The following is a 144,179-nucleotide window of genomic DNA, read 5'->3' on the forward strand; positions in this document are numbered from 1 at the left end:
TACGTACACGTGTAATTTAACGCGTGCATGCGTAATTCTGGTAATGTTATATATACGCTTGCACATATATTTTTACCATTGTACGCGTATAATCACGGTGCCTATACCACGTGACTTTTATGGCTATGTGTGGGTATAAAAAACATAAACAGCCGTCGATTCAAGGAACATTTTTCATGATAACTTTCTTAATCCTGCACCAATTTTATTCAAATAAAGACGAGGGCCCGGCCATAAGAAAGATACAATCACGGCTCATCAGTTTGAGAAGAATAAATTCGTATTTTTGTCGAAAAGTGCATCTGCACATTTTTCAGTCAGATTGCCGACGTGCTATGTGTGGGTGCATTCTGTTAAAATCGTTTATAAAACTCTTAAAAATGCGTTCAGCGACAGGGCAAATGGAACCGAGAATGTAATTTTACCTTGTTTGACAGTTGCAAAATGATCGTTAAGAAATATAGCTTATTCCTCTCGTTTTTTAAATAAATAAAAACATGCTATGTGTGGGTGCCGCTAAATTTATGCTATGTGTGGGAGTAAACTCATAAAAATGATACCGTTGCTTGAGATACTTGCACTGAGTGAGTTTTAACTTACTCGTGTTACGTTCATAGAAATGAGTATCCATCTAGCATAACTGATCTTTTTTATTTTTTTTTAGAAAGTCGCTGTGTTATAGAGAATAGCGCGTCAGATTCATTGTTGTTATTGATTACGAGCGCGTGTTATCAAACATAATTATTTAAACGTTAAAACTCGGAAATATGTTTGAAGTAAAATTTATGAAAAAGTTATTTCCAATCTCCTTCAGTTGTATTAAAGTGTTGTTTTTTATCTTGATGCATAAACAACGTTTTTCATAAACACGCAATTGAATCAGTGTCCCTAAGGTAGTTTTAAAGGGCAGTATGTGTGACAATATAGTGTAGAGCACATATCGTAGCCTTTGATGCTGCTCCATTGTAAATTCCACTGCTCATCTAGTTCGTGGTTAGTTGCAGCTAAAATGGTATTTACTGTAGCTTTGCGCTATACGTTTGAAACAACACAAAATACTACTATTACAGGGTTGTAGTTCAAACCACTTTTCAAGCATAAAGAAAGGGCTTCAATCCCTCCAACGAAAGTAAAGTACCTGCGATAGTGCATGTAAAAAAACTGCTATTAAATTCATACCACACACATAACACATGGAGTCATTTCATCAGAGTCGTTATTCATACTTAGATCACTGTACGTCAGTATTGCGTCTTAACTGTTCACACGAAAATATAAACACATAGTTAAGAAATGATATTTTGACAAAAGTTTATATACAGAAACAGTAAAAAGGTAAGACAATATGGTGAACTCTTCCGTGCCAAACAACAAGGTGAATCATATTGCATGGAGAGTTTACTTTCCTGATTACCCATTTTACTATTGAAAATATTTTGTATATAAACAATGTTCAAAATATCGTCTGTGAATATAACTAATATTAGGACTGACATGTATGTTGTGATGCAGTAAGTTTGTTTGTTTATTCGTTTGATTTCAACGCCCTGTTTCAACAGTCGGAGTCATATGAAGTTTTTGAAGTTTGAAGTTTATTCAAATATATTCCACTGGGCTATAAGCCAACGGTGGCACACATATACATAATATAAACGAACAGTGGTGATATACAATATATATGGGGAAAGTAAGACAAACATAATTTTCACAAATATTTAATGAATTCCATATACATAATTATTTACAACTCAAATATAATTATAATTATGACATATGAGGCGGGCAGTTCACCTAACCATCGTTCCTGGGAAGTACTAGTATACTAGACTCCCATCCTCCGTAAGCAACTGCATACTTTCTCACAAATAGAGACATAGTGGGTAGCTGGGCTCGAACCTACGGTCCTCTATCAATGAGAGGTTACAGTGGTTTGAAGTCAGCGACCTTAACCACTCGACCACGGAGGCAGGTCACAGTTGATAAGTATAATGGAGTGTCCTTTATCACTAACAAAGTAGAAGACAATCAAAATACTGGTAAAATTATGTCTGTTAGATCATTTTAAGAGAAGTTCCTTGGACAGTTCACCCCCTTCGTAACATACAATTTTATTCTTAATTTGTTTGATAATTTCTTTGGAGCCTTATTTTCTGCAATGGTCTTGTTAGAATGAATGTAGGCGCTTACAAAACCAACACAAAAAAAGCAAAAGCTATGATAGATATTATCTCACAACAGACCTGTGACGAACTCTTCTAAAATCACAAACTGAAATTTTAATTATCAAGAAATGTAATTGATTGAGTGTTTCTTTAAAATTATTTGGCTGTACTTTTAGCGACAGACGCGCTACAGTTTGGTTTTGTAAGCGCCTACATTCATTCTAACAAGACTGCGCCCTCGTGATATAATTCCTTTGCATCTGAATTCCAAACAATGATTTATTCAGCGACAAATCACTGGATGAGATATATTATTTCTTAAATAGGCTAGCGGCTCTGATGAAATGACTCCATGTGTTATGTGTGTGGTATGAATTTAATAGCAGTTTTTTACATGCACTACCGCAGGTACTTTACTTTCGTTCGAGGGATTGAAGCCCTTTCTTTATGCTTGAAAAGTGGTTTGAACTACAACCCTGAAGTAGTAGTAATTTGTGTTGTTTCAAACGTATAGCGCAAAGCTACAATAAATGCCATTTTAGCTGCAACTAACCACGAACTAGGTGAGCAGTGGAATTTACAATGGAGCAGCATCCAAGGCTACGATCTATGCTCTACACTATATTGTCACACATACTGCCCTTTAAAACTACCTTAGGGACACTGATTCAATTGCGTGTTTATGAAAAACGTTGTTTATGCATCAAGATAAAAAAAACACTTCAACACAACTGAAGGAGATTGGAAATAACTTTTTCATAAATTTTACTTCAAACATATATCAGAGTTTTAACGTTTATTCTAGCATAAAACTGCTGTTATTGTCACTTTTCGGGGGTGTTTTAACAGGAGAGAAAACGTGTGTTAACAGAGAGATTCTCGCGCTCACGTGCTGTTAAAACACCTTTATATATATGCACGTTCCATGGCAGAGCGTAACGCATTACCTGATTACAGCCCCAAAACGGATAATTCAAAATGAAATGACGTCAACGTGACAAAACAACGTAGACTTTACCGCGCATTTCATGGAAATTCAATGACATTGAGGAACAATATATTCATTTTCCCGTTTTTAACGCGTTTTATGCTAGAATAGCGTTAGCGCATATTCTTTTCGTGTTATAACATCTTTAGAATCCCTTGGGAATCGTTGGTACCCTCGCCGTAACGGGCTCGGGTACCAACCAATCCCTCGAGATTCTGCAGATGTTATAACACGAAAAAACATGCGTTATCCCTACAAAGTTGTTTGATAACACGCGCTCGTAATCAATAACAACAATGAATCTGACGCGCTATTCCGTATAACACAGCGACTTTCTAAATAAATATAAAAAAGATCAGTTATGCTAGATGGATACTCATTTCTTCTATGAATGTAATACGAGTAAGTTAAAACTCACTTAGTGCAAGTATCTCAAGCAACGGTATCATTTTTATGAGTTTACTCCCACACATAGCATAAATTTAGCGGCACCCACACATAGCATTTTTTTATTTATTTAAAAAACGAGAGGAATACGCTATATTTCTTAACGATCATTTTGCAACTGTCAAACAAGGTAAAATTACATTCTCGGTTCCATTTGCCCTGTCGCTGAACGCATTTTTAAGAGTTTTATAAACGATTTTAACAGAATGCACCCACACATAGCACGTCGGCAATCTGACAAAAAAATGCGCGGCTGCACTTTTCGACAAAAATACGAATTTATTCTTCTCAAACTGATGAGCCGTGATTGTATCTTTCTTATGGCCGGGCCCTCGTCTTTATTTGAATAAAATTGGTGCAGGATTAAGAAAGTTATCATGAAAAATGTTACCTGAATCGACGACTGTTTATGTTTTTTATACCCACACATAGCCATAAAAGTCACGTGGTATAGGCACCGTGATAATATTATGCGTGCACGTTTGATTTAGCCCGGCTTATAAGTCATTCGATCTTGCACTTTTTAGTAGAGACAAGCCATGAACATAAAATGATTGAAGGTTATGACAAATAGAAATCTGGATATGGACCACTGACTTTTCGCACCTTCTCTTGTCAGGGGCAGACAACTCATATAAAGGATATTTTCAGCAAATTTCTTTTTAAATCGTCATATTTTGCTCAATTTTTAATAAAACTTTAAGATTTTTGGGATTTAAGAGTTTTGTGCTAATATATTTCTATTTATAGTATCAAAAGCAGGTTTACTGTAAAGTTTATTCATGCGCAACGACTTCCGTTATTTTGATAAAAATGCTCTTAGTAGTTATATTGTTTAATGAATCCTGACAGTTTGTTATATAATTTATCTTTATAGGAATGCAAAATTGAAATAATGTAAATAAATAATATATTTCAGAAAAAGACAAAAATATTCATTGTGGTTTATAAACAGCTACTGGTCCTTCCTTTTTATCAAATTTACCGTAAAATGTTTGTAATATAATACTCATTTTTCAATACAAAACCCTTAAAACAACACTTATTACACTTTTGTGACATTATCCGCGATCGAATATATCAATATCCTGGGGAAAAAACCAGTTAACGCAATTAAAAGGGAGGTAATCGGTAAATGGAAATAGATTGTGCATATTTGTCGCATTACCATGATTTATGTGTTATAATATTGGTTACTTACAAGTAATGTATTTAGATTAAAAGGTTCGTGGTCTCATAAAGAATAATTGAGTGGAATAATTCATGGCGATTTACCATTAAATAAATTGCACATTCTGACATATCTGGATTTGGTTGCAGTTAAACAAAGAAGAAAGTAGTCAATCTCTGTATATTTAAGAAATAAGAATTAATATCAGGTGGGCGCAGCTCGAGTGATATAAAAATACGCATCAGATGACAAACAATGAAGAGCAAATCACTAAATTTGATATGTTATTTCGATTCTAACACGTTACGAAGGAATTTAGAGTACATCCTTGACGACATCCATCAAATGCTAGTATTTGCCTATTTTCTATTTTGTGTTGATTTCTTTTCCTGTGCGACTGACGTAATAATTGTGACGTCAGGAAAATGTATTGATATATGAAAATACACAATAATCAGCTAGGAAAATGAATTCGGTTGTGTTAGAATCTGCGATAAACAACGGTTGACGCGCGGACCGGTAAGACAGCATTATGAAGTCCATTTTGACATCAAATGGTGACATGACGTCCGGTTTATTACTACTTGGATAAATGAAGCCCAGCAAAATTTTATCATGAAATTTCAATGACCATGTAAGAATAAAAATAAAGAAGGCTGTCGAGTCGTTTTTCACCTGATTTATCACAGTTCAGAGCTCAGATGCGCAGGAATTGAACCAAAATGTTTTTGATATATCTAATTAAAATGCGATATTTTTAACAGCGTGATTTATATAAAGACATGGGTGTGATATTTTAAGTGAAATGTTTCTATAAATCTAACAAAGCTGTTTTACTCTTTGTAACGGCATGATGTGTGTATCATTCTGTATATTTTTGCAAACTAACGTAATTAAAGATATACTCAAATGAACAGTACTAAATCGCGATTTATTTCTTACGCTAGCCAAACTGTATTTATATCTGACAAATGAATGTTTTAGATTGAAAGAAAATTGACATTAAAACATAATTTATTCACACAAAGCATGAAAAAGTCTTACAGAGTTGTTATTGACCTATCATCCTAAAGATCTATGGCCATAGTGTAAAATAAAAATCAGCTAAATATATTCGTGTTTTAAATGTTAAGGGGTGTGTATTTCGAACGCATCAATGTAGTACATACCAAAATGGAAACTGCTAATTTGCTATTTATATCATATAAGCACATTTTTTATTTGTCTTTTTTTAACATTGTTTACACTGATTCAGTTATGCATTACTTTCACTGTTTTTATAGATAAACTTTTCAACTTACAACATATATTTATACTAGCATGCATCATCATGAAAGTGTCTTATGACTAATGTCTAGCGTAATCACAAAAGAATGACGACGCGACGTCTGTAAGCAATCGTACATCCAAACGTTCTGATATTTGTAGCCCCGTTTTGGAAAGCCAATTAACTTCTGTAGAACTATTTATTTCATTTCATTTCATCAAATGTAATCGTTAAAGAGTATTAAGTTGTGTAAAAATGCTTATGTTCATCTTACACTCCCTTTCATTAAGAAATAGACTGTGGTTTAGTGGTTCACAATTGGGTATGAAACATATGGACGTGTTTAGCTTACAGGAGGCGGTAGTCTTCACACAAATAAAAATCATGTATTTCATACCAAAATATAAATTTGTAAACCACGTTGGTGATGTGTATCTCATAGCTACTACTTGAAATATTCAGTCTAATTTTACATATTTTGGGAGTTATACTTCTCTGGAACCCTACAGTAAATGTATTAATGCGGTGTCACAATGCAGTTTTCCCATTGGTCACATCCGGTAACGTACACATTTACCATACCGCAGTTGTTCCACCTTTACGTAAAGTCATAGTAATGGTACATAGGTTTATCGTTTATAATGCAGAAGCAATTTTAACATATACTAATGAGGTAGTCTGTCCAAATTGTAATGTACTTTGTTGACTTAGAAACATATGTTAAAGTACATTTATAAATATTTTGTCTACAGTCATACGACAGACTAGCACAGTATATCATCTCACTGGTGAAATGCAGTTTGATATAAATATGTTAGATCAAAGTCGCCACACTATAAGGCAATCATACATTTTTTTCTCATTAATTTATATAATAGACTAATGTATCTCTGACAGGTAAAAACAACCCAAAAATGAAATTTAGTAAGGAAATTGTTTCAAACATGCGCAAATGTTCAGTTTTATTCATCAGTTAAAAAGTATATTCGGATGAGAACCCCCCTCTCTTACCCCCCCCCCCCCCCCCCCCCACACACACAACATACCTTCTTTCCGGATATTTTACCTTATCGGGATCAACTTGCATTAGTTCGTGTCAAAACATTATCTCGCGTGCCACTTTTAAAAATGGAATTCTAAACAAATGTTTAAAATGACTACAATAAACAATAAAATATGAGCTAGATACTTAAATATATTAAATTCTTTATTGAGCCGCTTCTAAATGGGTTGCAAAATTGAGGCATTGATGTGAATAAAAGTATTTGATATTGCATGTTTCAGTTACCTGTAATTTTGAAATTTTACTAACAATATACTTTTCTAAATGAGTTGAAATATGTGCATGTAGTAATTTAAAAGGTATTTGAAAAAGTCTAAGTATGAGGCTATGAGATTTGGTACGTGCATGTTGTCATACAGTTTGCAGCTGTATGCAACATCGCGGTACAAATAAAATCTCTCTGACCTATCCCTACAAATATTCTTTAAGGGAATATTTCTTCTTTCAGTTTTATATACGTTTCTTGCTTTTTAACAATTAGAAAGGGTCTGCTTTTCTTAGTATTTTATATGCCATCCCTTAGCCTATCTCTATTGCGAAATAGTTATGAAATTAACCACTCTACATTGTTCTTCATTATGTTATATCAAGTAATATATCGCTGCAAAAGTATAGAAAAGTATTTAATTCAAATTAAGATCTACGTATGAATTGATTATTACATAAATACGAGGTTTAGTTCGTATCCACAAGAAAGAAATATACAACATTTAGAATGAGCAAAATATGAGGCATCTCTGCCGTATGTGTGGACAAGTTTAAAATGACCCGAAAAGGCATTTATAGTCGGAAGAATTCTAAAGCGATATAATCTAATTATGAACACATGTTTCCTCTTTTCTATAACACTATTTTATAAAAATTTTGTCATTGTTTGAAAACAGGATGTAAAGTTTAAGAAATGTGATACGTCGTTTTAGATAATTTATCCCTGTTCATGCAAATTATTCCAAAAGTAACCTTTCTTTGATATTTCTTAAAATAATGTAACTTTGAGAAGCTCTACATAGCCCAATTGTTTTATCACCAGATTATTAGAAATTTCGAAAAGGGCGATACAATTTTAAACGTTGCTGAACATGATCAAATTATTTTTACGAATTCAATAGTTCTAAAGATGACGTCATAAAACAGTTTGCCCCGGCTGTCATGGTTGACTGATTCGAGTGTTCCATATCCAGAATTTATCTTCTGGTATTGTTCTTTAAGAAATGTATTATCTTAAGTCTCTACTAAAATGTGCAAGGTTCGGCCATATTTTAGAATTTATAAGCCCGGCTAATTCTTGATGCTTGTATATTTAGAAATTTACATGCAAGCGTATATTTATATGTACATTTGCTATTATAGGTATACGTATATATACATGTGCACGCATATATGGACATGCACGGGTAAATTTATACACACGTGCACGTCCATATAAGCATGTACCTACATATTTACATTTGCACATGTATTTTTATCACATGTTTGATGTCACGAAAGGGAAATAAAACCACCACATGAATTTGATAATACACTAATGTAATAAAGCTTTTACGTTGACGTCGTTTTAAGTATATAGCCGGGGAGCCAAGGCCTGAAAAAATGGATTTACCTGTCATGCTATAGTCTGTATCTATCATATTATGAAAGTACAATGTCTTGCGGATTACAAAAATTGGGCCTGCAAAAAAAAAGCTCTTGCAAAATGTGAGAATATTAAGGGGAGATAACTCTGTGTATTTGCAGCTTTTTAAGATTCAATACGCTTCTTTACTAACAAAACATCGACAACACATTTATAAAATCAGTTCAAATATGTTTATTTCACCATGGATTATACATATTAGGCATATGGTGTAAAAATATGCAAAATGTACTCATTTTATGTACATTTTAATACAAGATTTTACATGTAATATACGAGAGAATAAAATAAAGATATTATTGTTAAAATTTCAGTATGAAGAAGTAACCTTTAAAATGGTCTTATTTCTCAAAGTCATTTATGATTACCGCTGAGAAATAGCCCGTAAGAATAGAAAATCATCTGGATACTCTAATTCAGGTTTGGCTAAGAAATACGAAAATCCGGGGTATTTTATGTACCCCACCCACTTTATATAAAGCAAAAAATGTAAAATGAAAATATTCGACCACCAGTCGAGGAGAAATATTTTTTGATCGTTAATACAATATAAGATATAATCTTTTACCTTTTAAAGATGGATGAGGTTATTTAAAATATTTTAGATAGAAAAAGGGGGGTAGGAAAAACTATGTATTTTACAACCGATAATTAGAATTATACAACCCGTTATTTAGAATTTGATAATAACGAGCAAAACTAATGGCAGGCAATGAAACCTTTACTTGCATTTTTTTTCATTTGGCAAGTAATTTATTTCAATTCTCTTACGTGCAATTTTGTCAAAATCAACCAACTTTAGGGGTAATAATATTACCCCACCCACCTAAAAATGTGCACAAAATGTGATCGATCGTTTGCGACAATTAACAAAGTGTAAATGTTCGCTATTGTTTTGTATTCATTTGGTTTTGCATTTCTGATGTGTAATTGTAATGTTTACGATATTCAAAAGATTCTAGACAGAAAAATGTGTGTGGGGTAGGAAAAATATGTATTTTACAACCGTTAATTAGAATTAACAACCCGTTATTTACCATTTTGATATATACAAGCAACACTTATGACATGCGATGAAACCTTTCGTTTACATTTCTAATGTGTAGTTTTAATGTTTATAAAATGAGACATTGATTGAATAATCTTTTCTATATAGAAGGGAAAAAATGCTTCTATACTTAAAACTATATGATGTAGTGATAATTCATTATAACACTCTTCAAGAAATTTTGCAACTTCTACATTAAATTTACTCCTCCAAATTTTTAAAATGCAAATAGATTCTATCAGTTTTGAAATCATCTAAATCATACACTTATTGAATGGCATGTATGACTGACGATAAATAACAAGCTGTTAACGCTCACTAAGTGTATTATTACATGTCGTCATAATTAAACATTCGTTTTGTGTTGAATTATAGACCGGCTAATAGCATAAACCATGAACCGTGTATTTATATAAGAAATTATGTAATTTTAAATTACATTTACTGGTTTGCCACTAAAGGCTAAAACTGTGATTTGAATTTCAATAAATTATTTATTTATAAGTGGTCCATCTGGAGCACAAACAATCATTTTTAGTTACACATTCCTGCAGTACTAACGACAAATATCCTGCAGTACTAACGACAAATAGTTACATTGTATATGCATTTAAGTATCCATGAATACAAAACTGTATAATATCATGCGTAACTATTTCTTTCCAGTCTGAATATATATATATTTTACAAATACATGTGATCAATTTATTTGTTACGGCTATTGCAAGAAATCGATTTAATAGCATACTGTTTACATATACCTTAGTGTATATGGTTATCTTACAACTAAACTCTTTATGTTGTATATCTGCATTTTTTTACTACAACACTTCAATATGTCTTATTCACAACTTATGCACCAGTATCAATCAAATTCATCTAATTCTGTGTCAAACAGAATGTGTTTTATTCTGGGACACTTTTCAGGCATTGCATTGCACAAGCATGATACAGTGCATTTTATATTAGATTTGGCGCAGATTTCTTAAACACTTTCCTTTCGTACATTTACAGAACAAGGTTTGTTTTACAATGTCTGGTTTTGAAGGCTTCGTCATCCTTGTTGGGACAAGCTGGCCGCAGCATAGATGACGTCCAAGTTGTAGAGGGTCTGGCAATATCAAACGCGAAAAATGTGCAGATTTGTAAACGGATATCTGATACGCCGCTCGTAAAACATGAAGTCTAAGAGAATCTTCTGTTGGTGGAAGACATCTAAGATCTCCTTTCGTTAAGGCAAATAAATGAGCTCTAAGTTCACCTGCACTTCCACGAAATTCTTTCCTTCCGTACAATAACGCAACAAACAATCTGCATGTTGCATGTTCCTCATCATTGACATGAACAGCACGACCTGCTTGACCAAAAGAATCTAGTGCTGAAAGATGAGAGATGCTGTCCATTGTTGCTTTGCAAACACGTCGTTTACGTTTAGTATATAGAAAGCTCACAGTCTCACAACCAGTAAGCACATATGTGCTTACCAAAATACTGGTAAGATGTTTAGGATCAGCGTTTACTTTTTCAGCAAGATTAGCTACAATTACATGTATTGGAATATATTTGTCAAATTTGTGTATCCACAATTCCTTCAACCCAACTATATGAGAAGCATAATACATGCTTAATACAAATACATCTGTATCTGTTGATTCTATAACTGCACGTTCACATCCAAGCTGGTCAACGCAGTAAGCCAGATGAGCAAACATGCGAGTGTCTGCCTCTTCATGATTTTCACAAACCAGAGTCTCAATCAAACTTGCTTCGTCTTGCGTTATGCCTATGGTTGTCCCAGGGTGTTCGAGCATACCACCGATTACTAGCATCGTACTGTCTGGAATTCTTTCAGTCGATTCTTTCCATTTTCCACCGATATATCGCAGCAAGTTCTCTTTATTGGTGTCATGTCTGATGTAATTCTTCCATTCGGGTATTTCCAAATTGCCATGCGGATCATAAGTCTTAAAGCTGCTATTCTGTATACCAATACGTTTTTGTCTCTCTTCCAGTTTCAAACTTCTGTCGGGTCCAAAATCATAACGATCTGCCACAAAATGAATCACGTTACAACCAATAGGTGTCTTGGAAAGAAGTTTATCAAGATACATTTCCTGCAGTTCTTGAAAATTACAACATCCATGTCTTTGTTGGCGCTGTATAAATGCCATGGCATCAATTATGTATGCACAGTTGTTTACTGGGCATTGCAATTTGGTTTCTTCAATCCATAAATCTCCAAGAAAACTGATTAAGCCTGTAACAAAATCTGATTTAGCTCCTTTCCGCATTGCAAAGCCCCTTGTACTAGCTGATTGTTTTGAAACAATGAAGAAGGATGATCAGTCCATTCATGACTCAATGCTTCAAGTTTTTTCTCATCTGTCATTTGGTCAAGGAAGTATAAACTTCTCGTGACTTACGATTCTTGTGCATATACACGTTGAACTTTCTGTAGTGTATTTTCTGATTTCGGTGTTTTGTGTTCGAATGTTTTCAGCTTTACGGTATTTACTTTGTCAGAGTCATATTTATTTGCATCTTTCAATACTTTTAATCCTCTTTCTTTCGCTTCAATCAGATCTAAAGCAACTGCCTTCTCCCCGGTACTGATATTCAAGAGGTCCGTCGAATTTGTTGTAGTAAACGGATTTATCATTTTTTCTCTAATCACTTCTTTAAGTCTCTCGACACCTTCATTTTCCTTTCTCGTAAGTGTATTTGAATTTTCATGGTGTTTTCTCATTTTTTCTTTGCAAACCATTGATTTTGTATTTTCTGCTATTGAAGTCAGTCTAGGTATTACTTTCAGATTTTTGTCCATTGTTTCTTGTTTCTGGGATATGCCATGGAATAGTTCCGTCTTCGCATCGCGATTATACGTTTGCTCAAGACCCATGTCGGTCCACACACCGTTGTATTGTCCGGCTGTTCTCCGTACAGTAAAATTGCCCATCTGGAATTCTCCTTCTACTTCTGGGGCAATATATGGCAACATCTTCATTTCTTGAATGTATTGTGGTAAACAACTGACATATTTAAGATGTCCCGCGGCAGCCATGTACGGTAACATTTTCTCTGTTTCCAGTAAGTGTTGTTGCCATGATCCAGTCCTCTCTGCATGTATATATTTCTTAAGTATAAGAACCATATCAATATACATTAACCAGAACTTTGCGGTTGGACTTGTACATTCTGTATCCCTGTATTCACGCATTAGATGTATGGCCTTTTGTAAGCTTTCATTCTCATTTATGTTGAATGTAGATATACTGTTGTTATTCTGAAGTTCCTCAATAACTTCACACACAGTTACATTTAGCTGAGGTAACAGAGAATCGTGTTGAAACAGCAGCAACCATTTTTCAAATGACTCCCATAATAGCTCGAATATGGCAGTGATAACCAAACTGTGGACACGCACCATTAAATAATAGTCTTTTCCCGCCATCACTTTCTTCGTTGTACCAGGTAGTAGTATTTCAGCTTGGACAATCATGTCTTCTATTCCACTTGAACGCATGAAAAAGCCAATGGCACCTAGGAAATTGTTGGCTATATGAAAGCCCCCCATTCGAAGTATTACGTTGCTAAACTTTTCCGGATATTTCTTTCTGAGGGAAAGGGCAATTTCATAAATTGCTTGGTCACATGTAACAACTGTCTTGTTCTGACCAACTTTCAGCGCAACATTCATACAGTAAGTGAGCGATGCGTCAACTACAGCAGGATCTGTTGGAGACTTTGGAAATATCGGACCATATCCAATTACAGTGGATTTCGAATGTGTCCTTTGTTATCATGTCGTTGAATGCGCTCCAGGTCGGGGCTGGAAAGATTTCGTGTGATCCACTGATATGTTCTGTTGGTGACATTCTCATAAGATGCCAGATAAGACTCACTTTGTCAATATCGGATGATTCATCCGATTCAAATGTTGGAATGCATACACCCGCCATCTTTAGTGTTTTCATGGAAATCTAAGTTATCTATGGCAAATTGTGTGAATACGCCCTTCTTTATATTTCCAGGAAGAAAGAAACCATCCTGTGTTATTTGAGAATCTGCATCTTCGGCAATAGTATTAATATGGTGCTGTGCATCTGTGTAGCTTATACAATTTCCAAATCTGTTAAGGAGGGTAACTACTTCCTTGTTGCGCGTTTCCTTTAAGATGTAAAGGGCAAGTCCAACATGCTTTGGTGTTGGTGTTTTAACCACACAAGTTAAAATGCCCTGAGCCAGATTTAAAATAGTTTCATTTTCTTTTTCACTCACTAACACTTTCCCATCTTCACTTAGATCAGGACCACTGTCTGTCACAAGCCATGCTACAAAGTTAAATAGGTTTTTGTTTATCCGCTTTTGAGCCTCTTCAAATGAAATATCCATTTTGTCTACATCAATAACATTAACATTTTCATCATTATTACAATCGTTCTCTACATTCATGTTTGTCTCTCTGTTCTGTGTTCTTTGTATTTTTTCCTGTGCGCATTGTGTTTTCATTTTATGTCGAAGGTATTTAGCCGTATTAAACGTTACTCTTGTTACTTCTGTCTCCTGGTCAAAAGTTTCTGTTTCAAATTGTATGTCTTCATTTTCCTTTTCCTCATTTTCAGCTCTGATCTTTTTAATTGCTTTTATCAAATCTACAATTGCAAGTTCAGATGAGCACAGAATACTGGGCAGTCCTTTCTGTTGTAGAATAGTGATTTTATTGTCTTGATTAGAGTCGTAATATGACTGTATACGTTGCAAAAGACGTGTGCTTTTGTATGATTCTGGACCGTTCACACCTTCTGATTTAAGCAGTTCAACATACCTTGCGCGTACAGCAGATTTACACAAAACATGTTTTTCTTCAAATATACCATACTGTACTTCCGGTATAAGTGTACCAAACGCCTTGTCATACTTTTGATGTCCTGGACTTTTTCCAGTTAATGGTCTACTGGTAAGATATTTATTCATGCATTTTGGATGATATCTACATTCTTGTAAAACGTTGTCTGAGTAACTGTTGTCACTACCTCCCAATTTTAAAAACATGGCATTATCTTGAAGTTCCTCAACCTTCTTCAGCAATGAACTCTCTCTCTCTCTCTTGATGTAATTGAATATAAAGTCCAATCGCCTTTAGTGTCTCTGACCTTACCGCATATGAAACAGACGTCTTTGATAACTGAATTACACTGATTCGAAGTTTTTTTCATGCATGCAAATGGTACAGTTTGTATTCTATACTCATTCTTAGAGTATTTTCTTGCAATATGCTGGTCAACCGTTTTTTTGTTTGTGTAAATATTTCTGCAGTTCTTATGCCACTTTGGTGCATCTTGTAAAAACTCGTCCTTAGGACTTATAATATTAATCAGGCGTGTGGCTATATCATCACATCTATTTTCAACAGAGAAGCGTAATGACGTATAACCGTGTTCGGTAATGTTTAAAAGCTTGTTGTTCTCTGTACTCTTCTGACATATAACACACTTTGCAAAGTCTGTGTTATATCGTGCACGTTTCGGTAATGCGACTATCGGCTCCATCTTCTGGAAACGTCCAAGCTGTGACCTTTAAGTATTTCATATGAGTTATAAAGAACTCTACTTAGTACATCTAAATATTTCACTATGCTTAAAGTTTGCAAATGACAAACTTATAGAGAACAACTTCATAAGTTATTTAAAAGGCGGATGCAAAATATGACACAAGCCTGTTCCTAACTATATGCATACCTTCAATATCTTGTCTAAATGAAATACATATGTTATATTTTTTGAAACAGTTAAATGTTATATTCACTTTTGCAGCAGGAAATTACGTCCTTCATCTGATCTAGATTCTTTAGTCAAGAATTTGAAAAGCTAAGTAATTTCATATGAAAGATTCTTAATTTTACAACTGCTTGATATTGGAAGATTTGAGATGTATATTTGAACAATCAACGTTTAAAAAATGACTTTCTAATAAAACATACTTACTCTCACCTGTAAGTTTTGGAAATGAAAACATCAATTCCATTGTCATTGAATATCCCATCGCATTTTCTCCCTCTTCTTTTCTTTATGTTCTAAAACATATTTAAGAAATAATTTATAGCAAAAAAGCGTTTAACACTACTTATGCACGATGGGCGGTTTTACGTTGGGCGTAATAATTTAAAGTATTTGTACGACGTATTACCGCCCGAGTGTATAAATAGTCTTAAAACACGATTTCGCTTTAAATTATTTCGATTCTAACATGCCCGTAATCTAAAACAGTAGATAAAATATAGTGGCACTCTTTCTTGGTCGCAACAAAACCATTGACGTCACCGCACGTTAACGAGACGTCATTCTAGCGTAAGCGTGTTTTAACAGAAACAAGCATATTAGAATGTATTTTCAGAAATAATTTACTTATTTAATCATGGTTAGACAAAATGTATTCAAAAGAATGAAAAAAGTTATCACATTTTTGCTATACAATATCTGCTTAATTGCTGTGGTTTCTTCAATGTAACATAATCACTCATTGTAAAACAGTTAAATGTTATATTCACTTTCGCAGCAGGAAGATAGTCCTCATTTGACGTTTTTAGCTCACCTGAGCAATGCTCAGGTGAGTTTTTCTGATCGCTCGATGTCCGGCGTCCGTCGTCCGTCGTCTGTCGTCTGTCGTCCGTCGTCTGTCAACATTTAGCTTGTGTATGCGATAGAGGCTGTATTTTTCAATTAATCTCCATGAATATTGGTCAGAATGATAACCTTGATGAAATCTAGGCCGAGTTCGAAAATGGGTCATCTCGGGTCAAAAACTAGGTCACTAGGTCAAATCAAAGAAAAACCTTGTGTATGCGATAGAGGCTGTATTTTTCATTTAATCTTCATGAATATTGGTCAGAATGATAACTTTGATGAAATCTAGGCCGAGTTCGAAAATGGGTCATCTCGGGTCAAAAACTAGGTCACTAGGTCAAATCAAAGAAAAACCTTGTGTATGCGATAGAGGCGGTATTTTTCAATTAATCTTCATGAATATTGGTCAGAATGATAACCTTGATGAAATCTAGGCCGAGTTCGAAAATGGTCATTTCGGGTCAAAAACTAGGTCACATGGTCAAATCAAAGAAAAACCTTGTGTATGCGATAGAGGCCTGTATTTTTCAATTATTCTTCATGAATATTGGTCAGAATGATAACCTTGATGAAATCTAGGCCGAGTTCGAAAATGGGTCATCTCTGGTCAAAAACTAGGTCACTAGGTCAAATCAAAGAAAAACCTTGTGTATGCGATAGAGGCTGTATTTTTCAATTGATCTTCATGAATTTTGGTCAGAATGATTGCCTTGATGAAATCTAGGCCGAGTTCGAAAATGGGTCATCTCGGGTCAAAAACTAGGTCACTAGGTCAAATCAAAGAAAAACCTTGTGTATGCGATAGAGGCTGTATTTTTCAATTGATCTTCATGAATTTTGGTCAGAATGATTACCTTGGTGAAATCTAGGCCGAGTTTAAAAATGGGTCATCTGGAGTCAAAAACTAGGTCACTAGGTCATATCACGTAAAAACCTTGTTTATGCGATAGAGGCTGTATTTTTCAATTGATCTTCATGAATTTTGGTCAGAATGATAATCTTGATAAAATTTAGACCAAGTTCGAAAATGGGTCATCTCGGGTTAAAAACTAGGTCACTAGGTCAAATCAAAGAAAAACCTTGTGTATGCAATAGAGGCTGTATTTTTCAACTGATCTTTATGAAATTTAGCCAGAATGATTACCTTGATAAAATCTAGGCCGAATTTGAAAATGGGTCATCTGGGTTTAAAAACTAGGTCACTAGGTCAAATCGAAGAAAAACCTTGTGTATGCAATAGAGGATGTATTTTTCAATTGATCTTCATGAAATTTGGTCAGAGTGATTGCCTTGATGAAATCTAGGTCGATTTTGAATATGGGTTATCTGAGGTCAAAAACTAGGTCACTAGGTCAAATTAAAGAAAAATCTTGTGTATGCGATAGAGACTGTTTTTTTCAATTGATTTTTATGAAATTTGGTCAGGTTGATTGCCTTAATGAAATCTAGGTCGAATTTGAATATGGGTCATCTGAGGTCAAAAACTAGGTCACTAGGTCAAATCAAAGAAAAAACTTCTGTATGTGATAGAGGCTGTATTTTTCAGTTGATCTTCATGAATTTTGGTCAGAATGATTGCCTTGATAAAATCTAGGTCGAGTTTGAACATGGGTCATCTAGGGTCAAAAACTAGGTCATATCTAAGAAAATGCTTGTTTTATCGCAAGAGACCGATTTTTTGGTCCAATCTTAATGAAAATTGGTCAGAATATTTGTTTCCATGAAATCACTAGGTCAAACATGTTTTACACTGTTATGGAGTGTTTCTTAGGTGAGCGACCTAGGGCCATCTTGGCCCTCTTGTTTCTTTAATCAAAAAATGAAACACTAAATTTAATCATGAAACGGATTTTACAATTGATTTATACTGGAAGATTTAAAATGTATATTTTAACAATCAACATTTACAACAAATCGATTTTCTAACAAAAGGTGCATGCTCTACCTGTATTTCTTCGTAAAGACATCATCAATTCCGATGCAAATGAATATCCCATCTGAATTTCTCAATCTCCGATTCTGTATGTTCTAGAAAGAATTTGTACTTTCGGAAATATTTACTTGTTTAAACATGGTCCACTGAAATGTCTTCAAGGGAATGACATAAGGTATTCCTTTATACAATATCTTTCTAATCTATGTAATAATATTATAATCACTAATTGTGATACCTCTCTGCAATGATAGAATATCACAATAATTTCTGTCCTTCAGTTTTCAACGTTATAAATGCAGATTGATATATATAGTTTCACAACCCATGTTGACGTTACTTATTTTGATGCTACAAATTATATGTTTGACGTTAACGTGCCATTCTAGGCAATTGTGTGGTCGGTAAAAGTAAATTATTTTGAATAATACCTGTAACATCGGTCTTAAATGACCATAAATATGTTCAAAAATGAACTGATTAAATGATGATCAATGAAAGGTGTAAGATGATAATGAAAGATATTTGTTTTACGTATTCATTTACTTTATGTTGAATATAACACTGTATCTTCTTGCTTTACAATCGGTATCGTGTTACTGTATGCCCTTTCACAAACACATGTTGCACTGGCTGATGTGTCTAAACCATACAACCTTTCAATATCTATGACTCTGAAAATAATTAAATATATGTTTAACTGTCTGTCAGGTCATTCAGTTCAGAAATAATTTATAGCAAAAGAGTGTTTTAACACTATTTATGCACGATGGACGGTTATACGTCGAGCGTAATAATTTCACGAGCGCGCAGCCCGAGTGAAATTATTTGTACGACGCATTACCGCTCGAGTGTGTAAATAGTGTTAAAACACGGTTTTGCTATAAATTATTTCGATTCTAATATGCCCCTAATCTAAAACAGTAGATAAAATATAGTAGCGTTATTTCTTGGTCGCAATAAAAAGCATTAACCTCACCGCACGTTAACGTGACGTCATTCTAGCGTAAGAGTGCTTTAACAGCGAAAAGCATATTAGAATATGTTTTATCTATTCTGTTATATCCTTAATTCATTTAATGGTATCATTTAGATAGCATAATGGTATCTTATTGATATCATATCATTAAATGTATTATGCGCGGTCCTACAATCATTGATTAGGTTTAAAGTTATCTAATATTCATACTGGTCTGAAAAACGAAAACACATTTTAGGATATTAATTAATTCAGTTAAAGAAAAAAATGCGTCCGTTTTAATGAATGAAAGCCTTAATTCTATTTATTAATCTAAATATTTCAAACACAATTATTGTACAATGTGTACTGATTTAATCGTTTTAAAGTTAACAAAATATAATCTTATTTTGGATATCAATAATTCATTCAACGATATCATGAATATAAATTATGATATCTGTATTTTATCAAATGATATTAGAGCTATATAATAGGATTTGTTTTACCATGAAATTGTTCTTATTCATGATATCATTAATTCTTCGTAAAATTTTCTAAAAATCAAAATTGTGTTTGCAAAAGGAAATAAAAAAAAGAGTTAAAGACCTCACTAAATTGAATTAAAGTTGCCGTAAAATAAGACTGCTTTTAATATATAACATTATCGAATTTGATAAAGGGACATGTCTAAAAATAGCTACGAAAGTTCCAGCTATATGCGCACTCTTATTTCATGCTGAAGTAGTTGAGCACACAAGGAAATGAAATGCAGCTCTGTCAGCCTCTGATTGATGGGCAGTCAAAAACAATTTCTTCGAAACCAGGGGCATGAAAACGTATCATCTTAAGTCATTATTGTTACTAAATACTACATTTATATCAATCTGGCTTACCTGACTCATATCCTCTTGATATCCATAACAATTGGCTTATAATCCGATGATAAACAGCAACGTTATTCCTCCTAACAGAATTTAACGCTGTATGACAAGTCTGACGTCACGAAATCGCATGTGACGTCATAAAATGATACACCGTCAAATTGACGTCATTTGTACGTTTGAAAAATAATTGACGTCCATACACAAATGAACAAACCTATGCTTTATTGCAGTAGATCCAATTGTTTGAATTATAACATTGCAAATTATATTAAATGCATATACATGTATATTATGAATGATTATTTTAATACGTCTTCCTTTATATTTCCCGGGGGACAAAAGAATACTTAAACTTAAAAGGATAGTTGCATGTGATCAGTAGAAGACCCCTATTGTTTTATTGGTCAGTAGTTGAAAGGTCAGAGTTACAGGAAATTGATTCCGAAAAAAATTTCTGCTCAATAAATAAAGATGACTTTGACCTACAATTGTTAAAATTATGCGCATTTACAGTATGTCAATAGTCGCAGACGATCGATCACATTTTTTGGCATAGGTTTAGGTAGGTGTGGTAATAGTATTACCCCTAAAGTTTGTTGGTTTTCCCAAAATTACACGTAAGATAATCTAAATAGATTACTTTTCAAATGAAAAGTTAGCAAGTAAGGGTTTCATCGCCTGTCATAAGTGTTGCTCGTATTTATCAAATGGTAAATAACGGGTTGTTAATTCTTATTATCGCTTGTAAAATACATACGTTTTCCTACCCCACACATTTTTCTGTCTAGAATCTTTTGAATATCGTAAACGTTACAATTACACATCAGAAATGTATAATCAAATGAATACAACACAATAGCGGGCATTTACACTTTGTTTATTGTCGCAAACGATCGATCACATTTTATACATAGTTTTAGGTGGGTGGGGTAATGTTTTTATCCCTAAAGTTGGTTTGTTTTGACAAAGTTGCACGTAAGAGAATTTGAATAAATTATTTTTCAAATGATTAGTTCGCAGGTAAAGGTTTCATCGCTTGTCATTAGTTTTGCTCGTATATATCAAATGGTAAATAACGGGTTGTTTATTCTAATTATCGGTTGCAAAATACGTACTTTTTCCTACCCCCAAAACCCTTTTCTATCTAAAATATTTTAGATATCGTAAACATTACAATTACACATCAGAAAGATAAAACCAAATGAATACAACACAATAGCGAGCATTTACACTTCGTTAATTGTAGCAAACGATCGATCACATTTTGTGCACATTTTTAGGTGGGTGGGGTAATATTATTACCCCTAAAGTTGGTTGATTTTGACAAAATTGCACGTAAGAGAATTGAAATAAATTACTTGCCAAATGAAAAAAAATGCAAGTAAAAGTTTAATTGCCTGCCATTAGTTTTGCTCGTATTTATCAATTTCTAAATAACGGGTTGTTAATTCTAATTATCGGTTGTAAAATACATAGTTTTTCCTATCCCCCTTTTTCTATCTAAAATATTTTAAAAACCTTATCCATCTTTAAATGGTGAAAAATTATATCTTATATTGTATTAACGATTAAAAAATATTTCTCCTCGACTTGTGGTCGAATATTTTCATTTTACATTTTTTGCTTTATATAAAGTGGGTGGGGTACATAAAATACCCCGAATTTTCGTATTTCTTAGCCAAACCTGAATTAGAGTATCTAGATGATTTTCTATTCTTACGGGCTATTTCTCAGCGGTAATCATAAATGACTTTGAGAAATAAGACCATTTTAAAGGTTACTTCTTCATACTGAAATTTTAACAATAACATCTTTATTTTATTCTCTCGTATATTACATGTAAAATCTTGTATTAAAATGTACATAAAATGAGTACATTTTGCATATTATTATACCATATGCCAAATACGTATAATCCATGGTGAAATAAACATATTTGAACTTATTTTATAAATGTGTTGTCATGTTTTGTCAGTAAAGAAGCGTTTTGAATCTTAAAAAACTGCAAATACTCAGAGTTATCTCCCCTTAGTATTCTCATATTTCGCAAGAGCTTTTTTTTTGCAGGCCCGATTTTTCTAATCCGCAAGACATTGTACTTTCATAATATGTATAGATACAGACTATAGCATGACCGGACAGGTAAATCCAATTTCTAGGCACTTTTCGCATCTTTGGCTCCCTGGCTAATAGGAGACGTTGGTCGAATTTACTTGGTCTATAATAGGTTAAGAAAGAATAGAGTTTGATGCTTCAACAGAAAAAAGGTTACATGTGATAAAAAATATATTACGTTTGGGTCTTTCCACACTGAATTTGTAAAACTTGTTGAATAAAATTGATAAAATGCTCGACAAAGCCTCGCAATTTTTTTTCTTCAACTCATTTAATAAATTCAATATGACAAGTCACTCAGGTAATATCCTCTATAAAAGTGCACGTTTATTTTGAAAGGTGCGCTCATACAAAGAAGAGACGAAATGTCATATATATGACATGTGTTACCGGCTTATATCCCTGTGTCATCAACTTCTTTTCAATTTTCACATAATAAAATGAATGCACGGATGTTACTGGCGAGCACTCCAGGAAAATACAATTGGGATCATGTATGAAACAAACAAAACTATATTTAAATTTCCGTTTGACATGTCGTGCATAAAATGAGATAATAATTTCGTGAAAACGTCAACAGATATACAAATTCTCTATGCATCCCTATAGAAAATTTGTATCTTTTAGCGTCAACCGTCAGTTGTATCATTTAGCGAAGTTGTATCATTTAGCGTTCCCACAGTGCTATCAAAGGGGATTGATTTTATGGCCAAGAGCTTTACTTTTAATGACTCTAACGACTGATGCCAGTCTATGTGCTGTTAAATAAGACTTACTGGTATCAAAGTAACATAATGCACATCTAAGTATCATATTTATTAATCAAACCAATAAGAAGACTATTTAATATGTTTTCATATAGGTATTACAGTATAGTTTTTACATAATTAGCATTTAAGATTAAGGACAATTCAGACCTTTCTGATTTTTGTTGTTGTATGATTAAAACTAGCCAGATTAACATGTAACACAAAACTGAATCTCAGCTCATGAAGAAGTGTTGACTCTTCCAAGAAGTGCTGACCTCATGTAAAGTAAATGCTGATTACGATCTCTATCCACAGGAGAAATTTATTGCAGTGTACCATACTTGTGATCGGTCAGCTAACGGTTTATCATGAGATATCGGTCACAAGCTCTGACCAGATTTTACCAGACTAGATAATCAGCAAAACTGATGAAGTCAGAATTTTTTACAGATTTATTTTTTTCTAAAAAAATGATTATCTAGTCGGTAGCCAGATTAGCGCGCCTCGTGAGATCTGATCTTGCAAAATCCACTCGAGCCGAATACAACCTCCCAGACCGAGCTACTGTTTTAATAACCCTATTACATTAGAGAATATTCATACGTACTAATTTATTAGACCAATTACGGCAAAACGCCTAGCAACATAAACGAGCGTGCACATTCTACAACAAGTCAAATAACCGAATAAGTTTAATATATACAACCGCATTGCACTACACATCCACAATGGTTCAACATTTACATATCTGTGTGTCTTTCACAATTCAGCAGTGACATTTTAGTCTTATTACCACAGTGATCAGTCAACTGCTGAGACTGACAACATAAAATCATTCCATGCACAATTCAAATAGTTCCGTCAATATATATCCGTTTTACCAGTATCAGATTTGTTTAAAGACTGTTAAACTCTCCTGTTTCAATAAAACCATTTTTTTCAGCCATTTTATAATCGTGTTTTCTTTTAAAGAAAAAGATTTGAACGTAAAAACAGACGTTTATAAAGGCGTCCTAATTACATATTCAAACTTACTAAAGCTGGTGTGACGTCATTCTGCTTGTTCATTCATTCTTGTAAAGACTGTTTTCCATTGTGTATGGAAACAAATTTATTTTTAGATTGTGGGATAGTCTATCTTAAGCAATCCGACTAAAGTACTTGATCTTCTAAGGGAAGATCTGAGGATGACCCATTCACATTCATCTTTCTGTTTTCCGGCGAATACTGTTACCTCGATATTCAAGGGACTGCAAAAATAGCATCGACGTATCCGGAGTTCGACTTAAAGATATCGCCTATCTGGGACTACATTTTGTATCTGTGTAGGACGTCTATATTGTCATTACATCCATGGTTCTTTTAGAGGGTTCGAAAGGGGAAAGAAATAATATAAAACGTAAATACGTCATTATGAATGTGTTTCGAGAAGAAAAATTTACCAGTTAAATCATAAATGGCAGATCTTTACTCCGTCAAACAGAAATATATTTCGTCCTTATCAAGTGTTATATTGAAAAACTTGAACACTGTTTTAGGCTAATTATTGATAATCTAATGCAAACTTGCTAATACTAAATTGGATTAAAGGATAAATAACAAACAAAACAATCACAAAAAACAACCTGATTATAATTAATACATTGCCGGACAACATTAAACTTAAATAGAAAAGGGCCTATTTGGAAATTTAAAAAAAAACGGTACCCAACGAAGTTTATTTTTTTCTGGATCTGATGAATACTTTCTTTTTAATATTTTTATGTTTGGTTAGTCCTTTTTGTCTTTAAATAGACCCATCTCAGTTCATATAGACTCTGTAGGAAGCGGGACAAAAATGACTTCTTCGAATATTACAGATAAAATGTTCTACAAATATAAAAAACGGTACCCCTAAAAATGTAATTAAATTATTAAATTTTTGTTACGTGTTAATTGTTTTGAAATTAATACTGGTTTTGCATTTTAGTGAGTACAGTGAGCATTTCTTCCAATATTCCGGCTTTTTCCGCGGCTACCCGTAGGTACTCGGAAGCTGTTTCGTAAAATATTGTCGTCTGCTAGCATCTGGTTTGCATTTATCATTCTATATCGGATTGCAGGCAATTTCACATTTATAAAAAATGGGATTGTAATTAGACCAAATAAAATGAATTAATTGTTGAATTCTGTTTTTAATGCCGTATCTTTTGAAACGTTGAACAACCGTTAAAACAGTAACTTGGGGAAAGTTTTTCTTGAGGGACGTGATTTTATTTTATTCTAAGCTTTAATTTTGCTAATGAAACTTGAAATTTTGAAAATTTGTTTCTGTTGGATATGGTTACCTAAAATTGTTCTGTTGGGATGCATGGATATACAAGAACCGACATAGCTTGCTCATAATTATTTTAATAATAATCTGATTTTGCCAATGCCATCTCTAAAGGAACTTTCACATTTTATTTACGTTTGTAAATTTATTTTGACTTGTAAAAAAACATCAGAAACCTGTTTCTTTCATACAATAAACATATATTATATGTTTTTTTCTACTTTTCTGATGTGAAAAAAAAACAAGGTCATTTCATATGACCATTTAACCACATTTTATGTTTGTTGATTTCTCCACCCTTAGCGCAAATGTTAGAGGGTTTATAAAATATTTTTAACCTATACATAATAACATGATCTTACTTACGTCATAATTACATACCTCTTAATTAAAACTTCGTTGCATCTGATAACGTTTCAGGATATGGCCGAGTCGAGCTCATTGCACGGTATAACAAAAATTGTGACGTCACGCCAGGTTATTGTCAAAGTCTTGTGGAGTTTACTGGTCCTCACCTCTTTCTCAGTATTTACCATTCAACTTTATTATCTGTTCAGGTCAGTATAACTTTATCATATGCGAAATATACATGTACTAGTATAACATAATATTTACATAAATCAATTAATAGATGTATTTTGTCTCTTTTCTTGTTCATCCATTTCTTTAGTTTTTTTCTGTTATTTCATTCCGTTTTATTATTTTCTTTTTTCTTGTTTCTCTCTCCAATCGTTTGTTAAAATATGTTTGAAATTTTAAGAAACATCACAAATGTATTTCTATCAGATGTAAATATAGCCTGGCCCGATGTTTCAACTGAAATTCATTGATCAAAATATGTTCCTGTCCTTAAATGTTTGATCAAAGTGTGGATTTGGCCTTTAATATTTTAAACGAAATTCGTATCTGCCTTTCATTCAACGTTTTGTTCTTGTCCTTCACTGTTTAAACGAAGTAAGTTCTTGCCCTTTAATATTTTAAATGGAATTCGATCCTATCTTTAATGTTTTGATTCCAATAATATGGTTACAATATTGTTTATCAGAAAAGGGAGGTAGCACATAAAAAAAACCATTAAGCTTTCGATCAGTTAAAAACAATTTATTAATTGATATATGTAAATCTTGATGTTTTGGCATCGATTGTTCATGGCTTTTTACAACATGAAAGATTGTAAAATGGTTTGTCATTCCGGACAATCGGAAATAATGACATGTAGGAAATCCGGAAAAATCGGAAATAATATAGAAAACATTTGTAGTTTGTATAAATTCCGAAAAATCGGAAATATTATGCAATATGAATATTTATTCCGGAATTATCGGAAATAATGTATTGATATAATTGTTTGCTCCGGAAATTCGGAAACATGAAAAGAAACAAAAATTACACTCCGGATATCGGAAGTATAATATGTTATTCACATCTACTATGAATTGAAAAACAGACAACGTGCTGGCAAATGCCCATTATTTAGAGTTAATATCCCTGCTTCAATTTAACACTGAAATAAAGTTATAGAAAAATTCCAGTCTGTAACAACACGGAATGTCTTTAAGTGTCCACTATGAAACAGGATCAGCACAGGTTGTCCAGACAGCCATGACGTTGAGAGTGTATCAAGTTTTTTGCTTCATGTACATATCGTCAGAATGAAAGCTGGAAATAGATATAAAACAGCAGCAGAAAGAAGTATATGATACAAGGAGAGGGTGGGTGGGTTTACAAATAAACTTTTCCTTTCCAATGAATTTTGATGAAAGATGTACAAAAATTAAGAACGAAAACGTACCTGTTTTCAACAAATTGTCCAACAGTGACGGGGGAAGGTTGGATAATCGTTAATTGGTAGGTAAGGACGACGGAGTTGGCTCCCTTTCGAATAACATGCACTATAGAAATACTGAAGATTTCCATAATACTACTTATCAGAAAAGGGAGGTAGCACATAAAAAAAACATTAAGCTTTCGATCAGTTAAAAACAATTTATTAATTGATATATGTAAATCTTGATGTTTTGGCATTGATTGTTCATGGCTTTTTACAACATGAAAGATTGTAAAATAGTTTGTCATTCCGGACAATCGGAAATAATGACATGTAGGAAATCCGGAAAAATCGGAAATAATATAGAAAACATTTGTAGTTTGTATAAATTCCGGAAAATCGGAAATATTATGCAATGTGAATATTTATTCCGGAATTATCGGAAATAATGTATTGATATAATTGTTTGCTCCGGAATTTCGGAAACATGTTGAAAAGAAACAAAAATTACACTCCGGATATCGGAAGTATAATATGTTATTCACATCTACTATGAATTGAAAAACAGACAACGTGCTGGCAAATGCCAAGGCACGAACACAAATGAGTCCATAACCATTTATGTTCGTGACCCGCCATAAATCCCCAAGATATATGCGGAACAGAACGTTGTCAAAGATGAAGCCACAAACAAAAAATGCCAATCTGATTGACGAAATACCAGGAATTAGAAGGAAAAAACCTATTAGGTGTCGTTGCAAAATGGAAGAGAGCACCTTGTAAAATATTAAGGAAAATGTCATTTCCTATGTCTGACAGATGAATGCCATCTCTAAATAGTTCTGGGGAATTTTCAATGATATCAGGATACTGAATATAAGCCCCGCTTTGTCTCGTAAGGTAAGTACCTGTGCAACTATTAATTCTTTTTCGGGCCTTCTCAAGCTTATAATGAGATGCCAGTTTCATTTCGATAAGCGATACGAGGTAAAATGGCCGACCAAACAAATAATATTCCAGGATAATTGGAAACAAGATCATGAAATAAGGTTTTTAAATACCTAACAATAAAAGATAAACGTGTCTGTCCAATATCGTTTCCAGCGCAGTGAGTAACAAAAAATTTTGGTAAAGGATGGGGAGTTGTAATTAAGCCGTTTAACCCGAGACAAATGTGTTCGATTTTCATTCCGGGCTGGAAATCCCAAAGAATGGAGCCGCCTATACACTCTAAGCCTAAATGTACACCGTCCGGTCTGTGCTGAGACCTCCAAAATGCATCTCTGATCAATGAGGAGCCAGTCACCCAGACTTTGAAGTGATCTAAAAAGAGTCTTATTGACTTTTATAATAAATAGATTAAATACTAATATTCATGTCTGGAATGTTTAAACGTATGTAACTTTTGTATGCATTTGTTTTCCAACGACCTAAAGCTTTGATTTCATCATCCGATCGGCCTAAACTATGCAAATATGTTGCTCCGCTAATTCGAAAGCTATGTGATTTGAAGTAAGTGGTCGGCATTCCCGAAAACTTTTTTAAGGATCTGATTAAACTGGTAGGATGTAACAGGGGAGCCATCGAAATGGCAAAGAAATAATCCTTGAAAGAGTGGTCTGCATAATAAATAACTTTGTAAGGCATCATGAAGAAATTTGTTTCTTTGTGAAAACTGAATGACAATTTCGGCACCCTTACCTAGTTGGTCAGTTTTTGAACCGCGAAGTAACAGCCTTACATTGGAAGGCGTTACTTTAACATCATTGAATTGTAGGGCATAATTGTTAGTTGATCTGTTTGGTAACGATATTTCACTTACTCTTAATAAAGCACTAAATGCTAGTGAATATGCAACTGAAAACAAGCACGCTTCATTACGAGATGAACATACATGAATTAAATTTGGCAATTTTTTTGCGAAAGCATAGGAAGGGTAATAGGTAATCTATTGTCTTTATGCCTTTGAAGCCTAGTCAGACCAGTAAGCATACGCTTAACAATAAATGATTCATTTTGATCAGTAAAACTATGAATTTTATTGTAGTAACTGATTGCCGCAATATGACAATTGACAGTTTTAAATGAGTAATTATTCTGGGACATAAAAGCTATGTATTCAACGAAGTGATATAAAGGCGGGAGCTAAATTCGTTCATAAAACATATTTGATCTAAAATGTTCAAATGAAGCTTTTCCGCTATTGTAGACTTTGCGGGTATTTTCCGAAAGAGAAGCCAGGATGAGAATGTTTATTTCAGGTTGAAAATATGTAGAAATGTTTCTGGGATTTGCGTAGAAATTCTGGATGCCTGATCCGGAAGAAGGCTCCACAGGCGGGTCCACTGAAATCGACTTATAGCATCAAATATTTGATTAAACTTTACCAGATATTTGTACAGCTTTAACCTGTATATTGTTCAGAAGGAGAGATACAGTTAACTGGCGGATCAAAAACATTACTCTATTATTTCGGGATGATTTTTTGTTAATAATATCTACCACTGAATTATTGTCTGACCTCAGTGTTATTTTCTTCCCTTGTAAATGAGTCCCCCATGTGAAAAATGCTAAGATAATAGGGATCAATTCTAAGTAAGTGATATCTTTAAAGATATTATCATCCCAATGAGATGGCCACTGAAAATATAACCAGCTTCCTTGAAAATATGCCCCACATCCTAAAGATCTTGAACCTGATGCGTCTGTAAATAATTCCAATGTAACACTGGAAAACCACTGAAGGTCACTGAATATGGTATGTCCATTGAACTGATCAATAAAAATAAGCCAGACTTTTAAGTCTTCTTTCATTCCCAAAGATATCCTAATTAAATGAAAAGGTTTTTTAACACGAGACATAGCCTCATAAAACCTACAGTTGAAAGCCCTTCCTGATGGAATAGCTTTAGCGAAAAAATTTAAAAGACCAACCATGGACTGTAGTTTTTTAAGTGTCATTTTTTAGAATGAAAGGCGTCTGTCAATAAAATCTTAGCTGTCTTAATTTTGTCTTTTGGAATTTTTATTGTTCCTTCAATTGTGTCAATTTCTAATCCTAAATATACCATTTTTGTAGTTGGACCTTCAGTCTTTCATCATTTACAGGCACTCCCATGTCCTGACAAATGAAATCGAAAATATCTAAAAGTTTTTGACAGTTATTGCTGTTATTCACTGAAGCGAAAAAGAAATAATCCAGAAAATGGTCAATGTTTTTTGAATTTGCTTTTTTTGAAACAGACCACTGAATGAATGTTGCGAACTTTTCGAAAATTGAACAGGAATTGGAAGCTCCTTGCGGTAACATTTTTTGTATATAGTACTTATTATCAAAATAAATATCTAAAAGATCAAAATCACCTAGGTACACGGGGCAAAGATTGAAAGCTGATTTAGTATTCTTTTTTGCCATAAGGGCAGATTTTCCTAAACGCTGTATAATTTCTATGGCATTATCAAATTTAGAGTACTGTACTGAACAAATTTCAGGGTCAATAAAATCATTTACAGAAAAACCTACCGGATAAGAGAGGTTAGAAATTAGACGCCAACCTCCAGTTTTCTTTGGCACTAGGCCAACTGGATTAATTCTCAGATTAGATAATGGTTTTTGGTTGCGGGTTTATCCCGCTACCAAAGTTAAGTGTATTTTTGACAATCATATAGCATCTTTATTTGATTCCAAATTACATCCAAAGGATGCATGTTCATGTGCTACAAAAAGTAGTCCCATTCATGAACAATGCGGATAAATTATCAATGATCAAGCAGTTCTTATCCAACCTCTATCCATTCACACTGACCATTTAGATTATACAAGATCTATCAAAGATAAGGTATTCCAGCTCATTGTTACATCACTGACTTCCAGCTGTCAATTTAGATTAGGTCATGTAAGGTCTTATACATGTATATTTATAGATTGGAATTAATACAGAAAATAAATCTAGCAAAACCAGCAACCATCAGACATCTCAAGGCTTTGATTTTGATTTAGAAAAGGGGCCTAAAATACGGTCTAGATCAACCTCAGTTTGAAGTTTGTCTTTCAATACTTCTGGGTGATTATTAACAGATGTTAAATTTTTGGAAAAAATAGGGATCCGTGGGCCAGAATAATTAAGATGAAATCCTGATTTGAAACCATTATATAAGTAAATTGCATCCCCTCAAATCGTACCCAACGGACATGAGCTATCACAATATAACGTTACCATAATGTTAAGTATCATAATATAATACGAACAACATTTCAATGAATAATAGTTTAATTTGTTGTAAGCGACTTGGTTGTCAACTGAACATGTACAAAACATTCGTATATAATCATCATAAATATAAATACAACATTATGCATATTATTCGAAAATAAATTGACGAATATTTTTCATTTCACTCATAATATTAAGTTAACTATAATCGACAGGTTACTTTATGTACCCAATGAAAATAATACCATGAAATTACATTCACTTCTCGTATACACTGAACCGATTTTTAAAAATCCAAGTGATTTTCTATATAGCTAATCGACATACAATTATCGCGCCTCGAAATCCGTTCAGTGTATAATATTTATATACAAAGTGGAACACGCACATTTAAAGTATTAAAACTTAATATTAAAAATTTTCTACGGACATGTTGACAGTCGAGTGACAAAGCGCTGAAGTGAACTAACCACTCCGCAATGTGAGAAAATCGTGCTCAACAGAGCGCGAAATAGCGCCCCGCAGTGGTCCGTCAGGAACAATACGAGGGGAAACAATTCTTTTCTAATTCACTACGTTTAAGCGAAAAGAATTATATTCTTTTTTATTTGTATATAAATCCAAATATATTTTTATTATGTCAGTTTTGACCGGAGTATGGCCTAATGCCCATAGACTTTTGCGGAGAAATGAATCGCCGTCTTGGTCCTTGAGATCTTCCTCTGAAATTAGCAAAATTAACTAATTTGGCACAGGAAACAGGTGGATGCTGAGCCTTACATTTTTGACATTTATGTTGGTAGCGGGCTGATTGGACGGTGGCGAAACCATGCATATCAACCACAGTTCCGCACCAACGGTGGCCCAATCTGAGGCCGGATTACTAGCTTTGCGGATGCGAAACTGTTGGTCGTAAGAGACCCAGCCTGTTGGATGCCTTTTTGAGGCTAAACGTATTGTATGCATATAATGCAGTAAAGACTTAGACTGGGTAGGATGACGATCAATATATATGTTAAAATATATCAGAAATAAATCAGTCCATTTTTCAATGGAAATTACTTTTTCGTTACTTGTGTTTGGTTTGAATCCAAGAAGACCATTATTTAACGGAATGATTTCTTGTTCCGGCTCGGGCTGTTTGAACGATAACAGAGCTAAATTTACAAATTCACCATTCCATATTTTTTGCTTTAATTGATTTGAAACATGTAACGATATATCGTTACAAACAGAGTTAAAAACATTACCAGGCTGAGGCAATGGCGGCATCTGTTGTGGAATAGCTTGAAGTGCAGGCTGCATGTCATCTGGTTCCAACGGCTGTTGGTGGATGTCATGTAGATTCAGATGAGGTGGTTGGGGTTGAGGGATGTCTTCTTGCAGATGAGGTAACATGTTTTGATGTGGGAGATGTTGTGAAGGTAGATTCAGGTCTGGTGGAATTTGTGGTGGTTGCTGTGGAAGTGGTGGTGGTCTGGCCTCTGCCGCATATACTGTACTTGATTTCGGAGTGCTCTCCCACGACCACGTCTCGCTCGAGGCATGATGTCAATCAACATGAAAGGAAAATTATAATTCTAATATACTAATTTCTTTGGGGAGGATGGGGGAAGGGGGGAGGAGAGGCTAAGTGGCAAATATAGTTGATAACTATTATATACCTATCGTACATACTGAAAATAAATTTAAAGCATTATAGGGAACATTCTTGAAAATTGAAAAATAAAATTCAAATTATACAAATTAATATAACCTGCAAATTAATAAATGCGGTAAAAAACAAGGGTACGTGTTGTAAAGTCTACTAGTCCGTAGAAATTGGGAAATTTAATGAGTATCGTATAGAAAGCCAACATTACACTCAAAATTGGATAATGACATACCAATATTACAACAATCAATCCGAACAATTTAATAAATAATATATATGTAAATTTTGTAATATCGTATAATATATAAATATAACGATGATATAAAAAAAGATAATTTTGCCGGCACCACAAAGTCTGTATATAAAATTTGACTGCACGCCAGCAAAGCATAAAGGCAAGTCAACATTATTGTGATCATGGCCAGATAAAGCCTGTATATAAACATTTGACTGCACGCCAGCAAGGCATAATGGCAAGTCAACAATATTGTGATCATTCCGGATAATCGGAAACAATATATACATGTATTATATATTTGTATCCCCGGAAGGAAATTCGGAAGTATTATATACAAACATATAATTGCAGACAAAATTTTTTGATTGGCACCAATTCGGTACAATGGCCAGACAAAGCCCACATTAGGCAAATACAAATATTCTGCAGCCCACCAAACAGGGCATAATTAAGGATAAAATTTGTTGACTGGCACCAATTCGGTACAATGGCCAGACAAACAGCCCATTAGGCAAATACAAATATTCTGCAGCCCACCAAACAGGGCATAATTAAGGATAAAATTTGTTGACTGGCACCAATTCGGTACAATGGCCAGACAAACAGCCCATTAGGCAAATACAAATATTCTAAAGCCCACCAAACAGGGCATAATTATGGATAAAATTTGTTGACTGGCACCAATTCGGTACAATGGCCAGACAAACAGCCCATTAGGCAAATACAAATATTCTGCAGCCCACCAAACAGGGCATAATTATGGATAAAATTTGTTGATTGGCACCAATTCGGTACAATGGCCAGACAAACAGCCCATTAGGCAAATACAAATATTCTGCAGCCCACCAAACAGGGCATAATTATGGATAAAATTTGTTGATTGGCACCAATTCGGTACAATGGCCAGACAAACAGCCCATTAGGCAAATACAAATATTCTAAAGCCCACCAAACAGGGCATAATTATGGATAAAATTTGTTGATTGGCACCAATTCGGTACAATGGCCAGACAAACAGCCCATTAGGCAAATACAAATATTCTAAAGCCCACCAAACAGGGCATAATTATGGATAAAATTTGTTGATTGGCACCAATTCAGTACAATGGCCAGACAAACAGCCCATTAGGCAAATACAAATATTCTAAAGCCCACCAAACAGGGCATAATTATGGATATTTTTTGTTTTGTTTTTGTTTTTAAGCACGGCAAATACATATATATAATTAAAATAATTAGACAACAACTTGTTGTTTGGCTCATTAGCATTCATATAGTCAAAATAATTCAACACTCGATTAATTTAAGTTTGGGACTGGCAATCTAAACGTCAAAAATTTGAATAGACCAAAAACAATGGAGGATAAATCACAGTACACATTCATATATAGCGCTGGGTTTTATAGCGCGCGCGTGATACAGCACATACACAGTTAAACTCATCAGAAAATTCGTAATTTTGGATATCACTTGATAAATTTTTTACATAAAACAATGAGGAGGAAACGAGTCCCCTTTCGATAAATACAAGTTTATGTGAAAATTCTGAACAATTTATGAAACTATCGGCATTTAAACCCATACTGGCTAGCGTCCTACAACCGGACACTTTTGGAATATTTTTCACGATAACTCGGGAAATAGATATATCTAGTGGTTGAAATTTCATGTGAACAAAGCTAGTTTCTCCTCCTACCTAAAGAGCTAATTTGTTTACTTCTAAAATTAGGTCAAGTACTTTTTGCGGCCCGCACAAAGGGCCACCGAATCACGTTATTTTAAGGTCTAACAGTACCATGTTTCTGGACAGCAAGTTGTCACTTTATTGATTTTCAATTTACATTCAACATTGAATTAAACTTTATTTTCAACCAATGGAAAATAGTCGTACAGTGTCTGAGTCCAAGAATTGTACGAATTACCTCTCTTGAATCTATAAATTTGATCGTATCTCTCCCAACCAAATATTTTAAAATTTCACTTTTCGAAATGAATATTTTGATATGAAAATGTGTTTTAGGGTGTGTAAAAGTCATGCACTAAATTATCAAAGCTGTATTTTCCCGATGTAAGTGTTTACTAAACGTCTCGTCTGCTTACCTCAAATTTGCATGGGACCTTTAGATTTTATGGCGGGACCTCACGGAAATACTGCGCATGCGCATCGCGCCACTTCCGACTTCCCCAACATGTTAACATGCTTCGTGAGTGCAGACGAAATGAAATGTAGCATTTCTTGTAAAATACTTAAATTTAACTGTTGTAACTTTGCCCTGTTGTTGAAAATCAAGCATCCATTTGATCGTAAACAGATTAAAAAGGTTAAAGACCAAAAAAAGCGTTTACAGGACTGTCCGGTTTGGTGGTTGTCCGCATTTGGTGGACGCTAGCCAGTAGCACGTAAACAGTCGGCATCGATGAATATTTCATCGGAAATTGCCCCCACCACTTTGGTCTTTCGAGTGTCGATAGCGAGTGGGGACACTGTCTATATAAATAAATTATCTCAATATTTCCCAGGATCACGAAAAATTAGTTGGATTCATTAATCTGCAAAAGTATGCCGAACTTCAGTTAAACGTCGTTATATGCGATCAACTGTGTAGATCAGATCTAAGCATACAGTATACATAACACGACTTCCATGATACACATATAAACTGGGTCATATTATCGACTCCAGACTCTTTACCACAACTAAATGCATTTAATAATGGCAAAATAAAGAATTAAAATAGGATTCGCATCAATAAACAATATTTATATAACATCTCAGTAAAAATTAGAGAGTTGTAGAATAACTTGAAATTAAATTCGGCCATTTTCTTTCAGCGGTACACAGACGATGGATAAATGCAAGAAAATCCATCATATTACTGAAAAATCTTCAACTAATCCGTAATTAAAATACGATGAAAATGTGACATAGATATTCTTGTTTAACGATGCAATATGATTTTTACAAATAAACTTTTCCTTTTTGAATTTTGATGAAAGATGTACAAAAATTAAGAACGAAAATGTACCTCACGCCATGTACCCGGATAATCTTAACTCTGTTCAGCGGCCCTAACTCAGTGCCAACATGGCGGATGTAAAGCCGATACAACTTTGTTTTCTGTGTAATTACGATGTATAAAGGAATGTTTCTGTTGTTATATCTATCTACCATGTTAAATATATCAGCCCTTGTGTTTTCAGGTAGAAAAACGACGAACAAGGCAACTTTTTCAATGAAAACATTTATAAAAAATCTTTAAAAATACTTCTATGCTTTTGATGCCTCGACTATTTTGTTGTTTGAAAGCAAAGATATACTGCTTTATAGGCCCGTTTACACTATGTCGTTAACCCACTACATGTTGACACAATGCATGTTCAAATGTACTGACAGCGAGAAAAGGGATAAAAACCTAACTTTTATTCGAAAATAACCGAACTCACTTTACATGAGGAATGGATAAAAACCTAACTTACACGAAATTGTGTGACGGATAAACACCTGACTGACTAGTATACTATAGAAATGAATGAGTTGACATGTACATGGTCTGATTATTGTAAACATTACTTTATAAGCGGTATTGTGTTAAAACTTTGTCATTAATTTTACAAGATGTTATATGTATGCCGTTGTTTACGCTATATCAAAGATGAAAGAACAGCGTATTCCAAAATTTAGAACGACTGCGTCAACATACAATGTCTCATTTAAAGATATTGAAGTAACGGAAGATGTACTGTCTACTCTCAGAAAATTATTTACAGCGATCATCAAAGATCTTACCAAGGGAACTAAATCAGAGGATTTGATGAGACTCACAGTACAGAGTCCCTCGTTGGATTATTCCATTGTCATCCCGTTCTTAAAATTAACAGAATTGACTGCGGATAGATTTATGTCCGAGATCGAGAGAGTCCTGCAGTCCAACGAAGATTTTGCCATTGATGAAACTTTGCTGTTTGAAGTGACTCTAGTGGATATGCCTGATGGGGGAACTCGAAAAAGGTGTAAATTTGTCAACACAGAAAAATTCCTGGCAGAAAAGCAGTGCATTATTCGCATTAGAAATAATGATGATCTTTGTTGCGCTAGAGCCCTTGTCACGGCCAAAGCCCGTGTTGATCAACACGAGAAATGGAATAGTATGCCTGCTATTTGACCTTATCTCACATAAATTACTGACCACATGTTTTATGCCTTTTTCATCATTTCCAAAGAGTTACGAAATAAATTTATTGTATTTATCAGTTATATTCTTGAAGCAAAATTTATCTGGCAAAACAATTGGCAGTACAGTATACAGTACTGTACAGTACAGTTGTTTTCGAGAAAGTTTTTTTTAATTATTATACACAAGAAACTAAGAAAATTTAGTATTAGTCTCTACCTGTTTCGCCAGAGGGTTTTTATAGTTTTACTACTTCCATCAGTCTGTCTGTCCATGCTTTAATACGAATCCGTACTTATGTTGCTACAGGAGACAATACGTAATAGTAAATTCAATTTATTCCCTAATTCTTATTAAGTGACTAAAACTTCTTTTAGGTGACTTAATTCCGTCCACGTCCGTCTAATTGTTTCAATAAGTGTACAAAAGAAAGGATGATGCAATAGCTTGAACTTATTTAATGAAACTTTCTATATGTTATAAAAAAAATCAGGTGAAAATGCATGCATTTTGTATTTGCCAGTTATGCGAATGTAAGAAACCATATCCTGAAATGTCTTAGAAAGTATATGGTAGGTTATTGTCACTAGCTATACTGATAGGAGGAACATATTTAATTTTTGCAATTTTTGTGCCTTGTCATGAGAAAACTTTAATAAAACAGCTCTTGCAATAAATTGAAAAAGTCCCATAACTGTAGCCTTTATATTAGCAGATTTATGTCCCTTTTATACTTAGAAAATAAATTCAAGTTAAAGTTTTGCGTGCAAGTACATACCGTATTCTCTGTAACTTACTAAAGATATTCAATTTCCCTTTACGTTAACATGCGATACCGAATGATATACATGTACTATCGACTTGAAAACTGCATCCTACGGTCCGTGCCATCATTAGACAGTTCTTTTAAAATGCTAGGCGATGAGTTGAAGTTGGATTTAACTTAAAGCATGTTACCATATATTTTTCTGTGACATTTAGTTGTTTCTACATAGAAAACAGTTAAAGACCTGCTCCAGTCCTACCTTTCAACCTTAAATTGTCAATGAAAATGCATGAAAATCCTGACAATGAACAGTGGCGCCTGTCAAAATAGAGTTTATTTGATATAAAATTCTATATAAGATACCAGTGGTTTTGCGTGCGAAAGTGTAGAGCGTGGCCTTTAACTGTTACCTATTGTACACACAGAAGACATTTCTCTCTGTTTTGCAATATCATTGAAATAAAAATACTACATGCTATATTTCTGATGTATAATTTCAACTTACAAAAGCAACACTAAGGTCATGTTCTAGGCAAATAAAGGCCAATTTCGTCAGAAAGTTTATAACTTTCTAGGTAAATATTAAATGTCACTTGTAATTATTACATCCAAAGTATTACTGTACCTTGAAACAATTTCTTACTATAACTCCAATATGAACTTCTAATTGTAAAGATTAATTTGTTTAACTTTCAAAATAGGTTCACATGCTTTACTTGAATTTCAAGTGTATTAAATTTCCTCTTTCAAAATACATCTTTAGTAATACAACATTGATTCCTCATACAATGAAACCCACTGACCTAATGTTCATCTCAATATCAAAAGCTGACCGTGGAGAAGGGTGCTGGTAATTTGTTAGGGTTATTAAAAGCCAATCTAAAGATGCTATCTGTTACTCTCTGGCATTCCATGTTATTATAATTTCAGGGCAGCCTGGAAAACCTGGGATGGGCTCGTGGGATGGGCTCATGGGATGGGATGGGATGGGCTGAAGGTCATGGGATCGTGGGCCCAAGGTCAGAGAAATATATAGTGAGGAACATGAATTAAAAGTTCAACTGGGCAATTAAGAGGTCAGCTAAGGATAACAGGGACACAGCCTGTAATTACAATTCCCAGAGTGAGACTCACACTGTATTGGCCGCCAAGAAGGGAAAACAAAGAAAGAAAATACCAACATTTAATCCTCTAACTTGTTAGAATGTACTTCTACGGTTCCAATATAAGTGATGAAAAATTTATGGACTGTATTTTTCATCATAAGTAAAGCAAAAAAGCAATTATTTTGAACAACATATAATCATTTATTGTCCACTTGGTGATAATGTAAACATCATTTCTTATTATAAGTAAAGCAAAAAAGCAATTATTTTGAACAAAATATAATCATTTATTGTCCACTTGGTGATAATGTAAACATCATTTCTCATTATAAGTAAAGCAAAAAAGCAATTATTTTGAACAAAATATAATCATTTATTGTCCACTTTGTGTTAATGTAAACATCTTTTTTTATGATAAGTAGAACTGAAAAGCAATTATTTGGAACAAAATATATGTGACAGAGCATGAGATTTTGGGTCCAAATGCAATTTTGGTCAAAAATGGGGTTTTGGGCTAATCTGACAGACTGATCCGTTCTGAGTAAAAATCTTCAATTTGACAACACAAATCAGTCGTTGTCATGGAGATATTACCACTTTTCGGACACCATGTTTTTGTCTAACTGTATCAAAATTGAGGCAGTATATCTTAATAATGACACCATATTTTAATAATATCAAGATAAAATACATGATAAAATAACAAAAGCAACATGCAATTAATGGAATGTATTTCTTTTTGTCTCTTTCTTTCATGTAGTATAAAAATATTTATGTTCTAAAAATCGTTTCTATAGCAACACTGTTGTTTAATCTCTTTTTTTAACAGTCTCTTGATGAATCTAGCAATAAATTACATAGAATGTGAAATAAATACACAATTTACTTTTTCTAGTGTGCTAACAGTTTACAGACAACTGTTTTATGACATTCTTTTGAACAAGATACAGAATTTATTTGATATCAAATTAGACAACATCCCAAAAACTAGGACATTAATCTTATTATTATAGACACCTTATCTATTAAACAGTAAGAAAGAAAATCAGGCAAGAAGATATGATTATTAGACTGTTATTATCAACTGTGAGTTTGCTAAAATTTCAAAAGACTTAGATATACTGATCTGTGAATCATTACCATGGCAACGATGTGGTATTTTCTAACTAAAAACTAACATTACCATGGCAATAATGTGGTATTTTCTTACACAAATACTAACATTTTTGGCAACTTCTTTGTAATAAATTGAATATTGGAAGTGTTTTTCCATATATTTACATCAAAAGCTGTCTGTTTTCTTATTTAAAAGTAAGAGAGTAGACATCATTCCGTGAAAATTAATGTAGTATGGTTTGAGAAATACATAATTTTCAGATACACCTCTCTCACTTACAACTATTGCCATTTTAAGGCAGGCTTGTGTAATAACATAGTGCTTTGTTGATGCAATTATTGAATATGATAAATATATTCACTAACATAATACAGCTTAACAACTATAACATATAAACAAGAAAGATGTTGTTTACATATGATGATATTCAAAATAATTTAAAAGTTAAATTAATGTTACCATGGCAACAATGCAGTATTTTCTTAAAATAGTAGTTTTTTGTAAATTTTCCAGAGAGAATCAGAACATTCATTTAGCATCTGTTCAGTATACATTTGTTTTACACCACAAATGGTCAATTATGATCATTTATAAAAAACAAACATCATTTTATGTAATATAACTTGTCTTCCAGAACTACATATTTTCCTGATATGCCTACCTGCATTACAGCTCTGCCATTTTATGGCAGATTTGTGTTATAACATGTTTTGTTGATGGTTACACATAAAAGATATTTTCTTGCAGAACATAGTCTGATTAGCAGAATATAAACAAGACACATGCTGTTTACATAATCAAACAAATCTAAATTTAAGTCAAATTTGTGTTACCATGGCAACTCACAATGTTTTGCAAAACAATTAGCTATTTCTGCAAAGGTCATGTCATGTAAAAATATCTTTTAACACAACTATAACCATGGATTAACATGATTGATTCTTGAAATGAGATATATTATATTCAGCCAGTAACAAATATTTTCTGCTATATTGGTAGTTTTCTGCCATTTCTGGAAATATTCTTCCAACACTCACACTGGCAAGGCAGTTTTGATTTTAAAAATGTTTCCTCCAAAGGTTGTGCTTTAATGTCACACATGTTGTAGTTTTGAAACAACTAGGATTCATTCAACAGACATGTCTTAGTATTTCATGCATGCAGTTTTGGAAAATTTATAAGTTAAATTCTGTATTAGGATAGTGCTTCTCATAAAACTTCACAGCTGTCCTGACATCAAAACACTACTTTTACCCAATATTTCTCACACTTGACTATGTTTTACTTTTTCTTGAAACACATTTGTAATTTGAACTAGAATTTTTTAACTTTTTCAGGTCATGAGGGCAGGAAACATGACATTATTTGTGCAATATGGAGTTATTTGCTCATATCAGTATTTGTGACATGCACTCTATTCCACAGGCATGATTTCAGCTGGATGATCAGTAGAACATATCAATTCCTTCTGTTTCATTCCCATTTACATATTCATAGTTCTTTCATCACTGCAAAACAAAAATTCATCAACATTAGAACTTCATTTTAATAAGATTAGTATAAGGTTACAGAATATAAGACTGTAAAGCATCTTTTAAGCTTAAGAGAGTATTTTTGTTAGAAGCTGAATGAAAGCAGATTTGATAAGTATAAACTCATCCAAGAATCTTACAGTATTCATGCAGAAAAAGTAGTTTTTCAAGAATACATAAACTAGCTAAGATTCCTACAGACTAGACATACAATTCATGCAATCAAACTTAATGTAAACACAAATACTGTAAAAATAATTTTGAAAATATGAAAAAATACATACATGATATATTCAATTATTGTATGGCATTACTTATTCACTTCTTAATATATTACACATATTTGTTGAATGGGTCTATAATCAAAATCATTTCTCTTAAAATGTTATGAATGAAATAGATCATTTATGTTTATGCTACTTTAATGTCTTTATCTTTCTTAGATTAGCAGTATAGTAACTGTAAAAATGTATGAAGAAATTTACAAACCCCCATAAAATCCAGCTTGTGGAAAATCATTTCACTGTTTAAGGTCATTGCATCAAGCCAAACAATCCTCAGTGTTTGATCTGTAAAATGAAAAAAATACTGAAAAAGGCTGAAATGTGAGATAAAATGTCCTGGGCAGTTAGCTCAGTACATATTTAGCACAAAGACTTCTATAAAAAGAGTAATAGGTTTGAATTCCTGGCAAGGCTTTCAAAACAAAATGTATCTAAAGTTTATTTATTTTACTAAGTGGTTTTTAGTCACTTGTCAAGAACAGTACAAAATGGTGAGGAATCCAGAAATAATGGCCAAGTGAACAGTATGCAAATTTAACATGAAAAGCTTTGGAAAAAGCTTTGGAAAAAACTGTCTCTTTCCAAGTAAAAACAATATTTATGCCTTGTAGAAGTTTTATGTATGGACTGATTTGAATTACATGTAAGAAACTAGTGGTTGAATCTGACAATAGATGTGTTTCAAGTATTCCTAATCAGTCACTTTCATGGCATCGCTATATTTATAAAATGATCAGGGCTTTAACTTTAATATGTAACATAACATTATGACTGACTGTTGTAATTTTGTCTGGCACCAGAGTCACAAGGTCTTATGTAATTGTCTTGCATACAGATTCTACTGAATAAGAGTCAAAACCGATTTAAAAAAGTTGAATTCATGGCAGATTTAGTAAATAAAATATAGTCTACAATATATTGACACTTGTAAATAAAATGTGAACTGCGCTAAATCTACCTCGAATCTGTCATGAGTGTCAAATCCGGGCTATTTTTGGAAAAGATATCGGACAAAACTGACGATATGAACTCAAATAATATTTTTAACACTATATATCGCTTAAATACTTACTTACCTTGAGATTCGCTAACTTTCATTCTTTATACAATCGGAATAAATCATCAAATAATTGTTTTTGGTAGTTTCATTTTCTCCGGCCTTCGATGTTTACAAATGGCGTGTCGATTCAAAGGGCGATAAATTATCAATCATTTAAATTTTTTAAAGAAACGGAATTGCAAAACACGGAAATGTTGATAAATGTCACTTCATTTTTTTTCTTGTGGCAAGGTAGAGTATTATTGAAAACAAGAAATGCATTAATTGCCGCGAACACGTGGTAACGTCCACCATTTTTTTTGTGACGTAACTTTAATCGATGTTTTCTCAAATGACGTAACGCCGAATTTGGACCCAAAATGTCATGGTGCGTCACATATGGTCATTTATTGTCCATTTTGTGTTAATGTAAACATCAAAATCTATTACCAATAAATTGAAAATTGCCATATGTTTGAGAATCTCCCTTTTCATATATTATAATATGTCTAATATAATAAATTCATTTCTGTTATCTTTTTATATTGAAATTTGTCAAATATTGTTTTCTTTTTATTTTCAGTAACTTTTATTTTCAAAATGATTTATCATAAGTTCCCATTTCATATTTTCTCTCAAAATTAATTTCATCAAACAAATTAATGTTGTAGGTTCATTCTCTGACTTGGGTTATAAGAGATCAACTGCTGAATTCATCATTTTTCTCCCTGTGACATATATACATGTAATTTTACCCTTTATCTTCATAATTCTTCATTCTACCGAATTGTTTTGTTTTAATATTCAAATACATTTTACGTGTTTTTATTTTTCATAATATTACTTTAAAATTATTACTGTTTTATTAAGTGCACTACTGACTGGATCAAGAGAATTAACAATAATAATGGTAACAATAATAAGAAAATGTATTTACAGTTATTAGCCTATAGAATCAGACATTAAACCATTTTGTTACTCTCGACCAGATCTTATTGACAGTATGGCATGAATTCCCAGGAGTATCATTTATTTATAAATAGAGAATTGTTCACCTTAAGAAACCTTCAAGAATCTGAGAAAATGTTAGGGGCAAATAAGTTCAGCCCATGTCCTTGAGCCCATCCCATCCCATCCCACGAGCCCATCCCATGAGCCCATCCCACGTTTTCCAGGATCCCTAATTTCAGACCAATCATTAACCCTCTGAACAGAAATTCTGGGAGAAATTGAAATCTTGGACATTTAAGTAGGAGTGTTGACAGGTCAACACTATGGAATATCTTCCAAACTGACAACTACATAACACACATGTTTTTTTTACATTTCTATAAATGCAAACACTCTTCTTGAAAATGCTACCAAAATGCCAAGTTTAGGTTCACAATGACATAAAAGCATAGACTGACTTACATAAGACGTGAAAATGCTACTTTAACTAGGAAATAGTTAAGGTAATATGCGCCACCTAACGAAAGTCAACGGACCGTTATGAAATTTTGCCGAATCAAAATTGACGATATTTCCGATTGACTGGTATTTTTTTCATTTTTCTGTTATTCTCCATTTTGCTGCTGTAAATCTTCAAACATAACCACTAACGTCATTTTTTCAGCAGAGCGCAAAATGACGTACTTGACTAGTTTTTCGATTATCGTTTTTATATACAATTTAAATACGGCAAAAATTCTTTATTTTCAATTTTATATTAAAATTATCTCTCCAATGATATATAATATGTCATGTTTATTTCAACGTCACATCAGAGGCAAACGATTTATGAACGCAAAACACGCAAAACTGACGTCGAGCTTTACCCAAAATTTTGCGTGAAGACGCCTATATTTCAGAAACTGTCAGATTTTTTTTGAATAAATTTGAGCAGGCGTGCAAAATTTCAATCACTATCGATTCCGTAAAAGAAAAATGGGGGTCACCGTTTTAGATTTCGCTCTATTTACCGTGGCGCTACCCCTACCCCCAGTAAAAAATAACAACGTTTTTATTCATATTTCGTAAATTTTCATAAATTTTAATTCCGTTTCTTTTTCTGTTAGTGGATATAATGCTATTAAATTCCAGTAATGATAAAAAGAAGATATGATTAAATGAAATTATTGAAATAAATGAATAATTTCAGGAAATTGCTCTCCTATACATGACACAGAAACACAAAGAGTCCTTTTTATTGAAACAGGATATAGGTATCGGTAAAGTGCATTTTAGCCGAAAGTTGTATTCACCTAGAATACGCTGATTTTTATTTGTAGTTGCAGCTTCAATTCTTAAGCAAAACTTTGTTTAAATTTAATAAAATTAAACGCTAAAACCTTAGCAGAAAAGTGAAGCACATCAAATGTTAAAGTTCTAAGCAAAATGTTTGTAGTCAATCTTAAAGAGATTCTATTACCGGATATTTTGGTGTTCATCTTAGACTTCGTTAACTTTTAAATTTATGTTCACGCAGGTATGCTTCATGCCAGTACTGGATATTTCCATGTCAGTGTATTTTTATCTTACTTTGTTATTCTGTCGAACGCATGATAGGGACAAAAGGAACCGTTCTAGAAAATAATTCTGCACGTGACTTGTGTGCACAAACCGTTATCTGGAGAGGAAACAGGTACAAGTTCGAACTATCCCGCCGGAAGTTCAGTTTGCCGGTTCGTGTGAGGTAAACAAGATAAAATGGTTTATAAGAAAACGCAGAAGACGGTGCGGTCTTAATAAAAATGCAGTTATTTCGATACATGGAGTGCAGTTTTTACATAGGTTCTATTAAAACAATAGATAACGGGGCTAAAAGTGCAGTTTGGAAATATAAAGACTGATTCTTTGTTCTTACACAATCTTTTATATATTTTAGTTGCTACTACAGTGACTGTTCAATATCTGTCACTTAAACGTCAAAACATAAATGAGCCGCGCCATGAGAAAACCAACATAGTGGCTTTGCGACCAGCATGCGCATCCGCGCAGTCTGTCTGGTCAGGATCCATGCTGTTCGCTTTCAAAGCCTATTGCAATTAGAGAAACTGTTAGCGAACAGCATGAACCATGACCAGAATGCGTGGATGCGCAGGCTGGTCTGGGTCCATGCTGGTCACAAACGCACTTGGTTGGTTTTCTCATGGCTTGGCTCAAATGTTAAGATCGTCATCTAGATTGACTACACCGATGAAAGTTTGCGTCTGATATCAGGAGACGTAGGTTCAAACCATATAAATGCCACAATTTTAAATGTCTCATTTTAAAGGCATTGAAAGCATGCGCACGGTAGATAGTTTAATTAACCAAATGTGGCCAGAAAATAAAATGGAGACTTTGTAAAACATGACTGTAGTATAAAATTAAACAAGAGCCATGTTACACATAGCTAATCCCCCCGCCGGGCATATTATAATTGAAGGCTAAAGTTCCTGGGAAGTTAGTGTCTGAAAGTATTAATTTTGGGGAAAGCTTTGAAGAACCGTTTAGTTGTGGTCCGCATCAGGGTTTTAAAGATGTGGAAGAAAGAATAAGTCAGTATTGAGGTGGTTTACTGCTAAATTTTATTAATTTTCATGAACAGTATAGCTATGATGTTTTCCTATATGGCTACTGTAAAAAGAAGGAATGGAAAGCTAACAGGGAACACGAGTGCCAGAATGTTACAATATATGCCCGTCGCAGCAAATTTCTTTACTCTAGCAGCTGTATTTGCAAATGGAATGTTAATTTTGTGGTTGTTTAGTAATCATTGTAAGTCTTTTGTTTTTTTAAGTCCACAAAAAAACTCCTTACCAGGTAGAGATACCTTATATATAATAAAATACACCTAAAATTGGAGAGTAACATCTATGTTGTACCACAGAAAAGTGGTCTTGTTTTTTTCCCTACGGTCAATTATAAAAATGTTACAATATAAGTTATTTATAGTAACAACTAAGGGAAGTTAATCTTTAAAAAAAAAAAAAAATTGCAAGTCCACACAAAAATCTTTATCAGGTAGAAAGCTATTTAAAGTAACAACAAAGGGAAGTAATTCTAAAGAAGGGAACTATGCATAACACTTCGTCTCATGTTGGTGTATAATTGTGCCAAGTTACATCAAAATCCCTCCATGCATGAAGGAGAAATGCTTCGGACAAAGTCATTCTTGTATCTGACCTTTGGCCTCTAAGTGTGACCTTGACCTTAGACCTAGTGACCTGGATCTTGCGCATGACACTCCACCTCGTGGTGGTGAATATTTGTGCCAAGTTATATCAAAATCCCTCCATGCACGAAAAAGATATGCTCCGGACAAATTTTTTAAAGAAAATATGATAAAGGGGAATAACTCAAAAAATAGGCAAGGTAGAGATATTGTTCTTGCACACTGCACTTCCTCCCAATGTGTTCTATCAGTGTATGAAGTTTGAAGAAAATCCCTCCAGTACTTTTGGAGTTATGCTCCGGACAAAATGTTTTAAGAAAATATGATAAAGGGGAATAACTCAAAAAATAGGCAAGGTAGAGTTATTGTTCCTGCACACTGCACTTCCTCCCAAAGTGTTCTATCAGTGTATGAAGTTTGAAGAAAATCCCTCCAGTACTTTTGGAGATATGCTCCGGACAAAATTTTTTAAGAAAATATGATAAAGGGAAATAACTCAAAAAGTAGGCAAGATAGAGTTATTGTTCTTGCACACTGCACTTCCTCCCAATGTGTTCTTTCAGTGTATGAAGTTTGAAGAAAATCCCTCCAGTACTTTTGGAGTTATGCTCCGGACAAAGATCGTTGCGGACGCACGCACGCACGCACGCACGCACGGACGGAGAGCATTTCTAATATCCCCTTCGCCTTTGGCGGGGGGATAAATTATAAAATAGGGTAATATATAAAGCCGTGCTCACGTTTTGTGAGCATTTTATTCAATTTACTGCTTAATTTCCAGCAGACGTTTATAATTTTGTCGGGATATATAGCACATGTATGAACCTGCGTCTTCTGATATCAGGCCCAATTATCCTCGGTGTTGTTTGTAACATTTGTTTACCGGGATATATAAACAAAACAAGTATTTTGTTAAAGTACTAAACGTTAATCAAAAGTACCACGAGCGAAACTTTGCAGTGTGGACGTCTTGGAGGTACATGTGATTCTTAACACCCTAAATAAACTTATGGGACAAATTCCTTTCTCTCCTCATTACTGTATGCGTAATCTAAATTTCTGTAAACTGTTTCTATGTAAAGATGGAATCATTAACTGCGCACTCTTCGAAATACTATATAGAGTGCACAGGCACTTAGGCAAAATTGTCTGTGTTTGTCATGTATAGAACATTTTCTAGAAAACATTCATCTGTTTGAAAAATTTAATAAACAAAAAAACGTCTTCATTTTATCATTATTGTGATATCATTTCATTATATCCAACAGCAGAAACTGATATTATTTCATTATATCCACCAACAGAAGAAGACACTGAATTTGAATTAATGGAAATTTACGAAATAAGTATGAAAACGTCGTTATTTTTACTGGGGGTAGGGGAAGTGCAACACGGTAAATAGAGCGAAATCTAAATCGGTGACCCCCATTTTTCTTTTAAGGAATCGATAGTGATTGAAATTTTGTACTTCTGTTGAAATTTATTCAAAAAACTATCTCACAGTTTTTAAGATATAGGCGTTTTTACGCGAAATTTTGCGTTCATAAATCGCTTGCCTCTGATGTGACGTTGAAATAAACATGACATATTATATATCATTGGAGAGATAATTTTAATATAAACTTGAAAATAAAGAATTTTTGCCGTATTTAAATGGTATATAAAAACGATAATCGAAAAACTAGTCAAGTACGTCATTTTGCGCTCTGCTGAAAAAATTACGTTAGTGGTTATGTTTGAAGATTTACAGCAGCAAAATGGAGAATAACAGAAAAATGAAAAAAATACCAGTCAATCGGAAATATCGTCAATTTTGATTCGGCAAAATTTCATAACGGTCCGTTGACTTTCGTTAGGTGGCGCATATTACCTTAAGTATTTTCTCTTTGCGCCCAGCAGTGCTACTTTAATTACCTATCAAAACTTAAAACAGTAGATTCAGAATGGTCGTAGCGCTCCTGCTGTGGCGTTTTCCCCACTTTTGCGCAGTTGTGCAGCCCAACCGATTACTTTTATAATTGCACATTTACTTTAGTGCTGGCGTTTTTTAAAAATATCGAAGTGCAGCAACCTGATTTTCAAATGGTCGTCCCTCATGAAGCTTGAAGTCAACTTAATTTGTAGTACATTAAAGTTCTATTCTCTAACGTGTTTGCAGAGAGTTCCTGCTTGCTGTATTATACGAATGGAGTTTTGAAAACAACGAATTTCTAGTACTATGTTTCTAGCTCAACCTGAATTGTAAATTGGAATGTCAGGCGTTCAAATTGGGACGCTTGGCACCTTCCGTTAGGGCCAAAAATAGAAATACTTCAGATAAACCGTTTGATTGGTCTTCACCAAACTGTATACAGTATCATTATAAGGTTCCTTTTTATTTTGCTCAAATGCGGGGGCCTTTAGAGCTAAAAATATTAATACGTTTAAAAAAAACTTTTCTCATGAAGTGCTTGATCAAACCATGTCTGTAGCTTTATGTCTTCTATCAAAGTTCTGTAAAAGTGGGCACTTGGCTCCTTAAAGGGGTCACTAGAGCTAAAGATAAAATAGCTTTGAATGACTTTTTGCCTTGAACTGCTTGGCAGAGTTTCATTAAATATGGCCCATAGCATCTTTGTAAGGTCAAATGGAGGCATTTCACCTGTTAAATATTTCTTACAATATACTGAGTTGCTACAAATTATAATTCAGTGTATCGTACATATACTTAAGGTTAAATAATCAAGGTCAGGTCAGCGACTTTGGACCACTATGGATCTTGCTTTCTTTGCGACTTTTTGGCAAGCTGAGAAGAATGTACTATTATTAAACTCGAAGACACTTTTTAAATGAAAATTGTTGGATTTTTCTATAACACATGTATATATTATGTGTTTGGATACGGGTTAAAGTTATTAGTCATTTAAATTTAAAATGAAATTTGATAAACTGTTTGATAGGTCGTCTCTGATAAGCTAGGTATTCTTTTCCAGAAATGTACTTTGCATCTTCTGGTTATGTTACACAATAACAATAAACGGACTGCTGAAAATCTTTTTCACAAAACTAACCTTTTGTATGTTTTACTGAAAAGAACAATTAAAATTTGCCAGTAAGTTTTTGTTATTGATATATGATTTCAGGACCTACTATTCGTACCCATCTCAGACTTCAGTGTCACTAGACTTTAGTCCAATAGCTTTCCCAGCTATAACACTGTGTAACATGAACCCCGTACGCAAATCAGAACTGCACAAATCAGATGCTTTACAGCCTATTCTAAAACCATTAGCAGATCAGGTAAGAAGTCGGCATTTTAAAATGCATACATAAAACTTTTTTCGTAATACGAATTTGACTTTATCAATTTTTTTAGAATAGTTTATGTTCAAATGCAATGTGCCCTTACACTTAGTTGGTTCATGCCCATATCCTCTTGCTTAAAAGGAGCTGCCGCTCAAAAATATGACAATCGGTAAGATTGTCATTCTTCTCTTAATTTTTGCATTGATGACGCTATAGCGACTATATGTAAGGAAGAACGACAACATAATGTTCACATTCTCATTGCTGTCGCGGTTTCTTGTGCATGTCCGTGCTCTTTCCCCCTGGTCAGTCTGTTGTTTTTTTTTTTACTTTGAAAATACAGTTTCACGATTTTACTTTTGTACGCACGCGATAGTGAAAGTGAAATCTTTTAAGCAAGAGAATATGGGCATGAACCAATCATATTCTGACGGTCAACGTGTCAAAAGGGGAATAATATTGAGAATAATTCATTTTCAATTTAAAATGAGTCTGGAAAATACCATCTTTAGCCATTTTTCCAAAAACACGGGGGAGGGGGATCCAACATATGGGCACCGCTAAAAATCATATGTTGTGCTTCCGGGAGTACATTTCACAGAAAAACAGGTGAGATTTTTATTTGTGATTGAATTTTGTGAAAATGACATTGTTCTGCCAAAATATCACGATGCAGTGCACATGAATATACATTAGTAAGTACGTAAGTGCATTTACCTTACCTGTATTTGTAGAAATGACGGAGAAAAAATTTAGCCTCTGTGAAGCGGTATGACAGAAAATTAGCAAATAATCTTATGAACGAAAACCGAATGGGATACATATGTGGTGCATGTTTTAAAACTCCGCAGATATTGAGCTAAAATGAAGGCTTGAATGCCTTGTGTTCTTCAATTCGTTTCTTAACATTCACATTTTCCTCAGACTAATGTCAATGTTGTTCAACAACTTTGAAACGACATTTTCAATGTTTAAGAATATGTTTTGATGAGATACTGGTCTTTTTATCAAAATCAGTTTGTTCAAGGCGTAACATTAATAAAAGAAATCATTTACTAGCATTTTTAAATGAACGGACTAACATACAGTTACTCTGTAAGTAGTTCATAGGCCTGCGACAGAGATAAATGTTTATGATCCCCGGTGCCCTTGTTTTGTGTGTTTGGGATAAAATGTTGAATTGCATATTTCTAGATTGTCAATATTTGCATATTTGTTCAAATTTTCCATTTCTGTGACGGGTTTGCGATGTTTTGGCGAGTCCCTTTAAATGTCAAAGTAGACAACAAACTTCTGCGAGCTGTACACAGCAAGCTTAGTTATTTTTATGCTCCCCAAAAGGGCGAGCATACATGTATAGCTACCCGCTTTGTCCAGGACATATGATTCGACCGGGTGACCTAGATTTTTATAGTTTTTATACAGCTTGACCTCGTAACTTAGTTTTGACCCCACGTGACCATATATTCAAACCCGACTTAGATACCATCAAAACAACCAACTTTCATGAAGATCCTGTAAAAATTGCAATCTGTCTGGCTTGCACAATATTTTTCTATGATTTAACCTATTGGCCTTGTTTTTGACACCAGGTCACCTACATTCGAATTCTACCTAGATTTTATCTAGACAAACATTCTGACCAAGTTTCATGAAGATCCAATGAAAAACGCTGTCTGTTGACTGTTAAATAATTTTGTGAACACCTTAAATATAATTGAGCATGGTCATGAAATCTGTCCTGGTGCCTTTAATTTCCCTTCTTTGTGTGATTAAGTCACCTCCCAGGCGCAGCTATTTTCTGATTATATGACCGAGTACCTTGCACTTTATCCTCCCTCCTATATTGCCACAAACCATATAGGCCTAGAATGTGGAGTTGCGGGAAATATGTTACTATGCAGTTTAACACAAGTAAGTGCCAGGTCCACAATATTATGTTAATAATTATGTAGTGGAGAAGCCGGGCCAATAGTTCTGTATCAGGCAGACCAAAATTACCTCCTGAAATACCCTGACCCTAGAGTATTTATTACCTTTTACTTTTGAGACCGCTTGCCCGAGACACAGATATTTGGCTCTATAACTCAGTCATGGACAGACAATTTCCACAGTTAATGATGAAAAATAACGCCGAAGATATATATAGAGTAGCACACATTAACGTGTAAAACAAACAGGAAAAGAACACATGGTTGAAGATCATATAACAAGACAAATTTTTGATGCATGGCATCAAAGAAGCTGCAATTTCTTTGTTCCTTAGAATGTCTTAGACGTAGAAATAAGGAAGGTGTCTATGAAGTATAATGCTTAGTAGAATTAATAATTATAAAATTGGACCATGTAAAATTTTGATTGGCGCAGGGTGATGTCAAGATTCTACATCTTCAATGTTTCAGATTTATACTTCATTTAATCATGACGAGTTAAAATATCAGCCGGTTACCCATACATGCATGCCATATGAGAAACCAAAGGCAATATCTTCGAAATTGTTCTAAAACTCAAACCAGATGACCTTAGGCAAACATGCCGAGCCCGCCAGGTGTCAAAAAGACAAACAGCATCAAGTTCTGACCTTTGACTTCTAAAAGTTTGCATTACAAAGTTACAACCTGGACAAGATCTGACATGACCTTTGACCTCCTACTGTGACTGTAACCTTTGAGATAGGAATCTAGAGTTTGGGAAGGGCACTTCGTCTCTCAAGGTTGGAACAGCAAATGACAATATCATAATGCTGACAAAAAATGTAAAAAGCACCTTGAACCAAAAGATTAACATTCCTGTAAATACATTAGGATCTAAAATGTTCAAGAAAGCTAAGAAACCGCGAGACGGCTTTCCCAAAGCTAACTTTACCCTCATCTTTTCATTTATTTTTATGTTTGTATTTTTTTGGAACAAAGCAAGGGTAGTGGATTCAAAATTATGCAAACAGCAGGGTGTCCCATCCCTTAACTTTCTTGATTTGCAATGTAATAAATTTACTCTGATAACAATTTTAAATTGATATGTCTATATTAATGTTAAATTGCTGTATACCAGTGAAATGTTGCACAATCTAAAGAATACACCTCTTGTGTAAAGCAAAACAATTCAATATAATCCGCGTAACAATATTAACAAACATATTTCTATCTTAGATCTAATAATAGGGAAAAGTTTTGTCAATATGAAGAAAAACATAATTTTAAAGTAACTCAGTTATGGTCAGTAGTCTGGTGGATGGTGGGACGGTAAAGGAGAAAAAAATATTGAACAATTAAAACGATACAAAATACAAATCAAAATGAACAAATTATTCCGATTCTTTGTTTCCGCCAGCGCTTCCTGAATTGAACTTCCGCCTATGCGACCAGTATAGTTCCACTTTCGAGCTATTTTATAGTCTGTTCCACTAATCAGTAAGGCAATTACAAGCGAACAGATGACAAAAAAAGCAGCCAGGCTTTCCCTAAGAGAAATGTAGCACAATATAAACTTGTGTATCGTCAATTAACAAAACATACCATGTTAAACCTACAACTATATACACAACTGATAAGCGCAGATCATCTATTGTTCATATAGATTTACTGGTAACTTACATTGTAAATACTTGGAGGACGGATTGTCTTGAAATGTATTATATCTGTCAGGTCCGAGAGCAGCAATATCCCTTTTCTGTTTGGAGTGTTGTTTTTTTACAACAGTGTAACCATTTCCTTGCCAAATTTCTATGTTCATTGTGAAATTAATGACTAAATATGAACAATGCAGACTATCATTATCAGACTGCACAGATGTTTATGTAGAAACATACACACAATTACAAAACAATCATACATTTTGTAATAACTATTGGGCAAATATACATCAAACTATAATAACTTAAACACATTTTTAAGGTCACTAATTATAGCAGGGACGATCAGACTTTTAAGGAATACACATATAACTGATTACCGTGTTGCAAATTTAATTGTATCATAGCTCGGTGTTTTTTCTTAACAAATTTGGTGCAGGTAAATCGTATACACTGAGCGCAGGGTGCGGTAACTAAAAGTGTGCAGGTATTAAATACCCGCACGCTAGTTACCGCACTGTTGGATTGGAAAGTATGCCAGCGTGCATGGGCGTGTCTCTACGCCCCCTCGTACAAATCATTTACCCTCGAGTTTCAAGATATTACATAGATTGTAATAGGCAATAGGCAAATCATTTGGGCATGAAATATTTTGATTTTGCTCTAGAATAGTAATAACTTTACAGATTTACCGAGAGCTAAGTAATATTGTATTCGGCAATATAATAGATTCCTTTCTCAATAAATTTCCAAGTATCATAGATCATTGGAACAGTCTTTTATTACTTTTGATTATCAAAAGCATCTGTCAAAGTCCTATTGTATCATAGCTCGGTGTTTTTTCTTAAATTCGGTCTGCGTAAATCGTATACACTGAATGCAGGGTGCGGTAACTGAAAGTGTGCAGGTATTAAATACCCGCAAGCTAGTTACCGCACTGTTGGATAGGAAAGTATGCCAGCGTGTATGGGCGTGTCTCTAACAGAAGACAGCGAACTGCATTTTATTGATTTTCTGCGCTCGCATTGGTTTATTTTACCTGAGCTTTACACATTTGTAAAGCAAGGACTTTAAGTACTCATTGAACTGCTGTATGTGGAACGCCTACTGAACTACCATATATGGATGGCTATGATACAAAACAGAAAGAACATTAAAACTCGAGGGTAAACGACTTATACTCGGGGGCTACGCCCCCTCGTACAAATCGTTTACACTCGAGTTTCAATGCTCTTTCTATTACTTATTCTTCTTCACTTCTTTGTGGTGATTAAAAATAACAAATATCCGAGCTTTTACTTCCCCTAAATTCTGAATTTTTAGTACAGCTAATCTATTTGTGAATTCCATTGATGTAAAATCTTCAATGAAAAATACATCATCTAGCGATAAGAACACTGTCTCGTATATAAAGCGTGCTTAGTTTATTGGTCAGCGGTCACATCGTCTGCTCGAGTTTATACTACACTAATCCTCTACATTCAATTAATGCGCGCAGAGAAGCGTGGTGATTTCAGTTGTACTATGTGCTGCCATTTGAGAACTATTTTCTTTCGGCGGAGTGTGGAAGCTATGGTGGTTATCAAAAAATCGATTAAGCCGAAAATCGTATATATATTATTGTGGTTCCACTGGACGGAATTGTCTTCGACAATCCGTCCAATAAATCATTCCTCTATCATTCTATCTACGTACATACGCAGACCGTATCGGCAACTTATATACTATACACCAAACTATACGTGTATATTTCCGACATTCCACAGGTCAACACGCATAAGCAACACAAAACGCCTTAGACGCGCTGATGTTCTACAACATGTAAATACAAGTAAAATTTTGATGCAGAGCATCAAGTCGCCGGAGAGCTGTCGGCTAATATTTTGAAGATTGGATTGGAAAAAAAGCTGTAACTGCTATTGCGGTGCATTGTTTACCGTTAAGAGGCTGAAAAACGTCGCATCTTTAGTGAAACATACTCTAAAACAGTTACCCTCTTACCATCTTAAGGACGGATTACACTAAACCGGAAGTGACTACTCAGTGTTACATGTGAAGTAGTCCAAAATGTAGTCCCATGCTATGGATGAAATCTGGTATAATAAGTGACATGAGGAGTTATATTTTGGCTTAGTTTTATTGCTTTTTGTATTGAGAAAAGATCAAGACCATTTTCATTGTGAATTTCCTAGAGTAAGTTTTATTCTTTGCGAAAAATGTCTACCTACGCGTAATTGCCAAACGGCTGTTTTCATGGGCGCATTTTTAGAAGGTGATGTTTCTCAGAACAGATTAATTTTTTTATATACAATGAAACATGTCAATAGTTTTCTATTTTTGATAAGAAGACATGTCATACTAAAAGACCATATATTTTTTTTTTCATATCATTGAAATGCTCTAAAGTGCTGAAAATGAGGTCTGAATATGAAATAAATAAGGAATTGAACTGGTATAATGTAACATCTTAATCTTTTTTCTTTGTTTACAAAACCCGCGCTAAGCCTAGGTCTGAAACCCATGTGCCAGCATTATCACGTATAAGAACTGAAATCTACGACGGCAAATATTTTTTTCACATTTTCACATTTTCAAATAATGAATGCAAAAGATTTCTTGTAACCGAAAAATATCAACAAATTATATTATATTATATTATATTATATATCTTCTAATGAAAGGCCCATAGTTTGACAAAAAAGTAAAAAAGAATCACGAAATTTATAGACTTTTCTTACAGGTTGAAGGTCAGTAATTTTGTGTCAAAAACGACAACGAAAAGTGTCCCATAACCGTTTACTTTTTAAATTTGAGCTGAATCTGGATGAATAGATGACCGTTTCCATTTCGTCTCTACACGGAGCTAGGAAAATCGATTCAAGTACATATTTATTTTACACAAAAATTACTCGTACGCAGCAGGAATCCATAGTTCTGCAAACATCATAAATAACATGCTGAATATATATGTACATCTATCTATTTTATTTAAAATACGTACCTGGGCCAAATGCGTATCTGGCCCCTGCCACTCACGTAGATTGTATTACTGCGCTCATGTATATTTGTTTTTCGTCTGCAGTAGTATATTCTAAATATACGCAACGTGACGTAGACAAAATGCTATCTTTTGAAATAATAAAAATCTTATGCTGTTTTCAACTCCTAATTCCTTTATGTAAGCATTTCAATAATTGCCTTATATTTCTTTTATTTACAGTATCATTTTTTCATTGTCACCTTTTAATAACTTCTCTATCCCAGTGGCAAATTCCTAAAGCGTATCAAATATAGTCCTACCGGCGACTAATAAGCTTAAAGCTGTTCGTTTCTAATTGTCCAGAGGTCACAGGTGAACCCTTTAAAACATATGTATATAATATAAAATATTTTGAATGATGTGACATATACTTGGCCCGTATTTCAGTTCGTTTCTTTATCGAGGTACCATCTAAGCTCAAGATCTGCGGAGTTTTAAAACATATGTAGCCCACAACACATGTATCTCATTCGGTTTTTCGCCCATAAATATTTTTCTAGCAAAGTGATCGCCATATAATTTTTCTTCTAGGTGGGGCTTATAGCATACGGAAGGTTTCTAGGACAAAATTTAAGCAGGCGCAGGGCAATTACAACATATTTCTATCTGTTTGCTAATTTTCAGTCTTACCGCTTCACGGAGGATAAGTTTTTCTCCATCATTTCTACAAATACAGGTCATGTAAATTCGCTTACGTGCTTGGCAATGTATACTCGGTTGCACTGCATCGCGATATGTTGGCAAAATATTGTCATTTTCACAAAATTCAATCACAAAAAAATCTCACCTATTTTCTGTGAAATGTTTACCACATATGTACTACCGGAAGCACAACATACCAGTATGATTTAAAGCGGTACTCATGTTGGACCCCATCCCCCCTCAAGCCCGGTGAAAAAGAGTCAAAGATACTCTTTAATTATCTGCCTTTGAGTTTCTTATTATTACATCGTCTTTTATTTTGTAACAAAACGTTTTAATCGATAAATCGCGGTATCGGTTTTCAAATTTTCCCATCCGCTTCTTTTAAGATAATGCATTAGTCAAACTATCATCATAGAAGTAAAATTTCATAAACCCCACGGTGTCAATCCGTAAAGGATACCTCGTCGGGCATTTTACCGTGCCCAATACCTCGATGCGCAGGGCACGGGAGCCTCACAGCTCAAAACAAACTAGTTAATATGATGGACTCCGGTGAAAAGTGTTTATAAAAAAGGGTAAAATGACATAAGTATGATTTATTAAGACTCTTGCCATATCTCGCGGAACTTTTGATACGTTTATTTTTGTAGCAAGATATGCAGTTAATGCAATTAAGGGCAAGCCAACGTCCTGTATAGAAAATAAATTGCCCAGATCATGGCGTATTATGTAAAACATGACAAATATTTGGATAAAAGTCAGACAAGTGCTCTATGAAACGAGGAAAAGGCGTGTTTTATAAGGTACCTGTATTTTCACAAGCTCGGGAGACCTTTTGGCAAATGCAAATTATCGAAAATATATGGCACCGGACTCGTTTAAAATGTATGACACAGGACTCCTTTAAGCTGTCAAACACTTAGATAAGTAATATGCCGTGTTTTATATGATTTTGAGACTGTGTTGATAGCCTAAGAAACACGATGTATAGAATCGGGCCTAAGCTTTTTTTTTCACTACTTCACTCACAAAGAAAGTTCGTGCACATAATATTATATTGACTTGACATTATATGTTGTACAGAAAAAGCGCTATCATTTGCGTTCCTGAAAAAATACTGATTTTGATATAAATAGCAAGTACTTACATACTTTAAACGCGTTCTATATAAAGAGAAAGTCATCTTACAATTATCTAGTTTTTATTATTATTAAGTTGAAACCGCGCAGCGGTTGAGACCTATAACTACCGTATTTCAGAGCTTGCAAAAATATCATACTGACAGTTTTCACTGAAAGGCAGATTAATCCGCCGTAAGGTTTTTGACCGTTTTTCAGGCTAATCGACAGATATTTTTATTGATGTAAACTGTTCTCTCAACATTGTTCTACAGTCCGTTGATATTTTCATACATATGTAAATACAATAAGGTTAAAGAATGCGTCATTTCGCATTAAAAATATGTTTTAGGTCTGTTGACCCATCGATCATTGCTAAGTTGAAAAGAGAAGGTGAATTGCTTTAAAACATTTCAGAAAAACCCCGGATGTGACTGAAGCGCATGAAAATGTGCCGTTAAAAAAAAAGTTCAAAACGTATTATAAAGATTTCTTTAATTTAGCCTTGATATTACCTAATGCACTCGTCATAAAACAGCATATGATTTGAATCATTTTTTGTACTTGTATATAGATCTACATGCGATTCTTCCTACCTTTCCCTATATTTAATTTTATATTTTAATATTTTTTCACGATTGATGTAAAATTGAGTCAAAATGTTTGTTTAAGATTTCCTATTTTTATGTAAATATAGCTGTAGCAATGTAAGTAATACGTTAAGCAAGCAATCGTGCTGCATGTGCACGTCTTTTTATATAACATATTTGTTTCAATATGTAATATATAAGAGACATATTTTACTATTTACAAGATATTGACATTCCTTGTAAAACGTGAATGTGTCTCGATTTTAGCGGTACTTGACGATGACATTTAACAACATTACATCAGTTCCGGATGCAATTACAATTGTTGTTGAATTGAAAAATTTACTTGAAAGTTGTCATTTTGATAAAGGCCGTAAGGCCGAAACGTTAATAAAACAGAGTAAAAACTAGAGTCTTTAAAATAGATTGTTAAGCAAAATAGAATCAAAGCAGTAACTAACGAGTGATTAGTTATGTAGAATATCACATGAGGGCGTTTGCATGATGTGAAGTTTCTCGATGTTGGCGTACATATGTGTCCCCGATTAATGAAACTGTTTGATTTTATTTAAGCAAAATAGAATGAAAGCAACGCAAGGGGGTATTTGCGTCTTCTCTCGATGTAACCCTACATTCCATTCATGTGCCCCGCCAGCGCTTTGCTTATAGTGACTTGCATTTATATATATGTTTAATAGATATCTTCTGATAAAAAAGAAAAGATTCCTTAATTGTCAAAACATTCATAACACGATTTTCATGTGTATAGTTCTTTTTTTTATCTGAAAATTTTGCGGAAGTCGGAACAGCAGGATTTTGGGGTAGATAGGTCTAGTTTCTAGTTTGGTGGACCCCACTGACTTTTACTGTTGTTTTAGCAGGGTCGGTCGTTTGTAGAAACTTTTTTTAACAAGGTAGCGGAGTTTAAAGGCAACAGCCCATGAATTAAGGAAGTGGGGTTTGCAACACTTTTAATGTATTGGTGTCACGATCGTGACATCAATACATTGTATTTCTAGGGTCGGCTAAACTAGAAGTTGATTTCGCAGAAATGTGTAGCTTCAACCCGTGCTTCAAGAATTGTGAAAGTTTGTGTATTATGTGATATCGTGTTGAATTTTGAAACATAATTAGATTTTTCTATTCTACTCGATACTTTGAACCTAGCTACATAGAAATACTTTTAAAATTATGTCTTCTAGCTTAAGTTAAGAATAAGAGAAAAGGGACCCATGATCCTTATTTGTCAAAACATTATTCTGTATATCTGAAAATTGTTTTTGTTTTGTGGAAGTCGACACAATGGCTATTCTTAATAAGTAGCCTTATTTATTTAATACATTTGTCAAGCAAACATTTACTCAAATATTATATGTACTGGTGAACATAGAAAGAAGTATTGATTAGGTCAAGAATATATATTATTTGTTGTTGCCCGCTGCCAACTGTAGATTTGTTCGTTATTTTTCAAAACGCTATAGCCTAACTTATATGCCAACCCTGCTAGAACAATTGATAATTCTCGTTTAATTTACCTATTAAGCCTCACAATTTAGCAATTGTAAAAAAAAATCTTGAAACCTGGCAAACATTGATAGTCTTGGGAGCTGAGCAAATATGTAATCTTGGAAATCTGATTACTTAGAGAATAATATGCACAGTAAGTGCATTCTTGTACTGTACGATGTGCATTGCCAGTAGTCGTCTGATTTTACGATATTACTTTCATATCCTTCTCATTTACGCGTGATAATTCTTTTGATTTACTATAAAACACCAAAATTTAGTAATTTAGAAATATGTTTCAACTTACAATTATAGAGAAAAAAACCTTGACACATAGCAAACATAAATAATATTGGAGTTGAACTGTTGGAGATCTGATTACTTTGAGAATAGCGTCTGATACCCTGGTGGAGATCTGATTACTTTGAGAATAGCGTCTGATACCCTGGTGAGCAGTAGGACCACAATGACACTTGTTTGTTTCATCTTTCTTAAATGATAAGCGCAGTTTGGGAACACCGGGAGCGCATTTATGTACACAATGAGTTTGTAGTTACTGTTGAATAAACATGGTTTGGAAAACATCGTCTGCTACTGATTAAGTCATACCTAAGCGTTGACTTACCCTCTATTGTTCTTATTGTTCAGCATACCTTGACTTACCCTCTATTTTTCTCATTAAATCGTCTGCTCAGAAAAATCCGAGGAGATGCACATGACTACTTATGGGAGTGAAGCCATGGTCACGTCACTGATACACATGATGGAAACGCTAATATTGTATAGGTACATCAGGAAATACATACTTTTACTTTCCTTTTACCAAATAGCTTCGACTAACTTTTTGAAGCATATAACGTAGCTTAAAACATGAGCAGACATTCTTCTTTACAATGAAGCACCAATAAAGCTGATATTTGACATGAAAATAGCCTTTATTAGTCGGGAGAATTGCACTATATATTAATATGGACTACATTTGAGTAGACCACGGTGGCATATCCGGCGAATAACTACCTTCATGCCTTTAATACCAGCTTCTGTGAAAGTGAAGGCTACATACACACTTCTTACCAGAACAACATGTTTTTCTTCAGATTATAAATCGAAAGGATTCAACCTTTCTGTGCTTTCAGCGCTTTGATAATAAAATTATAACCGTATTCTGGATACTGTAAGAATTCAATAAGGTAGCAAGGTACACTTAGATGCGAAAAATTTGGGCACGGACGGTCTTACATGTAGCGAGTCGCAATATTGCACTCATAGGGATGAGCAAAATTTGGGTGGCTATTTTATAAATTGCGTGCATGTTTTGTGCTTTTAATTAATGGCAAGATCAGGATTCTCATACAAGAATAAAGAAAGTTATCAAAGCGAAAGGTTTACATCATCCATGAAAAATAGCGTTCCAAAATCATCAATTTTGCACCTTTTGAACAGTCTACAATGATCCCGCTGCAAGAACACTGTCCAATTTTATTGCATTTCTTAATTTAATAGTCCTTACTGAACGTCAGGACATAAACGGAATGGGGGCCCATCCAACTCGTTTTTTCGGAAAATAACGAAAATGTTCCTGAGTATCAATCAACAGGCACAGAACCCTTCCGTGAATTGAATTTTTCCGCGCAATGGTGTCTCATTGATCATACAAAGCTACCAGCAGTTAGTTTTCCAACTGATATCAGAATTTTACATGTATCGGCTGTATAAATTTTCTAAAGAATTAATAATCATTATCTCTCACCTTAATTTACAGACATCCAAAATCACGATGTTCTCTTTATAACAAATATTGATGGGGGCCAAAATTCGAAAGTGTACCCTGCTACCTAATGACAGTTTTCACTGAAGCAGATTAAATCCGCACTACTTTTGTTGATTATTTACGAGTATTCCGACCGCTTATCTCTCTACATAATTTCTATGTAAAAGGTCCTGGTCAGGTTTAACAATCATTTCAATGCACATGATAGAAGAAAATATATATATAGCTATCATAAATACATAGTAGACCACTAGTTCTTATTCAATGGAAATATAATATGCAGGTTTTACTCGTAATGATCTATTAGTACAATTTAAGCAACTACATGTATAAATAAAACAAGACAAAGTAGAATCTACGTGCACCCTGGTTTATTTTTTTTATCATTGGAGAAAAACGATGTTTGAACTATAAATCGTTAAAAAGCTCATATCGCAAGCTTAATGGTGTATAACTTTAGAAAATTGAAAGAGAAACTATGACACACTGGCAGTTTAATCTACAGACTTTTAGCGTAAAGTAACGTTATATCTTTCAAACACTGACCTCGATATTTTGGCTAAAAAACGTTCTTTTAGAAATTGAAGTTTTGTCATATTATGAACATTAGTCTATGAGTTTTTGTTTCTAAACCATTTTTAAAATACCAAATCAAGAAAAAAAAAGATGTCCATTCTAACTAGCTGTTTTCATGTATGAATTCATGTATTATACAAACGCTATGTAGGTGTGTCCAAATTCTAACATAATTATACTGAAATATACGTCCTCGAACGATATAGGTCATTAACATTGTTTTATTTTAGAGTTAATGTAGGAAAACGGAAGTCCACTCTGTGGTTGCATAAACCAAAAAATAAAGTAAGACTGAAAAAGAAAGTTTAGATCTATATTGAAATAATAGATTAAGTTAAGCAAATAACAAAAAAAAAGAAAACTTACATGGTGTCATAATTATGACTGAATGTAAATGTAAATATATATATATATGACATTAAAAAATCTGAACGGTAGAAATTTATATAAATTATCTAACTTTAAATTGTCATATCTCATCTAATGACACCATGTATACTCTAATGCACCGGGCCTTGTGTTGAAAGCAAGTCAAATCAACGTACTGAAAGTACAGAAAGGCTGGCTACCACAAAACACTAGATGAACACTGTGCGGGAAAGATGTTTGCAAAATCTTAGATATTATGGTTTTTTCCATATCAAAGTAAGGTGAGCATAGGGTACTGTTGTGATGAATCATCAAGGTAGTGTAAGGATATTACAGACTATAGATAATTAAGCCTAAAAATTCTTTGTTTCCGGTAACATGCTAAAAAAAATTAGGGTAGGTAAGTCGGATTTTTTTCTTTTCCGAAATTATTTTTATGTCAAAAAATGAATACAGATAAGGGGGTTATGCCTTTAGAGCATCAGTAAGTTCATTTCTTACATCACTTGACCATATCTAAAGCATAAAAAGTGAAGTTTTGCAACTTTTTGTTAAAAAGTTGAAAAAATTATTCTCCAAGGCTAAAGGGTTGGGCTAAAAATTTAGGGTAAGTCAGGATACCGGAAACAAACAATTTTTTTTCGCCTTAGTGAGAAAAACGGCACTTAATTCTCACTTGGGAATCTAAAAGACGAAAGATTAATTTCTAACAAAAAGTCAGGTTCCGAGAACGCAATCCAATCAAATTTTTTAATAATGTTCTAGTTTTTCCATATCAAAGTAAGGCGAGCATAGGGTACTGTTGTGATGAATCATCTTGATTAACTTGAGAAGGTAGTGTAAGAATATTACGGTGAATTTAATGCCAAGGGAATAAATTCCTATAAATATTTTATACATATACTTAGCACAGTAAGATTGAGAAACATATGAGCAGTATGGCTTTTATCATGAGTCGCAAATAGCCTAAAATAGAACATAGAAAAACTTAAATAATCTTCGGAAATCTAAAAATAGATAAATAATACGATGGCTAGGAAAATTGACGACCCGTAATAGTGTGCCTCATTTTTGAAGAGTATTCAATTCCTACCATATAACCGATTACGATTATTTTAAGCCATTACGCTGTAAATACATTTAAGACTTAAGGGTCTTATATGCTAATGATAAACGAGATGACGTCATAAATACTGACCCGCTGCAATCATCAAAATTTAGAAAATTCATACCTATATATAAATAACTTTCAGGGAGAGACCCCGGTTTTCCCCAAAATACGGACCTCCCTCCCTGTTTCTACCCACTCTCTGCTATGCACCTCGCTGGTGACGGCTTTGTATTTAAAGTGGTGCCCTCTTCCCTCCTCCCCATTTAATATTTCTGGGTCCGGGTCTGGAAACAAAATAAAACAAAGTGTTCGTCATTATGCACTTCTTATATATGCAACTTTTCTGACGTCATCCAACTTTGTAAAATGCATAATATTACGACAGAGGAGAAACTCGCAGTTTGTCTTCAAACTGTAAATGTTTGGAGCAAAAGCTTTAGAGCATGTATCAAAAGGAACCAAAAATGATAATAATATTATTTGTTGGATTTAACGTCGCACCGACACATGATAGGTCATATGGCGACTTTCCAGCTTTAATGGTGGAGGAAGACCCCAGGTGCCCCTCCGTGCATTATTTCATCACGAGCGGGCACCTGGGTAGAACCACCGACCTTCCGTAAGCCAGCTGGATGGCTTCCTCACATGAAGAATTCAACGCCCCGAGTGAGGCTCGAACCCACATCGATGAGGGGCAAGTGATTTGAAGTCAGCGACCTTAACCACTCGGCCACGGAGGCCCCCCTGATAATAATAACATTGACCGAAACCTCCACAATTTTTAATATAATATGCCATTGCCATTTCGTTTGGATTCAATTTGCGTATTGCTGTAGCTCGTTTATTATTACAAATTAAGCCGGGAAGAAGGCGTCAGCACTAATGTCCTTGATGAAAACGTGATATGTATAGAAATATTGTGGAAAACTCTGCGTGTTCACGGCCACTCCAGCTTACACCTGTGAAGTGTTTTCACTATTTTATGAAATTGAATGGTTAAAGTTTCATTTTTAGCCATGTATTCATAAGAAATATATATAGCAAGTTTCTTGAAGGCACACTCCCGAATATTTATTGTAAAAAAAACCCGGCAAACTTTTACTTTCTACGTCTGTGGTTCTTGACAACTCGCTTGTTTTTAGTTGCGAGGCTCCGATGCCTACGCTTCGAAGTACTGGGCACGGCAAATTGCGCTACGAGGTATCCGTTATGGATTGACACCGTGAACATTCTTTTCCAGATTATGAAAAGACGACGTCGAGATGCAGCCAAAACAGAACAAAAACCGATGTCCAATGATACGTTAGAGGAAATACCTGTCGGCAATTTAGAACGATCAGCAACGTCTGAGGAAGAAGGCTTCAACCAAATAAAATATCAAGATAAAAAGTTTCTACCAGATAGAAAAAACACCGATGACTCACAAAAAGGTATCTATGTGGAAAACGAAAGAGTGAGCACAGGTGATCCCAAACAACATCGCCCTAATTTAGATAGTCATAACCAACAAGTATATTCTAAAACAAGGACTGAAGAGCAGCCTACATTTTACTCAGGAAACGATCATCATCAGTTAACAGATAATAAAAACGATTACCTGTATAAGATGCTGCAAACAATCAGACCAACTCCAACAAAAATAGATAATGAAATTCCCGTTACATTTCGTGATCCTGCTGATGCTGGTACTCACGTTCGCTTCAATCAAATCATATTTGATTCACCACCTGATTCAATGCAAAAGCTAAAACCTACATTTGATCGCATTGATAGACGTAAAAGAGAAGCTGGTACCTCATCAAACCAGTTAGACACCTCATCGTCAGAACTATACACCATCACCAATGAGATGTCAAATATAGAACAAACTGCGTCACTGATTTACATGTCCACAGAAACTGATATAGCCATAGAACCGAGTACACCATACCCGATTTTCGATTCACAACTAAGCATGACTAATCTATACTCTTCATTTGAAACACATTCGACTGATTTGACAAGTAGTAGCAATAACTTTTACTTGAAGTCATACTCCGGGGGTTACTCAGGTTCATACTCTGGGAGTTACTCAGGTTCATACTCTGGGAGTTACTCAGGTTCATACTCTGGGAGCTATTCGGACTATTATGATTACGGTGGGAGTTGGTCTGGCTGGTATGATTACAGCTATGGTTATGGCTACAGCAATGGTTATGGCTACAGCTATGGTTACTATTATGATCAGCTCAGTGCGGCTAAAGACAAGTGGGATGAGCGGGTTGAAAACTTTAGACAGGTTATAAAGAACGAAAGTTTGTAAGTAGAAATTCAAGATGTGCTTTACATTTATTATAATCCTTGCTTAACTTCCCCCTTTTTCACTCTATACATTTTATAATAATAATTAGTTTTAAATAAGAGCCTTGCAAAAGGGAACGTACGCTGAGAATTTGATTGAAAATCCTGTATATTCACAGCTATAACAAAACAAAGTAATTGTAACTGCAATGCAATATGATTAGGATTTCATCCCAAAGACCGAGTACACAGGATGCCTAATTTGTGCCTAGATTCCATAAACAGAGTATACGTGTGCTTAATTTATGTCTAGGTTCAAAAGACCGCGTACACAGGGCGCTTTATTTTTTCCTAGATTCCGTAAACCGAGCGAGTACACAACGTGCTTAATTTTTGCGTAGATTCCAAAGACCGAGTATACGACGTGCCTAATTCATATGTAGATTTCAAACACCGTGCCAAACGCATCTGAACGACAAGCAGTGATTTATTCAAGAGCAAATCACTAAATGAGATATATTATTTCGATTCTAACACGTTATAAAGGATTTTAAAGTACATCCTTGATGACATGCATTAAATATTTGCCCGTTTTCAATCGGTTTCTTTTCCAGCGCGCCGCTATGCCGCTTGACGCCGTGACGTAATAAATGTGACGTCAGAACAGTGATTTGTTGTATGATAATTCATTGCTTTCTTCCTTCTTTGTTTAATAGGAAAATGAATCGGATCGTGTTAGAATTAAGAATAAAATATAAGACGATTGTTCTTAAAGTTATAATACCGGTAAAAATCACCGTTAAAATAAAGCAAATAACTTTGTAGATTTGTAGAAGACAGTCTAATGAACAAATTCGCCCGTTAGTTAGACTTGGATGGCCAAATATTGTTGAGATACGAATGGATATAAACCATGAAATATTTAATGACCAGCTTTACACTAATTCACTCGTCAAGGCTTCGCCGAATTCCGTAAACCAACGAAGACAGTGTCACGTGACAAAAATTTAAATACGTCGAAAACAACAATGGCTGGTCGGCCGTGATAGGATTTTGTGTAAAACGGCGGATAAATGCAGAAATTTACAAATATTTTGCTTTTCGATGCCATTTCTACAAAAAAATGCATTAATGCTATAAAATTTAGCCTGTTGTTAAATAAAAGGAAAGGCAGTTTACCAGAAAATGCGATACGAATGTGCTAGACATGTTGTTGTTTTGTTTCTTAAAATAGATTAGCGTGGCTCTTTGTACGGTCCCGTACGAACAATCATTTAGCGTGGCTCGTATTACGGTCCCGTACGTTTCACAATCAATTTGTCTACATCTGCACAGTAGTCCCTAGCTAAAAGTTCAGCTCAAAGATTTTTATATAATATGCTGTTACGGATCTCTGAGCTAAAATGAATCCCGTACTGACGCCTAACACCTTCGTTCCAGAAGTCTGTCGTGCTATAATTTTATCAAATGCAATGGACTCACCTTTTACTATACAATATTTCTATTCAATTTTCCTTTTGATCTGGCATAAATAATCCATGTAACATAATTTGAACACAAGTTTCAAATTGGTATCCCTGTCTGCAATATTTTGTCCGTCATTCAGTTGTCGCCTGGTCAGGGTACTCTTCATTTTGAAAACCAATAGGCTGTAGAGAATCGTTATTTATTATTATTATTATTATTAATATAAATAGGTAAAATTTTGATACTGATTTTCAAGAATAACCACGTGCTCTGAACTGTTGCATGACATCATGAGTTTCTCACGAGAGACTGTGCGAGATGTTGCGGTTTGATACTAGTTAGTTAAAAAATGGGGTTTCGCCATAACTAAATGAATGTGAAAACAGTGTCAGTTAAGTTATGTTAGCCAGAACTAGATAGTCCCCATTGTCAATGACTGACTGTGACTGGGAGGTGACTGTCTGGTCGACACCGATGATTAATATAATCTGAAAAGTAGATCCCTCGGAAGAACCGAGAACAATACAAACAGTGAAAATTGCAGACTCGGTTTGATTGAGTCTGTTCATGAGCAGTAATGGAAAATGCAACACTGCCCACGCCTCCTAGCACCTAGATCCAGCCTTCATTGAAAACACAAATTAGTGTGCAATATTAAAATCAGCACTATTATATTACAAGTTACAGGTTAAAAGGTGATAAAACAGATATTTCAGGTTTGAACAATCTAGGCCATTCCTTGTTGTATTTGGTGTTTATTATGTTATAGATCTAATATAGCCACAGATTGTGTGCTAGAAAGAGAACACAAACACGTGTTGATAGTTCTAAATTTTACTGACTACCGGCTATATGATACTGAGCATGCGCATTATAACATTCTAAATATATTCACATATAATTCATTCAATATACAACACTCCTGAACTCTTTAAGAGTAGCACTAGATTTAACATGATGCGGTAGGTTGTTTCAGAGTCTAATGGTTCTTGGGGGGAAAATGAGTTCTCTTGATAATGGGTGCGAGAGAAGGGAATATAAAAGTGAAGGTCCTGAGAGTCTAGCCGGTACTGATCTAAAAAAAAACAATGGACGAATGACGGATTTTATATAAAAGAATCAGGGATGCAAGGATGTGAAATTTCTCTTTGTTTTAACATTTGCCAGTACAGTTAACATTTCTGTGATGCTTCATCTACAGACATACTTGATTTGAACATATCTGGCGGCAGCCTTTCTTAATCTTTCAATTCCATGTGTTAGAGATTGTTGAATGCCAAACAATTGAGCAATATTCCAATTATGGTTGGACATGTTTTATACGGAGTTTCTTAAATTTGTATATTTATCATTTGTTTGATCATTTCTTTTCATGTATTTTAGGGTCTTGTTTGTCTTTTTTTTGTGATCTAACACTGCTGGTTCGCCTAAATATTAAGCATTTTTATAGTTTTAAATTCATGGATATGTAGCTTATAGCGAAAAGCAATGTTTTTTTTATTTCTTTTTATATACCCTAATCACTTCGCATTATCGGAATTCAACTCCTTTGACCGGGTCTTTTTCCACAGCTCTAATTTATGGAGGTACTGCTAGAGAGTCTCACAATCATGCATGATATTTATAGTGAGATAAACTACTGTATCATCAACAACGAGTCTTACGGTGTTTTTAGTGAGCCTGGCAGGTGACGGACATGTTAAGAAAAGGCAAGGCCTAAGGACATACCCTTGCGGTACCCTTGATACCAAATGTGGCATATCTGATTGAAGACCTTTTGTGTTCGTACTGTATTTAAAGGTATCTGATTTCTGATCTCTCTGTCAGGGGGGGGGGGGGGGGGGGGGGGGCTTTGTCTCACTCTGTCCCTGTGGTCATATCGCTCTGTGTCTGTACTAATTGAAGATGAATTATTCGTCCTGTGTGGCTGCATTTGAACTATGTAAAGCGCATTTGAACGTGAAATTGATAATGAAAAGGGCGCTATATAAATCTGGTATAATAATAATAATAATAGACCAGACGATTGTGATCGACTTTGACAAACGATTTGATAAAGTCCATTACTGTTAGGTCTGTCTATTTACTAGCTTCAAGGTAATAAAAAATTCTTGACTAAAATTTAATAAAAAATGAGATTCACAACTGTGTTTTGAGCGGAAGCTATGTTGGAAGGAATTAAGCAAATTTTATTATCTAGATGATTAATAATATTGGATACTAAAGCATGCCCTATCAGTTGGAATTAAGCAATTGCAAGTAAGAGAATACATGTAGGTATGTGATTGCTGGCTTTGCTTCGTGGGCCCTTTATGTATACAGGGACAATGATAGCCGTCTTCCAGTCTTGTGGAACACTGCTGATACCAAGTGAAGACATGTAAATGTTAGTCTCATTTTTATAGAGGAGTAGTGTTTTAGGTGTTTAAGGTGTGGGTGGACATTGTGTTGTAAGGAGTTTTTTTTTTTTGTTCTTGTTTTTTGTTTATTCCCCTTCTGAAGAATCTAAGTGAATTCTTTGCTTTTGATGTGATGTTATCAACATATTCTGACCAAATGAGATACATTGTGTACATTTATTTACTTAGTTTTACGCTCAGATATTTAGCAGCGTCTTTCAGTGAGAGAGAGAGAGAGAGACAGACAGAGAGAGACAGAGAGACAGAGAGAGAGAGAGAGAAGACTTATTATTGTCAATAATTAGTTATAGTCTTATCAACCGAAATATGAATGAAAAAGTAAGCATATTACATGATACTCAAACGATGATGTGAACTTCTATAGATGACATTTTTATTTTTCACACTTACTGCATATGTGTCATACGATGACAACAATATTGTATGTAGACATAAAATTAGCTTTTTTCTATATTCGAAATCATTTCCTGTTTATGTGCGACTGAAAATTAAAGAAAAGTAAATAAATCGGTTGAAAACATATCAGTTGAATGACTTCAGTAAATGTAATACAAAACTGTCGTACGAATAACCACCTGCGGTTTATTTCACTATTCATACGGGACCGTACGATTAGCCCACTTCCTTTAGCGTAGTCACGGACGTATCCGAATGATGGCGGTTGTGTCACTGAAACCGAAAGTAACATTTTTTATATCCGCCTCCATCGGTGGAATCTGTCAATTTACAGGTAAATTTATACAGTCAGTGTCTTCGTGAACGGATGTTTTATGCTTTGCTGTAGAAAAATGACCTTCCAACAAAAATCGCTACGTAATCTTCGCTGGCCGGTATTATAACTTTAAGTAATCGTTCTCGAAACTGTTTGATGATTTCTACTATTGTAATTTTCGTAGAAACACGTTAAAAATTCCTATCTTTACTATCAGGCAACTGAGACAAGAAATTGGCCATCAGAAGGAAGATATGATACAGTCAGCTACATTTGCTGGCAGAGTACAAAATGTATCGTGAGTATTTCTTCATGTTATACCAATTGGTGGCTTTATTACCAGAAACAAACGGCTTACCATCAACTTATACTATAATGACTATTTACTTGGTTCGGGGAGGTGGGGGAATGGAATGGTGTGATTCTTGGAAGATTTTATCCATCATAATAATGATCACTAGTTTGACATATTTGTATAATTTAACTTCAGAGAGTAACATCAAATTAACTTACGGTTTATTTGTAAGATTGAAATATCTTTCACCAGTGAACAACAGATGCAATACTTTTCACGAGTGACATAGCCACGAGCGGAAATGTAACATATGGTGTTACTTTTATCTTACATGGAAAACAAACAAATTTTCTTTCTGATTCATGTTTTGACTGAACCATTCTATAGTTTCTTACCGGTGAAAATATATATTTGACATTTTTCACTATGAAAATACCTGATATGTTTCTCTCTAATGTTTCGATAATTCACCGAAGAAACATGTACTAACAAGCAAATTCGATGAATTTGTATCCCCCGCCGAAAGGGTTTGTGGTGAGGAGTGACAAAAAAAAATCCAGCAAAAAGTTAAGGATGTTACTGAAAATGAATGGGGATTTTTTGTTGTTTTTTTTTTTGGCGGGGGAGGGGAGGGGGTGGGGGGCAGCGGGGTGACCGGGTGAGGGTACAAAGCTTCACATGTTGATTATAAACATTGATGGAAAATTAAAAATAAAAAAAAATGGAGGGGTGGTGGGGTGGGCATGACTGGGTTGGAGTGAGGTAGGGGAACGGTACAACTTTGCATGTTGATAAATATTCATGGAAGTTTGAAAAAAAAATTAGAAAAGGAATGAAATTTTTTTTCGGGGGGGAGGGGGTGACCAAGGCAAGGTGGTGACCAGGTGTACACAACTTCACATGTTTATAATAAATGTTCATGGAAAAGAATGAAAGAAGTAGTATGTTGGTTCATGTTTATTTCAAGTTTTATGAAATTCTACCAGCTAGTTACTGAGAAATGGCTGCGGACGGACGCACGCACGGACGGACAACGCCATTTCAATACCCACTCCCGATTTCATCGGCGGGGGATAATAACTCTATCTGGCAGCAGGGATACGTTATTAGTATGTAAGAGTTACAGCGCAAACATTTTTGTATAGGCGTAACCGTACATACAATGTTATTACGTAGGGATATCCGCTCATATAACGTAACTGTGTAAGGGTAACATCACATAAGTTATTGTTTAGGAGTAACAGTTCATACATTATTGTTAGGAGTAACAGTGAAAAATTATATTGTTTAATAATTGATCAGTTCCTATATTTTATCAGTTAATGAAATAATGGCAGGAGTTCACACGAGTAATTATTTGCATCCGAACTACTGCTCATGTGCGAAGCACGAGTGATTTCGCATCCGAACTTCGGTTCGCATCCAAAACGACTACTCATATTTTATTAATTGATAAAATTATTGAAACATATTTATTATTCCGATCTTACAACGCAAATAATTTGCGTTTTACAGTACGTCATTTTCAGCGTAATACGTCATTCGGGTCATATGCTGTTACCCTCATGGTTAAAAAAAGTGTTGCATAGCCAATGGAACGTATAGCATCTAGATATTCATTCTTTTTTATCAGAATTTTTTAAATACTTCTAAAAGAAACCAGATTATATAATCTAACAGCTCGCAAACACACTGGGTATTCGGCTACCTACTCGTGTGAGCGATACCGTCCTCGTGTGATTTACTTGTAGGCTGCCTAGGGTAAATAAATACAATGCCAACGTATGACACATATTTAAGGATGTTGAACATTTTGTAAAAAGATTCGTCCGAGGCAATGCAATAATTCATACTGGTGAAAATATCAGTTATTAATAATATTGATATGACTAAAATTTGAAGAAATGTATTGAAATTCGTGTATTTTGACGTTTTGACACGTATGTTTCTTTGTTCAAAGTTCAGATAAATGAATTTGCCACTCGCCTTCGGTAGATCTATTTATACTCAACTACAAAACGTATGGATCATATACCGCAATTTATTTTTGTTGATTAAATTTCAATTATATGCATTATGTCGTTGTTTATGATGATACCTCTGGCGATGGATGAAAATAGACAAAGATACCTACCCGTTTGCATATAAATACACCAAAGACGTAAAAAATGGTACTAGTAGCTTCCCCGCTTGGCGCTAAGAGAGTTGTGCTAGGACTGGTCAGCCCGGTGTCAGTATAATTGTGATTGGGTGGGGTATCATTTCACGTGTGTAGGGCGTGATATTCCAGTGAGGCAGCACTATAAAGTTTGAGCATTGTGCTCACTGCTACAAGTAAACACCGTCGTTTATATGACTGAAAAATTGTTGAAAAAGATGTTAAACCCGAACACACACCGTCCTCGTTATGTCGATGAACATTTATAATAAAACTCCCCACAACGATTACTTCCCCTTACGGTACACTAAATGAACGCAATGGAAGGTAACCGCCGTGAGGAGCTTGGTAATTTATAAGAACCAGATGATGGAGTACATCATATGAGACCCGACCTTTAGTAGATCTATATGTTAGAATGTTAACTTTTAAGATGTAAAGAAGTGAGAGTGGACCGCGTTGGCAGTATTTCACCAATATTAAACCATCCCTAACACCCACCATCTACTCCTACACATTCTATCCTCTCGTCTTCTTGAAGTTCTTCTTCTTCTTCTTTTTCAGTCTCTTTCTAAACACGACAAAACTTGTGGACGAACCGTGCACCTGTGCTTTCTTCCCGAAAGGAAATTCGGACCCCCTCTCCTGATCTGTGCATCTATGCGTATAGGGAGAGGCTCCGGCTTTATCAATTTGTCTTATATCGTATAGGGGTAATATACGCCTCTGTTAATAGGTGCACCCTCCATTAAGGCAGTGCTCATTACGCGACTTATTTACAAGTGCATACAATATACACAGATTGGTTTGTTCATACTTTAACTTACTCCCCTTAGATTCATAATCACCATTATCTACACATATATTCACAACAGACAGATAAGATGATATTTTAATAAAGTTTAAGTATCAGACGAGCTCTAATAATAATATCTAAGATATAGTTAAAGGTATGATCTTACACATTCAATACTATCGAACAGGGAATGCCATGTAAACTTTTCAAATCTTTAGTAAAACACGGAAAAAATACCTGTTTTAGGTGTGAATATCCAGTACACCTCCATTGTATATATAAATCACACGAGGACGGTATCGCTTACACGAGTAGGTAGCCGAATGGCAAACTTCAGAACAGAATCATTAAATTAGGTTAGTTGATCATGTGTGTACGAGTTACGAGTCAGTATGACTTCTTATCATAATTATGTTTTTAAAATGTTGTTTTCAACCGTTTGGCCCTGAAATAATTCGTATGTAATGGAACAGAATAAAGAGTACCAGCGCATACGTTATTGTGTAGGAATAACAGCGTATACGTTATTGTGTAGGAATAACAGCGTATACGCTATTGTGTAGGAATAACAGCGTATACGCTATTGTGTAGGAGCAACAGCGCATACGCTATTGTGTAGGAATAACAGCGTATACGCTATTGTGTAGGAATAACAGCGTATACGCTATTGTGTAGGAGCAACAGCGCATACGTTATTGTGTAGGAATAACAGCGTATACGCTATTGTGTAGGAGCAACAGCGCATACGTTATTGTGTAGGAATAACAGCGTATACGCTATTGTGTAGGAGCAACAGCGCATACGTTATTGTGTAGTGGTAACAGTGCATAGCTAAAAACTGCATAAAACAGTAAAAAAAATGTAAGTAACTCATTTGATCAAAATAATAAAATCTATTCAAACAAAGTATATTATATCACGCAATAATGGTGCAATTTTCCATTAGCCATTTTCAGGAGTTTATGTCGTAGAATATGGGAACTGCTATACGATACAGTCACCAAAATATGTTGCCTGGCGCAGCGGACCTACACACGGTAGGATATATTATTTGTTCATAAGACAACTAAGTTAACCTCAGTTCAGTTTCGCGGAATCTCTGGCCCGGGGCCTGTGTAGGGATAATACACGTTTTTCATGTATTAACGTCTGCAGAAGCCCGCAGGATTGTTTGTGACCGACACCGAAGGTCGAGGTCACAAACATATCCCAAGTGCATCTGTAGACGTTAATACACAAAACAAACGTGTATTGTCCGCTAAGCATTGCATAAAATGCATTACACGATGACTAAATGTATTGTTTTCATATGTGATGATTTTACGATTCCTGTATATTTTAGATTACCATTCTGTTGTTCTTGGAAACGATTGTTTTAAATATCCATAAATATCCCTAACCAGGGCCCATAAATCAACAACATTACCCAAAGCACATACTGAAGATTTTTAAACGATTTTTTTATCTCTCAAGCTTTCAAGCTGTTTACATAAATTCTTCGAAAAATTAGACAAAAACATATATTGATACTTACCAAATTCATAAATATGATTCCTAAAAACAAATAATTGCACAAGTTACACGCGATTCTTAAACATTCACGGTTATCTATAAAAACTGAAACAACGCGGAGTAAAAGGGGAGTAAACAAAGAAAGAAGCGTGTACCAACAATGTTGGAGGCAGTGCATTTGGCGTTGGTAACTGAAAACATTCTATGGTTTAGATTGCGACTTTTATGCTACAAAAACAGAACATTATCTGTTTTAAATTCATAAGAAGATTCTTTAGAGGCACAGAACGCGAAGAAACAAAATAATAGTGATTGTGAGGTTATAAAATGCAACACCCTAAAAAGCGTCGGCTTTTAAAAGCGAAACGATATTATACAGAAACGTTGAGTAAACTGACCAGAACATATATCAAACCGAGTCCTAGTACGTGTAGATTGTATAAGAAGATCCACTGCAAGCACAAAACGCAACCCGGCAAGATAATAGCAGACTCCATTAGATCTGAAACAGCCTAGCTTAATGCAGATTTAAACGCTTAATGCAGTTTTAAACGCTAGCATAAACTTTCGTGTTAAACAATATTTTGATGTATAGTTTCACTTTTACAGCGTAATTTTCTTTATTTTAGCAATCAAATTGACATTAAATGTTGAAATCGACGAATATGTTGATAACTTTTCGACTGGTTATGGAATTCGTATAGTATTTCACGAGCCTGGAACTTATCCCTTACCTTCACACGAAGGTATTACGCTAAGCCCAGGAACTGAGACAAATGTCGGCTTGCGAATGGTATGTTCACTTAAAAGTTTTTTTTCTGTCTTTTTTCAAGTTAAGATTTTTACAAATACTAATAACTTATTTCAGTTGACTTTAACAGTAAAAGTCTGCAATTGCAATTTTTCCCGCGTTAGATGAGTCTGAGTTGTATAGCTTGAATATTTTAAGTCAAAGTTAGACAATACAAATATTTGAAGATCTAATTTACACATTAGGTTCGAATTTCAAGGCTTGGAGAGCCGCATGGAGACTGCATAGATGGAAAGGTGTTTGCTGAAAGATATAAAAAGAAATACAGTATAGCGGTATGTTAGTTATGTTTCAGTAAAAAGTAAATAAAAAACGCCAGGAAAGATGGAGATACATATTACATAGATAATATTAGGTTACTGTCTTTCTTAACTTAAGTTTATCCGCCAAGTTGATGAAAAGTATATCCACCCGAGGCTTGGACGAGACAAAAATAATCCATACAGTTTTTACTCATTTGTAAATTCCTTCACCCTTCCTTCATTCAGTTACACACAATTCCTTACAAGAAAACATTATTCCTTACATCATACGTTGCCTTCTGTGTATTATAAATAGTAGGTGCTAACAGAGTACTCTATAAATAATAGGTGCTAACAGAGTACTCTATAAATAGTAGGTGCTAACAGAGTACTCGTATACAAAACAAGCAGTGGTTTTGACACGAATAAAATAAAGCCATGTGACGTAAATGAAATTCCTTCCACCACGAATGGGTTTTTGGTCTAAGAATTACAATAAACGACTGCTTAAAACTGGATATATATATTTTTACAATACAAAACTCTCAGACCTTAAAAGAAACCGTCACTGTACCATGAAAAAAATATTTTGCCCTATCCAAGTATACCTCAATAGGTATAATATTATATAATCAAAATATGTTTTTCATTCGTTACCGTGGCTGTTCTCACAAAAGGATTAATTAGTTCGAACTCTTGACCTAGTCTACACTGCCTGTTGGACAATTACTTGAAAAAGTAGTACGTCAGTTGTATTGACCGTGTAAATAAAATCTGAAAAGTAGATCCCTCGGAAGCACCGAAAACAAGGCAAACAGTGAAAATTGCAGACTCGGTTTGATTGAGTCTGTTCATGAGCAGTAATGGAAAATGCAACACTGCCCACGCCCCCTAGCACCGGCTTAAGCAGTATTCAATCTTCAAATCTAAATGAGTTGAAATCAATGATCCCGAAGGACCAGAAAATATAACAACACTGAGACGAAGTCGGGGCGACTTTTTACGGCCGCCACACAGCACTTAACACCCGCTGTAAGGAAGTAAATAAAATCTGAAAAGTAGATCCCTCGGAAGCACCGAAAACAAGGCAAAGAGTGAAAATTGCAGACTCGGTTTGATTGAGTCTGTTCATGAGCAGTAATAGAAAATGCAACACTGTATAAATTTTTACACGGCAAACAGATATCGGCAATGATAGGATAATAGTATTTTTCACAGTATCCAGAAACTCTTTCCAAATGTTTATTTGATTTTAAGGTATACAGGCACTAAAGAGGAAAATGGCGCGAAAAATTGTAGTCGCATAATGGCGGATTCAAATAGTCCTCATGGCTTTTTTTGCTCTGTGAAGCTATTTTCTTATTTATTTTCATTGCATTTTTTCACATGACAGATATATATGCTTGGTAAGACAACATTTTCATAATGACATAATAGCATTTTCATAATGACTTAATAGGATTACAGAATTTGTAAAACTTAGGTCATACACCACTACTTAAATTTGGTGTCTCATTTCAGCTGAGTTTTACAGTATATTTTTATTCAGCAATATTCCTTTAGAAAATGTAAGTTTAAAATAGACATTTACAATAGATCCTGTTGTTTGCTGCAGTCACTGGAAGTTTCTTAATTTTATACAGGATAATGAATACCATCTAATTATTGAATTCATGTTCCATACCTAAATAATATAGTCACCAACTGACTGCCTCCATAATTTTTGCCATATCTTTTCCTGATATGAGGCATTTCAAAGTTATGTTATTCCTTTAAATTCGGCTCTATGAATCTCTGTTTGCGCGCTGATTTTCCGTTTATTTTGTTGTTTTTTTTAGTTTGCAAGTATCTTTTATTCACTGCTTTTATTTTATAATATTTTGATTCTTTATGTTAAAACATGGTTTGATTGAGATTTTTTACTGCAACAAAACCTAATTACAGTACATCCTATAATCTATAGATTAAGATTAAACCTTAAGATATCAATTCAAAACGGACGCTGACTTTTTTTCTAAACGTATTGAATTAACGTCTTGTATTAAAAAATATAAAAAAAATATTGCTTATTTAAGGCATGTTATGAGTTCTGTCGAATTCTGAAAGCAATCCAAGACTGCGATTGTATCCCCGCTGAATCGCCTGATGAAATTCACCTCAACTCCACGGCTTTACCTGTCTGCAACACGTCAGCTGAAGGAGGTATATTGTTTGCAACGAGTTTTATGTTGACCGCAGTAATTTTCCCCATACCGCTTGCATACTTGCATATAATCATATGGCTTGAGCGATTTAAGACTTTTGACCCAAATGACACGTCATACAAACATTTGTGCATACCTACCGTGTTTAATATGATATTATTATAGAAAACAATATCTATCTAACTTCGTAGCTTTACTTTTCTGAATAAATAGACTTCTGTTCAAGGCTCTTCTAATTGTTAATGTGCATTGCTTTATTTTTGCAGTGGAAAAATGTTTGCTGCAGGTAGATGTACAGTTTGATAGTGGGGAATATAGCTGTGACTGTAAAGGACCATGCAAGTAATAATCTTTTTTCAGTTCTTGTTTTATAGTAAGTGCGTGAAGTATAGCTAATTTAAGTTTGTTCGACGCCGCCAGGAGGCGGTGTCGAATATATGGGATACACTTTTATTTTGGACCCTGTAAAGATGGTAATGAATAGTTTCGGAATGATAAACTGAACACAGTGAATAGTTTGTAAAAGGCCCCTCGATATTGCACGAGTGAATAAACAAAAAAAATGGCAAAAGAAAACATAAGAAATGTATGTAATGCAATTTATTATGTGATATAAAACAATGTTATGTCTCCTCTCCTTATTTGTAGAGCAGAAAATATTTTTTAAATTTACAATTTCGTTAAAATGTTGATCCGATTTATTGATAAGGGAGGGTACTTTGTAAGTCAAGTTTTCTATTTCTGACCTTAGCATGACCTACTTACCTATCTAATTTTCTATAAATAGAACACACCGCAGATATACCATACTGCAACGCGTGATTTGCGGACAATGGAGCGTTTGTGCATTTTACAATAACCTTTCAGTAAACTTCGAAGAGAATATTAAAAAATAAAAATATGGAAAATTACACTTTGCCTGCATAAAATTCCTTGAAAAAACGTATTAACAAATTAAATAAGGAATCAATAAGCATATATATGTTTAAATGAGCGTAGGAAGTGCCGCTGTTAACTTATTGTTAATCTTTTGTCTTATTTTCTTTGTTGATAGGTACAGTGTTGTAATTTCATAATGCGCACATTTTTGCAGATACCTTTTACAGTTGTATATTTATATAATTGTTATGGTTACCTTAACTTTGAAGCATAGAGTTTCCCATTTGTGACCACATGTACAACTGGTCAGAATATTTCTAAATATTTTATAAACTCATCTTGATTCTAACCTTTGACTTTTTTTTTGCTTATGTGTCATATACTTATTGTTTACAGATATTCACTGTCAACTAAGGTGTGCAATAAAGGGCCATCATTTGGATGAATTTGTCAGTGACAAGTTAATACTTCTTTAAAATGTGGTTAGATCGAAAGATCAAAAGCCATGGGACCATAACTTATCAAAGCATCGGTGATTTTCAAATAGATTTCCTTTATTGAATTTATATTTTCATTAATTTTATATGACTAGTCAGTTGCTTCGTTTGTATTATATCTTGTTACTTGTTTCTTTTTTTTTTTATTCTTTTTTTTTTTTAACTTGTATAGATAGTTTGTTTTTGTATCTGTCCATTCCTGTCTAACTGAAAAATATTTGCATTAAAACATTTTCTACACTTTGGCAGTGGGTTATTATGCTTGCTAAATTTCTTGTAATATTAGATTTGAATCAAGTTTACCGTTGGTCCAAAAAAAAAAGAAGAATTCTTTGATATTCCATAAGTATATAAGAAAGATGCATGACATTTACTTTGTGAATAGGGGCAATATAGAGATTATTCATGTTATATCATTCTTTTCTTGGACAAAATTTTTGGTTGTTTTGGCAACGGAAACTGTATAATCTGCATTCTGAAATATATAATGTAGGTGACTAAGGACCATGAAACTTCATCAGTGAATAGAAAACACTCATTACATTATATGTTAATAAAAATAATGGTTTCTGTGAACCACAACTTTGAAATAATTATCTTTCAACATTTCCTCATTTCCCAACTAACTGCATTTCTATGAAACTTCATACACTTACTCCTGTATATAAGAACTTTTCACAGGTGCTGACCTTAGTTGGTGAAATAAATTCTTTAATTTTGTATGTAAAGGGACCACCTACTCGCAATGTCAATGTCATTGCAGGATTTGTATTGCATGGTAATACTTTTCTATCATGCTTATTTTTCATGCTTTTAACAGTTTATAATATATATTGTATTATGTGCTAATGTTGATAATTTGTAACCAGTCTATAACCTGTCATAACGTGAAACATGCAATCCAAAACTTTACTTACTTTAAACTGCCTCCTCATTGGGTTTTAAAGTTAATCAAATTGATAAAAGAATCCTTCGCGGCCGCAGTACGTATCTATGATGTCATAAAGGATGAATACAAAGTTCAATTATCAATCTCTACATTATCGGGTAGTACATATTGTAGTAGCCGGAAATCTGATGTCCGAACTTTCTGGTATCCAGATACCATTTACTTCACGAAGCAGTACTCACCATGTGTGAAATACAGATCCAGTTTCCTTGAATGTATGTTTAGTACTGACATAATACTTTAATTTCAGCAGAGAATCTTTGCTTGTTTTAAATCACTATTGATACAATTCTCTCCGATAAACCAAACTAGAGACGAATATGTAGCGGTCCAGCATGTTCCAGCATTGCGCGTTCAGTGCAAACAAATAGTTACGCGGAGCGTTCCATAATATTCCTGAATATTAATTGCATACCCGCTTTCAAATAACATTTACTTCAGAAGCAATCAAAGTTAACAAAACATTAAATCCATATATAATAATTCACTGTTTTCAGCCTTCTTTATTTTTTAGGAAAATGAATCGGATCGTGTTAGAATACATTATTTAGTGTACGGATGAGTACGACAAGCTTTCAAGATTTATATGAATTCAGCGAAAAACTAAATAAAATCAAACTGACTGATACTTCCCAAAATCATTGCTACAAACAAATAAAATTAAATTTGAACCTACTAAACCCTAGCGAAACAACCAAAAAGAGCTATCGAATTTTCCGTGGTGCAGCTATCCCCAGTTTCAAACTGTAAATTTTTTTTACTTTGTCTTATTATTTTTTTTTTTTTGATAAAACTTATTTCAGAAATCGGAGAATGTAGTGCCGTGTAAGAACTTTTTTTTATTACAGGATGACTGTAATTTCATTAAAATATTATAAAAATTGTGGTGTCAAGAGCTTTTCTCCTGATTAGCACTATTGTACATTTTGATATCTGTCTGTATTCGAGCTGTAATTTGATGCATAGACACACTAAAAGAACCATATCAGCATGCAAATGGTTTAAATATAGGCAAAAACATTAGCAGTAATGAAATCTCCCTTAAAAGAAATCTACCAGTAATTTTTTTAAGTGGTAGCGCTATCGCTACAGTGATGGTGCAGTAGTGGTGGAGCTGTGGCTATAGTAGATCTATGCGTTTTCTGTTCAATTTCGGCTACTTACACGTCTACCTTGTTTAAGATCTGAACAAATTAAACAGTTTTATTTCTCATATAACCAACAAATCTACAAACAATAAAATACACGCAGAAGACAACAGTTCATTGCATTTCCGAAATAAAAGTCTCCACCGCATAATATTTCCTATGGCCATTTTTTCCAGAGAAATGTATTATTATACATAAACAGAGTCTTCATGTCAAAATTAATACAATTGTCACATTCCTTCATTTCGCAAATATTTTTGAGTACCTCTCCATATCCTTTGTCATGATTAGAATCGTTTCATATCTTATAAGTGTTTCTTGATTTGAAAGAAATTGACTTGTCCAAAGTTTTGTTTTTTTTGCAATGTGATTTCAGTTTTATGACCTGTTTTTTTTATCGGTGAACAAATTAAACTTTTCTGAGTGACCGTGTTTTGGAGGAGTATGTGGTCTTGTTGTAGAACTTGCCTTCAATTGTGAACATTTGAATCAATCCCTTCAGAAAAAAGGCTTGGCAAGATTTTGTTCTTCATTCAAGTTTGGAGAGGTTCACCTTTTTGCTTTAGACTTCCCATCTGCAATGGATAAACAGTGTCTGCATGGTACTTGATTATATAAACGTTTTATAATGGGATTGAAAAAATAGTCGTTCAATCATTGTTCACACACATGCTTCTCTTAATTCTAAAATAACTTAAAGACATTTATAACCCTGTAATCGTACCTTATTTCTCATGCATAAAACTACTTATTTATACCACAGTATTTACCCTAAGGGGTACCAAATGTTTAAAGACTCTATAGTTCTCACTCAGTTTTATTAACGTTTCGGCCATAAGGCCTTTACCAAAATGACAAATTCCGAGAATTACATGGCGTCTCATAATATAACAACATTTGAAATACAAAACCGGAACTGACGTAACGTTATTAAACGTCAACGTTAAATCCCGCTAAAAATCGATACACATTTATGATGCACAAAGACTGTCTTCTGGCCTATTGAAGTTATGATTAAAAAATGAAATAAAAGACAATGTGCAAAAACACCTCAAGCTAGTGAAGTCCCAATGCTATCATGGGAGATAAAATTATATCCTAAACAATGCGTTGGTAGGACAATGAAAGTTTATATACCATAGATATATGACAAACAAAAAGCTAAAACAAACAAAGATACTCATAAAATTTTGCACTTAACCATTAGATCAAGTTTCGCTTTCGTGTTAAGTCCATTTGGCGCCTCTGTCTGCAACTCGTGGATCCAATCAAGCTCCTTGATCTGTCGGTAGTATCTACTGTTTTCTTTCATGTGTTCTAACACCGACACCCCGACATCACCTATGCTATGACCAGGCGTATTGAAATGTTCTGCCACTGGTTTCGTACGTTTCAGCCGTATGTCCGCTTCATGTTCTCGCAATCTCTCCTTCAGCGATCTTGACGTTTCACCAATATACACAATTTTATCACACTGGATACAGTTTATCCCATATACCAGGTTCCATGCCTGGCAGGTTTGAGTTCGCTCTATCCGTGCCGCAATAGCCTTGTCATTATTGTGCCTCCCTTTGTCTATCATTTCACATACCACGCACTTTCCGTAACATCTTGGTTTCAAATCGCCCGTTTGGTACTGCTTCATAACCTTGTTTGTCTTTCCATGTACCAAAAGGTCAGAAATATTCGTGTCCCTGCGGTAAGCCACAATTGGGGTGTCACTGAATATATGTTTCATTCGTTCTGATTTGTGTAAAGTGTTCATATGTTTACGTACAATATTATGTAAATTCGGGAGATGTCTGGAGTAAGTCACTACTACAGGTACCCTCTTCATTTTCTCTTTTTTGAGTTTCTGTGGTGTTAATAGTTCAGCCCTATCTATCTTGTCTACTCTGTCCAGCTGATTTTCAATAAACTTTCCGCTGTAACCCTTCCTCCTTAGCTGGCCTCTTAGTTCCTGTCTTTGTTTGGCGTAGTCTGCTTCCGTCGAGCAAATCCTTTTCAATCTTACTCCTAATCCATACGGAATTGCCTTTTTTACGTTTTGAGGGTGATCTGATTTCCAGTTTAAATATAAGTGTTTGTCCGTCGGTTTCGAATATAAGACTGTTGTAATTTCATTATTTTTTTCAATTCTGACTGTCGTGTCCAGAAATTCTATTCTTGTTGTATGCCACCTTAATTCCACTTTTATGTTCGGGTGTATCTGATTCGCAAAATCTCTGAATTTTAACAGATCTTCTAGTCCATGTTGCCACAGTCCAAATCCGTCATCAATGTAACGCTTGTAAAACATTGGTACTTTTTCATTCTCCATCAACTTCTCGTCCCATTTGCGCATGTAGCAACAAGCAAAATTACGACCTAGCTTTGACCCTATCGCCACTCCTTCCTTCTGGACATACTCGCTATTATTGAATGAAAAAACATTGTTCGTAAGTACCGTATTTATCATTTTCATAACCGCTTCTGTTGTGACATTTGGGTTAGTTCTGCATTGGAGAGCTTCTTCACAAGCTGTTAAACCTTCTCGTCTGGGTATAGATGGGTACAACTTGACTACGTCAAAACAAAACAAAATCACTCCTTCTGGGATAGGTAGGGGAATCAGTTTCAGTTTGTTTAAGAAATCTGTGGTATCTTTTAAGTAGCTGGGACTATTTTCAACATATTCATTAAGTTCCTTCTCCGCTACTTCTGCCATGCGCTCTGTTGCAGTTCCAATTCCACTAACAATCGTTCTGTATGGATTCTCACGCTTGTGAATTTTGGGATTTCCCTTCAATTTGCCAGTAACTGGATGTTTCTGTATTAAATAATCTTTCAACTTCTTGGAAATAAGACCATCTCTACACATCTTGTTGGTAATCTTCTTTACTTCTTTTTCCGCTCTATATTGTGCTCCGCCATCAGTTTTCATATAAGAAGCATTGTCCTTTACTTCCTTTTCTAATTTTTTTATATAATCTTCTGCATCCACTATTACAATACCTGACCCCTTGTCCGCCGGTCTTATAATTATATTGTTGTCATTTAGGAGTGCTTTCATCGCTTTCCTTTCTGACTTGGATAGGTTCGATGTGCATTTGTCATGAATGCCATTGACAATCGCATTTTTTACTTCTTCTATGTAAGCATCTAAATACTTATCTCTTCCTGGTTCTGGTGTAAATTCACTTTTTTTCTTCTCACACCACGGTTCTTCATCGAGATCTACAGTATACGTGTCTTCCTTGTCATGGAAATATTCCTTTAACCGCATTCTCCTTTCCCATTCAGCCAAGTCACTGTGAATTTTTGTCATATCTACTCTATGTCTGGTTGGTACAAATGATAAGCCTTTTGAAAGGAGGGACAGCTCTGCTTCCGTTAGAATCCTTGACGACAGATTTGTAACAACCTTTTTCTCTCTCTTTAACGCTCTAATTTTGGACTTATCTATAACAGGTTTTACGAACTTTTTTTGTTGTTGTGAATCCTCATGTTTCATATCTTCTGGTTTTATTTCACTAGTAACATCATCAACCATAGGTTGTTCAATAATGTCCTTATTGTTTACCATACTTCCTTTCTTAAGCTCATAGGTCTCATCTACCGAAGAGTTATCTCCCATAAGATTAGTCATACTATACCAGTCATACCCAGTCGGACTACCTTTAACAAATGGACACGACAGTCAGAATTGAAAAAAATAATGAAATTACAACAGTCTTATATTCGAAACCGACGGACAAACACTTATATTTAAACTGGAAATCAGATCACCCTCAAAACGTAAAAAAGGCAATTCCGTATGGATTAGGAGTAAGATTGAAAAGGATTTGCTCGACGGAAGCAGACTACGCCAAACACAGACAGGAACTAAGAGGCCAGCTAAGGAGGAGGGGTTACAGCGGAAAGTTTATTGAAAATCAGCTGGATAGAGTAGACAAGATAGATAGGGCTGAACTATTAACACCACAGAAACTCAAAAAAGAGAAAATGAAGAGGGTACCTGTAGTAGTGACTTACTCCAGACATCTCCCGAATTTACATAATATTGTACGTAAACATATGAACACTTTACACAAATCAGAACGAATGAAACATATATTCAGTGACACCCCAATTGTGGCTTACCGCAGGGACACGAATATTTCTGACCTTTTGGTACATGGAAAGACAAACAAGGTTATGAAGCAGTACCAAACGGGCGATTTGAAACCAAGATGTAACGGAAAGTGCGTGGTATGTGAAATGATAGACAAAGGGAGGCACAATAATGACAAGGCTATTGCGGCACGGATAGAGCGAACTCAAACCTGCCAGGCATGGAACCTGGTATATGGGATAAACTGTATCCAGTGTGATAAAATTGTGTATATTGGTGAAACGTCAAGATCGCTGAAGGAGAGATTGCGAGAACATGAAGCGGACATATGGCTGAAACGTACGAAACCAGTGGCAGAACATTTCAATACGCCTGGTCATAGCATAGGTGATGTCGGGGTGTCGGTGTTAGAACACATGAAGGAAAACAGTAGATACTACCGACAGATCAAGGAGCTTGAGTAGATCCACGAGTTGCAGACAGAGGCGCCAAATGGACTTAACACGAAAGCGAAACTTGGGGTTCTTTGGAGAGAATATAAATAAACTCAATCAAATTGATGCTTAAGTAACATTTAATATCCGGAGGTATTTTGGGGTTAAGTAAGCGTTTTTGTATTAATTTTGGTTGTTTGTCCTGCGACCCATTAATATGTTCTCAATATGTATTTCTTTCATATATTATGTCCTTTTTTCTGCCTTTAACGCACATTTGTGTGAGTTTCGAATACATACTTGTCATATTTTACTGGTTCCGTTACTTATATAGATTTTTTTTTTTTTTTTGTAATTACTTCCCTTTATACGTAAATTTTGCCTATTTTTTATAGTTTCTATTTTGTTTGATGATAAACTATTCGTTTTTAAATTAATTTTGTTCATTTTAGTAATGATCTAATGGTTAAGTGCAAAATTTTATGAGTATCTTTGTTTGTTTTAGCTTTTTGTTTGTCATATATCTATGGTATATAAACTTTCATTGTCCTACCAACGCATTGTTGCCCGCCCGCTTAGCTCAGTAGGTAAGAGCGTTGGTCTAGATCGCGGGGTCGTGAGTTCGATCCCCGGGCGGGGCGTATGTTCTCCGTGACTATTTGATAAACGACATTGTGTCTGAAATCATTAGTCCTCCACCTCTGGTTCATGTGGGGAAGTTGGCAGTTACTTGCGGAGAACAGGTTTGTACTGGTACAGAATCCAGGAACACTGGTTAGGTTAACTGCCCGCCGTTACATGACTGAAATACTGTTGAAAAACGGCGTTAAACCCAAAACAAACAAACCAACGCATTGTTTAGGATATAATTTTATCTCCCATGATAGCATTGGGACTTCACTAGCTTGAGGTGTTTCTGCACATTGTCTTTTATTTCATTTTTTAATCATAACTTCAATAGGCCAGAAGACAGTCTTTGTGCATCATAAATGTGTATCGATTTTTAGCGGGATTTAACGTTGACGTTTAATAACGTTACGTCAGTTCCGGTTTTGTATTTCAAATGTTGTTATATTATGAGACGCCATGTAATTCTCGGAATTTGTCATTTTGATAAAGGCCTTATGGCCGAAACGTTAATAAAACTGAGTGAGAACTATAGAGTCTTTAAACATTTGGTACCCCTTAGGGTAAATACTGTGGTATAAATAAGTAGTTTTATGCATGAGAAATAAGGTACGATTACAGGGTTATAAATGTCTTTAAGTTATTTTAGAATTAAGAGAAGCATGTGTGTGAACAATGATTGAACGACTATTTTTTCAATCCCATTATAAAACGTTTATATAATCAAGTACCATGCAGACACTGTTTATCCATTGCAGATGGGAAGTCTAAAGCAAAAAGGTGAACCTCTCCAAACTTGAATGAAGAACAAAATCTTGCCAAGCCTTTTTTCTGAAGGGATTGATTCAAATGTTCACAATTGAAGGCAAGTTCTACAACAAGACCACATACTCCTCCAAAACACGGTCACTCAGAAAAGTTTAATTTGTTCACCGATAAAAAAAACAGGTCATAAAACTGAAATCACATTGCAAAAAAAACAAAACTTTGGACAAGTCAATTTCTTTCAAATCAAGAAACACTTATAAGATATGAAACGATTCTAATCATGACAAAGGATATGGAGAGGTACTCAAAAATATTTGCGAAATGAAGGAATGTGACAATTGTATTAATTTTGACATGAAGACTCTGTTTATGTATAATAATACATTTCTCTGGGAAAAATGGCCATAGGAAATATTATGCGGTGGAGACTTTTATTTCGGAAATGCAATGAACTGTTGTCTTCTGCGTGTATTTTATTGTTTGTAGATTTGTTGGTTATATGAGAAATAAAACTGTTTAATTTGTTCAGATCTTAAACAAGGTAGACGTGTAAGTAGCCGAAATTGAACAGAAAACGCATAGATCTACTATAGCCACAGCTCCACCACTACTGCACCATCACTGTAGCGATAGCGCTACCACTTAAAAAAATTACTGGTAGATTTCTTTTAAGGGAGATTTCATTACTGCTAATGTTTTTGCCTATATTTAAACCATTTGCATGCTCGATATGGTTCTTTTAGTGTGTCTATGCATCAAATTACAGCTCGAATACAGACAGATATCAAAATGTACAATAGTGCTAATCAGGAGAAAAGCTCTTGACACCACAATTTTTATAATATTTTAATGAAATTACAGTCATCCTGTAATAAAAAAAAGTTCTTACACGGCACTACATTCTCCGATTTCTGAAATAAGTTTTATCAAAAAAAAAAATAATAAGACAAAGTAAAAAAAATTTACAGTTTGAAACTGGGGATAGCTGCACCACGGAAAATTCGATAGCTCTTTTTGGTTGTTTCGCTAGGGTTTAGTAGGTTCAAATTTAATTTTATTTGTTTGTAGCAATGATTTTGGGAAGTATCAGTCAGTTTGATTTTATTTAGTTTTTCGCTGAATTCATATAAATCTTGAAAGCTTGTCGTACTCATCCGTACACTAAATAATGTATTCTAACACGATCCGATTCATTTTCCTAAAAAATAAAGAAGGCTGAAAACAGTGAATTATTATATATGGATTTAATGTTTTGTTAACTTTGATTGCTTCTGAAGTAAATGTTATTTGAAAGCGGGTATGCAATTAATATTCAGGATTATTTGGAACGCTCCGCGTAACTATTTGTTTGCACTGAACGCGCAATGCTGGAACATGCTGGACCGCTACATATTCGTCTCTAGTTTGGTTTATCGGAGAGAATTGTATCAATAGTGATTTAAAACAAGCAAAGATTCTCTGCTGAAATTAAAGTATTATGTCAGTACTAAACATACATTCAAGGAAACTGGATCTGTATTTCACACATGGTGAGTACTGCTTCGTGAAGTAAATGGTATCTGGATACCAGAAAGTTCGGACATCAGATTTCCGGCTACTACAATATGTACTACCCGATAATGTAGAGATTGATAATTGAACTTTGTATTCATCCTTTATGACATCATAGATACGTACTGCGGCCGCGAAGGATTCTTTTATCAATTTGATTAACTTTAAAACCCAATGAGGAGGCAGTTTAAAGTAAGTAAAGTTTTGGATTGCATGTTTCACGTTATGACAGGTTATAGACTGGTTACAAATTATCAACATTAGCACATAATACAATATATATTATAAACTGTTAAAAGCATGAAAAATAAGCATGATAGAAAAGTATTACCATGCAATACAAATCCTGCAATGACATTGACATTGCGAGTAGGTGGTCCCTTTACATACAAAATTAAAGAATTTATTTCACCAACTAAGGTCAGCACCTGTGAAAAGTTCTTATATACAGGAGTAAGTGTATGAAGTTTCATAGAAATGCAGTTAGTTGGGAAATGAGGAAATGTTGAAAGATAATTATTTCAAAGTTGTGGTTCACAGAAACCATTATTTTTATTAACATATAATGTAATGAGTGTTTTCTATTCACTGATGAAGTTTCATGGTCCTTAGTCACCTACATTATATATTTCAGAATGCAGATTATACAGTTTCCGTTGCCAAAACAACCAAAAATTTTGTCCAAGAAAAGAATGATATAACATGAATAATCTCTATATTGCCCCTATTCACAAAGTAAATGTCATGCATCTTTCTTATATACTTATGGAATATCAAAGAATTCTTCTTTTTTTTTTGGACCAACGGTAAACTTGATTCGAATCTAATATTACAAGAAATTTAGCAAGCATAATAACCCACTGCCAAAGTGTAGAAAATGTTTTAATGCAAATATTTTTAAGTTAGACAGGAATGGACAGATACAAAAACAAACTATCTATACAAGTTAAAAAAAAAAAAGAATAAAAAAAAAAAAGAAACAAGTAACAAGATATAATACAAACGAAGCAACTGACTAGTCATATAAAATTAATGAAAATATAAATTCAATAAAGGAAATCTATTTGAAAATCACCGATGCTTTGATAAGTTATGGTTCCATGGCTTTTGATCTTTCGATCTAACCACATTTTAAAGAAGTATTAACTTGTCACTGACAAATTCATCCAAATGATGGCCCTTTATTGCACACCTTAGTTGACAGTGAATATCTGTAAACAATAAGTATATGACACATAAGCAAAAAAAAAGTCAAAGGTTAGAATCAAGATGAGTTTATAAAATATTTAGAAATATTCTGACCAGTTGTACATGTGGTCACAAATGGGAAACTCTATGCTTCAAAGTTAAGGTAACCATAACAATTATATAAATATACAACTGTAAAAGGTATCTGCAAAAATGTGCGCATTATGAAATTACAACACTGTACCTATCAACAAAGAAAATAAGACAAAAGATTAACAATAAGTTAACAGCGGCACTTCCTACGCTCATTTAAACATATATATGCTTATTGATTCCTTATTTAATTTGTTAATACGTTTTTTCAAGGAATTTTATGCAGGCAAAGTGTAATTTTCCATATTTTTATTTTTTAATATTCTCTTCGAAGTTTACTGAAAGGTTATTGTAAAATGCACGAACGCTCCATTGTCCGCAAATCACGCGTTGCAGTATGGTATATCTGCGGTGTGTTCTATTTATAGAAAATTAGATAGGTAAGTAGGTCATGCTAAGGTCAGAAATAGAAAACTTGACTTACAAAGTACCCTCCCTTATCAATAAATCGGATCAACATTTTAACGAAATTGTAAATTTAAAAAATATTTTCTGCTCTACAAATAAGGAGAGGAAAGACATAACATTGTTTTATATCACATAATAAATTGCATTACATACATTTCTTATGTTTTCTTTTGCCATTTTTTTTGTTTATTCACTCGTGCAATATCGAGGGGCCTTTTACAAACTATTCACTGTGTTCAGTTTATCATTCCGAAACTATTCATTACCATCTTTACAGGGTCCAAAATAAAAGTGTATCCCATATATTCGACACCGCCTCCTGGCGGCGTCGAACAAACTTAAATTAGCTATACTTCACGCACTTACTATAAAACAAGAACTGAAAAAAGATTATTACTTGCATGGTCCTTTACAGTCACAGCTATATTCCCCACTATCAAACTGTACATCTACCTGCAGCAAACATTTTTCCACTGCAAAAATAAAGCAATGCACATTAACAATTAGAAGAGCCTTGAACAGAAGTCTATTTATTCAGAAAAGTAAAGCTACGAAGTTAGATAGATATTGTTTTCTATAATAATATCATATTAAACACGGTAGGTATGCACAAATGTTTGTATGACGTGTCATTTGGGTCAAAAGTCTTAAATCGCTCAAGCCATATGATTATATGCAAGTATGCAAGCGTTATGGGGAAAATTACTGCGGTCAACGAGAAATCCCCCAGATTTTGACCATAGTACTTAGTACGTCTACATTGTCCGTGTCCGTTGTAAAGGTCTAATGGTAACAACGCATTTCGGTAGTCACTACCAAAATGCGTTACACTCAACGGAATTTGGTAGTTTACAGCAATTGTAGTACCAAAACGCGTTGGATGTAAACGGCATTAATAATAATCTCATTATTTACCACACTAGGTAACCGGATATGTTCGGCGCAGGATCGATACATTGATTTGAATACTTTTGTGGCGTAAGAGTCTCCTTATTTCGGTCTATAAAAAGAAATAACCAGTAAAATCACCTTACTAGTCTTATCACGTGATAAATGAAGTTTCCAAAGCCGATTTAAAATCCTGAAAAGAAGGCATTTTAAGGAAAAACGGCGAAGTTAAATGTTAAACTTTATGCCAATTTCAGCAATTTTAACGTTTATAGGCATATTTCTTTAAATATTGCCAAACAAAGCCAGTATCTTTATGGACTATATTTATCAACCTTTTCCCTGTAACCCTTCCAAATCATAATGTCTAAATCGGCGTTTTGGTGAAGATTTTTCAGTTTGAAATACACCATATGCACGAAAAAAAAAAAACGATGTTTAGCGCAGGATAAAAATTTTACGGCGATGTTTGGGAGCAGGTTATTGTAAACTTCATCGCAAATATCGCAATGACCTTTATTGACGCTGTCAAGCAAATTTTTGATATCTTATACATTTTGCTGAAAGAAAAATGATTAAAGAACCTTTGGCATGATGAAATCTCCCTTGTCACCGATTTCTGAAAGTGTGCGAGTTCTCCCCAAAGTGTTGTAGACCAAGAAAGATGATTTAGAATCAGTAAAGAACCTTTGGCATGATGTAATCTCCCTTGTCACCGATTCCTGAAAGTCTGCGAGTCCTCCTGAAAGTGTCCGACAGATCGGAATGTTTTGAAAGGACGTAGGGATTAATGGGACGGTGTTTTCTCCCTTGGCACAAATTCCTAAAAGTATGTGAGTCCTCCTGAAAGTGTCGCAGACCAGGAAAAAATGATTCAGAATGAGTAAAGAACCTTTGGCATGATGAAATCTCCCTTGTCACCGATTTCTGAAAGTGTGCGAGTTCTCCTGAAAGTGTTGTAGACCAAGAAAAATGATTTTGAATGAATAAAGAACCTTTGGCATGATGTAATCTCCCTTGTCACCGATTCCTGAAAGTCTGCGAGTCCTCCTGAAAATGTCGCAGACAGTTCTGAATGTTTTAAAAGGACGTAGGGATTAATTGGACGGTGTTTTCTCCCTTGGAACTAATTCCTGAAAGTCTGTGAGTCCTCCTGAAAGTGTCGCAGACTATTTTAAATGAAACAAAAAGAAACAAGGGCTATTAAGATGATGTTTTCTCCCTTGGCACCGGTTCCTGAAAGTCTGCGAGTGTGCCTGAAAATATCGCAGACCGTTCTAAATGATTTTAAAAGAATCAGGGACTACTTGGGTGGTGTTATCTCCCTTGGCATTGGTTCTTGAAAGTCTGTGAGTCCTTCTAAATGTGTCACAGACCGTTTAAAGGGACTTAAGACGAAACCAGCATGTTAAAATGTGGGCTTTTTTTCCGTCGTTACAATCAACTCTTTGTACGTGTTATGTCGTTTCATGGGACTGATGGTCGACCTCCTACGCCTAAATGAGTAAACTCTCGGGCAAGAAGACTTCTTGTCTTGAAGATATTGACATCTCTATGTAGCATATCGATATTGCCTTGAATTAATTGTCTCACGATTTCGGACATGGCATCAACTTTTTGCATCGACGTTATGTTTTCAATGAAGCGACGGCGAGCCCATGCACGTGCATTTTGTAAGGCTCTTGTATAGATTTTTTTTCACTCCCGAAACACTCGACAGCATTCCATAACGATTATATATTCCTTGATGCTAACACATTTACTCGCTATCTTCGGCTGAATTCGTATCTTCCATCGTGTTTGGAATTTCGAATGTGTCCAACACCTTGTCAAACAAAAATCGACGTTTGCTCTTTGACGGCGTAATCTTAATTTATCTAGAAATACCCTAATAGATTCAATTATACCTTGGTACTGAAGAAAGTTAGTTTGGATATTATATATATTTATAAAACTGTTAAACGATAACAGATTTCCATTTCTGTCCAAGAAGTCATTCACCAATTTTACAATTTTACTCCCTTTTTAAAGAATCTCAAAAATAGTAACTTGCTCCTCCTATCTTAAACATACTATTATGCCAAACTGGTAAAACACAGAAATCTTTCCATGATTTTGGATATTGCAAGCTGAGTTTTATATATCTCTGGAAAACATCTTTCCAAAAAGGGTTTTTATCATTATGTATTTTTTTTTTTTTTTAGAAAGTCAGCACCAAAACTATGAAATGTATTAAGAAATGGATATATCTGTGTGATAAAGTTAAATTATTTCGTATTTAAGGTAAGGTACCTTCTAAGCCATGTAATTTTAAGAGATGTCATAAAGGTTTCTAACACCATATTCATAAGATTGTGTTAAGACTGTCCTCTTTATCTTATCAGGTCCAGAATTCCACAGAAACTTATAAAATAGGTTTTGTATTGATTTAGTTATTTCTATGTTTGGGTTTGGTAAACTTAATATTAAATGATTCAATTTTGACATAGCTAATGTCTTAATAACTATATTCTTGCCTATCGGTGTGATCATTCTTTTAGACCATTGTGTTAATAAGTTTTTAATTTCCTCTATTTTTGAATAGTAGTTAGCAATAACAATATTATTCAGATTTTAGTGTAAAGGTTACACCCAGTAATTTAAATTGTTCTTGTTCCCATAGTAGACCCAGATCAGTACATAACCTTAAATGACTATTTTTCATTGCGCCTATCCAAACAGCTTTTGTTTTTTCTACATTTATACATAATCCAGAAATTTTGGCATGGAAGTTTAATGTTAGCATTGTGTTTCTGAGAGATGCTTCACCTCCATCTAATAGTACAGTTGTGTCATCTGCATATTGTGACAGTAGAAATTCAGAATTATTAAGGTTAATGCCATTTATTCCTGGGTTTTGGTTTAGCATAATTGAAAGAACTTCAGCACAGAGTATAAAAATATACGGGGACAACGGGTCCCCTTGACGACATCCACGATGAATATCGAACCAGTCTGAGAGATGACCGTTTACACAGGATTGAATATCATTGTAGAAAAGCTTAATCCACTTGATGAAATTTTCACCAAAATCAAATAATTTAAGAGTTTTATACATGAATGACCATGACAGAGAGTCAAAAGCAGTAGCAAAGTCCAGTAGTAAAAGCATGCCAGGTATATTATTTTTTTCTGTAAAGTACATTAATGTCATAGATTAACCTTATGTTGTCTCTTATCTACCTGCCCGGTAAAAAGCCTGTCTGGTCTTCACTAATTAATTTATGTAACACTAGTTTGAAACGTTGGGCAATACTTGCGGATGCAATTTTGTACGATACATTTAATAATGATATTGGGCGCCAATTTTTTATATATTGTTTGTCTTTATTTTCTTTTGGAATACAAGTTATGACCCCTTATTTTAAAGTGACTGATAGTTCACCTGTACCAAAAGCATGGTTAACTGACCTAACAAGAAAATGACCTATATCTATCTGTTTGAATTCTGTTGTAAAACCACTGCTACCGGGCGATGAGTTATTGGACATTTTTTTAGACTTGCCAACAGCTCAAAATGCCCTTCTAATGAATTTTTTTCTTCTTCATTGAGTTTAGGCAACCCCTACAACATTTAGAATATTCTCTAGTTCTGTATTTTCTGTCTGTTTATGAGAGTATAATTCTTTATAATGATTCTCTACTTCACTTATGATTTCTTCTTGATTCCTTAGCAGAAGTCCTTGATTTTGAATAGAGTGAGTTCATTATTTTTGAAGTATGATTCCTATTTTCCAAGTTACAGAAGTAATTAATTGGATTTTCCCCTTCAGATACCCATTTGGCCCTTGATCTTATAAAAACTCCTTGCATTTATTTGGCTTTTAGTTCCCCTAATTCATTTTTCTTCCTTTCTAACAGATTGTAGTCAATGGGTTCTTGTTCTTCGATAAACTTAAATATTTTTTTCTAAATTTAATTGTCTTCTTTTTTCTTTTTATATGAAGAATAAGAAATGGTTTTAGCTCTGACTTCCATGAGTAAAGTTTCAAAAAATAATTTATCATTTATACTAAATTCTAGATTTTCATTACTTTCGTTTTCTATCGGATTTACAGCATATTGCGTTTTTACCTGTTTGATGACATTTTTTATTTGCTTTACATATTGTATATCTATTAGAAGAGGGTTATTAAATTTCCAATATGATCGGCCTTCAATACTTAAATATATTAGCGAATGGTCAGTTCTGTACCCCGGTTCGATTATAGCTTCTTTTAGATCTGTATATAAGTTACTTGAAATCAGGAAAAAATCAAGCCTTGCTTTCTTTAAAGGATTTTTCTTAAACCATGTATATTATTTTTTTTCCATATTCTGTTCTCTCCAAGTCAATCAAGTCGAATTCATGTAACATTTGTAAAACAACTTCACGTGATAAGGGGTTATTAATATTCAAATAATTGTAACAATCCATGTCAGGATCAAAAACCAAGTTATAGTCTCCTACTATTAAACAGTTGTTTTCAATTTTTGATAGTTTAACTCTTAGTGATGTAAAAAAAAAAGCAAAATGTTGACCTGTATTACCTATGCTTTGAAGCATTTGACTTTCTTTTATACCAGATGGCTCTGTCTCATTAAAAAAACGTTTTCATACGTGAATATAAATTCTTGATCTTAGAATGAATACCTGCGTTCCGCAAACACTGGTTCAAAACAATATTTACTAACCCGCAGGCATTGGACAAGCCATATCTTTTCTGTAAGTAGAAACTTTCTGCGAGTATAGAATTTATCACTTTACTGTTAGTCACATGGTCTGGTACTCCGATTGGAAAAGAGCTGAAATCCATGCTGCAACGTCTTAAGTAAGTATTCTAATCATACGCTCACTTTATTCGACCATGTTTCCTCTACTCACACATGAACATGATGTCCTTCTAAAACGTGCTTTAAAAAAGTAACGCTTACTTATGCAAATGTCTAGAAATGCGTGAAACGGTAGTCTTATACATTTACTTCCACACTTTAAAACAACCCTAATCAACAAGATATATAGCAGATTGGAGTCACGTGTGACTGATTATACGTTTTTTGCGTTTCTGGGTTTTGGGCAGGTCCTCCTCACTACCTCTTCCTACCTCCTCTCGGCCTCCTCTTGCCCGAGAGTTTACTAATTGGAGGTCAACCATTAGTTCCATGAAACGACATAACACGTACAAAGAGTTGATTCTAACGATGGGGAAAAAAAACCACATTTTAACATGCTGGTTTCGTCTTAAGTCCCTTTAAACGGTCTGTGACACATTTAGAAGGACTCACAGACTTTCAAGAACCAATGCCAAGGGAGATAACATCACCCAAGTAGTCCCTGGTTCTTTAAAAAAATCATTTAGAACGGTCTGCGACACTTTCAGACACACTCGCAGACTTTCAGGAACCGGTGCCAAGGGAGAAAACACCGTCCCAGTAGTCCTTGATTCATTTTATATCATTTAAAATAGTCTGCGACAATTTCAGGAGGGCTCACATACTTTCAGAAATTAGAACCAAGGGAGAAAACAACGTCCAGTTAATCCCTACGTCCTTTTAAAACATTCAGAACTGTCTGCGACATTTTCAGGAGGACTCGCAGACTTTCAGGAATCGGTGCCAAGGGAGATTACATCATGCCAAAGGCTTTTTACTCATTCAAAATCATTTTTCCTGGTCTGCGACACTTTCAGGAGGACTCCCAGACTTTCAGGAATTAGTGCCAAGGGAGATTACATCATCCAAATTAATCCCTACGTCCTTCAAAAACATTCAGGACTGTCTACGACATTTTCAGGAGGACTCGCAGACTTTCAGGAATCGATGCCAAGGGAGATTACATCATGTCAAAGGTTCTTTACTCATTCTAAATCATTTTTCTTGTTCTACAACACTTTCAGGAGGACTCGCAGACTTTCAGAAATCGGAACCAGTAAAATTTGCTCCGTCTCTTTATTAACCATGGCCATGTTATGCAATGCACTTCTACGCCTTGTAATCTCACAGACACTATGTCAGATTAAACGAAAGAGCTAGATTGTCTATCTAAAATGTCCAGCAGAATGCTATCCTGCGATTGGTTGAAAAGGCGTCCTTATTCAACTCATTAACGATTCTCTTCTGCAAACACACACTTACACATACACACAAAAATGGACGGCCGGAGGTACTTTTACCCTGAGGAGGTTCTTTGCCCCTAAGGAGGTTCCTTGCCCCTAAGGAGGTTCCTGGGTCATCCCCAATCTGTACCTACTCGCAGCTCGATTGATATAATAATACACATCTGAACGACAAATCACTGGATGGGATATATTATTTCTTTAATTTATTCATCGAAAGTTACCGAGGTTGGTCGAGTTAGTCACTCGTATTTTTGTATACTGGACACAACTTTTTTTTTTGGTTAACATTGGATAAGAACTGCTCAAGTTAGATAGCGAACACCTGTAGGAGCGCCCGCCGCCGCCGCCCCTCCGCAGGTTTTTCTCATAATACGTCTTCTACAAATGAACAAAAAAGCCAAAATTTGCGATAAATATTTAGAGAAAATCATTCGCATTTATGTAGATAAATAATAAGATACATGACACTGTATAATGTTACGCAGGTTTTAGCCTTTCTTTTAAAATCAGAAAAACCGCTGACGAATTAAGGCTCGACATTTTCCCTATCTGCTCCACTGCATCTTGAATCTTTCTCGATTATTACTTCCACAGCATCAATGTCTTTGTCCGCGTATCTTGCTCTTCGCGAAAATTAGAGCTAGGATTCAGCCATTTTTCAGCCAGTATGAAATACTACATGTATTTCAACTGCTAATTAATGTATGTTACATGTTTTTGCACGTAGTTTTAGTAACATTTTCGGTCAGTTGGACAGAAAAATCAATAGTCCATTGATATGCCACACCGGTGCACGTGTTAACTGGTGAAAATATTGAACTGTTGCCGCTACTTTTCAAATGCTCTCCGAAAGAATCAGATACATTAACAAAAAAAAAAACAACGATATAAATTGTGGAATTGAAAGGTAAAATGCTGGTATATTGGTAATTTATATATAGCAAAACGGGATATATAAATTTTATAACTTGACAATTGCGTTTTCTTCTCAAAATTATAATTTAGATAGAAATTGCATTAACAGTATTACAGCATTACAATCGGACGCTAGGTCTAATACCTATTAAGCTATGCATAATTTCCTAAAAGACGGAATACATACTTCAGAAATAATAATAATTGATGGTGGGGGGTGGATGGGGGTGGGGGAGGTTCTCAAACAATATGTGCCAATACAACAGCTTTGAACATGAAATTTTTTTCGTGTAAATTAATGTAAGACAGCAATGTATTTCTCTTTTCTTCTTGATAATTACCATATGAAATTAATTTCATTGCATGGGCGTTGAACATACTCTTAATGGCACTGAGCTCCTAGATTTGTTATTTTTAGTTGAAAGAATTAGGGATAACAACGCTTAAAGCTTAACCATTTTTCGGAGCAACAAAGCGTGCTTTGGAAACAGTTCTACTTACGAAACATGCATAATGACATTGTATAATTGTACATACATTTTCTGCCCTAATTTCTAAAATCTAATCGACATGTGCCCGCTATTATCGCATTGTGCAGCATTTTTTCTTTTGATCTTTGTTGCATGGTAAACATAGACAAACCCTGTGATGATATACATGTATAATAAAATCAGAGAACGTTCATTTTTGCCCTGAAGTTGCATAAAATCTGAGTCTCTCTGTATTAAGAACAATCATTTTATTAAAACACTTTTAAGATACAGGTATGGGAAACCTTTAATGTTTAACCGATGTTTTAAACAAATCTGGAATTTTCAATATGTGCAGATCTTTCGGTTACAGTCAAATTCTAGATATATGTCCAAAGCATACTGGTGCTCCAACATCATGACACTGTCATATGTTACTTGTTGACAATGATTTTGACATTTGAGAGTTCAATTTATAGACTCGTCTGCCGATTAGGGAAATCAGCATGATTTATCTTGCCTTACTGAAGTAAGAACCATTATTGTAGTCTTTACCTCAGTGAGGCAAGATCATGCTGATACGCTCATAACACTACCTAAATAATGGACTGTTCCATGATTAAAAGTACAAAAACATTGCTGACCTTGAAACCGAACAATAAGTCAACTTTTTATGTCACCTTTGGTGGTATGAGTCATCAGGGGGGTGGGGGAGGAGCATGAGTACGGTATGAGTCATCAAGAAACACAAGATAAATAGGTTTTTCTGTCAAAGGGCAGAGGTGAGGGTCACTTCAATTTGCATTTGTCCACATTTCAATCTGTGCATCTGATATTTTGTTTTAGGGTTTTATGATTTACCGCAGTTCCTTTTATTTTTATCTTGTTTTATTGTATCGTTATTTTCTCAGAAAACAGTAGAGGAATATTTAGTTATCAAGTTGTTAAATACTCCTACAAAATAGTACAGCACCATACTTTCCAAGCAATGAGCTTTTTTCTATAACGGCGCTTTAAAATACGTTACCACTGTACTTTGCTGTATTTAGAAATATATATGAAGAAATTTGGAAGAAATAATTTTCAATATTGTGATATCATGGATTTGTTAAAACTTTCTTCACTTTTGTCAACAAGGAAAAAAATCTGAAACATTCATTACGCATTCAATATTCCTATCTATCAGTTTAATTATATTATATCTGTTTCTTGAATATGTTGTTCTTTTATTTAGATGGTTTCAAAATTGTTGTCAATAATTACATTTTACATTGATTATATATTTTAATGTATATATTCTGTATATATTAATAACGTATACATCCCTGCTAACATCCATACACTGGGGTTACAATTTGGGGCTTCCTTTCATGGAAATTGTTTTAATGGAATATTTATCTCGTTTTGTGTTATTGTGTTTTAGTTTCAGAAACACATGAATTGTATTGAGATATTTATGGGCTTATTGATGAATTATTCACTGTTGAAAAAGCTGCACTGAACAAAAGCTAAAAAACAAAATGAAATTTCAGGTATTTTAAGTAATCTTTAGATTTAAACTTATAAAATTGGAAAAAGCAGTCAAGAATGTGAATGATATCAAGTCTATGAAAACCAAATTGTTAGGAAAACAATCTCATAATGCTATTTAAAACTGCTAGAAAGATACTGAGTACTGTATGAACGACACTTGAGAGATGCTGAAAACATTTTACAATAGACTTTAAGAAGATCCTTTTGAAGCAAAGATCGCAACCAAGCAAATAAATAGTAAACTCAGTTGGATCATGGCTGTTTATGAGAGGTAATGAAGTGTGAAAAGCACCTTACGCACCCTAGCAATGGCTTAAGAGGAATTCTATTTTAGTAAGTATCATCAGTGGTCTCAAAGGAACAGAAAATCAAACAACACTGAAAGTGAGTACGAGGAGACGTTTTACAACCATTATATGGCACTTAAAGACTATTTAAGGAATAGCAAATCGTTTTTAAGGTCATCCTTTGGAAGCAAAACAACACAATCGAGAAAAATAATAGCTGACTTGATTTGATTATGTCTGTTTGTTAGATGTAGTGAAATGTGAAACTGCCCTCACACCCCTAGCACTAGCTTAAACAGTGTTCTGTTATAGTAAAATTTTATGGATTACTTAAAATTTGAAGTTAAAATCAGATGAAATGTTTGAAAAATATGGAATGCACACAATATGAGGCAGTAGTGTTAAAAGAATCGAATTCTGCACGTCTTGATTAAGATGTTACTTACGATGTTTTCACTTTAATGTTACCTAATATAGCATATCATTTATAAATTAGAAAGCAAATGACAAAAGAAGATCATAGGCTCTCAAAAATTACTTTCTTTTTTATGAATGACATTTGATTACACTTTGATTCTGAAGCAATCTATATCATATGCTCGAGTTTCTTGCTACAGTTTGAACTTTTGACAAAGAGAGGTCATGCCTTTATCATAACCTTTGGTATGTAACTTAATTGATAATCAAACTTTTTTTGTTATGATTGATGCATAGTTACTCCTAGTAGTGTTTCTCTTAATGTTACGGTATGTCCAGGAATATTCCACAACATAATACAATTTAGTCCTAGTCTGTACAATTTAGAATACCTAAAAAATATTTTGTACATTCTGTCAGTCTTGTAAATGTTTCAAAATTACTACAATAGTCTTCTTTATTTCATATGTATAACGATTTATATATTTCTTATATCTTGATTTGATATCACTAAAACAATTTTGGATTCTGTACTGGAACTAATCAGTTCTCTGCAGGCAAGTGCTAAGTTCTCCGTATTGTACAGGTGGGTGTACGTCTACTTCTACTAAGCTGACTTTAGACACGATGTCTTTATTGAACCGTCATCACGGAGAGCAAATGGACCCTATGATTCATCCTATAACGCTAGGGTTGGTTTTGTATATGTTCTTTTGATGCCACTTTTTCTAAAATTCAAAAAGTACTTTTTATAAAACTTGACTCTTACTCACAGGAAGACTGAAAATATCAGCTGTATGATGATGATATTACGGAAGCACAAGTGGATATTTAAGAAATAATATATCTCATCGGTGATTTGTCGCTGAATAAATCACTGTTTGGAGTTCAGATGCGAAGGAATTATATCACGAGGGCGTAGCCCGAGTGATATAATGCTACGCATCTGAACGACAAACAGTGATTTATTCAAGAGCAAATCACTGAATGAGATATATTATTTCGATTCTAACACGGAAAATGAATCGGATCGTGTTAGAATATTGCATGTTTTATTGAAATTCCATCTAAAATTAGAGTTACATGGATGGTGCAATATATATTTTAGGCAATTTCTGAAATAACAGAAGAAAACCTTCTTAAAACTAACAGCTAACAGTTTAAATAAATCAGTATGCGACAATTTGGGTTTCAACTTCTTCTTAAATATCTTTTTAAAAAGCAATGGTAGTGGTAAGTGTGTTACGGAAAAATATCACACTCTCTGACAAGTAAAGAAGTATATTGTATTATTATAATACAAAATAAGTAATATTAATTATGTTTCTGGAATATTTTCTGAATAATTGATGCAATACAACAAGGTTGTTGAAATGGTAACGTAAAATGTGTAATGTATGTTACATTTTTATTCTTCCTTTAATAAAGTGTTAATTCTTTGTCTGCAAACATGATAACAATTAATTATATCATTTTATTCAGTTTAAGGGGTTTCAGAATTTTATTCGTTGTTTGTGACACTGGTTCATTTTATGCAAATTAGCTGAGCACATCCAGTTTTGAGTAAACAAAAGTGCCATAAAAGTAACAAAATAATATATCACAAAACACTGAGAGACCAGAACAAAGCTGATTAGTACATTTAAATTGATTTGAAACTTAGAGAAAATGTTATTTTTTAACAAAATTTTGTTATTTTTTAATATTCTCATTAATATTCATGAATATGCAAATTAGTTATTAACATAAAAATGCTGCTATTTAAAGGCCAATGTCCTAGCTCCATTTTGACACCATTTTTATTGTTTTATCACTAAAACTGACCAAGATATGACTGATTATCATCTATATGGTCGTCCTTTTCAAAAATGAATGGTTGCCATGGAAACAGTCAAATCATATATAGTTCAAAAGAGTTTTTCCATGGGAACATTTTTTATTTTGAAAGAGTCGGTCCAGCCGAACAATTTGGTACCTATGAAAAAAAGTCTAGTTGGGGGTGCATGTAGACCTCATTGGCCCCCGTACCAATAAAATAACTCAATGATATCCATTGAAAATGCTTTATGAAATAAAGACTGAAGAAATGTAAGTGGACTAGCCATTCTATGCATTAAATTCGAATATTGGTATTGTTTGGTGAGACAGTTTATGCATAAAAAAGTTTATGCATAAAAAATAGCAAGTCCATGTGGTGATTGTAATTTGTTATTCGTAATTCAAGTACAGTTGAGAAAGTCCCCGATTTTCAATGCAATTACGAAGTAAGTTGCTGTTTACATGTTTCAGTTTAAGTTAGAAAGGTCTAATATACAGTTTGAGAAACCCCTATTGTAAGTCAGCAGTCCGCTGAACATCTCTACCAGCAGTAAACTCATTGTTGACTCGGTAGGGGAGAGGGCAGTGCGATTGGAGTTGAAACAACAAAACATTCCATGGATTAGATCGCATCTCTTTCGTATCTCTTTCAATACTGCAAAATGAGGTTATCATGGAAGGAGGCCATTGACGCAGATACCAGATTTCTATCTGCGCCGTAATACATATATCATGAAATTGACTATAAGGAGTCAGTGGCACAGTGGTTAGCAGGTTGGACTTACAACGCCAGCGGTCCGGGTTCGATTCCCAGTCGCCGCTGATATCCCGACTAGTGTTCAGTGCTTGGGTGATATGGCTTAGAATGGTACTGTTTCCACCAGTATCGGCCTAGACTGGATGCTGGGGAGGTAAATATGACACATACCGTGGACTCGGCTGGAAATAAGTTGTTCCATCCATTCCAGGTGCACCGTGTCCAGCATATACGTCGCATTTACGGCGGGTACGCTAAATACACGGTTTACTGTACTTTCCATTACCGGCATTTCCTGTTGATTTTGTCAACATCCTGCATGGTGAGGTAAGAAAAACTACTTGTTCAACGTGTTTAAAAAGCAATATATTCAGTAGGATCATTCACGCTTTTCATGGTAATGTGATTTTGACTGATAATTCTCTAGATTCTTCAAACATTCGAGTTAACTGACTTATGGTTTCCAATGCAGACATTCACATTCAGGTTCACTTTCTGTCCCTCAAAACCATTTTATTGACTTTTCATGTTTAGCAAGAGAATAGTATAACAATTTACTAATATGAATATATATATCACGGCATAAATTGCCAATGTAAGGGCGCTACATGCCAAAATTACTGGTGTACGTCCCATAAACCGGCGCATCTGCAGAAATATAGATATGATAGAAATATCCGTCCCTTGGCCACCTGCGCATGGGTGGTAACTCGGCTAGCCTTGCAAGTGCCCTCGGGACGGATATTTCTATCCGATTCGTAAACACATGATTGATATTTTTTCTTGCATATCGTATATAAGCATTATATTCTAACAGATTTTTTTTTTTTGCGTACCGTCTTTTACAAAAAAAAATAAATAGAGCAAATAGAAATGCACTCTTTCTTGTGCAGATACTATTATTCTTTATATTTTATCTGAAAATAGCAAAAAAAAACGTGGTTGTTAATACGAGTAAATGTTACATAAAGCAATACTAACTATGTCTGTTATTACATAATGTAATCTGTGACTGGCTGTTAACGTTCAAAATGTTAAAAAGTAAAAGATAAACGCGAATGAAAAATATACAATAAATAACTATAAAAGAGAACAGCCTTTTTATGTGACGTATTTCGACAGATGCGCTTGTTTATGGGACATGCAACACTAATTTTGGCATATAGCGCCCCTACAGCAATTTATGCCGTGATATAATATTTATATTAATAAATTGTTATACAATTCTCTCGTTTAACAGATGAAAAGTCAATAGAAACGTTTTGAGAAACAAAAAGTGAACTTGAAAGTGAATGACCGAGTTGGAATCCGACACCACACGTCAGTTAACACGAATGTTTGAAGAAACTAGAGCATTTACCAGTCAAAACCACATTACCATGGGAAGCGTGAATGATCTGTCGCTCGTACTGAAAATATCGCTTCTTCAAACACGTTGAACTTCAATGATAAAAAGTAGTTTTTCTTACCTCATCATGCAGAATGTTGACAAACCGGTAAAGGAATGTACAATAAACCGTGTATTTAGCGTACCCGCCGTAAATGCGACGTATACGTTGGACACGGTGAGGTGGGGACTTCCGTCAACTACCCACATTAAACAAGAAACTTTACCATTATACGTCCCTGGCATTCAAAAAATAATTCACAGCTTGTGAATTGCCTTGTTTGTACACGATTCTTACTGGCGGATCCAGTTTTTATGCAAGAATTCAACCCTGTCGAATGAATTTCAAACTACAACAGTGTATGTAAATTTCAGAGAAACGGTTTATGCAAAGACAATGTCCTCACCGATGACTACTTGGAACGTTATGTTTTTACTACAGCAGGTGGCATAAATTAAAACAAGAGAAAATAACTGATTGATATTTATTTATAGCATTGATTACCGAAGATTACATCGCCGACTATTGAGATCAGCATCAAATTATTAGATACTTTCATTTCACTAGTGAACAACCAATTTTACATGGAACCGGCCGTCATACTGTAGCTACAAGTTATATATAACAATTCTGTCAGTTTTATTGTTGTGTTTTAATATATGCTGATGATTCGGCAATTTTGATCTCTGGTTAACATAAACGTACGTTATTGAGTGAATATTGCACTTTCGGAAGACCGAGTCTCTTTTGTTTGGGTCAAAGCATAGGTTACAGTATATCACTTGTAACTTGAAGTTGTAAAGGGTCACTGCATAAAGCAAATTATCATGTAGTACATGCGGATCGGGGATCCCGTGCGATCGGAAAAAAGATTTAATGGCGACACATACCAAACTGTTAGACCATGTCTGAAGGTAACAAAAAACATGTCGCCAGTCAGAGTTCCGAGTTCTACGACTGAACAGATCTATGACGAATTGAATATTGCACTTTCGAAAGACCGAGTCTCTTTTGTTTAGTTAGGTTAAAGTCTCAGCCACATGTGATATCACTTGTAACTTTGAAGTAGGGTTCCGCGACTGAACAGGTCTATGACGTCATCAAAATGGCATTGTTGAAAATGTAACTTTGCGTATCTCATGATTTACTTATTATCTTTGGTTTTCCATCAAGGAATATTTGTTGTCAATGTAAAAACAATATTATAAACAATTAAATAATGTGAAATAATGAAATTACATCTTACCCCACCCACTTTATTTCAACAGATTATTTTCTTTTTGAATTTACTTGTTTGGTATATGCAATATAATTTAAATATATGAATATCATCACATTCAAATAGTGTTGCAGCTTTTTATGCGTGCTTTAAACTATCTCAAAGTTATGTATGCAAGTCGATATTTATGTAGCCTGGAATGGAACAAAGCTCAGTTTCTGCCAAACATGAACATTATTCTGTACTAATTTGCTGGTCAAACGTTCGTATAGCGTTGAACTGCGCAACGATTTTAAACATCTGCAAGTGATTAGCATCCATGCAAATAAGACCCTACCTGTCTTTTAACATTTCTTTTCAGGCAGATATTTTTTTTTTTTTTTTGGTAGAAGCCTTTCAAAAGTTAGGATAAATATGTTCCATAGGATTTCAAAACTTTATTGAATAATAATGGAGTCTTTGAACAATAAACCTTCCATAGTCCATAGTTTTGATTGCTACCGTCATTTAGACTGTGGCAAGTAATTTTCAAAAATGAAATTTTTCGTGATGGATTTCACGACTGGGTTATGAAACATTTGCCATTGTCTGGCATTCTGATTAACTCTTCTGGGATAATTATCAATCAAATAATTAAAATTTTATCAATGGTGAAAAGGGCTGGATCAACATCAACTAAAATTTTTGAAGAATTATCGTAACAGTTCTATGACAGAATTCTTGCTATCAAAAGCGTCTTTCGTCAATGTCAAAGACCATATGGCGACCATTCACAAAGTTTCTTAAAAAATAGACACCCTAGTTAGAAAACGGTCTATTATTATTAGCTATCTGATAGTAGTCTTGTTAAATATATAACCCGTTTAAGAAGTACTTTAGTTCTGTACTTCTTGGTGTTCAATGTATGTTACTAATCCTGTTAATACCAGCCTGAGGGGATGAGTTACATTTTTCCCAACCTTTCCGTTAAAAAAAACTTTGTTATTTTGTTTCATCGACAATAGCTCTATTTCTGAAGTCTGGGTGACTTTTTATTTGTAAAGTTAAGTAGTTAGTAACATGTTTTCGCCAATAGCTTTTACAATATCGATATATTTGCCTTGGCATATTTTGTGTTTATTGCAGAATTTAGTCATATTGTAAGTCTTTTCGATTGCCGTCTGAAAATTTTCATCCACAAGATGTATGCAAAGATCTTTCAGCAACTAATATTTGCGATTGTTCTCTTGACAGAAAACAAAAAGGCTTTTTCCTTAAAAAGATCATTAAAAATTCTAGTTAGTACTAGCCACATTCAACTTTATTGCTTTAGCAACAACAATCGTTTCGTATCTGATTTTAGCACGACCCATTGTGTCCGCGGCTCTGTCACAATCTCTTTACCAAGATGCAAAGTTACCCTTTGTCAGAGAAATCACGGTCATCATATTAGATACGTTCTCAAATAGTAGATAAGACTGTTATATAAGCGCTAGGACATATTTTGCCGCCGTATGTTTAAAGCTACTCGCCGACAATTTGGTGGAAAATTGTCCATTTTCATCAAGTTTGGCACAAAATCTACATCACAGTGTAGAAACAGTGAACAACCAAAAAGGAAATAGCGATGTGATTATATGACATACACAGTATCTGGGTTTACACACCGCTGTTATTTTAATTTATTTTTACCCTTCAAGGGAGTTTACGAGTCTTTTTCTGTAAGTAGTCAATAGTTTATACATTGAAGCGATAATACCTCTTAGATTTTATAAGTAAGTGTGTTAAGTACCGTCGTTATGTTACAGTAATCAAAAGCAATCACCAATTTCTGTTGAAACTTCAGAAAGTGTCACACGAATAAACAGAGTTTTCCCTTCCAGTTGATAAATGGACGTGTATAAGATTTATATTAAATAAGTCCAGCATTGTCAATAAATTGTTCTTGAACTCATACGTTACAAGATATTTATCATTTGCGTAGAAATATACCGATATCTGTAGTCAAGGTTTCATTTTTATATAAACTGCCTAAAATGACGTGAACGATTTGTTGCGATTTTATTGAAAATTTATAGCGAGTGATTATAGTAATTCTTTTTCATTTAATTGTTGAAAGGGGAGAACTTTTGAGGACATTGCCAGTGGTATTGGACCTGAAAGAAACTTAAAACATTAACATGCAGTTTTATCAAATACAGATGCACATACAATAATTAAGTTGTACAATACTAGTATTTGTTTGTAATTTGGCAGCTGTTTGGTTTGAGTGCCAATTTTACATGATTATATTGGGTGTAGTTTGGATATAGTTATAGTTTACCAAATATCTAAGAACAAAATCGCAATAAGATTCTTTGGCCGGATTGTTCACTTTTCTGTTGTTCCCTACAATCTAACCGGTAATAACAATTCTATCAACAGGCGACTGACTACCTTCTGAGTTTTGAAATGTGTAAACTTTGGATACTTTTCTGTGCTTTAAGTCCATAATCATTGTTATGAGACAGTATTTTTGTGTGTTTGTCATCTATTTGTTTTGGGGTGCGGGCTTGGTGGCTTTCTTTCTCTTCCTGGGTTAATCTTTTATCAAATGTTTTGGGTTGATGGTTTAGTAGCTTTCTTTCTCTTCCTGGGTTAATCTTTTTATCAAATGACGAAAACACGCACTGTAAACACTGGTACCACCTCATTCTCGTGTAATATTGCCTTCAATATGAATGGTATTACAAAATATGCATCATGCTTAGCATTTTGAAAATTTAAGTTATTTTAAAACACTTAGTGAATAAAACTGTCTTAGTTTTAATGTTGTCGTGTGTTTCGATTCTTATTTCTATGTTTTCGTCAGTTTTGAATCAAGTTGTGTTTAACTATGTTTTCACAAAATCTGGTGTCGTTTCTTTGCAATGATAACACTTGTAAACACTTCATTGTTCCTGAACAGGCAGAAATAAGAATTTAATCTTAATTAGTATTAACAATCTGTCGTTCAATATGGACAAAATCGTACCAAAATATTTGCAATAAGTAGTACAACGTTGTGTTTAAAAATCAAAATAAGTCGTTCACTATCATTTCAATAGGGCGTACAATACAATACAATAAAATACAAAGCACCTCGAATATGTGTTTTAAACGAAATCAGGGACGAATTAAGGCTGAAATCGTGATCAATGAAAAAGAAAATATACTAACTTCTTATAATGTGACATGCATTCCGAAAATTTGTCTCAATTTTTGATAAAACTCATTCACTTTTGGTTGGCAACACCGAAACATTCACCATTTAATCAATTAATTTCACCTTACCTACTGCTCATGTAAGTCATTCTGGACTTATTTTGACTGGGGAACACTTGATACATGCCTTTCGAAGACATCTCAAGCAATAAACATACCTTTGTTTGGTAATTATCCAAATAACAATCGAAAAAGTTAGACCACGTTTTCTTTTTTTATCATATTTCAACAAATGGTTGAAATTACATCGCTGTTTCCGTTTTGGTTGTTCAATCGTTTCTACACTGTGTATGTATGACACTGAAAATGATAATGTGGGTGGAACTTAAAGGTAGATTTGGTAAAAATGCAAGAAGAATCTTCTGCATTATTTCAAAAGCGTTATATTGGTTTACTGCATTCTGGCGCAATATCTTATATTACTTATCAAAATATCTTGCAAAAATCTTATGTCAATAAGTTTGTACAACACTCTCAGTGTACTCATTTTTATGGATTTTTGAAAGTAATCATTTTTCGCCTAAAATGTTTGGGTTTGTCTCTTTGAAATAACATACAAAGTTTCTATATCGCGCAATGTTATGCTTACTTATTGTCGTTTTGATCAGATATTTTGACACTTAACAGGTATAAAACAATACAATTGTAATAATGATAACAACACAGAGAATATATCAACAAACAGACGTTAAAACATTATATGCAAATTTATTGACGTGTTTCATTGACGGCTACAACATTTTTGAAACGATTGTAAATGCTCCACAGACATCATGTCAGTTTTCACTGGATGCTATGTATATTTTACAGAAGAGAGATATTTTATGATTAAAGGGTTTCGCGACACATCAACTGAAATGTCACAACAACAGCAGCAACGAAATTAGAAAGTTACTTCTAAATGTGAAAGTGAAATTAGATATATTTTATATTTTTTTTTTCTATAATTGTATAATTCTAACATTTGTGTTAATAGCAAGACAAAATTTCACCATAAAGAAAAGAGTTCACTCATTCAGAAAGATTCGTGAAATAGTCTTAATGTAGAATTATATTACAGTATATCGTCTATTTAACGCCATATTTCAATCTGTTTTCATGTATTCTACATTCCAAAAAAAACATTATTTAAATCACATTCCAATAATTAGTGGTCTTGATGACATAACACTATTAGTCTATTAGCAAATGCCATTATTTGTGTATGCCAGAAAGGGCTAAGAGTAGGCTCATTGCTGCCAAAAGGTTCCAACAGCAGAAAAATGTGCTGATAGACCATGTGTATTTTGTTTACTCTATAAGATGTTCATGACCGATAAATGAACATCTAACAACAGCAAACTGTTCTGATAATACCAGCAGTAATCTGACACTTTGGAGATTTTCAGCTTAGTTCGACGCGTACTGCGGACCATGGACTGCAAACTTACAATAGGGGTTTTCTCAAACTGTATATAAGTTTTTTATGCATAATTGAACAGTGGCATATTTAACATCCGGTTCTAATGCCGTAATACTGTTTTCCATTTAAAATATCCGAGAAAAGACAATTACAAGATTTATTAATATTCGTTGTATTGTATATATGGAGTACCGGTATACATGTATTTTGTCTTACAAGCATTCTTAACAGCGTGGGCGCATGATTAAAAAAAAAACATCCTTTTACCTTTTATACCCTTTTTTATCTATGTATCTATTCAAATCTTTCGACTGCCGTCGCAAACTTGTTCTTTTTTATCTGAAGTGTAGCAACTTATTTATACGCTTGTAGACAATTTCGTGAAGTTGTATAGCCAGTATTCGCTAGCAGTGAAGTAAGTTGAAAATCTCTAATTAAGTGGTGCTGATATAAGAGATTTTCAAGTGTAGCAACTTATTTATACGCTTGTAGTCAATTTCGTGAGGTTGTAGCCAGTATTCGCTAGCAGTGAAGTAAGTTGAAAATCTCTAATTAAGTGGTGCTGATATAAGAGATTTTCAACTTACTTCGACGCGGACTGCGGACAGCGGACAGCGGACTGCGTACTTACAGTAGGGGTTTTCTCAAAATATTTAAAGGTCCGCAAGAAAAAAGATACCTATGGTATATATGTTTCTTTTACCTATATGTGTAGTTACTTTTGCCTTCATTGTAGAAATTAGCGTATTGTGATATAATTATCTGTTAATACAATACATACTATATGGATCAGGGATGTGCCTAATTATAATTGTAATTTAATTAATTATAATTAATTACAAATTTTGATCTAATTGAAAATAATGAATAATTAAGCAAGAACTAAATTAAAGTAACTGAAATTAATTAATTACTGACTTTGGGTTGTAATTGTCAATTAAATCTAATTACTTTCAATATCTTTGGCTTTTTTACTGATCAATGGGTGTGCGAAATTTTCACAGTGACAGTAAATAGCTGACAGGTATTGTTGTATCAACAATCAGGTGTTAGAGGTGTTAATCCCTATTCAGTTCTGTTAAGTGTGATTACGTGGTGAACATTTTAGTCACTAAACCTAATAATTAGGAATGTACAGAGAAACTGATATTGAAACTTGTCATTTTGTCCTGGTATTACACATAGTGCACATCATCAATTCATCAGCTCTCAAACATTTTATCCTTCAAAAGGATACTAATCCAATAGAAATAAAAATCTAAAATGAGACATGTAATATTTTATGTTACATGTGGCTCAGCGATTGGAAGACCTCAGGCAAGATTCGATCTGTATACGTATGAAATTAATACTCGATGGTTTTAAGTATTTTTCTGTTGGGATAATATTGATATTATATTGGTACAGGGATGTACTCTTGCACAATAACTTCGATCATGTTGCGATTCAAACATTTTAAGGGTTTTATGTTTTCGAATCCCGCTTCTTGTCTTGCATGTAAGGCCACATTGTTGACATAAAAATTCCTCTCTGAATGACGTATCCAAAGCAGCAAACCTGTAAAATATGACAAATACGGAATCAATTTATGATAACTATTGGAATCACTGATATAATGGACGGGCCCTGGACCTAATTAAAAGAAATAAAACTCTTTTTTGCATGTAAAATGGTGGTTCATGGAAATAAACTTTTGCATATTGTATTCGTGGGTTGCCAACCACAATAGTCGGGAAAGCAGGTTTCTAATACACAAATGTAACACTTCTTTTTAACTGTTCTACATTTTACCGGCTTTTCATTACAAAATATTTAAATAAAATGCCAAGACTATACATTAATGGAGGTACTATTGAAATAAAAATTCTTTTCACGTGTTTTGTGTTTTAACACCGACTACATTAATGTATACCGTTCTACCTCCACGACTGTTGTATTTATGCAACTCATGAACACAATAGGTAAAAGTTTATTGCCTCGCTTTTGCATGCAAGAAAACAGCGCTTGTTTTGATTTTTTTTTCATGCTCAGTGTTCCATCATTTATGCTGTGTAGTGTGATATTTTACAACAATAATATATATAGTCGTGGTTAATTGAACGAAATTTCATTGAAATAGAGTCTATGTATTAGCTTCTGTATATAAGGTTTAACTGTTCAATGTCAGTATTTCATGATTATTCAGTACAATAAGGTTAAAAGGTAGGACAAGGAGCAGGTTTAAAACTATAAGAAACATGTCCTTGACCCCTGTACAGTCAATTTCCTCTACATTATCCAACAGGAACGGACCCGTGGTTTAGAAGTCCATGTGATAGGTTCGGTGTCCGGCTCCTCTATTAACATTGCCGTCGAGAACTTAAACTTATGTCCCAAGTATTAGCGATATACATCCTGCATGAAAAAGAATCAGGACTGGGACACTATCTGTTTCTTGCATAATCTCCTTAAAAACCTAAAATATCTACATGTGAATTATTCAGGAGCGTTGGTCATATTGGACAACTAGTTCCAACGTTGACAACTCAAATAGGAAAAGATCATAGCAAGAGTTTGTATCACATTAACAGTTAAGAACAAGAGTTCGGATAGCTTGCAGAACCGACCAATATAAAGCTGACAATTGTCAAACAAATTCCTTCTTTAAAAGTTCAGTGGTATAGACCATTATCACGCCGTGCTCAAAGTAAGGTGGAATAAATCGACTTCAATGGACGAACAAATGCTTAAACGTTCAAAGTAAGGGTGTTATTAAATGAATATATGCAGTTCTTTAAGTTCCAAAAAGTGTGTCCCAGTCGGGTATACAAATCAGCGATGACGTGGTCCAAAACTTCATCGCTGATTTCGGTGCTCATTTTTGTGCAATATTTTCCGGAAAATCATTCCCGGAGCGTAGTGTCCCGGCCGGTATGTGATGAAATCGAAAGTACATTGTTTTCTTAGATTAGGCACTTGCATCGAACTAAAATCAGCGTCAGAAATGAAGAGTGCTTTATTTTCAGCATATAGGACATGATATACGGATCGAGTTGCTACTGCATGAGAAACTGTGACCTTGAAAACATGCCGCCTTCGCTTCGATTTTTCTCACCTGTAAAATGTCAGGTTCAGGAGGACGATTTGGGGAAAACATAGGAATACTGGAGATATGAGCAATTACGGCATGCGGAGGAAGGTTTTCTGCATAATTCTCGACTAAATGTTTGAACCAAAAGGCATGGATTAAATAAAACGGGATGCAAAAACAAGCTCCTACCTTCTAGCGTCACTTTCGCCCACCATCTTGATGTGTCCTCTCCGGCTCACGGAAAATCCCAGCCGTTGCACGTATACGACAGTGTGCAGACACTGCTCATGGGAATACAAGGGCAGTCTACCAGTCACTTCAAATTTTATCACTTTGATAACTGTATGTATTAAGTAAATGATAACTGCACGTTATGCATGTTAACAAATGATTTGATTTGCTGCTTTAATGCACATTTTGTCAAAAAAGCTTTGATTTGTAAATGACTGAATTGTTAGAGATAAAATAATTAATTATAATTAATTACTTTTGGCAAAATAATTGTAATTAATTAATTACTTTTTTGAAAATGGCTTGTAATTTAATTTAATTTAATTTAATTAGCAATTTTCTCAATGTAATTGGAATTAATTAATTATTTTTGGAAATAATTAGGCACATCCCTGATATGGATAGTGAACAGGCTACATTTAACACATGTAATCGCAATTTTCAGATGTCATACTCTATTATTTTTTAGTGCATGTCGCTTACGAGTCGGCTACATAAATGTCTACATGTAGGATGCCTCTAAATTCAGCTTATTACTCTCTCGCATTTTACTTGCCTTTAACATCTTCTTCAAATATCCGTATGCTTTTACATTTTGTTTCGATATTGAGACATTGCTTCCACGTGACTCTAACGACTTCGAACCCACAGTGCAACGATATTACTTCACTTAAATATGTTCATGAAGATAACGGCGATTCCTATAAAAACAGTTTGATTTTAATTTGAGTCCGTCCATACGATTTCTAGACTTGTATTTCCTAGCAACAACATAAGAAAAATAGCAGTATAAAATATTACTGTGAAAAAAAAAAAGCATTCTGAATAAAACGAACGTAAATACCGTGTTCTCGTAGACTTCTGTACGGAAAAAGTCATTGTTTTTCATTAATTTCGATAACTGTAGAATGTTACATAAAATCTTAAAAAGTTTGAATGAAATGTCTTAAATGATTTAGTTCAACACTTTGTCAAAACATACGGGAAGTTCATGCATCTTTATCCCCGTCGAAACGAGATCCGATATATTACCATAATTAGCGGCAACATCCTGAATTAGTTATGTATCAGCATGTTAGAAAATTTAAATAAAAGAATATCCACTTCATATTAACATAACATAATCATATCAGATTTTGAAAAATGATCGAGACTTGAGGACTGTGATCACGCCAAGACTGAATTCACGGGCTTCTGTTTTCAAAACATTTTGAGTCTCAGCTGAGTTTGATAATGAAACATTGTCATTGATATCAATATTGCATGTTAAAATTTAAGATTTAAATTCATGACTATTTTCAAGTGACTATTCAGTATGGATTGTCTCAACTGGAATTTAATCTTTAAGTACCATTAAAACTAGCTGTCAACATGTCAATTTAAAACTCAGCTGAGACCGAAAATTGTTTTGCGAAGAACGGGCTTGGGAAGCGTCCAAGATCAAAATTTCGATCATATTCCAAAAATGTTTTATGGCCAGTAAATGCATAGAATTGTGAACGAAATTATATTTTTGACTTAGTCAACTCCTATGACGCCATTTGAGCAATTCTGTGTGGTCATTTGATACAACAAGATTAGAAGTCGAGACTATCCTTTTATCATTATAATATAAATATATTATCGGATCACTGTCTTATTGACTATACGCTAACTTTTAATAAAACTATATCGAACATTGAGATTACTTGTGAGGAAAATGAGTAGGTGAAAGACAAATATGTTTGGACTAGTGAACGGAAAGATTAAGAGACCATCAGTAAACTTGAAGCTTTTAATAATAATGTTGTTAAATCTACCTGTAAGAATGATATTGATTCTTGTATAGAGGAATTAGCATACATTGTTGATGGAGTTGCGTCCCCTTTATTTAAGCGTACTTCAAGTAATTGCACATCAAATGATCATACAAATATAAATTATGGTCAAAATTGGTATACAAATGAATGTTATGAAAAAAGATGTATTTTTTATAGAATGTTAAATATATATAGATTAGATTAATCTGAAAACAATAGATTAAATATGGTTAATGCTAGATCTCAATATAAAAATTGTACTCGAAGGTGTAGCACTGATCACGATAAAAGAGAAACTCAAAAATTAGCTAAACATAAAAACGCAAAATTATACTGGAATATGCTTAAAAGTCTGCCGGAATTAAGCAATCTAACATTTCTTTGGATATTTTCGAGCAATATTTTAAATCTGTAAATAACCCTGATGATCATTTCTTTACACCCGACGAAGACATTATGTACTTTATTGAACGATATGAACGTGATGAATTCAGTATAATGTTTGAAGAATTAAATGTACCTATTAGTGAACAATCATTATCAAAAGCTATTAGCCAGTTAAATTCAAATAAAAGTGGTGGACCAGATATGTATTTAAACGAGTTTTTCATTCATGGAAAACATGTATTAACACCCTTTTGTTGTCACTTTTTAATAAAATATTTGAAATTGGATACTTTCTAGAGAGCTGGTCTGAAGGTTTTGTTGTACCCTTACATAAAAAGGGAAGCATCAATGATGAAAACAACTATAGAGGCATTACTTTATTAAGTACATTAGGAAAACATTTTACACGAATTTTAAACAACTCAGTTTATGTTGAGGCTCAATCGGGTTTTAGACCAAATATGGGTACAACAGATAACATTTTTGTTTTACATGGACCTATTACGCATATGATTAATAGCAATAAGCAGTTATATTGTGCATTTATTGATTTTAGTAAAGCCTTTAACAATGTAGTTAGAGATAATTTGTGGTCAAAACTTATAAAGCTTGGAATCAGAGGAAATATATTAGAGATACTTAGATCCATTTATTCTGCAGTCAAGTCTAAGGTGAAATACTGTAATAAGTTAAGTAATTCTTTTGATTGCATGGTGGGAGTTAGACAGGGCGAATGTTTATCTCCCTTTCTATTTTCCATGTTTTTAAATGTCATACAAGACAGTTTTATAAAAAATGGCCTTTCAGGCATAGATGTGCACATGTTCAAAGTATTTTTAGTATTATATGCTGACGATATAGTGATATTTGCAAACAGCAGTGCTGAGCTGCAAAATAGTTTAGAAGTTTTATCAGAATATTGTAAAAGATGGAAATTAGCTGTAACACATTAAAAACAAAAATTATGGTTTTCAGAAAAGGTGGTCGTTTACCTGCAAATTTTATTATAATAATCAGGAAGTTGAAATATTAAATAAGTTTGTATATTTAGGTATTGTGTTCACCACCGGTGGTTCTTTCTCTGAGGCACAAAGTACACTCAGCGGCCAAGCCTTAAAGGCTGGCTATCTTTAAGATGAACAAATACTTATATAAATTTACGCAAATATCTGTTAAACATAGATTAGAATTATTTGACAAACTCATTACACCTATTCTTAATGGAAGTGAAGTTTGGGGTTTTAATCAGGTTACAGTTTTGTAAGCGTTTTTACTTGGAGTAAAGAAAAACACTCAGAATGACTTTATTTATGGAGAGCTGGGCAGAATGCCGTTTCAGTGTCATAGATTTTTTAACATAATTAAATTTTGGGTAAAACTATTACAAACGAATGAAAATAAATATACTAAAAAGGTTTATCTTATGCTGAAAGACGACATTGAAATTAACGCAAATAAGAAAAATTGGTGTTCCTTGTTAAAAGATTTACTAGTACTCTTGGATTCTATGATGCTTGGTTTTTTCAAGATGTGGGAAATGCTGAGCTGTTTTTATGTAATGTTAAACAAAGAATTAAGGATCAGTTCTTACAAAACTGGTCTGGTAGATTAACTGACTCAAGCAGAGCCACATTTTATAAATATATATCAAGTTTTACTTTCCAACCACTTCAAATAAAAAAGAACAAATTTGCGATTCAGATATCTAGCTTCTTGTTCATTAATACGATAGTCGAAAGATTCGAATATATACATTAATCAAAAAGTGATATTTTAGGGTGAAAATTTTTAGAATTGCGTCCACACTGTTAAGAAAGTTTGTAAGACAAAATATATTGGTAATTCATATACAATAAAACGGATATTGATAAATCTTACAGCTGTCTTTCCTCAGATATTTTAAATGAAAACAGTATTCCGGCATTAGAACCGGATGCTAAATATGAAACTGTTCAGTTATGCATAACTACCTCATATACAGTTTGAGAAAACCCCTATAGTAAGTCCGTAGTCCATGGCCAGCAGTACGCGTCGAAGTAAGCTGAAAATCTCTATTAAAACTGTGTGTATTTTTAAGGTATTAGGCCCCTAATAGTAATGTTTTAAAAATGGCACTTGCTTGGTATATTCTTACAGTTGACCGTGCTTTACATTGTGTTGCAAATTTTTAAAAACTTTTACCGTGCCGTTTTTTTTTTATAAATTTTGGGTAATTTATGGTCTTTCCTCAAGCTCAAGTGGCGACAAATTTCAAAGTGATGGCCTTTATCTAAAACGTTTACAAATTATACCATTATTTTTTATGAAAGAAACATCAAACTATTGGTAAACAATTATAAAACTTAAAATAAAACTGTCAATATCATTTTTTCTAGGGTGCCTCAAGTAAACGGGTTTAATGCGACAGAATTCTAAATTAAGGTCGAATGCTGTGGGTCTGTTTTGAATTTTGCTCACTTCATTCAAAAATAACCTTGGGGCAGAAGTAAAACCTACCTACATTTCTTCCACAATATGTAATCTAAAGATTGAAGGCAAAATAAAGAACTTTTACCGTATGTAACTCAGTATTTTTAAAGATGTCTAACTCCTACCCCTTCTGTTTCAGCGGTAAATTCACTTTGAACAGCAAGAAATCGCTTATCAAATAATTTTTCCCACTTTTATGCAATAAATCAATAACAAGTCTTGAAAGAAGTGAAAACTTACTAGAAAAAAAGGAAAATAAGGAAAAAAATTTTTGGTCCCAGTGGGGCTTGAACCTACGCCCCCCTGAAAATTGCAGTCAAAGTAGGTTTATGATAGGAATTGAATACTCTTCAAAAAGAAGGTACTCTATTATGGGCCTAATACCTTAAATGGATTCTTCTTTAAAAAGGTAAGGTTTTTGCTATTTTTGTTTCCGCTGACACATAAGGTATTATAGAATAGAATAGAATAGAATAGGATAGAATAGAATAGTTTTATTATGCAATAAACCTGACAAGATTCATGAGCATAGCATCATATACAATTCATAATCTAAAACATGGTATGGCAAGATGACAAAAAGTACAAATTTGATATAAGTTTCACTGTCTACATAAATTGTTAAACGGGAGAGACAGCATGTATTAGATCAAATAGTGTTTGAAATAGTTGTTTTAACATAGGTTAGTGTTAATATGCATTTATATTGTACAAAAATAGAAAGCTGAAAATTAAGACGACAGCTATATGTATATCACAAGTGTACGTCTACATACCTTTAGACCCTATTCGTATTATTTCTTACTTCAAAAGCTTTGTACATGTAGATGTAATTACGTACATCAGTGATATTATCACTTTTAAGTAACTGTAAAAACTTAAAAAAGCTAGGATGGCGCCAGAAATAATTTCTAATATAGTGTTTTCGGAGGCTTAAGAAATCCTGGCATTCTATAACGAAATGATATTCGTCCTCGAGTGCATAACATCTTGTACATTTATATATATGCAAGCAAGTAGTGTAAATGAATATTTGTAAAAGTGTTATTATTTCTCTGTTTATATTGCTTCTTTTACCATTTATTTGTTAAACCTTTTTGGCTGCCGAACAATGTTTTACTTTCTATCAGTCATTTTGCATACAGTTGTTATTTTCTTTATAACTTTCTATTACTTCTTATCGGTTGTATCAAAAAATATTTCTTGAAATGATTTATTTTGCTTTATGAATACTTTCTATCAAATCTGTTTGACTGATTGCCCCTTATGGCAGCATGTATTTCTTATTTCAGACACCATGGATATTGAATGCTGGGATGATGAAGTACTGTAAAATCATTTAATTTCGTGGGCATGAAATTTCGTGGTTTTGGTCAAAACGGCAATTTCGTGGGGATATGAATTCGTGGATTTCAACTTTTGAACATAATCTGAATGGGAATTTTACTTGTTCATTTGCATTAAATTTCGTGGATTGACTTAACAACGAAATCCACGAAAATTAGTCTCCCACGAATATTAATGATTTCACAGTATACACAGCGATTCCACTGATCTAGACATTGCAAACTCAAATGGTAATAATAATAATAATAATAATAATGATAATAATAATAATAATAATAATAGAATAATAATAATAATAATAATAGAATAATAATAATAATAATAATAGTAATAATGATAATAATAATAATAATAATAATAGAATAATAATAATAGGTTTATTTTGACTTAAAGCATGTACAGCTTATCATCAATAATACATACATATTACAATATTACCCAAGCATGCAAATGGCAGGAATTGCATATTAACAAGAGCTCGTAGAACACGAAATGCCCCCTTGATGCATTCAGTAATTGCGCAAGGAACCGAAATTATTTGGTCACTGTACACAAAAGTACTACTTTTCTTGGTCAGTGTGACCTTGACCTTTGACCTATTGACCTCAAAATAAATAGTGGTCATATGCTGGTAATGATCAACCTCCATATTAAGTTTCGTGACCCTAGGCTCAAGCATTCTCAAGTTATCATCCGGAAACTGTTTAACTGTTCCGGGTCAATGTGACCTTGACCTTTGGCCTACTGACCTCAAAATCCCAAGGGATTATCTGCTCGTAATGATCAACCTCCCTAACAACTTTCATGATCCTAGGCCTAAGTGTTCTGCAGTTATCATCCGGAAACTGTTTAACTGTTCAGGGTCACTGTGACCTTGACCTACTGACCTCAAAATCATTAGAGGTCATCTGCTGATCATAAACTGTTTAACTGGTCCGGGTCACTGTGACCGTGACCTTTAACTTACTGACCTCAAAATCACTAGGGGTCATCTGCTGGTCATGATCAATCTCCCTATCAACTTTCATGATACTAGGCCTAAGCGTTCTCGAGTTATCACCCAGAAACAGTTTAACTGTTCTGGGTAACTGTGACCTTTAATTTTGACTTAAAATCAATAGGGATCATTTACTGGTCATTACCAACTTCCTTTTAAGTTTCGTGATCCTAGGCCCAAGGGTCTCAAGTTATTGTCCAGAAACCGTTTAACTGTTCCGGGTCATTGTGACCTTGACCTTTGACCTACTGACCTAAAAATCAAAACAGGTCATCTGCTAGTCATTGACCAACCTCCCTATCAACTTTGATAATCCTAGGTCTAAGTATTCTTGCGTTATCATTCGGAAACCGTTTAACTGTTCAAGGTCACTGTGACCTCGACCTTTGACCTACTGATCTCAAAATCAATAGAGGTCATCTGCTGGTCATGACCAACCTCCTTATCAACTGTCATGATCCTAGGCCCAAGCATTCTTGAGTTATCATCCGGAAACGGATTGGTCTACGGACTGACCGACCGGCCAACATACCGACCGACCGACCGACCGAAAGGTGATATCTGAGAGAGTAGTCGTTATACTGTAATATATATACAAAGAAACGTAAATAAGCTCACCAAGAAGACGCCAATTAACTCGCGCCATCACAATAAGTCTATCATGATATAACGTTGATCATAGGTTCCGAAATGGTGTAATTTGCTAAACGGTACAGAATTTTTTATTTTTGCTGCTTAGTAGTTCTTATTAATTTAACCATACTAGGTCTTCGTGTATGATATGTAGGTATGTATTGTTTTCTCACGGCTTTGAACAAAGTGGAATTCGTCTTCTAATTCATTCTTTTGACAAAGTTCACATTTCCGTTGTTCACGTGGTATGTTTCGGTGCCTTTCCAGTTCAATATTAAGTCTATGCGACGACAAACGTAGTTTTGCTAAGGCGTATCTATGTTTACTATTGTCTAAAACACTTAAGTAGTCCGATAATTCAAAGTTTGGTTGGATCTCATTAAACAGCGATAGAGAGCTAGAAACTCGAACACTTTCTCTCCATTGTGAAATATAAATGTCTTTAAGACTTTAAATACTGATAAAAACATTTTCACATTTATGACAGAATCATGATTAATCCAAATGTCATTAAAACCAGTCTCTTGTAGTAACAATTTAACGTTTGTTAACCAGGAAGTTTTATTGTTTTCACATCTGTAAAGCATATTATTATATACAGCATATAAAATACAATTGGTAATTAAAGCTATTCATAAGTTTAAACCAATATTTCACAACATGGACTATTAATATTGAGCGGATACCTTCCAGTCTCTCCGTAAAAATCCCCATAGCTCCGAACAGTAACTGAGTATGGATGCGACATATGTGTCAAATAAATCAAATGTAATTTTCAGTGGCAAAGCCATATCTTTAGTCAAATTTCTTAGAGAAAACATTGCTTTAAGTGATTTAGCAGCTAAGGTCTCTAGTCCCTTGCGAAAAGAAACCACATGTGCTCAGTACATTTTTTCGTATTTTCGTGTCCATGACTTTAACCTTTCATTCAATACATCAAAGTAATTCCGCGATAATTATTTACGTCACTCGATGATTGCTTTTTAAGAACCGGAACTATTACTCCCTTCGACCACTGACGTGGAAATTTTCCAGTGTTTAGTATCCTATTAAAAAGTACTATTAGTGGTTTAATGAGCACATCATTATCTATAAAATACTCATTTAATAGGTTATCGATGCCTGTGGCTTTGTTTTTATTTAAGTTTTTACAGCCTTTCTAATTTCCGTTCCCGTTATTGGAACATCTAACTCTTCGTACATGGGTTCTCGATCGGTTTCAGTGTCAAAATTATCTAAAACCATATCAACATCGTTATATATAAATCAATTTAGTCACTATTTTGTGACTTAATGAGTTTAAAGTGGTATTAGTTTTATATGATGTATAAATATGTAGGTATTAATTTAACAATTTTATATAAATGTGTACCAGTAATTTAACGAAAGTACAGGAATGATTTCATGGTTCTTTAAAATAATAAAGTAGATATGAAATAAAATATAAAGCAGACTCCATAGATACTAATTATCATTTTAGGTACCGACTTGCCAACAAAATCCACCATCAGCAGAAGAGTACATTAAGTTCAAGTCTGAAGAGCAAAAATCCAAAATTGACCGTCAACACACTAGGTAACCGGATATGTTCGGCAAAGAATGCTTTGTTAGGCGCAGGATCGATACTTCGACTTGAAAACTTTAGTGGGGTTAGTATTCTCCTCATTTCGGTCTGTAAAAACAAATAACCAGTAAAATCACCTCACTGGCCTTATCACGTAATAAATGAAGTTTCCAAAGCCGATTTAAAATCCTGAAAATATGCCATTTTAAGGAAAGACGGCGAAGTTAAACAAACTTTTCGCCAATTTCGCCAATTATAAAGTTATACATTTCTTTGAAAATATTGCAAAACAAAGCCAATATCTTTATCAATCTTTTCCCTGTCATCCTTCCAACTCGTAATGTTTTAGCTGAGATTCTTAAGTTTGAAATACACCATATACACGAAAAAAAAGGCGCTGTTTGGCGCCGATAAAAATTTTGCGGCGATGTTCGGGAGCAGGTTATTGTAAACTTCATCACAAATAACACAATGACCGTTTTCTGACGCTGCCAAGTAAGTTTTGATATCTAAAAGATGCTGTATGTATAGGTTTAGTACACGATGTACTGATTTTCATTTGGAGACTTGTTCCTTTTTACACATTTAGATGATGCAGTGACCAATTTGGACACTGTCAAGCAATTGTGTCTATTGTTTTATCTGATTTCTTTAGGATACTATTTTTTACCATGCATATGTCTTTGTCCATAATTCAATACAAGTAGAGCTGTGTGAGCCAATTTGTAAGACCAGTTATTGTTATTCAAAATTAAGTTCTCCGCCCTGATCGTTTTCAGACTTCCAAAAGCATGTAAAGATTTTTCGTGATGAATTTTTATTTTTTAAAAGATATGTTACCATTTTTAAAGATACACACAGATCACGGGGGAGGAACTGTTACACGAGACTCGGTTGTGGAGGATATCATATTACAGATTTAGGATGCTACTGTCACAGTATTCTTGGATAACGTTACAGCATTCAGAGGATAATAATCGCTGGCGGTGTTTTGTTTGCCAAATAAATGGTAAAGATTTATCTCTTTTTTTGCAAAAATAAAAATTGTATCTCTACATCAGTGGTGTGTATGTCTTTTAAGGCATGGCTTAACATGAGAAACACAGTATATTGATGTCTGTCAAGCATTTTATGAAAATTATCAAAAAGAAACTCATTTGCATCGGTAAAAACCTCCAATAGGCATGCACTTACAATACGAGGAAGAAAAATTACTGTGGGCCTAATTTTTCGTGGTTTTATAAAATGTTACAGTTTAGTAAGATATGTAACAGTTGTGGTGTGCTACTTCTGGATGTGTTACAGATTTAGGATGATATCTTTTGGAATACGTTTAGACAATATACAATACCAGAATAAATTATGCGTTTTTTTTGTAATTATACCAAGTGCATTTTTTCAACATCTATATTTACTAAAATGATTAAATATTTTCAATTGAAAGCTGGTATTCTATATCCAATGTATACGATACCATATTCACCAATGAAAGATAGACAGATAGAAGATAGATGTTTATTCAGGTTAAACAAATGACATTTATCACACATTAAAACAATTTACACAAATTTAAGCTAAAATATCCAGTAGTTGGGTAAGTAAAAAGTTATAGTTTCACATAAGTAAAACTAGTTAACTAAGATCACAATGTAATTTGTATCACAGCTAGGCTTATAAATACTATGTGTACCTTTATATTATAGAAACAAATGTTAATTAGACTAAGATAGTTCAAATTGGAAGCAACATGTATATATTATAGCAGTGTGTAGTAACCTAGGATGGCCCATGAAAGCGAGAAAGCTTATTTCCAATGGGGTCCTTGGCTATATATACTTACTATAAGACCTTTATAACGGACACGGACAATGTAATCGTACTATGTACTATGGTCACTATCTGGGGATTTTCTCAAAACACAAAAATTGTAACCACAGGATTTCGTATTTTTTTTAAGATATTAATATAATAAAGGTTTTCTAGTAATTATAATTATCAAGGCACAACATATCTTTATAATTCTTGGCAGTGCTGTCGTCTGCTGCGAATAAATCTTGTCCTCAAGGAGAACACAGACGAACACTTTATATTTACATATACATCAGATGAAAAAAATACCATGTTCAGTTTAATCAAACGTCACATACCTGTAATTTTATTTATTGTCATTTGATAAAATACCATTGTTTACTTTTGAAATTTTTGAGAATTATTTTGACAGTCTATCGGCAAGCAACGCGATTACAGCATTTCATCGTAGTGGCAGTAGATACATTTTGAACTAAATTCATTGGATTGTAGCTGTTTTTTTTGTATAGGTAAAACAATTCTGACCTCAACTCAAATAGACCATTGCTAGGTCTTTTCACTCAAATAAGTATAGTTTATGTCAGAACATTATCTACTAATTTAGATACAGCGACTTTGATCCAAACAGCTCTAATGCAATTGCAAGCTGGTGTTTTTAACTATGTTATTTCTCATGTTTGGTGATGATAATATGTCATTCTAAACTCTTGACCGAAAACCATTTTTCTATTTTCAGTAACAAACAAGCAGCTACCCCATATATATCCAAGCCTTTCTATATTAGAAAGCTACCTATAAACAAAGTTTTGTCATAACATCTCGTTGTTATTTACTGTAATTAAGCTCAATCAATTTAAGCGAATAAGGATTTCTATAATATGTACTCACACCGACGTCTGTGTCGGTTTTGCTCTTCGCTCTCGGGTCAAAGTTGGCCACCTTCTAAATTTTTCTAGTAACTGCCCCTATAATCATTAAACCTCATATTTTGTAATAGTGTTGGTTCATTTTTAAGTCAACCTTCTCAGTGCCTTCTTACTACAATCACTATAATAAAAAAAGCAACATTTCTTAAGGACTGATTTTATTAAAGGATAAATTTCTCATATGCTCCAACTCTTTACGCCTGTACAACTGGCAATGGCTTCATCTCGTATCTCAAAAGTGCAAATAGGTAAGTAAGAACAAACAGTAAACCACATTATTTATTTTATAATAAAATAAGCTTCTCAAATAAATAGGTACTATTTCTGTGAAATACTGATGTTTTACCAACCGGAACGGAATATATTGCAAAACTTAACTTTCGTTTTGAACAGGCTCTATATCACAACTCTCGAAAGTGCTGACGTAAAACAGGTAATCTCTGATAATCGATCTTTATAAATGTCAGTTACAGTCATTTGTGATTAGAACTATATTGCACGTTTAACTGAAATAAGGTTCCAAATTGGTACAGAAAGTAGTCTTTTTGTTTTGCTACTTAGAGCCTCCTCGGAAGTATCATTAGCCCTTTCCTCCACTTACTTTACTAGTCAACAAAAATATGTGGATCCAGTGTTTACATGCTGTATTATAGCTGATATTGTTTCTAAGTATCTATTTTCCTCCATCCCTCTGACTCTTACACCCTGACTACCAAAACATGAGACAACAAACAAATAAATTTTATGTTGTTCTAATTTTTAAGTATTGTCCCAAACACCCAGATCCTTCAACCACCCAATTACACTCCTACACCGACCATCAGTTATCTTTGTAATTTCTATTCATATTCCTTTCTTTTTTAATTCCTTGTGTATCTTTTAGTTGTTTTAGAGCACCCCATCCTTTCCCAAACAGTTACAAATACGTCAAAGATCACTGTTTATGTATAGCATGCAACTTTACAGGATTAAACTTTACCTCTACACAATTTAAAAGACAATGCGCTGTAATTATAATTATACTTATTACATACTCCTTTCTATTCCCCGTTAAGTTAACACTGGTACCGGAATCGTCAATATTTTTCCATACACTGACGCCTGAATTTCATATCGGGTGCGTGACGTAATTCCGTGTGTGTTGTTTCACTATCTTTTTCTATTTAGTTCAGTTTTGTTAGTCTTATTCAGGCTATTGAACTAATTTATGATACTTACATTATATCTATACGTATAGATGCGTATGTAATAAAAAGGTTCTCCTAAAGTCCAGCAATATTTCCACTGAAGAACTCGTGCATATTTCCCGATACAAAGCTAATAACCTATAAATATTCTCGATACACACTAAGTAAAATAAGTTACCCTGATTCCAATAATATGTTTGAGAAAACCCCTCAAATTTGACCGCTGTACAGAGTAAGTTTACATTTACATTTCCATGTCCGTGTCCGTGATAAAGGTCTATAATGAAAACATACATTAAATACACATCAAAGACAAAAAATTAAAAAAGACTGGGATTTGGAAGCTATGAAACTAAAACTGTTTCTATAATATATTTGTAGATCCTAAACACAATTAACTAGCCAATGTGATTAAAACACAAAACTATGTATTGGACCATGTCAACAATGCACACTGTTTCTCCTGTCTAAATCTAAAAGATGTTTCTTCACAGAAAGTTTGAATTGATTAAATTTAATTAATTTCTTCAGATCATCTGGAATCTTTTATTGCACTAAAACTGAAAGATATATTTTCTTTCCCAAATGATTTAGGTAGAAAAAAGTTGTACCCTTGTAGAATAAGAGTTCTGACAGGTACAAATTTTTCTCTCATGTATGAACGGCATTTGTCGTGGACAATTTTAAATACATGGTTCAAACGTAAATGCTTATTTCTATTATTCAATTCGCATTGAATCATCGTTTTATAAATAGTACCTGTTTAGGCTACCAAGCAATCGAAGAGCTTGGCAATGTTTGTCTTTAACAACTATTTCAATTACTAATATGCTTAAAAGAAAATATCCTCTCGGAATTTGTAATGGAGAACTTAAGAAATTAATTGACCTTTTTAAAGAAAATTCGTACATGTGCAATAAAACTTTATTTCAGATAACAAAAGGTTCTTTTTTCTGTGAAAACATGTATACGTATTTACTGTTGGAACAACCACCGAATCACCTTCTGCTTGCTGGCGCGTAGCTGCCTACACACAGATATGAAGCAGCGTAATGAAGATCTGGCAAGCATATACAATTAAATTGGCTGATCTGAAGCATTGAATCGATTTGGTCACAGTAAGGAGCCTATATCATTTAACAGAGGATGTTATACTCAATTCCTAGTTAAAATGTCTAAATGTTTCAGGATTTTCATCTTAAACTATATGCGTCTTTCTCTTTGTATGCCGGTGTAAAGGTTTTTTTTCAGGACTGTGTGTCATTCGAAGGCATGTCTCAGAGCTGTAATGTCCGCTATCTGGCACGAGCACATTAAACTCGGTCTATTCATTAATTAGGAATTACTGTACCTAATAACCATAGTAACTCGCTATCCTCTTAAATTTGAACGAAAGTAATCTATGTGAATATAAATAAATAAGAAACACTTTCGATATCGCTCCGTAATATGTCTGTTGATTTATTATTTTGAGATTATGACAGAAGTCTGCGTTTTTTAACAACCTATGTATTTAGAGATTGTACATGGAAAAGGGATAGGAGATTTCCTCTCTATAAGTTGGATTATCAATCGTGGAAATCTAAGGTTTTTCATCATAAACTTCTGATTGCTTGAATCAGTGTCTGGAAATAGCTGTTTATGAGCATGTTTAATTAGTGTATTGACGCTTATTATTTTATGAACTGGACTGTCAATAGTTTGTTTTGTTTGAATCTGAATTTTATTTAACTGTTCATCATCATGTGATTCTTGACATATAACAACAGACATCTTCTCCCGTTAGCTTGAATGTTCTTTCCTGTGTTTTTAAACGTTGTTACAGCAACTTTATTCTTTGGATGCCTCTCTAGTATATGACTGACTGCTTAAATTGACGAAATAAATGCTGTGTGGCAGTATTTATATCTAACAACAGATCCTGAAGAAGAAAAAAGTATCATTCTTAATCTATAACACATTCAGAAGTAGCACCCCACAACTGTAATATTCTATAAAACCGCGAAAAATTAGACCCACAGTAATTTTTCTACCTCGTATTATAAGTACATGCCTGAAGAGGGTTTGTATCGATGCAAATGAGCATAAAATACGGTTGAAATATCTTTTAATCAATTTTCTTTTGATAAATTTCTATCAAAATTTCGAATTTTGTCATAAAATGCTTGATAGACATCAATATAAATGATAATACATATAGCAATAATTTGTGTCTGGAGCAAAACTTTATTACACATTAAAGTAAGACTCACGAAGGTCTCAATGTTGCATTTTGGATGAAAGAATTGAATTGTGAAACGGGAAAATTTGGATACAAAACTGAATGTTTTTGAGTTTGTTATTCCAGAACGTTACAAGTACTATATCCCATTCAACCGGCGACATTACAACAGAAAAAAAGAAGTCTAACATCTACAAGGTTAAACGTGGATACAGTAAAAGAACCAAAAATCATTACTGTAAAAACGAAAAATATAAGGAACTGTATAATTGTTATTACTGTATATGTTGAAAAATAAACGACGAGATTACACATCATTTGTTGCACGTTCATTCAAATGAACCTCAAGTAAAGAAAACTTGAACTGGTGTAAGAGGTTCTGTTTCAAAATACAGAAATACATTAAAAGATATAATCCTCTCATCTTATCGTATTAAATGAAATGAATTGTTATATTAAATGTACGACATTAAGACTTTTGATAAGAACTGACTACCAGAAACAATCATTTACACTTGCAAAAACCGTGGTAAAAGTACTTTCTAGAGTAGCCCGGATGGGTACCTGGGGTCTTCCTCCACTTTCAAAAGCTAAAAGAAGTCGCCATACGATCTAAATTACGTACTTGTGAATATTAACCCAACAAACTAAACTTACTGTAGTATCTTTCGCATGGCGAAGACATGATAATAATACGAGTGCTAATTTCTGTCAGACTGAGAAGGAATATAGTCGTTTATGACAAAGCCGCTTGAAGTGAAACAGAGTCATTTCTATAACTGATTAGGTTATACCACCAAATAATACGTTTTACTGTTTACATAATACGCTATGCATATACATTTGCAGTCATCAGAGTTAATGGATAGTCCATAAACGTAAACAGCCGAGTTCAGCGACAGTATCACCGGCCGTTTTCGACTGCATAGTTTTTTCATCCATACATGTTTAATGGCTAATATTGTTTTTCAGAAAAAACACAGATGCTCCGAAAAGATAAATCTGTCAAACAAAAACGATTAAAGTTTTCACAGATTGTTAATTAACAAAGACATTTGGAATTTTGTTAGATTTTTTCAGACTTTAGAAATTGTTAGGGTATTTCTGAAAATATGACAATCGTTTTCAGCTCAAAAGTTGTAAATGTTAGCCATGTCGATTCCTTGAATTGCCAGGATTTTAGCTTCGTATTGATAAAATTTAAGAAATAATTTATTTGTCGCTGAATAAATCAATGTTTGGAGTTCAGATGCGAAGGAATTATATCACGAGGGCGTAGCGTAATAATACGCATCTGAACGACAATGATTTTATTCAAGAGCAGATCACTAAATGAGATATATTATTTCGGTTCTAACACATTTTCAAGGATTTTAAAGTACATCATTGACGACATTCATTAAATTTTTCCCCTTTTTCAATTGGTTTCTTTTCCAGCGCGCCGCTATGCCGTTTGACGCTATGCCGTAATAATTGTGACGTCAGAAAAATGAATTGTTGTATAATAATTCACTGTTTTTAGCCTTCTTTGTTTAATAGGAAAATGAATCGGATCGTGTTAGAATAAATGATAAAACTCTACTTACCCATTTACAGCAGGGTTATTTTTCCAGCGGGCGTCAAGGATAGCCGGTTATTCAGTGTGAGTTTTAAAGCTACGTTTCGCCCAAGAATATATATAAATGATAAACAGGGGGTCGAACGTAAAGTGTTGTTGTGGGAGTCTTTATGTGAGGAGTTGTTGTTGTGGAAGTAAAAAAGGCGGAAATGACGTTTTTTGTCCAGAATTGTTCAGGTCTGGCGAGAATGAGTCTGGGTATCGTTGAAAAGTGTATGCTGATTCAAAATTAAGCAGTATTATATCGGTTAAAGTGAATATGTCTACGATATTTTTCTGCTAGATTGGTAGGATAAAATATGTTACAAATATTATTAAGAGGTGTCTGTATTCTCGGTGGAACTTATACATGTATTGGAAAACGTTTTGTTAAAAGATTACACAAAAATACATATAGTCCCTTTACACAGTTTACTAAACACAGTTAACTTTACTTACAGATACAGGTACATTTGTACAATTTTAAGAAGAAGCTTTCAATATAAGTTCTGACAACTGACCTTAAAATAATTATTTTTGACAAATTTTCCCCGTTCTGGATTGACTTGCAGTTAAGCCATCTTACACTAGCAGAAAAGATATAAACACATTCGCTTTAAAGAAACAAGTCTTTATTTTGAGCAGTATGGTAAAATAACAAAATCTCATAAAAATGATTTTTAATGTATATATTTATTAGAGTCACGCTTTGCTGTTGACCAAATACCACAACTTCAAAATATTGATAAATATGAAAAATATTACACTGTCCAAATTTCAATTTGTCTGCAGCCAGAATGACAACATAAAAAATTCTTAAAAACTGAAACTGAAACTGAAACTGACGTTCAGTTTCGCAGCATTTTTCGGCTTTTAAATCAGCATATTAAAAAATCCCTGAATTAAACTTTTGATTTTTTTCAATAAACGGTGTTTAAAATGTATAACGAGTCCAAATGACAAATAAAACTGAGGGGTCACCGACTTAGTTTTTTCTGTACATGTGATGTTATTTCCCCCACCCCCATGCGTAAATTTTGTACCGTAAACCGACGTCTTTAGATACGTTCGAGACATCATAATTCGGCGATTGTGTTTAAGCTTATCAGCTGCACCATTTAGTGTTTTACTGTTCCTCAAAGACCTTTATACAAAACAAGAACAAATATTTTGTTCCATGGCAAGACGTTTATATATAAAACAATGATGAAAGGCATATTTATAAGTAAAATCTTAGTACATTTCAATATAATATATAATGTGCCACTGGCGCAAAAAAATCCGAAGCGTTTGGTATCTTTAAATGCGTCAAGTGGACAAATTTGCTATAATGAAGGTCGAATGCGCCTAAATTCAGAAGTTATTGGGTTCCGTTTCGACATTTTGTTTAATATAAAATCCAGCTTATTCCTCATATAATGCGTATTTTACATTTTTTATATTTCTGTCACTTTTTTCCTCCGCAAACCTTAGACGTCCATTTTAAATGAACAGTGATTTCACGTCCGTCGGACTGTTTTCGTAAATCGTTCTGTTCAGTCAACAAGTATCTGCATTTAAAATAGTATATAATTTATGGTGATCATTTAACATTAGAGTCGATATTTACGTTAAAGTTACGTCAGAGCGACAAATATGAACGGTTGAGTTATGAATAAAAAATGCTTTAATCTTGTCTAATGTAAAACCCAAACAATATAATTTGACTAAAAACTAATATGCTGATGAAAACTTTATTTTAGAGGCCTTTACAACTTTGCAAGGATTTCTTGAATTATCTCTCAAGTTCATGATTATACATGATTGATGCACATAACATTGTAAACATTTACAAAAATAATAAGAAAACGTCAGAATGTAACGAAACTCCTTTATTTGAATTATCTCAACCATTTTTATAGTAACAAGTACCTGTATAGAATTACTTCACGTGCCTCTATTTCCGTCACGAATTATCTATGCGTAAAAATGGTTACATAAAGAACTTGTAATACAATGTATATGCTATGAATATTTATCAGCTAATGTGTCTTCTTATTGTGTGTGTGTGTGTGTGTCAAAAAATAGCACTGGTGTATACAGAACCTTGCCAACCTCGGCACAGTGCGAAAAAGTAAAGCGTATGTGAAAATGAGAAATATTCATTTCAGCATAACATATAACTTGGAAAAATGCTAACTGCCGAAGTTAATACAACTGTAGAAAAATTAAAAGTCCTAATGTCGTTATATCATCATGTTGGAATAAACATCTTAAATTTATTTAACTTTATTAGAAATTTTACGTTTTGGAAATATTTCGATAAATTAGACACCCCGACTCGAAATAAATTGCAGCCACGGGGAAACAGAATATATTTGTTGTACGGAGGCTGTTGCTCTGAAAAGGTTAATTTATTTAACAACGCTAGATAGAAACAACATCCTTTACAAAGAGGTGTTAGCTCTCCAGAGATGTGTATATAATAGAAACATATTCCATTTATAATATTTTTCCTAACATTAGAAACCTATCAAACATAACAAATATGAGTAAATACACTGCCATAAAATAAAAAAGAAAGAAAATTGTTTGTTTGTTTTAGGTTTGGCTCTGTTTTCTGTTACGATAGGCGGTTAACCTAACCAGTGCTCCTCAACAAGTAACTTCTAACTTCACCACATAAAATCGGAGGGAGGGGGAGACGAATGATTTCGGACAGATACCTTCTACCAAATTGTCACGCCCTACCCAGGGATCAAACTAAGCTAAGCGGGTTGGGTAAAGGAAAGAAAGACAGAAAACGGTGGTTGTGATTGAAACTCGCTGTAACTCAACAGCGGTTGAATGCGATTAACATTTATAATTCTATGTTGCAATTTTCTTGCACACCGGACTGGCGTTTCCGGTGATTTTACCCATGCCGGAAAAAAACCCATCTGGCCAATATTAAAACCCAATATTAAATTAACACATGATGAAAATCTTTTATTAAAGTATATAGCGAAACCTTCATTTGTTAGTTCAACAATGTTTAATAAGAATTTGTTTGGTATTCATAGAATAAAAGAAAATTTATTATTAAACAGACCTTGTTATGTTGGATAGTGTATTCTTGATTTATCAAAATATTTAATGTATAATTTTCATTATAATTACATTAAGGAAAAGTATAAAGATTCAGCAAAACTTCTATTTACTGACACTGATTCATTATGTTATGAAATAAATACTGAAGATGCATATGAGGATTTTTATGAAGATTCAGAACTGTTTGATAAGGCCTAAAAAAAATGTTGTGGTTCGGGTCACCCGACCCTACCTAGCGAAAGGTTCCGACCCTGCTGTTTTTTTCGACGCCAGACATCGAAAATTCGTCGGTCCGACGGACAAGACAGGAAGATTTTGACGCGGAACGCCGTTTTATGAGTCGAGGCCGGTCCGACCGTCCGGCATACTCGGCCGATCGGGCGAGTGGTTTTTACGTTGTAACATAACAAATTCAGAAATTACATCCAGAAAAATTACCTGGATTTACCCGCGAATCGTAAATATATCAATACGTTATGCCGGTAATTTTCCATTCCACGAGCACGTGCGACCTATCGTAATATCTAATTTACATCGCCGTTACTTATGTTTTAAATATCGACACGTACACGAAAAACGCGCGTAGTGCATTCATTCTTATAATAATTCTTATAATCGCTTCAAATTTTCATCACCGCTTGAGAAGTAATACAGTTTGAATTCTATAGATATCGACAGAAATGTAGGCAAAATTCTATAAAAACGTTCGAATTTTCATATAATTATCTTAATTATTTTTTTATTTCTGAAAGTAAATAAATGATACATACTATGGTCATACAATTCAGACTTTTGACCAGAAAGTACAAAAAAACAGAATTAAAAAATCTTAAATAATGAAAAAGCGGCAGCAATTTAAATACATGGAGTAAAACGATCTTTGGCTAGCAGATTTTCGTAAGTGCGGCAGAATAGGTTACGTGACCTCGTGGACGTAAATAGAAATGTGGTCGTTGTGGTTTTTAATAAGTTTTAAATGAATCTTTGTACATTTATTTTTTGACACGACACTATGTAAGATATTCTTCTCACAATAATGTAAATTCCTAGAGGGCAAATAGGTCACAGAGGTAGGATATCTACTATTATCGTTTGACACATTTACCTGTCAGTTAATACGAGATACTACACATTCGCTTTCAAAAACAAGGAGCTGCGCTCAATAAACGCTTGATGCCCCCGGTGGCATCCTTGTCGATATGAAGCAACCTAAGTCTAAAAGGAGGTCAAGGTCAAACTGAGGTCAGGTGATGTTTGAAGATGAGGAATGGTCACAGATTACATCTGTATTAGTATCAATTCATTCTTGTAAGCGGTATTAATGCCATTTGGTTAACCAAGAGATGGTCCATATAAAGCAACCTAAGTCCAAAATGAGGACAAGGTCAAGTTCAAACTGAGGTCAGGTGATGTTTGAAGATGAGGAATGTTCACAGGTTACATCTGCATTAGTATCAAGGTCATTCTAGCAAGGGGTATTGATGCTAGACGAAACGGTCCCATTTGGTTAACCTCGTACGGACCTACCCTACCCTACCTAACAATTTTGGCAATGTTACCAGAACCACAACATTTTTTTAGTCCTAATAGTGATTATGATAGTAATTCAAAATTTTATTTTGATATTAATAAAAAAGTAATTGGAAAATTCAAAGATGAGGCTGCAGGCATTTCTATTGTTGAATTTGTTGGATTAAGATTGATGTATTCATATCTATTAGAAAATGAAGTTAACATCAAAAAATGTCAAGGAATAAAAAAATCTAGTGGTAAAGAAAACAATAGTTCATGAAAATTACAAAGATACTTTGTTTAAATCAACCCAAAGTAAGCACACCTTTAAGTTATTCGTTCTGATAAGCATAATATTTCCAGTTATGTTATTAATAAAACGTCTCTATCATGTTATGACGATAAAAGATATATTCTTGATAATGGTATTAATAAAATAAGGTAAACAATGAATCTTTGTATATGTGTGTATGTTATTTACCTCCAAAGAACTCAACTAGGCAAATTGATGCATCTGTATTTTATGATAAGCTTTTGTGTAACATATATGAATATCAGAACAAAGGTGTCATTTGTATATGCGGTGATTTAAATAGCCGTTATGGCGATGAAGCCGACTATATTGAAGGTGTTGATTGTTTACCTATTAGAAATGTAGTTGATTATACCTGTAATGAGTATAGCGATGTTTTTATTGACTTTTTAATTGGTGCTAATTATTGTATTTTAAATGGCAGAAACTATGTTAAAAATGATTTTACGTGTATCAGGCCACAAGGGTGTTCAGTAGTGGACTACTGCCTTGTTAGTCATGATGAGCTGCACTTGTATTCTGAATTTAAGGTCATTCGATCGTCCGAGTTAGTAAATACTGCAAATATCTTACAGCCAGTAGGAGTTCCAGACCATTCCTTTTTACAGTGGAACATAGCATTTGATTTTTATTATGTTGATTCTGATGTAAATTCAGGAAAACAAGATATTAAATTGGATGTACAAAATATTTCAAATAGCTTTTTAAAAGATAATGATGTTGTTTCAGATTTACTGCAAACTGTACATAATCTGGAACAAGGTTTTCGTTCACAGGTCGATATTGACGCTGCATATGAGACACTATGCAAAACCATAAAGCAAGATATGTATGATAAAATACCTTTTAAACGTATTGTGCTTAATAGTTCTCGCATAAATAAAAAGAGAAGGGTCGGAAAACCATGGTGGAATGATCATTTAAGTCAGCTGTGGAACAATGTTTGTATATCTGAAAAGAATTGGCTAAATAGTCGATCTTACAGTATTAGAAAAGAGTTAAATAATATTTATAAAAACTGTCGTAAAAATTTTGACAGGGAAGTTCAGAAAGCTAAAAGAAATTTTTGGTTTAAACAGCAGGAGGAATTATTAAGTTTAGTAGAAAAAGACCAGAACAAATTCTGGAAAACTATTGGCAAGACTGGTATAACCAAAAACAAAAATCACAAAATACCATTTGAATATGTTGATGAAAATGGTGTACTGGTTACAGATCAGAATAATGTGTTAGAACACTGGAAAAATAGCTTCAAAGATCTTTTGAATAGTCCGTCTGCTGATGGCCCTGATGGTTTATCTCGTGATTTTATTCAGGATGAAAGGGAAAATTTTATCCCTCTATTAGATAATAATATATCATTTTATGAAATTAAGAAAGCCATAGAAAAATCTGGTTTACGGAAATCTTGTGGATTTGATAATCTGCCTTATGAAGTTTTCAGAAATGACACTTCTATTTCTTTTTTGCATGTATTTTTCAATGTATGTTATGAAACTGGTAAAATACCACGGGATTGGGGAAAAGGCATTATTAACCCCATTCCTTAGTCTAGTACAACTGACCCGTTGAATCCAATGAATTATCGTGGTATTACTTTGGCACCAACAATGTATAAGCTATACTGTTCGGTTATCAACGAAAGATTATCATCTTGGTTAGAAGAAAATTCAAAATTGGTAGACGAGCAAAACGGCTTTCGTAGAAAGCGTAGTACGGTTGATCATCTATCCACCATTACCTCTATTGTAGAAACTAGGTTAAAAAAGAAACTTCCAACTTATGCCGCATTTATTGACTTTAAAAAGGCGTACGACTCAATCAATCGCTCAATTTTATGGAATCATATTTCTGACATGGGTGTTAACTGTAAAATGTTACATGTTATCAAATCATTATACTCTTGTGTTAGTTCTTGTATCAAATTAAATGGATATACTTCAGAATGGTTTGATGTTAATATGGGTTTAAGACAAGGGTGTATCTTGTCCCCTGTTCTTTTTAATTGCTTTATAAATGATCTAGCTGTGAAAATCAATGCTGTAGGGCTAGGAATTGAACTAGATGATGGTAAAATCTTGTCAATTTTATTGTATGCAGATGATGTTGTTCTCTTAATGAACAAGATTTACAGAGAATGTTAGATATTTTATGTGATTGGTGTGACAGAAATCATATGCTTATCAATTCCCAGAAAAGCAATATTGTACATTTTAGAAGTAAGTCTGCACCAAGGACATTGTTTCAATTTAAATGTGGATCAAACAATTTAGCAATTACTGATAATTATGTTTATCTTGGTTTAGCTTTGAATGAATTTCTTGACTACAATTTCACTGCTAAATTTGTTGCTAAAGCAGCGGGAAGAGCTCTTGGATTACTTATTGCAAAATTTAAAAGTCTGGGAGGTATGCCATTTTATGTATATCAGAAATTGTATGATTCTATGGTATGGCCAGTCATTGGGTATGGGGCAGCTATTTGGGGTACAAGGACTTTTTCTTGCATAGAAGCAATTCAGAATCGAGCCATGAGGTTTTTTCTTGGTACAGGCCGATATACACCAAGTGCTGCAGTCGCCGGTGACATGGGTTGGGAACCAGTATTTGTTAAACAACTTAAATGTGTGGCAGGCACTTGGTGTAGGTTGGCGTGTATGAGTAATTTAAGAATAAATAGTTTAGTTAATAAATACTGTATTAACCTTGCTGGTAGAGCATGTAAAAATTGGCAATATAGAATAAAGGAACTTTTTGAAAAACACAACTGTGGTGAATTTTTTAACATAAATGGTGAATTGAATAAAAAGTTTTTGATTGATAGATTAACCACCTCATATTTAAATGAGTATCTTGATACATGGATTGAGACACTACATACCATTAACAGTAATACTGGTAGTGGAGGAAATAAATTGAGGACTTACAGAACTTTCAAGTTTAATTTTGAAACTGAATCATATGTTAAGACAATGTTGCCTTATAAACATAGAACAGCTTTTGCAAAGTTTAGATGTGGTGTCGCCCCTATCAGACTTGAAATAGGCAGATACGAGAGATTACCTTTAAATCAAAGAATATGCCCAATATGCAGAAATGGTATTGAAGATGAAAAACATGTGTTATTATACTGTCAGGAGTATGAGCATATAAGAAAAGATTTATTTACCAAGGCAGTGTCTATAGATGAACAATTTGTCAATTTATCTGATGAAGGTAAAATGTCATTTATTTTTTCTAATCCAGAAATTGTTAAGTGTGCTGCAAAATCCTGTTTCTATATTCTTAAAAGTAGGAAAAACTATCTGTACACCTAAGAATTGTCTTTTTATTTCCTTTTAGTACATAGGTTATTTTATCGTTGTTGATAATGGATAGATATTTTCTTTTAGTATTAATTAGCAGTTTTACAGATTCTAAGAAGTTATTGCTAATCAGTTCATCTACGATCTGATCGGGGTGATAATCGATCTTTAAAGACCATTTTTTAAGTGCGCGATAGTGCCGGTTTTCCTTATTCAGCTTTTATGGTTTCAGTTGGACATTTTATATGGTTTTTAATACAACGATTAGCAATGACTCCTTAGTTTTATCATGTAAATAGAACTTGAATATTGTGGAAAAGGGAAGATAAATCTATTGGGCATATATAAACAGCTAAGCCTACTTAGGCTGTTGAGTTGCCTTTCTTTAATACTGTGTTGTATATTTGTGTATGTATGTATATTACTTTTTATGTGCGTGTATGTATGTATGTGTGTGTATATATGTAGGTCGGTACCTATGTATGTATATGTAGGTGGATATATCTATAGATGGGTATGTATATACATGTATTTATGTATATGTGTTTATATGTGTATAGGTGTTTTTTTTGTATATGGGTATATTATGTATGTTAGTTTATGTGTGTATATGTATGTATATATGTGTATATGTATGTGTATGCATTTATATATGTGTATGTATATGTGTGTGTGTATGTGTATATATATATACATACATATGTACTATGTTTATGTGTGAAATATATATGTATATTTATATGTATGGATGCTGATGCAAGTATTTGTTTGTATCAGTGTATGTGTATTTTATGTATATTGCATACATGTTCTCTGGTTCACATAAAGTACAAGGGTGTTGTGATCACAGGGTAAATCTTGTTTTAGTTATTAACTAGAAATGTTACGGTTGTCATTTAATGTTTGATTAGATAGTCTCATATAATTCTATGTCAAGAATGGTCATATGCATTTGTTAAAGTTGTTTTATGTGTTATATGTGTTTGTATGCATGTGAATGAGACTTAAATAAATATAAATATGTATATGTACATTAGCTTATTGCAGAACCATAAATTGTTAATTAAATATTCTTAAAGTTTAAACCATATGTATAAATAACATCATTTGTTTTAAATAGATCAGCAAAATTAATAGAAATAGATTCATTTTTTTCTGTTATTTTTTACATTGTAACTTTGAAGAATTTTATTTTCTTTGTTTTTTAATTCCAATTTAGCTTCTCCTTTATCTAATTTAATTGTATCTATAAGAATAATTAAGATGCAATTATGTTTAATTGTTACAATATTACCATTTTGAACTAAACCAGGACTAGCATTACCAACATTCCATTTAAATAATCCAACAGCATCTTCTGTTGCAGATGTTAAAAACAAAGGAGGTTTTCTTACTATTTGCTTTTTTAGTTTATTTACTTTTTCATTTATATTATTGAATATTCCCATTATATAAAAAACAATGAAAATAAATGGAAATAAATAAATTATATTGATAGAATCTAAAATAACTTCCTGGTTATATTGTAAATTCAGCATAACGTTCACCAGGTATTGCCGATATTGATGGATTAAAATAAAACGTTATTTCTTTGCTTAAATTAATTTCAATTTTTTTCTTAAATACAAGTATTGTATTTTTAACCTCAGATGATATATAATGTTGTCCGCTTGTGCGATTACCCCGCCAGTCATAAATAAAATCAATATTTCTATTATTATAGTTACCATTGATAATATTTATTTCGATTATGTAATCCCCATATTGTTGGATTTGAAATACACCCTCTTTTGCTTGAATAAAACTTTTATAATCTGTTATCTTATTAGCTCGTATTCCAAATAATGCATAAAAATCTGAGGTTTTTAATACCTTTTGTTGTAACTGTTTATCTTCAATATCAAATTTTCTTCCAAGATAATATTTTACATGTAGTTGTCTGCTATTGTAGTATTCTAAAAGAAACACTTGACGTCTTACTTTTTCTATTTCTTTTTTTATTGCTTTATATAATTTTCATTTAGTTTAAGAATTACTTCAGCTAAATCATCAAATCGTTTTGTTGTAGTAACTTCAGAAGCAGACAAATTGTCAACAGTATTTTTTGTTTTAGCTAATCGTGTTTCTTGTTTCAAAAAAGCATTTTTTACTCTTGTAATTTCTTCAGCATTAGAGGTAATTGATTCTCCTTGTTTAACTGATTTTTCAACTACAAAGTCCAGATCATTTTTATTTTTTTTCAATTTTAAGCATTAAATTCGTTAATATCTTTTTGTAATATTTCTGTAAGTGTAATTAATTCTGCGTACTTCATATTGTGACCTGTGTCGACAGTACTTATCCAGTTTTGAAGTTGTTTCTTCAAATTTTCTGAGTTAGAATTTTAGTTAGAATTTAAGTCTTTCCTAAGGTTATCTAATGTATCATGGTCATCCCCTCTTTGTGAAGCTGCCTTTTCAAGTTCAGATTTATATTCTGCGAGTTTATTTGAAAATGTGTCAAGTAAATCTTGATTCTTTTTTGTAAGGCCAGTATTTAGTTTATTTATTTCTGTTTTGATTTCTAACTGATACATATTTTGTAACTTTTTCTCAGCTTCAATAATCTTGTCTTTTAGTTCTTCATGTTTAATCAGACTATCTTTTAATTCCTGAGTTTGCTCATGTAAAATTGTTACATTAACCCGGAATACTTCTTTCAACTGACTATCTGTTAAATCAGATTTCTTTCC

The 144,179-nt window shown here is 33.9% G+C and overlaps 3 protein-coding genes and 1 long non-coding RNA gene across 4 annotated transcripts; 2 read left to right on the plus strand and 2 right to left on the minus strand.

The window, feature by feature from the left end:
• The first annotated feature begins 25,782 nt into the window (after positions 1-25,782).
• LOC128549913 (uncharacterized) lies at positions 25,783-67,270 on the plus strand. Its single transcript, XM_053527686.1, has 3 exons — positions 25,783-25,915; positions 50,509-50,665; positions 66,209-67,270. The coding sequence occupies exons 2-3, from the start codon at positions 50,591-50,593 to the stop codon at positions 67,268-67,270; spliced, it is 1,137 nt and encodes a 378-aa protein (XP_053383661.1). The 5' UTR covers positions 25,783-25,915; positions 50,509-50,590.
• On the minus strand, positions 39,660-43,394 carry LOC128550337 (uncharacterized). The gene is made up of 3 exons (XR_008368223.1): positions 43,286-43,394; positions 42,415-42,494; positions 39,660-41,901 (listed from the first exon to the last, which is right to left on the minus strand). It is a non-coding gene; the product is annotated as an uncharacterized LOC128550337 (long non-coding RNA).
• A 4,797-nt stretch (positions 67,271-72,067) lies between the features above and the next one.
• On the plus strand, positions 72,068-81,971 carry LOC128550155 (degenerin mec-4-like). Its single transcript, XM_053528601.1, has 7 exons — positions 72,068-72,145; positions 76,043-76,133; positions 77,238-77,401; positions 77,605-77,694; positions 79,737-79,863; positions 80,132-80,207; positions 81,141-81,971. Exons 3-7 carry the CDS (start codon positions 77,399-77,401, stop codon positions 81,187-81,189), a joined length of 345 nt encoding a protein of 114 aa, XP_053384576.1. The 5' UTR covers positions 72,068-72,145; positions 76,043-76,133; positions 77,238-77,398; the 3' UTR covers positions 81,190-81,971.
• Positions 81,972-84,518: 2,547 nt separating this feature from the next.
• Positions 84,519-86,966, minus strand: LOC123538232 (uncharacterized). The gene has a single exon (XM_045322200.2). The coding sequence runs from the start codon at positions 86,964-86,966 to the stop codon at positions 84,519-84,521; it is 2,448 nt and encodes an 815-aa protein (XP_045178135.2).
• Positions 86,967-144,179: the final 57,213 nt, after the last annotated feature.

The sequence above is a fragment of the Mercenaria mercenaria genome, chromosome 17, assembly GCF_021730395.1.
Source record: "Mercenaria mercenaria strain notata chromosome 17, MADL_Memer_1, whole genome shotgun sequence".
Taxonomy (NCBI): domain Eukaryota; kingdom Metazoa; phylum Mollusca; class Bivalvia; order Venerida; family Veneridae; genus Mercenaria; species Mercenaria mercenaria.

Excerpts from the sequence above, each read along its gene's own strand:
- LOC128549913 (XM_053527686.1), top strand. The coding sequence starts at position 50,591 with ATGAACCCCGTACGCAAATCAGAACTGCACAAATCAGATGCTTTACAG. Across the intron at positions 50,666-66,208 it reads TAAAACCATTAGCAGATCAG|ATTATGAAAAGACGACGTCG; the intron begins GTAAGAAGTCGG and ends ATTCTTTTCCAG.
- LOC128550155 (XM_053528601.1), top strand. Across the intron at positions 77,695-79,736 it reads AAAAGAAATACAGTATAGCG|GCATGTTATGAGTTCTGTCG; the intron begins GTATGTTAGTTA and ends TGCTTATTTAAG. Across the intron at positions 80,208-81,140 it reads GACTGTAAAGGACCATGCAA|ATATTCACTGTCAACTAAGG; the intron begins GTAATAATCTTT and ends TATTGTTTACAG.
- LOC123538232 (XM_045322200.2), bottom strand. The coding sequence starts at position 86,966 with ATGACTAATCTTATGGGAGATAACTCTTCGGTAGATGAGACCTATGAG.